Here is a 111872-nt window from a genome sequence, read left to right as displayed (position 1 = left end):
ACTTTTTTATGTCGCAACATTTTTTATTTTTATTTTTCTCGTCAGTCTTCATCATAGAATTTTGTTGTTTATGTATGGTGTTATGTTGTTGTTGCTCGTGTATTTCAGCGTGTCTGATATGTCGTTGTTGACGCCAAATTTGTCAACACAACAACTACTAGGTGATGCACGAAAAATATGAAATATTATTGCTGCTGTTGCTGTTGTTGTTGTCGGCTAGAGTTGTAAGCTTAACGCGTTACACTTCACACGGCATAAATATGAAATCGCTATTATGTTGCCTACCAACCATTTGTAAAATTGCTCGTTTTTTTGGTATTTAGGTATTGGAGCATGATGTAGCATTTTTATTAAAAGTATTTAAATGGAAAAAAATTAAAATCTTTAAGTAGAAGTCATAACATGCCGCTACATAGATTAATAGTTGAATGGAACCGACAGAAAAGAGGTTGACTGATATGTGTCAAGAATTGAACTGCAGTTTAAATGTGTTAAAATTAATAGCGAAGAGGTTGCAGTCGACGCCGAAAAAAATGGGAACTGAAGAAAACATTAAAAAATCCCTAATATCATTTTTAATTGCAGTAAATTGAAGTTAAGGGAACCCCACCCATTCTCGATTTTAATTTTTCAAGATTTTCAATGGGCTGGTAAATCAAAATCAATGCTTGTAACTTTGCACAAATATATTTGAAGATTTAAAAGAGAGGAAACATTATTTACAAAAAAATTTTGTAATTGTTTTGTTGTTGTTTTTTTGTAATTAAAGAGAAGTCCTTATTTTTGATGGCGGGCATGATAAATCCTCACTGGAACATCGGAATCCGAAAATTCCAACAGCGTTAGAAAGAGTACATGTCTGGCTCTCGTATGAACTACGATTATTGACTTCGCTCTAAAATTAACAAAATGGCGGACCTTTGAAAAAATATTTTTGCAAAATCGCCGATTTTTGACCAAAAGCCAAGTTAAAAAATAAGGAAGATCTTCACCGATTCATACGATAGCTATACACTCACAGAGAAACGTGTAAAAATTTGGAATCGATTGGGTTATTAGTTTTTGAGCTATCGTGCCCGCCATTCACAAAAGAGAAAAACGCGTTTAAAGTTTGAGAAGCCCTTTAGCCGTCACTTAATGCTGACACAGTAAATCGGCTATATCTTCAAGAGTTCTTGAGATTTTCACTTGTAGGGACATTCTTGAATTAGTGTAGATTCGAATTAAATCAAAAAAAAAAAAATTTTGACCCCGAGAATCGGGGGGGGGGGGGGGCCCCTTAAATGATATTGCAATAACTCCAATAATTAATCAACAAATATTCCGGTATGAGAAAGCTCAGCAGGCTTCTGATAAAAATATATCTGAATTGTTCTATGAATTGTTGTACACCAGGGGTTATTGTTTATTCTCAGTTCACTAAAAAAGATCGCTGGGAAATAAATTTAGGTGACTGATCGAGAAAATAAGGGGTAATTAGCAAATCGTACTACAACTTGTTAGGAATTATTTTTCAGTGTTCTCGACACATATACTTATATGATCTTTTATCTAATTTAAAAAAAAAAAATTATATATATTACGGTGTAAATCGTATGAATATATACACCACCATGTGAGGTACATTAATTACAAAAACTTAGGTTGGAAAACTATATGATACCCTCCACCACTTTGGGTGTATTCTACAAATGTATTCTAACAGACGTGACATTTTCAACATTTTCATTTTCCATACACATGCCTTTCTGAAACGAATGCTAAATTTAATTTCGTTTGTCCAGATTTATACTCGTTTGCGTAGAATGTGACACATTTATGTAAAAGCGAACTTGATACATGATATTGGGTATGCCGCACAGTTCAAAATTAATCTAAGTCAGACATCCGTTCGAAATATTTATGTAGCTATGTTTGCATCTGCACCAATTACAAGAAAACACAATAATATTAGGAGTTTGGTGCACCATTTACCTAAAATGTACCAAAATATATATGGGAGCTTTATCTAAATCTGAAGCGATTTCAACGAAACTTGCCAGACATTAATTTATATTAACTTCAGTACATTGTACAAAATTGTGTGCCGATCGGACAAACTTTGGGTCTTTAGACCACAATTTGCATATAATCGAGAGAAAACATATATTGGAGCTATATCTAAATCTCAACCGAAACTTAGCACAGATCAATTCTATGCGTTATGCCAAATTTCGTGCAAATCGAAAGATAAACAGGGACTTTGGTGCACCATTTACATTTAATACCTCGAAATCGGCTTTACTACAAAATCGACGACCCTCCGCCAATTGAAATTTAAAATTGGAAAAAATTTTTTAGGCCAGCGCCCACATAAGCGTACCCCCAATGTTTGGAAGAATTTTAGAAATTGTTTTACCTAAAAATTATCAATATAACTCCATATTATAGGTTATGTCTCATATAAAGGTGCATAAGAAATTTCGGTATTTCGGACGCACATATTTCAATCAAATGGACTTCCCTTTTACAATGATCCTACAATGACCAATTTTATATCAAAACTTGGGATAACTCCCATATAACCGTAGTCGCATTATTCGTTATTTTGGGCACATTTTTCAACCGAATTGTCTAAAACATTATATTTTGGAATCACTCTTGGCATAAAATTTCAGATTTTTGGTTTCGTAGATTCCGTTCCGGAATTTTTTATGTTAAAGATGCACCACGCACAAGTAGGCCGGTCCGCGAAAATGTCGATAAAATCGGAGAAATGATCGAAATTGACTGGCATGGTAACAGTCGTAACGTCGCGCATAAGCTTAAAATCTATCATAAAACTGTTTTAAACCATTTACAATTGACCATAATTGGCCAACAGGAAGGTGTCGTGTTCCACCAGGACAGCGGTAGGCCTCACACATATACAGTGACTAGCCAAAACCTTCGGGAGCTTGGTTGGAAAGTTTTAATGCCATACAGTCCGAACTTGGCACCAAGCGATTATCATATTTTTCATGCATTCCAAAATTTCTTTAATGATAAAAAATTGGTATCTAGGGTGGATTGTGAAAATCGACTACAAGAGTTTTTTTTTGCAAATAGAGAACAGGACTTCTTTGAGATATTTGGCTCAAATCGGGCATTCCGAAGCATGTTAAATAAAGTCTTTTAGTTCATATAAACATAATAGATTTCTTTTTCCCCAATCTTATATATTTTTGGTTCTCAGAAAAAGCAATTTATCTTAGAGAATTACACTGTGCTACAAAAAAAAGACATTTATTCAGGGGTTCTAATGTACCAATTCTTTTTAGTTGGAGTCCCTGGAACACGTAAATACCTTTAGTTTTTCTGGGTCACTTCGAAAATTAGTTTTATAACGGTAAATGTAGAGAGAAACGTGGTCTCACATATTTTCAATTTGAACCCCTGAATAATTTTCGTGTCGCACAGTGTTATCAATATCGATTCATGCTTAAACAGCTTTATTTTGCAACTGTAACATTTCGGTCTGTAAGATAATAATATATCTTCAGAAAATTACCGAAATAGGGACTTTCAGAAATAATTACACCCTACACAACTATGTTGTCAGGGTATTATAGCTTTGTGCAGTCCCAAATGTTTGTAACGCCGCGAAATATTGGTTCTAGACCCACCTTTAAGTATACCGATCGTCATATCTCGACTAGCTGAGTCGATCTAGACATGTGTGTCCGTCCGTCCGTCCGTCTGTCCATTATAATTTGTAAACACGATACAGGCCACAGTTATGGACCAATCTTCACGATATTTTGCATGTATGATGGGTTCTGGCCAATGAAGACCCTTATTGTTTTTGGAAAAGATCGGTTAATATTTAGGGATGAAATGGACCAGAGGCCGCAATTATTTCCCAAACATCGCGAATTTTTGCATGGAGAAGGGGATCGGGCCAGAGAATAAGCATGCATGTTTTGATAAAGATTGGTCAATATTTAGCGGGTCAAATGGACCCTGACTTTTGTGTGAAAAATTAAAAAAATTGTATTCAATAGCATATATATATTTACTCCTGGAAGATGTAGGCCAGAGGAGTTGATAGCATATTCAAGAGGAGTGGTTGGCCTTTAAATTGATACCAAAATAGTGATGTATCTACTCAGATGTGGGAGTTACAGTCAAATATTTACAGGTGCTTACGTATTCAGATATTATTTAGTAACCCATTACCACATTAGAGGGGGAAGTATCGCGCTGATGGCTTTGAAATTTTTCATGAAGTTCCAGTTATGGTCAAGAACAACGCCTACAATTTTCGGTGATGATCAGATTAAAATTTTGGGATGAAAATCACAACACAATCCACTGTGAAGGTAATCTGGACAAGTAATAAGAAGGACTGTACTGAATATTCGAAAAAGTAAGGAAGAGGTGTTGTTGATCTCTAATCAGGCAAGAGGGGGCAAATATCACGAAATATTACTCAGACTCGGAATAAACATCCTCAGAAAGTTAGAGTTCGTGGTAGTTGTGTAGGGTATCGTATGGTCGGCCCCGTCCGACTATACTGCTCCGCTCACTGGTTAAAACTATGTACCATTACATTGGAGCTATGTGACTCCAATAAGGATACGACAAGTACTAAAATTCAAACTAAATTCACTAATGTTGGTGTTTTCTGTCAGGAGTGTTTTTAAAGAACAAAATATTTTTCTTTAACGTATTTTTTGTAAAGTAGTTCGTACCGTGATATTCATAATCATTCTTTAAAATTTGGAACCGATAGGACTGACGCGTATATATGTTGTGTATATGTTCGAATTAAAAAAAATGAAAATACAATAAATGAAAATGTAGATTCCATTTAACGGGATATAGTTAAATTTTCAATACACATACAAAATATTTAATCAGAACAATTATTTATATTCCACACATTCTTACACCACACACCTCCTTTATTCAGCCACAATTCATTTTTTTGATAACATTTGATTTTTTTAATTTTCGTTTTCTATTTAATGAATAAAAACCATAGTTTGTTTTAATATCATTTTAATTTAAAACACAAAATATGTATTTATTGTCGGTTAGCTAGCTAACCATCAGCCAGCTACTTTACATGCACTCACTTCATCCACAGAAATCTATTAATAACCAACGACGACCGCACATATAAATAAACAAGAACAGCAGCATCAGCAACAAACAACATAACACTTTCATTTTCATTTCACGCATTCCGCGATTCCACGAACAAATATTTCAAAACAAAAGAACCAAGAAAAACAAATTCCCATCAAGACACCAGAGTTCATTTCTCTTGATTTGATTTCATTTAATCGTGTGTCTTCATGTTGTCTGACTGTCTGGTTGTCTATTGTTGAATGTTCTTGCCTTTTTGTAGATTTCCACACAACCCTTGAGGTACTACAAACTGTGCGTTGCCATTTATTTTACATGGCTGGCATCCCCCGGAGGCCTACAATACCATTTGAATGCCTTTTTTCACAGAAATATGATAGGCGGCGGCAACGATATGCCCTGACCATTACGACGAAGCGAAGGATTGATAAGTAAGATTGATATTCTCCAAGTAAATATCATTAACGCGAAGTGTTGTTGGTTTGTTTATATATGCATGAGATTTGATTTGATATTTTCGCTGGATCATCTGCTATATACTTACGTCGCCCTGCGATTTTTCGATTTAGTTTTTTTGGGAAATAAATGCGTCTGCTGCTGCGATTTCGGCTGTGAAAGCTTGAGGTGTCTATTGTTGACTGATCATAGAATGGACATGGCATCGATCGAATGCTGAAGATCAGTTGTTTTGTTCGTTTGGCCCAATGCCAATGGAACATATGGGAATTTTTTTGGGCAAAGAGAGTTGCCACATGGAGATCAGAAATTGGTGTATTTTGATATTTAAGATGTTGCAATAAAAAAAAAAAAAATAAATTATTTTAAATATATTAATACCTATCATAATAATATCTAAAATATTCTTTGTTTTTATTTCATTTCAGGTATGTTGGTCATATACACCTAAAGTGGTAAATAGATATTTCTATGTTTATAATTTTTTTACCACATTGATGAAACTTGATAGGAATATTCAAATTATATTGTTAAGAAATCCTTGCTTGCGGCTTCAATGGATCTTAAAATATTATTTTAAAAAATAAAGGGCTTAGGAAAACAATTTTTAAAAAATATACACGCCTATGATATAGATAAATCAGTCAGCGGAGCAGTATAGTCGGACGGGGCCGACCATATGATACCCTACACAACTTCCACGAAAATCTAACTTTGTGTGGTTCTATATTCTGACCTTGGACAATATTTCGCGAGAGGTCAACAAATATTATTAATATTCAGTACAACCCTTATAATTACTTGTCCACTTCATCCAAAAATCGTCATTGAAAATTACAGGTGTTGTCCTTGACCATTCCTGCATCTTCATGGAATATTTTTATATTTCCGCCCTCTAGTGTGATAATGGGTTACTAAATAATATCTGAATACGTAAGCATCTGTAAATATTTAAGTGTAACTCCCACATCCGAGTACATACGAAAATGTAATTGGTCTCAATTTAAACGTCAACCACTCCTCTTGGATATACTATCAACTTCTCGGTTCTATGTCCTTCAGGAATAAATATATACGCCATAGAATACAAATTTTGTCATTATTCACACAAAAGTCAGGGTCCATTTCATCCGCTAAGTATTGACAGATCTTTGTCAAAACAGACATGCCTTATTTTTGGCCCAACCCCCTTCTCCATGTAAAAATTGGAAATGTTTGGGCCATAGTTGCGGCCTCTGGAGCGACTAGAAGAATCGACAAAAATTTAGTATTTGGTCTAATTCATCCCCTAAACATCAACCGATCATTACAAAAAACAATAGGGCCGAACCCATCCTACATGCAAAATTTCGCGAAGATTGGTTCATAACTGAGGCTTGTATCGTGTTTACAAATTATAATGGACGGACGGACACATATGTCTAGATCGACTCAGCTAGTCGATAGATGACGATCGGAATACTTAAAGGTGGGTGTAGGACCAATATTTCGCGGCTTTACAAACTCTTGGGGCTGCACAAAGCTATAATACCCTGATAACATAGTTGTGTAGGGTATAAAATCTGTATTTGTAAAAAATCCGTGTATTCGATTCCGAAGGCTTCCGAAGGCAATCTTCTAAATACAGCCAATCAATCTTCTGTAGACCACCCAAAGGACTTCTATAACTAGCAGACCTCCCAACGGACTTCTGTACATAGAAGACTTCCAAACGGACTTTTTGAGATAGATGACCACCCAAAGATTTTCTATTTTCCACATCGAAGACATTTTACAGATTTTCTATTGTTAGAAGGTCCTTTTAAGACTTTTCTTTACATGTATGACCTCTCATCGGACCATTAAGGTTGGAACGGTATTGTATAGACCTCCCAACAGGTTCTTTAAATACCCACCATCCCAATGGCCTTATATACATTAAATACAATCTAAATTCTTCTATATATAAAACACATTTTAAAGAGCTTCGTTTGAAATGGTCGAACAAATTATTGAAGTCTATAACGGTCTTCTAATCACAGCAGCAAACGAGCTTCAAGAGAACGCCCAATGGAATTCTGTAGATATAAGACCTCCCAAAAATAGAAGAAGTATTTATATATATGTGTGGCCTCCAAAGGGACTACTATAGTTGAAGGTGTATTCTCTAGACCTCTCAGCAGGTTCTTTAAATCGACAACGTTCCAATGGTTTTTCTTTAAATGGAATACCACCAACAATTATTCTACATCTAAAACAACTCCCATTAATATTCTATTTCTTTGTTCAATTTTTTTTGTTACCTGGCAACTCTACCCGATATTCCACAATACCTCTTGTTAGAACACATAGTATATTATTTTTAGCATTATGTGGTGTCGTCACAATGAAAGTGTTTTATTTTGAGAATACAACCACAAAGTGGTTTATTCTGTAAACAAAATTGCACATTTTTAGATGAATTTTATAAAACCAAAAAATTAAATTTATTTTCTGGAATGAAAAATACATTTGCTTTTAAGGTCATCAAAAATTAGAAAGTTTAATAGATATGATTTATTTTGCAAAAATGTTCTTTATATACTACAGTCGCTACAGTCGAAATCGTTTATAACGACATCGATTTTAACGAGATATCGGTTATAACAACGGTATCCAGAAGTCCCGAAAAATGTTTTACCCTTTACTTGATATCGCTTATACCGACCCATTTCAGCTTATGTAAATTAGATTATAACAAAAATTTTATACGAACTATTAAGTGATATAAAAAAGTCTCTAGGGTCGATTTAAATAGCATATTTTTCTATGCCTTAATATCGGTGTGGATTTATACCCTACACAACTATGTTGTCAGGGTATTATAGCTTTCTGCAGCCCCAAGACTTTGTAACGCCCCGAAATACCGATCGGTATATCTCGACTAGCTGAGTCGTTACAATTTGTTAACAAAATACAGGCCACAGTTATGGACAAATCGCCACGAAATTTTGCATACTACGTGTTCTGGTCATAGAAGACCCCTATTGTTTTTGATTATGATCCGTTAATATTTAGGTGATGAAATGGACTAAAAACGTTATTTTTTATCGGTTTTCTGGTCGCTCTAGAGACAACACAATTATGAAATATGAAATTTTGCACATAGAAATGGTTTTGACCATAGTATAAGCATGACTGTTTTGATAAAGATCGGTCAATATATTGCGGGTTATATGAAAAGTGGCAAAATTTGCATTCTATGGTGTATATATTTACTCCTGAAGAACATAGACCGGATAAGTTGACAGCATTTCCAAGAGGAGTGAGTGACCTTCTCATTGATACCAATTATATGGCTGTATGTACTCGGACAAGGGAGTTATACGTAAATATTTAAGGTGGTCTACGTATTCGTACATTGTTTAGTATTACCATTACCACACTAGAGGGCGGAAATGTAGCGCTGATGGTTAGGCAATTTTGCTTGAGGTTTCGTTTATGCTTAAGACGAAGCCTATAATTTTCGATGATGATTACATGATATTTCGGGGATGAAATGGATCGAAAGCTTTTGTTTTCTAGTCGATTCAGGTATAGTCAGTGTGACGAATTTTAAGGTTTTCGACTGCCAAAAATGTATAAACCTAAAAAAATTTTACGTTTATATAAAATGTAGTGAACGTCATTTATTTCAATATTATCACCATATAAAGGTATTTTCAATAATATATATTAGTTTTACATTTTATCTGACAATTCCGTACAAGGACTGAAAAAAATACTAAACTTTTTTGAGAATACAATTTTGAAATTTGATATGGATTTATTCGAATATTCTATACTAATTAATAGGAATAGCTATTATGTCAAAAATCGAATGGTATCGAATGGATGGATTTCCGACGTTTTTGACGTATGTATTATATGTCGTAAATGTATGTCCTTTAATTCACTATTTCTGACAGACCATCTCTGGTCACAATTATCAGCCGAACTACACAAATTTTCAATGGGGAAGGCAATCTGCCCAACTAATTCCAATGGATATCTTCATTTTTTGCTCCGGAACCATTATGCCACAGAAGAGCTGTTGACCTCTAATCGGCCAAGACAGTGCATATATCGCAGGCTCGGCATTTTTGCACACACATTGCTATTACTCTTAGGATCTTTGGTATTGAAAATATATCGACCTACTTTTTAGGCTAGCCTCCATTTGATGGTACTCCCTAATATTCGCTAATTTTAAGGTTTTTATACCCTTAACCACACTGTGGTACAGGGTATTATGTCTTTGTGCATATGTTTGTAACAGGCAAAAGGAAAAGAGATAGACAAATGGTTCCTTTTGAGAATATGCATAGAATCACATTCTCAGCCGATTTATGCATGTCCGCCCGTCCGTCTGTCTGTCCATGTTAAATTGTAAACAAAGTACAGTCGCATTTATGATCCTGATTGGATGAAAAATCGGTTCAGATTTAGATATAGAAAATGGTGTACCAAAGAGTCAAATTAAGACCGATTGACATGAAATTTTGCACAACGGACTAAAATTGAGATATCCTAAGGTGTGCCAAGTTTCATTGAAATCGGTTCAAATTTAGATATAGCTCCCATATATATTTTCCTCCGATTTTCAGTGAATTGTGTACCAAAGTGTAGAATTTAGGCCGAATGGCACGAAATTTTGCACAACGTGCTGAAGTTAGCTTTAGATATGTTCTAAAGATAGTATAGCCTAATATGTGTTAAGTTAAGGTATTAAATTGAGCCTAGAATATTACGTTTCGTAGTAATTGGTTCAGATGCAAATATTGTTTCGATATATATTTTCGACTGACTTCATGTTAATTGTCCTCCAACTAATGAACTAGTGTCCACTTGAGGCTCTGTGTAGTAGCATAATGAATAGTTTGAAATCAGTTTACATAATGTTGTACCTTTGCGCTGTTCGAGAATATATATACATTATAGGGTCGGAAATGATTATATCGATGAGTTATAAAGGGAAACACAAACTTAATATACTCTCCATAATATGGTGGAGGGTATAAATGGGTGCAAATGTATCCGGTTATTTATCGTATCATAGGGTATCATATAGTCGGCTTAGTCCGACTTTTTTCCCTGCGTAGAAAATCTTCCTACAAGAAGAACTTAGGACTCAATATTGGTTCACCTTTTAGGGTAGTAACTGTACCTTCCAGTGTTCCGTGGTTTGAAACTTTTGGGCCTTTTAGCCTCATTTTCCAACAGAGGTGGCTGTATTTTGGCATAAAAGGCTATCATACATATATTCAAATAATTATCACTATAGGTCCAACGTTTGACATAGCCTTCATAGAAGGGTAGCGCATCATTGTAATTTTTTAGCCGCATTTTACCATTGCAGTGGTTGTAATGTAATTTTCCCATTGTTCTGCTTGCAATGTGCCATTCCGAATATTGGAGGGCAAAAAATTGTTTTTTTGCAGAAAACTTATATATAGGTCCAAGTTTTCATAAAGCCCGGTATAGAAATCCTGCTCTATTTTCGATATTATTAAGATTAGCCCCATATAATTGCCCTGCTTAAATTTTATGTATGTGTTTGAAATTTGAAAAATTATTTATTATGATCATGAACAACCTACTACCTAAAAATGCAGTAACATAGACCCCATATAAAGGTTTCGACCGTTTTAAGAAATTTGGAATTCACTACGTAGAGGAGGGTAAAAAAAGTTCTGCCCCGGCTAAACGACGTTTTTACTTGGTTTTAAAAACATTTTTTTCTGAGGCCACATTTCACATATTTTTAAATATTAGTTTGGGGAAAAAGAAATCCATTCTTTGTTTGTGTAAATGGCTTAAGGGGACCCCCCATTCTCGGGGTCAAACATTTTTTTTTATATAATTCGAATTTACACTAATTAATGAATGTCCCTACAAAATTTCAATTTATTGTGTCAGCATCAAGTGAAGGGCTTCTCAAATTTTAAACGCGTTTTTCTCTAAAGATTCTAAAGATTCTCAAAAACTAATAACCCAATCGATTCCAAATTTTTACACGTTTCTTTGTGAGTGTATAGCTATCGTATGAACTAGGATAAAGCCAATTTTTTAACATGGTTTTTGGTAAAAAATCGGCGATTTTCCAAAAATATTTTTTCAAAGATCCGCCATTTTGTTAATTTTAGAGCGAAGTCAATAATCCTAGTTCATACGAGAGCCAGACATGTACTCTTTCTAACACCGTTGGAATTTTCGGATTCCGATGTTCCAGTGAGGAGTTATCATGCCCGCCATAAAAAATAAGGACTTTTCTTTAATTACAAAAAACAACAACAAAACAATAACAAACATTTTTTGTAAATTATTGTTCTTCTCTTTAAAATCTTCAAGTATACATGTGCGAAGTTACAAACCTTAACTAGCATTGGTATTGATTTTCCAGTCCATTGAAAATCTTGAAAAATAAAAATTGTGAATGGGGGGTTCCCTGAAAACAGTTTTGTGGTCGATTTTTAGCTCGTGGGCGATGTTACGACTACTAAAAGGATCATTTCTTCGATCATTTCTCCGATTTTATCTACATTTTCGACGACCGCCATACCTGTGCGAGGTGCATCATAAATTCCTGAACGGAATCTACGAAACCAAAATTGCAGAAATCGTTCAGGTTGTTAAAAATACCCACAAGTTCAGTCCATTTTTTGGCAAGATGATTTTTCAATTTTCTGTACAGAAATACAACACATGGAGGTGCGTCAAAAGGTACTGAGTCCGTTTATGATAACGTATATAATGGAAGATATACTTTCGTTAATTAGTGCCAATAATCTTTAAGTATAATTTTTTCTAAATGCTTAAAGAGGAGAGTTATTAATTCCCTTGTCTTGATTCGTTTGTTATAATGAAGAGTTGTTTTTAATGAATAACATATTGACAAAATAAGATTCAATCTTCCTTACCCTAAAAAAAATGCAGACGCCATTTTATTTCCTTTACTTAGAATCCATTTAGATTTTGTTTTTCAAATATGCACACATGTCACATTTCGAGATTTTCTTCTTTTCTGAGAAGCAACACAGCAATCTAAACAAGAGGCGACAAAAAAAAAAATTAAAAAAAAAAAACTAAAATAAGAGTATCGTATCTTATGGCAATTATATTATGAAGTAATACATCTAGATTTGTCTCCTTTCTTTCACTCTGTTCCCTTTCAAGTAGTCGTAGCAGTAGTGCATCACAGAAATATCCTTTCATCAGAAAACATACACAAACATATATCGCTCACTTGTATGCTAGTTGAAGGCAGTAGCAGAGGTGGAGGGAAGGTAATTTCCATGACTAACATCTAAAGTCCATTTGCAACACCCAGCTAATCTGCGGAAAAAGCGAAATGCTAATAAATTATTCAAAAGAAGTCTTATCGAATGACTGACTACTCGACACACACACACACATGGCAAAAACAAAGAAAATGAAGTACATGACGAGGAAGAAGAATAAGGATGAAAGAAACTAAAAAACTAAAACACAAAAATGTCACACAAAGATGTGTTAGCTCAAAGTAAGATTTTCCAATCTGATTCAAATGTGTACTCTATGTTCGTTCTATGTCTTTTAACACTTTGTGTCGATGCGTGTGTGTGTTCGAGGTTTTTTCATCTTTTAAGTTGGTCTCCAGAATGGGTATCTCCACTCTCTCCATCTCCTCTCATTTTTTGCTCCATTTGCGTCTAATTTGCTAAGGGCAAAAAAAAAAAAAAAAATACAGAAACGAGAAAATTTGCATTTTGTGCAGCCACGTCGTAATGGAGTGTTTTCGGTTCGTATTCGTATGTGGGGGATTTTGATTTAGTTTGCTGGTCATGATTTCAATGCAAATATAATAAATTTTTGCCAACGATTCATTCTATGACAAGTTCGAATACCCTTATCAATGCTCTTATTATCTATCCGTACATTCAGAGAGGGTGTGCATTTGTTTTTGTAGAAAATTGAGTAGATTTTCTTGTTGTAATCATGATGAAACACGTCCACCATGGTCTCTAAATCAACGTTCCACTTCACCGAAAATAGTTATTAAATTCTTGAGCAGTTTTTTCATCATTTTTGAAAGCGTCCAGAACGTATTTGGAGGCATGTTGATTTATTAAAGCAATAAACATTAATGATCTCCATTATAGGCGAAGGACTAGGTGTGGATTAATTAGGAATACTTTGTGAAGGATTAGCAATATATGTGGACTATAAAAAAAAGAGAATCCCATTTTCAATAAGAATCAGCTCTAGCTAAAATATTACAAGTTCTATCCTGATAAACGGACATTATGTGGTCTCTAGTTTATATTTCGGAAGGACTTTATTTAGGAGGTAGGAAATTTTTCCCTAATTAGGGGTATATATATTTTTCTAGGGTGACGTAATCGGTTGGCCGGTTGTTTGACCCGGAAGTTCGGGTACTCGGTTATCTAGGCTCTACAGATTCGATCCTAAGAGTACTAACAATGTCTGTGCAAAATTACAGAGCTCTATCGCGATTTCAACATACAGACAGACGGACATGTGTAAATCGACATTATACTTTGTGGGGCCTGTATTTAAATATGTTCAAAATTTCTTACCATTTGTGGGGGAGGTACCAGAAGGAGTGGACCAATTCTTCGTCTAGACTCGGTAAAAATAATAGGTTGTGCAAAATTTTCTTTAAATTGAACATTTTGCTTATTAATGGGGGAGGTACCTGAAGAAGTAAACCGATGGGTCCCATCTTCGGACTTGATCTTGGTTTGGACAAGATAATAGGATGTAGTAAGTTTGGTATAAATCGGTGAGTTTGTTCGCAAAATGTTTACCATTTTGTGCAGGAGGTGCCAGAAGGAGTGCACACCAGCCAGCCAGACAAAAGTACATTCGTAAATCGACTCCAAAATGTCAGAAACGGATTTGCTACAAAGAAACTTGGGATATAAAACCAATATTTAAATGAGGCAAATGCAAAGTAAATATACCCTTATTAATCATACGGCTGATTGTTTAACAAATAAGTTTGACAGATGTCGAATTCCAGTCCCTTTTTTAAAATCCCGAATTGCATAATTCTTTATTTTTACCAAACCTATATCAAGTCCGAAGATGTTTCTGGTACGTCCCCCACAAAAGAACAATGTTTGAAAAATTGTACCTTCCATATGAAGCGGCTAGAAAATCAGATTTGATTTACATCGATATTAAATCGTAATATTTTTTCAAACATCTCGATTAATTTACAACTTATTTCACTTTCAATAGACCACAGCTAAAAACCGCAATAAAATTGATGGACCACCATACATAGACTCTGGCTCCGCAGACCCAGAAATAAATGTCCCACAATTGCATTATCTTTTGGGATATATCAGTTCTCATTTTGTACGCAGACCCAGAAATGAATGTCCCAAAATTTGTACCATGGTCACGGAAATAAAATCCTTCCGATTTCAATATTTTTAGAATTGGAATTTTTCACATATATTTTTACTGCCCATAGGATGTTTGGAATTTTAAATGGAATATATCGATTCACATTTTCGGTATATTACAGGGCATAGTCGCATTTCTGGAATTCGCGCAGGGTGAAGAAATATCTGCAGATTATTTTTCAGCATAAGACGGTATCAATATTGAAAATGAGCTCAAATTACTTTGTACATTTCGAAGATTCTTAAAAAAATCCTCTTCCCAAAAAAATTTTCAATATATGTTTCTGCGATGCCTCCCAGAATTTTGAGCTTTCAAAGGACAAACAACTAGCTGACCCACAACTAGCTGGGCCCTGCGAATTTTAGATATTAGGCTGGGAGAAAAATTATTTTTATATGAAATATAGGACTTTATTTAACATGCTTCGGAATGTCCGATTTGGGCGAAATATGTTGTATGATTTGCTGCCATTTTAAAGGTGCCTCTCTCATAGAAGTCCTGCTCTCTATTTGCAAAAAAAAATCTAGTCCTTCCTTGATACCAATCTTTTATCATTAAAGAAATTTTGCAATGCAAGAAAAAGGTGATAATCGTTTGGTTCCAAGTCCGGACTATATGGCGAATGTATTAACACTTTCCAACCAACCACCCGAAGTTTCTGGCGAGTCACTGTAGCTGTGTGTGGCCTAGCGTTGTCCTGGTGGAACACAACACCTCTCCTGTTGGCCAATTCTGGCCGTTTCTGGTCAATTGCTATCTTCAAACGATCCAGTTGTTGACAGTAGAGATCAGAATTTAGCGTTTGGCCATATTGAAGTAGCTCATAATAAACAATCCCCTTCCAGTCCCACCAAATGCATAGAAGAACCTTCCCGGCCGTTAGTGCTGGTTTGGCCACCGTTGGAGGTGCTTCACCGCTCTTTGACCACTATCGTTTCCACACAGGGTTGTTGTATGTGATCCATTTCGCATCTCCAGTCACCATCCATTTAAAAAATGAGTCTATCTCATTCCGTTTGCCCAAGGCTTCGCAGATGGAAATTCGATCCATCCTTTTTTCTCATTATTGTTGTGGCACGCAAACATCGAGCTTCTTTTTAAATCCAGATTTGTGTAAATGGTCTAAAACAGCTTTATGGTCGATTTTTAGCTCCTGGGCGATGTTACGACTGCTAAAATGCCGGCCAACTCCGAATAAATCGACACTTTCGACGAAAATTTTTTTTTTCCCCAACCTAATATTTCTAAGGGTTTAGCCGCATTTACAACAGAATCGGATTTGCAATTATGGATTTCAAATATTCGAGTCTAAGAGTTTTCATCCACAAAAGGAATTTTTCGGATCCCGAAAATATTGTTGCAAAAATTTTCGAGATACCGAACTTGATACCAACATTTTTGAATCTAATTCGCCTTCTTGGACTCTAAATATTCTCGTCAATATATTATTTTACTTCTATTTTAAATCTTCAATTATATATGTGCAAAGTTACAAACCTTAAAAAGCATTGGTATTGATTTACCATCCCATTGAAAAATAAAATCGAGTATGGGGTTCCCTTAAATAGGTTACTCCTTTATCCTTGGCAAACTTAACACACATTACATAAATTTCCTTTTCAAATGTATCAAAATTAGTTTAAAAAGGGTTTCGAATGTTTGATTTTTTTAAATGTCAAAAACTTTCATTTTTGTTTCTAATTTTTACAGAAATTGAGTTATTTTAGTTTTTTATACAAATAATCTAAAATTTTCGTACTTTTTTAAAACAATAAAAAATCCATACCTTTGGGCCTTCACAAACAACTATCTTCTAATCTATTGAAATTTGCATAATTTTTTGGGGACCCCAAGTAGGGAAAAACAACAAATACGAAACCTTGCAAATAAATTGTTCAACTTACACACACACACAAATAAGTTTACCCCGAAAAAAAGTTGTAATTAAATTTTCATTTACTTGTCGGATGCTGAAATTTAACATAACCTAATCGCAAACAAAAGAAAACAAAACTCCAGTTCCTTTCTTGCCCTCAGGGTAATGTGATGGTCATGTTTGTGATAGCTATATAGCAACATGTTGAGAGGAGGGGCAGGAGAGTGATGGATGAATGAATGGATGGCTGGCTGGATGGCTGACTGGATGCCTGGCTAGATGGATGAGTTTGGTCCTTTAGTCTATTATTTGATTGGCTTCACAATGCATGTAATTTCATCAACATCGTCGTCGTCATCATCATCGTAAGGGATGTAGAAAAACAGTTGGAGATTATGTTAAGTCACTTCTTTTATTATCATCGACAACAAATTCAGCAGAAAAACAACAACTACAGCAGCAGCAAGTATTATCATCGTCGTCGTCATCATTCCTATCATCATGGAACGGACGGAACGTAACGCATGTTGATGTGTGAGGGTTACATCAACAGCATGGACCAAATAATCAACAGAGTACTCCATTGGAGTAAAACCGCCTTATCATGCAAATATTCTTGTGGTTTCCATTCGATTCAGCTGCTCCTGCTGCTGCACTCTTTTGTTCACTACCCATTTGGGGTATTTACTTTTAAATATTTTGATGTTTTAACTGATGATAAGCTTTTCATTTTTGTCTGTGAGCATGAAGAAAAATATGGATTTAGTCCTTGTCTCGCAAATGATAGAGTGTTTACGTTTGCACATCATTTTAACGATTTTTGGTAGATATGTAAGAAGTGCAATATTTGTTAGTGGAAAATGAAGATTTATCTGACATAAGCTATATGAATGGTGGTGCAGTCGTATAAGGGATTTTATTTTTCTTGATATTATAATGGTAAAGTTCTGTAAGTGACTGGTGCAACAATAATTAAATGAAGCGGGGCATGGATTTTTAAAGTAGTTTTCAATAAAAATGATATGAAATTTATGTTAAAGTTTCACCTACTTGTTTAAACTACCTCTTAAAATGGGTCTATGCCATTTTAATCTGTTAAACTGATTTATCTTTGAGAAAATTAAAACTATTGGGATATGTCATCACAGGAAACCTATATTGAATATTTTGTTCCAATAAGTTTAATATTATAAAGGAACCAGGCCATTCGGTTGGAAAATGCCGCCAAAACCTACAAATACCAATTTGACAAAACTTACACATTTGCTTCAAGACCGGCATAAATCAACGATAGTGATTTTTAAATCAATGAAAGTAGTGAAGTAAGGATAGTAGTAAAGTCGGACGGAGCCGACAATAGGATACCCTTTACCACTTCGGGTATATTCAACAGATGAATCCTAACAGACGTCGCATTTTTTGAAGGACCATTAACAGGAAATTGGATCCATAAATATGAAATTCTGCAATCTATATGGAATTTTTCATTTGGTCAGATATAGAGTTGCTTCTTACAATGACACAAAATTATGTAAATAAATTTAAGGCAAATGCCAATCGGACACCCGTTGATTATTTGGATAAATATCTGGAGAAACCTCAACATTTGCTTAAAATCGGACGAAAATTTTTATTAAAGCTATATCGAAATCTATGCCGATTTCATCGATGCTTGTCACAAGTTGGGTTATACTAATTTCAGTATGTTTTGTGCATATCGGCCACATTTTGAGTTCTTTGGTGCATTATTTACTTAAAATTGGGGGAAAATATATCTCTATCCAAATCTGAACCGATTTTAACCAAACATTTTCACACGCTAGGTTATATAAATTCCTGTGCATTGTGCAAAATTTTGTGTCAGTCGGCCTAACTTTGGGTCTTTGGTGCAACTTTTACTTTGGACAAAACTATATATGGGAGCTATATCTAAATTTGAACCGATTACTACAAAATTTGGCACACGTTAGGCTTTACTAATTTCAGTAGTTTGAGCAAAATTTTGTAGCAATCGGCCTACCTTTGGGTCTTTAGTGCACCTTTTACTTAAATTCGGAGAAACAATATAATATAGGAGCTATATCTAAATATGAACCGATTTCAACAAAACTTGCCACACGTTATATTATAGTAACTTCAGTACGTTTTGCAAAATTTTGTTCCAATCGGTCCCACCTGGGGAGTTTGGTGCATAATTTGTATCTAACTTCTAAGATATACTAACTTTAGTACGTTGTGCAAAATGTTGTGTAATATCGGAAGAAAATATACATGTAGAAGCTATATCTAAATCTGAACCGATTTCAACGAGATTTGTCAGAAATTAATTTGTATTAACTACAGTTCATTGTACAAAATTGTGTAGCAATCGGGGTCTTTAGTGCACAATTTACATCAAATCGGAGGAAAATATATATAGAAGCTATATATAAAATTGAACCGATTTTCACGAAACTTAGCACACATCATTCCAGGCTTAATTCAGTATATAGGGACATTGGTGCACCATTTACATTAAATCGGACGAAATATATATATGAGATATATCTAAATCTGAAACGATTTTCACCTAACTTAAACACACCATAATAGACGTAATTCAGTACGTTATGCCAAATTTCGTGCAAATCGAAAGATATATAGGGACATTGGTGCCATATTTCGTATAAAAGCGAAGTTCATCGTTTGTGTCCATGCTCCGACGGAAGACAAATATGAAGAGTTTACTAGAGCCTAGGAACAACATATGTCCTTTGCCCTAGCCATGACATTAAAGTTCTGCTAGGAGATTTTTATGCAAAAATCAGAAGGAAAAATAATTTTTGGTCCCCTTGTCTGAAAATTTAGCCTCAATGAAGAAACATCCGACAATGTCATAAGGTTGATTGACTTCGCGGCAACAAAAACATGATAGTTGGCAACACCAGATACAAGCATCCCGATATACTGAGGCCAACTGGATTTCCCCCGATCAAGCAACGAGAAATCAAATTGATCAATGTTGTGATAGACAGAATGCATTCATCCAGTGTTTTAGACGTTCGATCTGTCCGAAAAGCGAATATCGATTTGGATCATTATCTTGTAGCAGCAAAGATTCGCACTCGTCTTAATGTATCAGCAAAATTTCGATCTATTGTAACACGGAAACTTGACGTCGAAAAGCTGCAAACACAACATGTAGCAGAAGTCTACACCGCTCAGCTTACACACTTGCTAGACGAACTCCTTGTCTCGATAATATATTTTTGTTTGCACTTTATGAGAAACAGGATATGGATGTAGGCAAATCTTTCCATTCCGAAAAAAATTAATTCAAACTACTTGTTTCTATTTTTTTGTGCCGCCACTCTATGAATTCCGGTCACATCCTTTAAACCACAAAATGGAAAATCCATTATATTGAATTATTGTCCTTCAAAAATAGAAATGAACAATTTATTTCGAATGACGGTTACGAAATAATGTTCCTTCTACGAAAATATGTTTCAAAACAAGTAAAAGCGACGTTATGTTCGGCTGCGTCGAAATGTTTATACCCTCCACCACTGTAAATTCTCTGTCAGGAGGTTTTTTACTCTCTCAGAATACACTTGGAAAGTTCGGCGAAGACCTTTAAAATACTGAAAATGAGGTGAAGCCTTTATAAGATATGTTTGCCCTTAAAAAAAATTAAAAAAAATTCACGTTTTAATTCACAAATTCCTTTAAAAAAATTTAATTTAAAGCGGATAATAAGATATTCTAGGCCTGATGGCCTATAGATCTGGTAATGTTTGTGATAACAAATTAATAAAAAAAACTATTTAGAGTGTATTTCGGGGTATCTGTTCTGGAGAATCGAAGTCAGCAACCGATGTTATCGACTTTTTTCAATCTACTATTCCACTATGGGCTAGGAATAAATTTTTTTGGAAAAATGGGACCTCTGAGAGTCAGAGGTAAAAGCAAAATGTATAAAAGTTCGACTTCGTATCCCCAATCAAAATTATGTTCTTTTACGCAGAAAATATGTAAATGATCTCACCAGAAGAAAAATCTGCTCAATCTCGGATCATAGGTTATCAATACATGATATTCGAATTTCTTGGAGTACTGCCCGGAAACTCACCAATGAACTAACATTTTGATTGATAAGTCTTTTCATTCGACAGATCTTTAAAATTAACGAGTTTAGTTTTAGTCCGGGGATTTTCCAATTGGCCATTAAATTTTTCTTATTCTTTCCCCTGTGGTATGAGTTATTTTTGTTTTAGCAAATACCCTGATACCATTTTATATATATTTTCAAATTTCATTACCCAAATCTAGAAATTTTATTATGCTATTTTCGTACTTAATTGAAACGATATCTAATTTCCCTTACAGACAGACTTTTTCCCTAATCAACGTTGAGTGATGTACATTTACAAGATGTTAAATCAACGTCGCTTCATTTATCATGTTGCGCCTGCCAACGAAAAATAATTTGCAATTTGTACACCCCCAAAAACAAATTCTCATTCTTGTCTATGATTTCTCAACAACTGTCTATTCCGCTTCCCAAGTTATCGCTCCAAAAATGCCATTTCCTCCACCATACGCTGTGTCGCTGTCTTGTTTAATGTTTTAATTTCAATGGTTTATTTGTTTTTCATTGGGGAATTAATTCATTTTATTTTATGTTCGTTTTTTATTTGTATTGGTAGTTGTTGTTGTTGTTGCTATCGCGTTTTAAAGTTTGTTTTTGCAAAACACCACAACACACACGCACACCGACAAACAAACAAGGACTCATTTGGCAAATGTTACGAAGGATATACATCCGTCAGTCTTCAGCCTCCCCAATTGACTTGAGGTCGGGGTCTTGTGTCAGACATTGCTTGTTTTTTCTTATTAATACTTGTCGTTTTCTTAGCCGGTCGAATGAGGCGTCTGTACATAAAATTTAATGATATTCATTTCATACTCGATTGCCATTTGTTGTCGTGGCTTTCCACGGTTTCCGACATTTGCTACAGACAGAACGATATGGAGACGGTGATGGTGTTTCTTTCGGGAATGTTTTGGACATTGAAATATGTCACAAGAATACATTCTTGGAAATGGAATTCCATTTACCTTTTTGAGTGATTCAAATGCGTATAATTTGTTTTAAATGTTGATGTTTTTATTTCATTTATTTATTTTTTGCTACCATTGAATTATTGTCGTAATTCGATGATGATGAAAGGCAGTGGCTCCCAAACTGTGATACTTGAAGAAAATATTTGCTTAAAAATCTGCACCTTGTGGGATACTTAAAAAAAATTTTTAACCAGAAAGGAAAGTAGTAAAGTCGTACTGGGCCGTACTGGCCCTTCACCACTTTGGGTATATTGTACATATGTCTCCTAACAGACTCAGCCTTTGCTATATCGAAATCTGAACCGATTTTTACGAAGCTTAGCAGACATTATTCCAGACTCAATTTAGTACGCTATGCAAATCTAAAGACATATAGGGACTTTGTTGGATCATTTACATAAAATCGGACGAAACTATATATGTGAGCTATATCTAAATCTGAACCAATCTTCACGAAATTTAACACAGATTATTCTAGACTTAATTCAGTACGTTATGCCAAATTTCGTGCAAATCGAAAGATATATAGGGACTTTAGTCCACCATGGACTATCAATAGGCGTGGATTTTTTAAAGAATATTTTTGCAAGGACTATCAATAGGCGTGGATTTTTTAAAGAATATTTTTGCAAGGACTATCAATAGGCGTGGATTTTTTAAAGAATATTTTTGCAAGGACTATCAATAGGCGTGGATTTTTTAAAGAATATTTTTGCAAGGACTATCAATAGGCGTGGATTTTTTAAAGAATATTTTTGCAAGGACTATCATTAGGCGTGGATTTTTTAAAGAATATTTTTGCAGGACTATCAATAGGCGTGGATTTTTTAAAGATTATTTTTGCAAGGACTATCAATAGGCGTGGATTTTTTAAAGAATATTTTTGCAAGGTCTATCAATAGGCGTGGATTTTTTAAAGAATATTTTTGCAAGGACTATCAATAGGAGTGGATTTTTTAAAGAATATTTTTTCAGGACTATCAATAGGCGTGGATTTTTTAAGGAATATTTTTTCATAGACAATCAATAGGCGTGGATTTTTTAAAGAATATTTTTTCATGGACTATCAATAGGCGTGGATTTTTTAAAGAATATTTTTTCATGGACTATCAATAGGCGTGGATTTTTCAAAGAATATTTTTTCATGGACTATCAATAGGCGTGGATTTTTCAAAGAATATTTTTTCATGGACTATCAATAGGCGTGGATTTTTTAAGGAATATTTTTTCATGGACTATCAATAGGCGTGGATTTTTCAAAGAATATTTTTTCATGGACTATCAATAGGCGTGGATTTTTCAAAGAATATTTTTTCATGGACTATCAATAGGCGTGGATTTTTTAAAGAATATTTTTTCATGGACTATCAATAGGCGTGGATTTTTTAAAGAATATTTTTTCATGGACTATCAATAGGCGTGGATTTTTCAAAGAATATTTTTTCATGGACTATCAATAGGCGTGGATTTTTCAAAGAATATTTTTTCATGGACTATCAATAGGCGTGGATTTTTCAAAGAATATTTTTTCATGGACTATCAATAGGCGTGGATTTTTCAAAGAATATTTTTTCATGGACTATCAATAGGCGTGGATTTTTTAAAGAATATTTTTTCATGGACTATCAATAGGCGTGGATTTTTTAAAGAATATTTTTTCATGGACTATCAATAGGCGTGGATTTTTTAAAGAATATTTTTTCATGGACTATCAATAGGCGTGGATTTTTTAAAGAATATTTTTTCATGGACTATCAATAGGCGTGGATTTTTTAAAGAATATTTTTTCATGGACTATCAATAGGCGTGGATTTTTTAAAGAATATTTTTTTCAAGGACTATCAATAGGCGTGGATTTTTTAAAGAATATTTTTTCATGGACTATCAATAGGCGTGGATTTTTTAAAGAATATTTTTTCATGGACTATCAATAGGCGTGGATTTTTTAAAGAATATTTTTTTCAAGGACTATCAATAGGCGTGGATTTTTTATAGAATATTTTTTCATGGACTATCAATAGGCATGGATTTTTTAAAGAATATTTTTTTCAAGGGGTATCAATAGGCTTGGATTTTTTAAAGAATATTTTTTTTCAAGGGGTATCAATAGGCGTGGATTTTTTGAAGAATATTTTTTTCAAGGGGTATCAATAGGCTTGGATTTATTAAAGAATATTTTTTTCAAGGGGTCGGTCGACCACAAGAATTAAAGAATATTTTTTTCAAGGGATAGGCGTGGATTTTTTGAAGATTTTTTTTTAAGGACTATCAATAGGCGTGGATTTTTTAAAGAATATTTTTTTCAAGGGGTATCAATAGGCGTGGATTTTTTAAAGAATATTTTTTCATGGACTATCAATAGGCATGGATTTTTTAAAGAATATTTTTTCATGGACTATCAATAGGCGTGGATTTTTTAAAGAATATTTTTTTCAAGGGGTATCAATAGGCGTGGATTTTTTGAAGAATATTTTTTTCAAGGGATATCAATAGGCGTGGATTTTTTCAAGAATTTTTTTTCAAGGACTATCAATAGGCGTGGATTTTTTGAAGAATTTTTTTTCAAGGACTATCAATAGGCGTGGATTTTTTGAAGAATTTTTTTTCAAGGACTATCAATAGGCGTGGATTTTTTGAAGAATATTTTTTCATGGATTTTTTAAAAAATTTCAATTCCCATTCATTATAAATTAAATTCTGCTCACCCTACCATTCTACAAGTTCTCCATCTGTTCTTAATTTCCATTTTAGAATCTCTGATTCGTTTTTTCTCTATCTCTTTTTCTCTCTCTCTCTATTGCTATTAATTTATTCACATTGTCTGTTATAGAATTTCATAGTAGCGTTTACACGGGTAAAAATCCCTTGATTTCCAACCAAAAAAGTAGGAATGACAGAATATCAGACAGCGACATGAATCCTTAATCACGGATATGCTGTCCTGGAAATTTGTCAATGTCTAAATCAAAGGAGAGAGAACAAAAAAAAAAATCAACAAGCATTACAACGAGTTTTGGCGACAACACATACGAACATATGCATGCATAAAAAGTCACACACCAACAACAAAAAAAGGCGAACAATAATAAAATCAACAACATCAGTCAAATAGACAACAACGACAACAACAACAGCAGCAACAATTATGGAAAGGTACATCATGGCAACCGCAAATGTAATATCCGTTACAATATGAAAGCCTTTGAGAAGTTATTTTCAAACACACACACATAAATATACATACATATATGAGGAAAGGACAAGAATTCATTGACACACACATATACATTTGTATGTTCATACATACATGAAACATCTATTTCCTGTCAATAAACACAAATGCCAACCCAAGAACTTACAACTTTTCCGCCCCCACAAACAGTAGCCGCATCAGCAGTGGCATTGAATATATTTATGTGGTTGACATGGCATGGCATGGCTGGCAAGTTTTCCTTCCTTTTATTGCTTCAAAATAGGTAAATATTCATATTTGAATGCCTCCTGATGATGATAATCCTTCATCGTCTACAGCAGGAAGGTAATACCAACCAACCAGCCAACCAGCCAACCAGCCAACCAACCTATGTTTGCCATTACCAGCCATCAAACCCGGGAATGAGACAAGAAATTGTGTGAATCCTTACACTGCTTATTTATTATATAAACATACATATTTATGTAGACTATTTGTGTGTATGTGTGTGTTTATATATGCATGTGGAATTCTATTAAATGTCAACTACAGAGAAAAGCAATAAAAATGTCATATCACTTTGCTGCTTTTGTTAAATGTTGTTTTTTCGGGGTTTAATAGTTATGTGTATGTGGGTGTGTGACCTTCAAATAAGGGGATGTACGAATTTTTAGTTGCCATCTCATCCAAGGGATTCTCACACACATTCACTCACACATACTCCCTTAAGATTTAAGCGAATAAATTGCAACTTGTTTTTATTAATAAAGACAAAATATTCCTTGTGTGATCCATTGTCAGTCGTTAGCTTAATTGTTCTCTTTGTGGTGTTTGATTTGTTTTTCGTCATGTTCTTCCTATGCGTGTTTTCTGATAGTTTCAGGTGATTGATGATAGACCCCAAAATTTGTAATCCTTTGGGATATATTAATCTTATTAAGAAATGAAAATGAATTACATGGCATTTTTTTGGTTTGTGGTAATTTATTAGCGTAAATATCAATAGATTTTATTGTTTTGTTTTTTTATTATGATCACATTTTCATGGGTAATATATCAATAAAGGGGACACCCATACTCGTCTTTAGATCACGATGGTTTTCTATTTCACTTAATTTTTTTGTTTGAATTTTTATACCCTACACAACTATGTTGTCAGGGTATTATAGATTTGTGCAGCCCCAAATGTTTGTAACGCCGCGAAATATTGGTCCTATACCCACCTTTAAGTATGCCGATCGTCATATCTCGACTAGCTGAGTCGATCTAGACATGTGTGTCCGTCCGTCCGTCTGTCCATAATATTTTGTAAACACGATACAGGCCACAGTTATGGACCAATCTTCACGAAATTTTGCATGTAGGATGGGTTCTGGCCAATAAAGACCCCTATAGTTTTTGGAAAAGATCGGTTAATATTTAGGGGATGAAATGGACCAAAAACTTTATTTTTGTCGGTTTTTCTGGTCGCTCCAGAGGCCGTAATTATGACCCAAACACCGCGATTGTTTGCACGGAGAAGGGGATTGGACCAAAGAATAAGTATGCCTGTTTTGATAAACATCGGTCAATATTTAGCGGGTCAACTGGACCCTGACTATTGTGTGAAAAATTACAAAATTTGTATTCTATGAGGTATATATTTGCACCTAAACGTCCTAGACCCGAGAAGTTGACAGCTTGTACTCGGATGCGGGATTTATACATAAATATATACAGGTGCTTACGTATTCATATATTATTTAGTAACCCATTATCACTCTAGAGGGGGAAATATAGCGCTGATCGCTTTGAAATTTGCCTTGACGTTCAAGTTCTGGTCACCGACAACGCCTATAGTTTTCGGAGATGATCAGATAATAATTTTGGGATGAAATGCACCGAAAACTTATTTTTTGGGTTTTTTTCGAGTCGATCTATAGGGCAAAATTGAAGGCCGAACATCACGACACAACCCACGGTGAAGGGAATTTGAACAAGTGATTAGAAGGGCTGTACTGAATATTTGTAAAATTTGTTATCCTCTAGTCGGTAAAGAGGGTGCAAATATCGCGAAATATTGCCCAAGCTCAGAATGTAGAACCACAGAAAGTTAGAGTTCCGTAGTAGTTGTGTAGGGTATCGTATGGTCGGCCCCGTCAATGTGTAAGGCTGAGAGTATAAAAATTCATTTGTTGGTGGCAGGTTTTATATGACACATAAACTCTTTATACATTTGATTTTGTGTTGTCATCTTCTTTGTTATGCATTTAATTGTTTCTTTTTATTTATTTACTTACATTTTCATGTTTTGCGTGATTATTCAGTTCGAGCTTGTTCCTCATATCATCGAAATAATTTGCAAAATGCATATGCGAATTCAAGAACACCAATGAAGAGATCGGTAGCAGTGTTTTAAATAAGGAAACAATGAAATGCAAAACTAACCACTGTAGAGTGAGTGGAAAGTGGCGGTTGTTAAAAAAGTTCCGACCTATTTTCGATATTATTAGTTAGTAAACACTGTTATAAGTGGGTAATGTCATTATTAATTATCAGCCGAGAGCTTTTTATCATCTGCGAATTATAGACACTTTTAACGTATCCATACCGGCACATTGACATAGAGGTATACTCGGTTTTATGTGTTTAATGGAATATGAAGGCCTCAGTTAGCATAAATCGCTGTGTTTTTATTAACACTAGATTGCCGAAGGCAGTCATTTTGACCGTTTTTCAATTTCAAGTACAAAAACAATTGGGTATATTATGACCCAGCTTTTTAAATTTTGGTGACTTTTTGTACCACATGGAACTACGTTTATTAATCATAGTAGCTGCTTCCTCCCCTCTTTCATTCTCCGTATTCACATGTGCTATACCTATATTGCCTAAAAGCGGTCATTTTGACCTTTTGTGAAATTCTAAATAATCGAACTACTTTTATTATCGTATAAAGTAAATTTCTTACATGACCAGATCAGTACAACAACATCGAAACCCGTTTGCTACTCTAGAAACACAAACGAACATACAAATCGGGAAAAATAAATTTTATATTTCCAGTCGATTTCACTCTTAGAGTAAAGACTTCCTCTTTTTCGAACATTTTGTCCGCGCTCTTATTTTTCAAAAGGGGAAATTCGAGAGCCCTACCACCGAAAACAAATAATAACAAGGTTTTGTATGATTGTAAATAATGTAAAAAATATTAAAAAATTAGTTTAAAAAATGTCTTTACACAATAAAAATTCTTTCAGAATGAGGTCATTTTGACCGATTTTAGGCAATATAGGTATATAAAAAATTCCCGTCTTTCTAGTGTTAATTTCGGACGATATTTATAGTTTATTGCATCATTGACTAAAAACAAATCTGAAAATTATAGTTTGAGCGACAAATAAGGAATTGACTTGAAATAGTTTTCGTTTAAAGTACTGATAAGATTCTGTTAAATTTACTTTATTTTACCACTTTCAACACACGGCAATTTTTGGTCACCACTTTATTCATCAAGGTCAATTCGATATAGAAATGTGACCAATTCCTTAAGAATACTTCAAACAAGGAAATTTCTTCATACTAATATATGATGGACCGATATGTTATGAATAATAAAATTTTGGCTTCAGGAATGATTGTTTAAAAGTGAAATGATTGTTTAAAATGCAGTAAGAGGTGTTTCTTTCTCATTTGTGCATAAATCAATTACAAATTCAAACCATGAGACTGTATCAAATAAAACAATTAGCTAATATACGAAACAAAAACTCTATATCTTGGCAAAACACTATATTTTCCCTTTGCAAATAAGCCAAATAAACTTCCATGAAAAAAATAATCTCTGCCATATAACGCAATGGCAAAAAGTGTATTAAATTACAGGTAATCTAAACAACATTTTCTTTTATAAATTGACCATAAATCCAAATGGACACCAACACACATAAGCAGTTATGGTGTAAGTAACTTAGGAAAGTTTTACGGAAATTAGTTTCAAATTTTCTTTATCAAAGAAAAGTCTACGTATTTTTGTTGTTGTTGTTGCAGAAAATAATAACAAATGGTTAGGGCAAACGAAATATTTCAATCCTAACAATCTGAGTAATTCAATTAGGAAAAGCTTGTTTTTAGTTAACCCACATGTACGAAATTAGCTAAATGTTATTAGATTTTTTGCTAAGAAAAAGTATTATGGTTACAGTTTCAACGAATATTGGAAAAAAAGGAAACACATGGCATGCAATTGGCTTATGACAAATTAAATTAATACAGTTTGAGGTTATTTCCCGCAAGTTCATTGAAAATAAATATAATACTTTGACAAACTCAAATATACCGGACATATTTTTTATACTCTACAAAACTATGTTGTAAGGGTATTATATCTTTATGTGGCCCCAAGAGTTTGTAACTCCGCGAATTAACTCGTATGCACTCGCTTTTGCACGTCAGATTAGCGGCCGCAAAACGGTTCTATGTTGTGTGGACCCACGTCTAATGAAATGGAAAATGTAAATTAATACGTTTTAACACCAATCTGCTTCGTTAATACTCGTCATACCTCTTAGTCGATAGACGGCGTGTAGAACCCTTCCCGTCATTGGTTATAGCAGCAGTAAAAAACAAAAAACCTGCATTATCGGAAAAATATTCAATGTCAGAGTATACAAATTGTGCCTAAATGTTGAACAGTGGTAGACTGAGAGCGTGTGATCGGATCCTTCCCATCCAAATTGAAAAGTTTTCAATTCGACGATAAACATTATTGCTGATGAAAACTAATTCGAAGGCGCAATGTGAAGCACGGTTGAGGATCGTCATGGTATGGGTTGGCCTTAACTTGTAGGACCTTGGACCGATGCAAAACAAAATTGATAATATAATAGTGAAAGATGTCTATTGAATGCCTTGTAGAGTCATATCTGCGGATTTTGGTAGATAAGAACGCCTATCATGTAGAAGAAGTAATTTTGATCAGGGCCGTGATTCAAGACACACGTTTAAAATCGTGAAAGAATATATTGGTGAGCAAAATTTTCAATCCGAAGGATAATTTGTGGACAATCGTAAAGAGACAGGTGGGACAGTACCAATCAGCCTCTACAAATTTAGGCGAGCTTTCGGATCGGATCTGTGATGATATTCCTAATGAAATTATACTGAAATTGGTTGAAAGTGTGCCAAATTTAATAAATAAGACCATAAAAATATTAAACTTAGGATTATGTAATGAAAATATTCCTTAGAAATTGTGGAGTTACATTGGGTATGCTGCACCACCATGCGCTATCCAAAATCGGAGAAACGTTTATTATTTGGTGCACAATTTTCATGAACTGAGACGTAAATATTTAGCGGTTATATCTACATATTAAAAAATTCAATACACGTTATTCTAGGTTCAATTCTGTACGTTGTGCACAAATTTGATCCAATCTGACAAACTTTAGTTATTTGGTACACCATTTATATGACATAAATATAGAACCTGGACCGATTTCAGCTTAACACAGGTCAATAAATAATCTAAAGGAAATATAGTGCAAATCGAACCGGATCTATGGTGCACCTGTATAAAATTGGACTAAAATGTATATAGGGCTACATCTAAATCTGAACCGATTTCAAACATAACAAAAACATTCTAGACGAAATTCCTTACATTATCCACGCAAGATAAAAACATAACGATGTGCAAAGTATCGATTAAATTGGACATTCCGTTCGCTTCATATGCGATTTACAAATGTTCAGGTACTAGACGGAAAAATGATACATTATACCAATATTAAAATAAGGCTGAGGTTATGAAAAAAAGATTTTATAAGCACGTAAAGTTAATTTGTAATCATGTTTCATAGTACAAAATTGCTTTACTCAAACTGATATTTTTCATAATCAAGGTTGGAGATATGTATTGAACGCCATCTATTATTTTATTTTTTATTTCAGTATAAAAACAACCGTTTACAATATTTTGTTCTTTAAGCTTTTTTTACTTGTTTCCATTTACTAAAAGTTTCTTTTTTCTTTTCCTCCTCTCTCAAAAAATAGTCTGTTCGGGTGCCCTGGCTCAACAATTGAAACCAAATCAGGAGGATCCATGTAAAGTGAAAGGACGTGTGGTCGGTGATGTCACCTATTGTGATCGCTATTGGGAATGTGTCAACAATCAACCGGAATTGTACGATTGTCCAAATGGTTTGGTATTTGCTGGCAAACATCGTGGTGTAACGGAAGGCTGTGATTATCCATGGCGTGCCAACTATTGTGAGGACAAACAAATGGCGAGTAAGTATCACAAGGGAGAACAGTACCATTTTTTGTTTTTGTTTTTTTTTTTTTTTTGCAGAGGGAATTTAAAGAGTACATTTTAATTCTTAAGCCGTATATTTAAGATTTAAGAATCAAAATTAAAGAAGAAGTATTTGTGTGTAGTGGTTATGTTTTTCGAGTCCTTTACAGCTGTTCCAGAAAAAAAGCAATACTAAGTTAATCATAAAATCCAATTATGGTCATAATGTTGAGCTATTTTTTGCAATTTCCCAAAAACAAAATTCGGCAGAAAAGAAAATCGAAGAAAAAACATTTTAACCCAACTAAAAAAGAGAAGAGAATTGTAAAAAACTAAGGACATACATACAAAAAAAAACTCAATTCGTTTAGAAAATTGCTGTGCTAATAGATTAATTTGGTAAACTGGATGTTGTTGTTGCTGTTCACATAGGTATTACATTTTTTATTCTATGATGTACAACAAATGAACCTATGGTCAATTGGATGGAGTATACTTTTTTTTTTTTGATTCCAGCATTATTTAGGTGACCGGCAAATACCAGTTATAACACAAACAACAACAAAGTCGTTCAAAATACCAACAATTTCACTGAAGCCCCCTAACAAGACGACAACAGTTCAATTCATCTATCCATCGATTCTAGCTACCATTTACCCTTCTACTACTCATGGACCACTCACTGGTGAATTGCTTTCAAAGATTTGTGCAAAACACATTTTTTTCTTCTACTGCCATACGTTGGAGTTTTTTCGTTTTTGCTTGGAATTTGGCATGATTCGAATGGACAAATATGTTGTTCAGAGAAAATTGGTTATGTTGAAAAATGCCAAGAGGTCGAGTGGTGGACACCACCACTTACACAGTGGATTTAAAATCTGGGATTATGAATATTTTTTCTTTTTTTGGAGTTTTAAACGAAAAAAGACTCGCAGGCTTTACTCTGGATGTGTCATCTTTTTACGTAAACAATTCTATAAGCCACTATCGAGGTAGATAATATGATACCATAGATCAAATTGTTAAGGTTTTTTTATAGTAGAAAATTGAGTAATAATCTATCCAGAAACACTTCGAATCAAAATACACAAAATTTAAAGGTTATATCCACTAGTAAATTAAACAAAAAATATTATCCTGTGGTCTTTCAGATGAAAAAAAATCTTCTAAAAAAAAAATATATATATATCATAACTCATGAAAATTGTTTTGTCCGACCCTTCCAATCCAATTGTCCGACCCTTCCAATTACAATAAATCTGAGACTTACCCAAAAGAGGGATCATAATTTGTGATTTTTTAAGTATTATTACTTAGTCAATAATAATATGTCCCCTTTATAATGGTCCTCCTTTCCATTTCCGAATCCTCAAAGCACTTTTGAAACACCTCGCATGTGTAAACATCCTGTTTATCGGCTAAATGGTTTTCTGTGTGTGTTTGTGAGTGGGTGAAATACGTGACCAGACTGCAAAATATATATTTGCAAAATATATATTTGACGGACACATCCACGCCTGCTATAGTCCTTCAAAAAATATTCTTTAACAAATTCACGCCTGCTATAGTCCTTCAAAAAATATTCTTTAAAAAATCCACGCCTGCTATAGTCCTTCAAAAAATATTCTTTAACAAATCCACGCCTGCTATAGTCCTTCAAAAAATATTATTTAACAAATTCACGCCTGCTATAGTCCTTCATAAAATATTCTTTAACAAATCCACGCCTGCTATAGTCCTTCAAAAAATATTCTTTAACAAATTCACGCCTGCTATAGTCCTTCAAAAAATATTCTTTAACAAATCCACGCCTGCTATAGTCCTTCAAAAAATATTATTTAACAAATTCACGCCTGCTATAGTCCTTCATAAAATATTCTTTAACAAATCCACGCCTGCTATAGTCCTTCAAAAAATATTCTTTAACAAATTCACGCCTGCTATAGTCCTTCAAAAAATATTCTTTAACAAATCCACGCCTGCTATAGTCCTTCAAAAAATATTCTTTAACAAATCCACGCCTGCTATAGTCCTTCATAAAATATTATTTAACAAATCCACGCCTGCTATAGTCCTTCATAAAATATTCTTTAACAAATCCACGCCTGCTATAGTCCTTCAAAAAATATTCTTTAACACATCTACGTCTTAATATTCATTGGAAAAATATTCTTTTAAAAATCCATGCTTATTGCTAATGGTCGTTGAACAAATATTCTTTTAAAAATCCACGCTTATTGCTGATGGTCGTTGAAAAAATATTCTTTTAAAAATCCACGCTTATTGCTGATGGTCGTTGAAAAAATATTCTTTAAAAAATCCACGCCTATTGGTGTAACCAACAGCTCCTGTTTCAAGAGCTGAATACACCTTTTGCGAAGAGAATAAATCAATGGAGTACAAATACGATGTTTATGGTGGTTGATAATGGGTTTGCTATTGACCACAAAACTCATTATTATTATTAAATCGGCAACTCCTTTCGATAATTATCGTTACCACCACCCTTGAGGCTGAGGTTATAAAAATAAAGTTTAAAAAACAATTTCTATGTTTTTTGGATAATGAATACATAATTATATTTAAAAAATCCACCATGAAATGCACATTCAAAATACCTAAAATCCATCGAAACTTTTATATGGTTGCTATGTCATGATCAATCGTTACCAAGAGAAAAAATATCAAAGTGAACATAGCAAAATCCTTAAAATGCCAAAATTTGAGGGTACAATTATATGGAAGCTACATCAACAGGTACTGTACTGGATGAAGTAATTGTAGTGGATGGCATAATGAATGAAGTCTCAGAGAAAAGCATACCATGGAGTCTCTCATGACAGCTCGAAGACTTAGACTCTGCGGATGATATCTGCCTTCGCTCACACAAGATATCTAAAACGCAGTCAAAAAGAGAAGATCTGGAGAGACTAGCACCAAATGTTGGGCTTGAGATTAATATCAAGAAAACAAAGGCCACCAGTACGGCAAACACCATTCTACAAGGCCAGGCAATTAATTACGCCGATAGAAGTGGTGATGCAGAAATAGACGTAATTAAAATGCTAACAAAAGCGAGAGCAGCATTCGGACGACTGCAAGGTGTATGGAGAAGCTCACATATATCCAGGAAAACCAAGCATAAAATATTCGAAGCATGTATAAAGCCGATTCTGCTATACGGCAGTGGCTGATGTCAAATACCATCACGCAAATGCTACAGGTATTGATAAACAGATGCATCATGATCATATGCAGAATAGTCTGGCTTAACACCAGAATTAAAATTTCAATAGTATAACCAGAATGTCGCTTGTCCCCAAGGATCAAGAAATCGAGATCGACCAAGAAACACCTGCGACAATAATTTAAGAACTAAGACAAAATAACCTTGGAATAATGAAAAAATAACGACAACTAACCGAGTACGATGGCGGTGCTTAGTGGAAGCCCTATGTTCGCAAGAGGAGTTATAGGAAAAAATATCAAATTGAGGACATATAACTTTATGATTTCTCCAGTGAATACAACGAGGTGTTGCAAACGGCCTAATAACGTTTCGAATTTAACACGAACCGTTAGTAAATTTTTGTATTATATCACATTTTCAATAAACTCCAATAATAAAGAAAAAGAGTCTTAGGAGCTGTGCATTTTTTCCCTTACAATTTTTTCAGAGAGAAGATCATGTTTTGTCAAAAAAAAAAAAAAAATAATCCTGGCAATTTTTTTAAGTCCTTAAGTGTTGCCCATTTTTTTTAATAAGAAAATATTAGTATTAGTATTTTTTTCTATAGAAAATAAGAGCCATTAAGGGCTATAGAATTGTTTCTTTACACATGTTTATAGAGGAAAGTTTTTTTCAGTCTGGCGGAGTACTTAGGTATTGATTATTTTTCACTAGAAAAAAAAACTTAGTGAGACAACAAGTGAAAAAGTGTTAGTTCGGCCGGGCCGAACTTGGATACCCTCCACCATAGATATACTGACAGGTACTTGAAATGAAAATATAGGGAAAATACCAAAAAGTGGATTTCATCCAACCTGTGTCTATCTTATTATTACTTCCAAACTTAGTTCAGGTTCGAAGATGTGGACTATCGGTCCACTCCTTCTGATACCTCCCACACAGGGGCTAGGTCTAAATGCGGGTTATAGTTCATGTATAGTTCATTATCGAACCTTACGTTCTAGCTTTATCTCGATATCCTCCGGGTTAAATGATTACGACAGACTCTTAGAACCAAACCTAAAACGCGGAACAAATTAGATAACCATTTTAATATAAAAAAGGGGGTTATATGGGGACTACCCCAAAAAGGGGGCGAATATAAATCATGTTTGGTAGGGAGATTTGTTACCATATACGACTACAAAATACCTAATTGCAGCGAATTCAGTTGAAAAACGCGCTCAAGAACTCCAAAATACCGAATATCGGGGGTACCCTTATATGGGGGCTACCCGAAAAAATTGACCTATATTCATAATTTTTTGTGGAGAGTTTTGGAACCTATTAAGAACTCAAAATACTAAATTACAGCCAATTCGGTGTAAAAAACGAGCAAAACCCCCAAAATACTGAAAATTAGGAGGTGCCGTTATATGGGGGCTACAAGAAAAAGTGGACCTATACTCATAATTTTTTGTGGAGACATTAAGTACCCAATAAGAACCCAACGTACCAAATTTCAGCGAATTCGGTTGCAAAACATGGTCAAGAACCCCAAAATACCGAAAATTGGGGGTACCCTTATATGGGAGCTATGCCTAAACGTGGACCGGTATAAAAAATAGTACACGGGTGCATAATTCCATATGGAGCATATTTCAACTAATAAAAGAGTAAAGTGATTGACTGACTTACTGGCTGACTTAAGGATTCATCAACGCCCAGACGAAACGCCTGAAGCTAGAATCTTGAGAATCACTCTTAGTCCGAAGGTGTCCAATTTTGTGACATAAAATAGTCACCCTATTTATGTCATATCGATTTGCGCACCAACCATTTCTTAATTTACAAATTACCAATATTTTTTTAAACTTCATTATATAGAAAATAGGCTATATAAGTACCCGCTGCGATAATGGACAAATCAATAAACAGGTCATCCCGAACCATTTTTTTTTTGACAGATAACGGGTTGTTATGCATATATATGATGCATTATATATATATATATATTTCGAGCCTGGGAAATATTTCGGGATATATGGCCGATTAGATGTTAACACTCCTCTGCGCCATCATTTGACCCTATAAATATTAACCTTCATTACCATGGGAGTTATTAGAATTAGTTAGTTCGGCTTATAATTGCGGTACCTACAGCGAATATACAGACAACAATAATGTTTCGTTCTATTTCATCCCCGAAATATCCTCTGACCATCATCGAAAATAATAAACGTCGTCCTTGACAATAACCTGATTATAATGCAAAATTTCTTAGCCATCAGCGCTCTTTAGACCCCGTACACCAATTTAATAGGCATCAATTTAAAGGTCAAACACTCCTTTGATATACTATCAAATTTATGGATCTATAGCTTCAGGCTCAAATATATACATACGCAATTTTTTTCAATTTTTCACAAAAAGTCTTGTGAAAAAATAGACCGATTTTCACCAAAACAGTCATACAAATTCCTTTGTCAGAATCCTCTCTCTCTCTGTGTTAAATTTCGAGATGTTCGGGTCATAATTCTGACCTTAGAGCGTCTAAAAAACAGTCAAAAATAAAGTTTTTGGTCCATTTCATCCATTAAAACTAATCGATCATTATCAAACATGCACAATTTCGTGACGATTGGTCCATAACTGTGGACTGTATCGCCGACGTTTTGCGTTCATATGTGACTGCATGCTAGTCGCCTATCGATTTGTCGTTCATTTTGAGATGTTCACTACTATTTTTTTAAATTGACATTTATTCTTGTGTCTCCAAGATAATAACATTAATAGAAATGCTGAACATTATGCTCCATTGGGAATTTAAACACTGTGCATTGTCTTCGCCTTGACGGCAATTGCTAACGGGTGATGCTGCTGCTGGACAAACCAACAAATACCGACTCCAATGGTTAAAACAGGTTCACCAGGAGTAACAGCATCAAGAACAGCAGTATAAGTAGTAGCAGTAGCAGTATCAGCAACAACGTCAACAAACCTATTAAAGAGACAATTTATGGCTGGCATACATTTGGTCAATAACTACAGAAGCAGAAGCAACTACCACAACATATCACCGAACCAGAAAAACATTCAATTGAATGCACTTTGCATGTACGTTCTTCATTCGTTCATTCTTCACTCTCAGGCAGATACATTTTGTGAATGTTGTTATTTCGCCCTGTCCCCCTATCACTCTCGCCATCCGTACTCCTGATTGGCCAATTTGGATCGATGTTCTACTGGAAATCTATTTACCTAAATGTTTTTATGAAACTGATACATACTACGACAACATTACGATTGTGATTGCTACCACTACAACGACAGCAACAACATTTGTTTACCTCAATATTGTTCGATGACACTCACACTCGCACTCCAGTTGGAATTCTTATGAAGTCAGGTTTTAATCTCAGTCTGGTGGTCGCTCAGGTGAGGATGATGGTGTCACCATCATTCGCCGTTGGACATTGTGAATGTCACCCGGTCACCATTGTGTCCAAGAGTATTGGTGGTTTTTGTTGTATTATAATTCTACGTTTTTTATGTGTTATTTTTGTGTTCTTCTGTTTCTATTTCATTTGTATTTTTTTCTCCTCTTCTTTTTTCGTCCACAGATGGTCCAATTTCAACGGAACACTGCGACTGGTTGTATGGTATATTTGGTCATGAAACATCGTGTACACGTTATTGGACTTGTTGGAATGGCACTGCCACCGAACAGCTATGCATTGGCGGTCTGCTCTACAATGAGAATGCCCACAGCTGTGATTGGCCTGAAAATGTCGATGGCTGCCAGAAACATCGTAAGTATAACTCCATGGTGACTACTGTTTAGGCTAAGCGTTTTCGATGGTTGGTTGGTTGGAGTTAGAGACCTTACAATGTCATTCCATACGATGATGTGGGAATTTTTAATTTAGACGATCGCATAAAGTAAAACAAAAGCAACAAACAAATTCTAATCGATTAGGCAATTCCCATGATATTTGTTTTGATTTCGGTTTTGCTTAGATTTGTAACGGCATGGTGAGCTAGTTTGGCATTGGCGTCTGGCTAAAGTGAATGAGGAATAATTTAGAAGTTGTAATAAATTTTAGTTTGTTTTTTCTCGAAAATAGTTATGGTTATCGGTAGCAGCGTAGAGATATAACGTAATTTTTTTCTAAATTCCGTCTAAAGCCAAATATTGGCGTTCTAAGGGACCTGATTTAAGCAGATTATTATACCCTACACAACTATGTTGTCAGGGTATTATAGGTTTGTGCAGCCCCAAGAGTTTGTAACGCCGCGAAATATTGGTCCTAGGCCCACCTTTAAGCATACCGATCGTCATATCACGACTAGCTGAGTCGATCTAGACATGTGTGTCCGTCCGTCTGTCCGTCTGTCCATTATAATTTGTAAACACGATACAGCCCACAGTTATGGACCAATCTTCACGAAATTTTGCATGTAGGATGGGTTCTGGCCAATGAAGACCCCTATTGTTTCTGGTAAAGATCGGTTAATATTTAGGGCGTGAAATGGACCAAAAACTTTATTTTTGTCTGATTTTCTGGTCGCTCCAGAGGCCGCAATTATGGCCCAAACACATCTAATTTTTACATGGAGAAGGGGATTGGGCCAAAGAATAACCATGTCTGTTTTGATAGAGATTGGTCAATATTTAGCGGGTCAAATGAACCCTGACTTTTGTGTGAACAATTGCAAAATGTGTATTCTATAACGTATATATTTACCCCTGAATGACAAGACCCAAGAAGTTGAAAATATACCCAAGAGGAGTATTTGGCCTTCAAATTGATACCAATTACATTGTCGTATATATTCAGATGTGGAAGTTACACTTAAATATTGTTTAGCGCTGATAGCTTTGAAATTTTCTATGTGGATCCAGGTATGGTCAAGGACAACGCCTGTAGTTTTCGGTGATGATCAGATAATAATATTTGGATAAAGTGGACTGAAAACTTAATTTTTTGGGGGTTTTTTGAGTCGATCTATAGGCCACAATTGAAATCCGAACATAACAACACAACCCACGGTGAAGAGAGTGCAAATATTGCCCAAGATCAGAATATAGAACCACACAAAGTTAGATTTTCGTGGAAGTTGTGTAGGGTATCATATGTTCGGCCCCGTCCGACTATACTGCTCCGCTCACTGTTTTTTTTTATTATTTATTGTTAGCTTTGAAATTATATACATATAAGTTCAATCGGTTGATTAAACCAAGTACTATAATCGCGTTTATTATCTGAAAATCCGATGCATTTCAGTTCACCTTTGCATCTCGTATTGTCTTTCTCAGTAGTATGTAAAAAAGGTCACCCGATAGGCTGTCACCTTGTCTGAACCCACGTTCGTTATTGACGGGCTCCTAGTGGTCTTTTACGACTTTAACTGCTGATCTTGTTCAAGTTACGGTTATCCTGCATATCTGTATTAATTTTGCAAGAATGCCGAACGCAGACATGACTTAAAACACATCTAATCGGATAGAGCTGTTGTGGGTCATTTCCCGGATTTGGCGCAGTGTAGAAATCTGTCTATGGTGGATTTGTTAAGTCTGAAGTCACCATAATTTTTGTCGCCGCGTCAATCAGCCTCTTGCCGTAGTCGGAAGTTTCTTCATGGAGGCTGTATTTTATCACCGTTGGGCCAGATTTTTGCAGTAACATCTCCTAGCATAATTTTAATGTCATGGTTATGGCAGCGGTCATATGCTGTAAAATATATTTCATAAAATATATCTTGAGTCTGCTCATCTTCATCTCCTGTCGGAGTTTACAAAGTTCACTCCTTTTATAGTCCTTGAAGAAAAATTCTTTAAAAAATCCAGTCCTTGAAAAAAATATTTAAAAATCCTCCTCCTTCTAGCCATTGAGAAAATATTTTCTAATAATCCACGTCCTCTATAGTCCTTGAAAAAATTTTCCTAATAAAATCCATTTTTGCATTAAAATCTCCCAGCAGAATTTTAATGTCATGGCCAGGGCAACGATCATATGCTGTTTCTAGGCGCTCGTAAAATATGTCTTTAGTCTGTTCATCTTTATCTTCGGTCGGCAAATGAGTTTGATATAGAAGAACTTCGCTTTATACGGATTAGAGTAATTCGCTCATCCTGTTGACCATAAGTGTTTTCATGAAGGCTATAATACAGTGCGTAATAATTACATTTACTTACGCCTGTCCCTTTCAATCGCATTTCCTGTAAGGGAATAATATCGGATTTGTACTTCTTGAATACATCCGAAAAGCGAAAACTGCACCTGTTCTATACAACGTATGCACATTCCAAGTGCAGATTTGCAGATCGTGTTTGGTTTGTTTTTCTTTTTCGTTGATTTTTCATTGCTTTTTTCTGAGTGTGGGCAACAAACGCGACGCCTCAACCCATTTCAACTATTTCAACGGGTGATGAAAATAGTTACCCCAGGTGACACCGCGGGGAGGTCAATATCCACAATTGAGATGAAAGAGGAACCAAGATAAGCCTGGGCTTCAGAGCCGTTGCTTGGTATCTATCATCCCCTACGCCACCATGTTTTGTAGTAATTTTCAAAAATCCACCCTCATCATACGCCTATGCGCCAAAACTAACCATTATGCCAAATTTTAATATTCTACCTTCAGTTGTTTCGTATGGGCCTTTGCGTAATAAAATATCTAAACTCTAATATATTTACTTTTTAATTGTACTTAAATGAAGTATACATTTTTAAAAATAAAATATTGACCACATTTAAAATTTATGATCCTTTAAAATACATCGTCCTTAAACAAATTTTCCGGTAATGTTCAACTAAATTTTGTATGATATGTAAACAATATTGTAAACAAATATTGAAGAACTCTCCAGAGGTTCTCGATAGTCAATGCCAAATAAATGTAAGCAGTAACATACCTTGTATGTATGGATGTATATTTAGTAATGTATACTAAAATGAACATATTTTAATGATTGTAAATATTTCAATGATTTATGTAAATTTACTATGTTGTTTTTGTTTTCTTTCTTCTTTTCCATTTTTCTTCAATGTGGATGCTGTAAACTATGCTCCTCTCTGGCTGCTACAACATGGTACTACAACATCAATAACACACTCTCACACCAACACATACAAAACAACATGATGCCTCATTCTTTGACTACCAAACAACATTCTTGGAACCACAAACATCGTTTCTACACCTTTACATTTATCTTCCATGACGACCATGTTTGAATGAAACGAAATGAATGGTGGATGTCTATGATTCCACTTTGTATCCTGAAAATGAAAAAAAATCGACAACAACAACAACACCGACAAAAATCCAGCTCTCTGCAATGATGACCCCAACGGTAATGTTCCTCTGGGCAAATCCTGCAATCGTTATTGGCAATGCCAGGGCGGTTATCCACGCTTGCAACGTTGCCCGGCTATGCTTGTTTTCGATAGGCATTCATTGCGCTGTGTTGTGCCACCAACAGAAGAATGCGATATCCCGACAACACCCGCACCATTTGATGGCGATGGCGAGAATAACAATGTCAGCGGTGGTGGCCAACTGGCGAAAGATGAACACGAGCGTAAGGTAAGTTTGTTGTATTGTAGTCTTTAAGTGTATGGATGTATTTGTGTGAATCGGTGTAGATATGCATATTGGATAAGTGGATCTATAGAAATACCAACGTTGTGTACATTCAATGTTCAAAAGAGGATGAAATGAAAAGATGTATGTGAAGAAGTATGGTTTCTAATTGTTTTTAAAGAGATAACAATTTCTTTGGGGAATTTAATTTTAATTTAATAAAAATGAATAGAGTTTATAAGAATACAAAATATAAAACGATTCATCACACATATATGAAAATAGTTAGTTAAAATATATCCTGCTGATAACTGACTGCTTCTCCAGACGGAAGATCAGAAGCTAAAATCGGGAATATATGTCAGTTAGGGTCAGTTAAGGTAGGAGTTTTTGAAATTCCTATTATAAGCTACGAACGGTATTAAAAAAGTGTCAGATATATATCCTATCCTATATATATATATGAATCAAATCGCATGCGTCATTAGCTTCATAAATTTTTTTAAGAATTTTCCAAAATGGGTAGGAGCCACAATGGGCAGTGGGTAAATACCCGGTAAATTGGGTAAATACCCATTTTTGGGTATTTATTTGGGTATTTACTATATTGAATAGGTAATACAACATCTTACACCCTATTTCCGGGTTTCTGTTATCAAATCGATTTAGAATGGATAGTTTTATGATACTTTAAAGACGTAGGTAAATACTTGGGTAAATACCCGAGTTTTTACCAAAAAATTTGGTATAAACTCATTAACTGCGGAACCACTTGACATAGGCGGCCAACATTTTGCAAACACGTGTTTAATGTCAAAGCAATTATATAAATCCAAAATGGGGTCCCTGGGTCCAAATTTTGATATAGCCCCAATATAACCGTATCTCCCGATTTAAGGTATTTTTTGTCTATTAGACACATTATGAAACCAAATTGGGTGTAATTTGGCACACAGTGTTCTTTTTGGATAACAAATGTCCATGCAAAAATGTATGTATGTAGGTCCACGTTTACTGGTAGCCCCCATACAAAGATACCCCTATTTTGAGTATTTACCCAAAAATTGGGTATAAACTCATTAACTGCCGAACCACTTGACATAGGTGGCCAAAATTGTGCATACATGTTTTTAATGTCAAAAAAAATATAAAAATCCGAAATGGGGTCCCTGGGTCAAATTTTTGATATAACCCCCATATTTACCCACGACTTTAAAGTATCGTAAAACTATCCATTCTAAATGGATTTGATAACAGAAACCCGGTAATAGAGTGTAAGATGTTGTATTACCGATTCAATATAGTAAATACCCGCAAATGGGTATTTACCTACCCCTTGGGTATTTACCCACCCCTTGGGTATTTACCCGGTAAATACCATCTCTAACAATTGGTAGATCACCACCCTTGTGGCACCTTGGTAAATATATTCGGATGTGGTAAATTTGGATGAAATTGAATATTCTTAAAATTTATAAGAAATATTGTGATGTGTTTGGATAAAATCAGATACTACCTTCGTGAGCTATCTTGAGCAGGTAATTGTTTGAAACGGATTTGGTCCAAAGAAAATTGGGATATAAAATACATATTCTTGTGGATAATTAAGGTATATACACAAATCTCAGGGTACACAAAACTGGTCATATGACGACTATTTTACTTGAGCAAGGTAGAGGTTAAATTCTGAGATATACACAACAATTTCATTTCACACATCCGCTCAAATAAGTACTTTGTTTTTGCTTTTGACATTATCAGACGAGCTGTCATATGGGAGGAATATGGAAAATAATCTGAATAAATAGAACGGTGTACGAGGATGCAAAAGTCTCAGTTCTGCCTAAAGGGCAACGCTAGGAACACGATCGCAATGTTGGGCATTCAACTAAAATCAGGAAACATGAAAACATAGAAATTAACAACACCAATTCAGAAAACATCATGCCACAAAGACAAGTAATTTCAGTCATATTAATAGTAACTAACCAATATCCGAACAGGTAGTTTTTTCTTAAGCTGGCTCGAGACAGAACATTTGTTCCATAAGGAGAACATAAAAAAGATCTCCATGTGCGTCGATCTTGTGCGCAAGACCATGCTTTGATATGTCATCCTCCATTTGATATTTCCATCAAAATCGTGTCCTTTTCCTTCTGCGTGAACCACAAGCAGGCTCGTTTTTATATGCCTTTCGAGCTGGGGTATACTCATTCATTCGCATAACATGGCCTAGCCACCGTAGTCGCAGCAGCTCGATACGACTGACTGTACGACTACTGTGTAGCTCGTGGTTCATTCGATGCCGATATTTAACGTCGACGAAATGATATTCAGGGCGAGAGGTGGCCTTGATTCTAAAATGCTTACTTATACCATAGTAACCTTTGTAGCCAACACAATCCTTCTCCGAATTTCAGAACTCATTTCATTAGTTTTATTTATGGCGGTACTAATGTATATAAAATCTTTGACTAACTCGAAGCTGTAGTTTTCAAGTTCCACAGTTGGTCCTAGTCTACTGGACGTCTTATGCGTTGATACCATAAGTTTGTTCTTCTCGTCATTTACTGCCAGACCTACTTTGGCAAACTCCTTCTCAATTTGTTTAAAGGTAGCTTATACCGTTCGCAATTTTCGACCCATTATGTCGATGTCATCGGCGTTGTCGAGTAACATGTGTACACCTGATCAGCATCTGACCATCGATCTTGAATAGTTCGGCTGATACCAGAATGCTCCTTGCAGATCTTCAACACGCTAGCTGTATCTATCACCAGGTTTCCATCTTCATCTATACAGGCCTTCGGTTTGGTGTTTTATTCGTTGGTAAAATTTCCGGACTTCGTTCTGACTCCTGTACATCTCGATTTGTTCCCGCTGACGTTCTTGTTATTTCATTTTCTTTTTCTTGCCATTGTTATTATCGGTACAAAGAGTGCAGGACAAGGTCTAGCAGTATGTATCAAAATAGGTAGACATCTGTAAATATTTACGTAGAACTCCCCCGTCCAAGTACATACACCAATGTTGACATTTACATACACAATTATACACCTAACGGCCCAATAATTAGAAGGACTGATTTGATAGTTATCGGCCAATATTCAGTGGATTAAATCAACCTTTCTGTGTAAAATGACAAAAACATAAGTCAATATTGATATTTTTTGGTGCTAAGATTTCACTGGCAATGATAATTCCAAATACTAAATTACAGGCAATTTGGTTGAAAAACGTGGAGTTGCCGAAAACAAAAGTTAGAAATGCATCGTTATATGAGGGCTAGCCAAATACCAAATTACTTCCAATTTGGTTGAAGGCGAAAGCCTAATATCTTCCAATTTTGTCAGCAGTATGCTATGTTAGTAAAAGTCAAGTTAAATTTTTACATAAAATGTTCAACGACTATTTTGATATTATCGGCAATAACTCTTAAGTTTATGAACAGTCGTAAAATTCTGGACCGAGAACATATCAACTATAACCATTAAATATCCTCTGGCACTGCTTGGCAGTAGGTTTACTTGTGTAAAGCTCAAATTTCCAGAAATACATAACGTTTTTTCTCTACTTGAAACGGACAATTGGGCAAAAAATTTACTTCCTGACCCACAGTGAAATATATTAGGCCCGAAATAAAATATTAGGTTGGGGAAAAGAAATCCATTATTTTTATATGAACTATAGGACTTTATTTAACATGCTTTATTTTATTTATATAGCATGCTGCACCGTTTTGTTGTATGATTTGTTGCCATTTTAAAGATAACTTCATAATACCTCTCTCATAGAAGTCCTGCTCTCTATTTGCCAATTTTTTATCACAAAGAAATTTTAGTTCTGGTTTGGCCGCCGTTTAAGCACCTCAAACCGCTCGTTGACCACGATAGTTTTCGCACAAGATTTTCGTATGTAATCCATTTCTCCGTTTAGCCAAGGAATGGAAATTCGAGCCATCTAGCTTTTTTATTCCCTCCACCATAGTATGGAGGGTATATTAATTTTGTCAATCCGTTTGTAACTCATCGAAATATTCATTTCCGACCCTACAAAGTATATATATTCTTGGTCAGGGAAAAATTCTAAGACGATCTAGCCATGACCGTCCGTCCGACTGTCCGTCCGTATGTTGTAATCACGCTATCTTTGGAAGGAATTGAGAGAGGGTGCTGAAATTTTGCATTGGTTTGTTTTTTTTTTTTTGCAGGCAGGTCAAGTTCGAAGATGAGATATATTGGTCCACGTTTAGGTATAGCTCCCATATAACAGTACACCCCAATTTTTGGGCTATTTTGGGGTTCTTGAGCGCGTTTTTCAACCGAATATGCTGAAATTTGGCACATTGGGTTCTTATTGGGTAGAAATTATATTCCCAACAAATTATAAATATAGGTCCACTTTTTCTTGTAGCCCCCATATAACGGTGCCTCCTAATTTTCAGTATTTTGGGGGGTTTTTATCGTATTTTTACACCGAATTGGCTGTAATTTAGTATTTTGAGTTCCTAGTAGGTACCTAATCTCTCCACAAAAAATTATAAATATGGGTCAATTTTTTTGGATATCCCCCATATAAAGGTACCCCCCAATTTTCGGTATTTTGGGGTTCTTGAGCGCACTTTTCTACCGAATTCACTGAAATTTGGTACATTGGGTTCTTAGTGGGTACCAAATATCTCTATTAAAAATTATAAATATCGGTTGACTTTTTCATTTCAAATACCTGTCAGTATACCTGTGGTGGAGAGTATCCAAAGTTCGGCCCGGCCGAAGTTAATGCTTTTTCACTTGTTTTTTGTTAATTGGTGTCTTTTTGAATCCATGGCGGTCAACTTCAAACATTTCTCCGATTTTATCGACATTTTCGCCGACCGGCCTAATCGATTTTTTTCAATTTTTTTACAAAATTTTACAAAATGTCTGCAATATTTTTTTTTACAAAAACCACCACTCCCCAAATAGGGGAAGGTCAGCACCTTATGACTTCTTAATTTTTTCTTGTTAAAATGTAAATGAATTATTTAGCATTTTACTTTTTTCAAACCCCTGAGTTCATATCTCAATTTTCAAATATTTTATTTAGTAATGTACAATAAATAATATAATTCAATTCTATGGTGGATAGTTTGTTTATACATGTTCTTTCATTTTAATTGAGTATACAATCAGACATACAACAATGGTATGGCTGTCGTGCATTCCCTTGGCGTACTACACTTGTTCTCTATTCAATGGGTTGCCTCCACATGCTTCCATACCGCAATTATATTTTTTCCTCATTCACTTCTTTCCATTACGTTCGTCCAAATGGCATGACGCATCATCACCACATTACAGTAGTCGACTATAATCAAACAAACAAAATTGTTGTTCTGCTCATGTAAGCGCTGTGTTGATGTGTTTTTTCATTTTTCATTGTGGTTACTATTTCATTGAGTAGAAAGCTCTATGAATAATTCCCATATGCTTTTTTCGAGTTTCATTTGTATAAATACAATTTCTTTGTATTGTACTAGTACCCGGAATCAGTGCGGTTCATCTCCTTTCTGTTGAAAATGGTTGGCTACATTTCCATTAATTGTGGCAAAATATAAAAAAGAAACCTTAATTTAGTAAAGAATATTTCTTTCACACAAAAAATACCAATAAAAAATCAAACAAAAACCAAACTATATACACTACTCTAAATATATAAACTTGAAATAAAAACAACAACATTTACATTTCAGTTTAAAATATTAGACATTAAATAGAAAAACAGAATAGGGGAATTGTGATCGCGCTTTTTTTTTATTTTTGAAAGATTTTTTTTTTATCAGAGGGATAAAACAATATTTAAAAAAATCCCAGCCCCTAATGGTCCCTTGAAAAAATATATTTCTTAATCCACGCCTATGATGGTCACTTGATTTTTTTTTTCAAAATCCACGCTTATGATGGTCCCTTGAAAAAATGTTCTTAAAAAATCACGCATATGATGGTCCCTTGATTTTTTTTTTTTTTTTTTGAAAATCCATGCCAATGTTGGTCCTTTCAGTTTTTGTTTTTGTTTTTTGAAAATTGACGCCAAATATTGTTCCTTGAGGTTTTTTTTTAATCCAGGCCTATGATGGTCCCTTGCAATCATATTTTTAAATCCACGCCTATGATGGTCTCTTAATTTGTTTGTTCAAAATCCACGTCCCTTGAAAACATGTTATTAAAAAAATCACGGTCATGATGGTCCCTTGATTTTTTTATTTTTATTTTTTTTTCAATGATAGTCCCTTGATTTTTTTTTTGAAAATTGACGCCGCATATTGTTCCTTGAGATTTTTTTTAAATCCAGGCCTATAATGGTCCATTGAAAAATATTTTTAAAAAATCTACGTCTATGAAAAAAATTTTAAAATCCATGATAGTCTTTTGAAAAATATTTTTTAAAACGTACGTATGTATATCTGTTGTGGATTCACTTAGTACTAACTACACTTGTTCAATTCAATGGATCCCTCCGCATGCTGCCCCCACACCCCTCAATTTGTTCAGTTGATTCAACATTTACGTTTATCCAACTGGAATGACGCATCACCATCACATTATAGTCGCTTATCACGTAAATGAAATTGTTCTGAACATCCAAGCTTTGTTGGCGTGCTTTTTTCGCAAAATATGACCGCAACTTTATTTACAACCATTTTTTGTATCGAAAGCTATGCTTATAATTCTCATATGCATTTTTCGAATCTTATTCGTATAAATACATTCTTCCAATGCTGATCAAGCACCCGAAGTCAGTGCGGTCGATCTCCTTTCTGTTAAAAAATGGTTGGCTACATTTCCATCAATTGTGGCAAAATATAAAAAAAGTTGATTTCTTTCACACAAAAAAACTCAAACAAAACACCATTAAGATTGAAATAAAACGACAACAACAACAAGCTTTACTTTCTATATCATCAAAGAAATTTGCGATTAGGAAGAGGAAAAAATACATTTCAGTTAAATACCAGAGAAACAGAATAGGAGAATTGTGATCGTGCTTTTTGCAACAATTTTCAGAAATTTCAGATTTTTTATATTTTTATGTTCAGATTTGGCACATATATTTCAATGTTTGCTATCGGAAAAAATATGTAAAAATAAAAATTTTTTAATAGTTTCATATATCGGTGCTGCCAATGTTCGATATTATAAATGCATTTCATCTTCTAAGAGAATAAAATATTTCCTCACAAAATATAAAATATATCCCACAGAAAATTGTCCAGATCTTCACCATGTTAAATGTTCTATAGGTCCTAATCTATTTGTCGCCGCTGGCATTCCGTATTCTATGTATTGAAGTAGACCACCTCATATATAGATCAATTTTCATTTTAGGTAGTGCTGGCCTCTTTTTTACTTCTAAAAGGGTAACACAATGTAAAGGTCCGACCCATTAAAAGCGTTTGTTAGGCATTAATGTTCTCAGAGGGTAATACAATTCAAATTTCTGAATTAGGTCCAAATTTTGCCATTTGTTCTTCAAGTTGCCCTGCCACATTATAAGAATTGGTTAGGCATTAATGTTCTCAGAGTGCAAAACAATTACAATTTCTGAATTAGGTGCAGATTTTGATGGTCCTGTAAAAAAAAAAAAAAAAATATTAAAGAAATCCACAACTATGATGTTCCCGTGAGAAATGGTTTCTTTAATTATTTTTTTAATCAACGCCTTTGATGGTCTCTTGATTTTTTTGAAATCCACACCTATAATGGCCTCTTAAAAATATATATATTTTAAAAAAAACTACAGGCGTATAATGGTCCATAGAAAGAAATATTTTTTTAACAATCCTCGCCTGTTTGGTCCCTAAATATTTTTGAATAATCCAGGTCTATACTTTTAAACCAGTGAGCGGAGCAGTATAGTCGGACGAGGCCGACCATACGATACCCTACACAACTACGACGGAGTTCTAACTTTCTAAAGAACTTTATTCCGAGCCTGGGAAATATTACGTGACATATGCACCCTCTTGCCCGATTAGAGGTCAGCAGCACATCTTCCATACACTGAAATATTTTCCGAATATTACTAATATTCAGTACGGCCCTTCTTATTACTTGTCCGGATTGACTTCAGCGTGGGTTGTATGGTGATGATCGGCTTATAACTGTGGCCTATATATCGGTTCGAAAAATTGCAAAAAAATTTAGTTTTCGGTCCATTTCATCCCAAAATTATTATTTGATCATCACCGAAAATTACAAGCGCTGTCCTTGACCATAAGTGGAACCCCATGGAAAATGTCAAATCGATCAGCGTTATATTTCCGCCCGCCATTGTGGTAAGGGTTACAATATAATGGTAATGGGTTACTAAATAATATCTGAATACGTAAGCACCTGTAAATATTTAAGTGTAACTCCCACATCCGAGAACATACATACGACATACGATATAATTGGTATCAATTTAAAGGTCAGCCACTTCTCTTGAATATACTATCAACTTCTCGGGTCTATGTCCTTTAGGAGTAAATATATACGCATAGAATCCAAATTTTGTCATTTTTCCCACAAAAAATCAGGGTCAATTTGACCCGCTAAATATTGACCGATCCTTATCAAAACAGACATGCCTTTTCTTTGGCCCGATCCCCTTCTCCATTTAAAATTTCACGATGTTCGGGCCATAATTGCGTCCTCTGGAGCGACCAAAAAACGACAAAAATTTGGTATTTGGTCCATTTCATCCCCTAAATATTAACCAATCTTTACCAAAAACAATAGGGGTCTTCATTGGCCAGAACCCATCCTACACGCAAAATTTCGTGAAGATTGGTCCATAACTGTGGCCTGTATCGTGTTTACAAATTATAATGGACAGACGGACGGACGGACACACATGTCTAGATCGACTCAACTAGTCGATATATGATCGGTATACTTAAAGGTGAGTCTAGGACCAATATTTCGCGGCTTTACAAACTCTTGGGGCTGCACAAAGCTATAATACCCTGACAACATAGTTGTGTAGGGCATAAACATAAACACTTATAAGGGCCCCTAATATTTTTAAAAGTCCACGTCTATGATGGTCCCTAAATATTTTTATAAAGTCCATGTCTATGATAGTTGAAAAAAATATTTTTTAAAAATCCACGCACTTGATGAAAACATATTTTGAAAAACTCCACTCCCATGTATTTTCTTAATTTCTTATAACAAATATTTTTAAAAACCAGTGTCTATGGTTTGCGGAGGTCTTCTGAGTTAAGTTTTATTATTCGGTTTATATAAGTTGTATGTTTTTATCAAAGATACTTCCGATTAAATTCTGATCATCTTGGTTATTCAATTCACTCGCTTGATATTAGATTTAAAAATATTGAAAAATTTGACCATTTGTCGGGGAGGTACCAGAAGTAGAGGATCAATGGGTCCCATCTTCGGACTTAGACTTGGTAAAGGAAATAGGTTGTGTAAAGTTTCTCTAAAATCATATAGTCCGTTTGCATGTAATAATAACTTTAATTTTTAGCACAATTTTGACCATTTTGTTTCGGAGGTACTTCGAACTTAAATTAAGCTTAGAAAAAAGATTAAGATGTGCAAAGTTTAAATGAAATCGATTATTCCCTTCGAAAGTTATCGTGCGCATCAGCCACAGACAGACCGATAACGGACGGACTGGCGGACATGTGTAAATCGATTCCAAATTTTCTGAAACGGATTTGGTCCAAAGAAATATATACGTGAGATCTAAAACCAATATTTCTATGAGGTACATTTTCACCGTATCAAAGTGTATATACCCTCATTAGCAAAAAGGCTAATAAAAATCCTCACCTATAATATATGAATCCAATTTCTGGATCAAATCCGAACAAAACACCATTAAAATTGAAATAAAATAACAACAACAATCTTTACTTTCTATATCATCAAACTAAAATAAAAATATTCTATAAGGTACCTCTCCCACGATGAGAGTTGATCATCCCAGAAAAAGAAACACGGTGCTACCGCAATTTATATATCTAATCTTTTAGGCAATTTGGCTCTATATCCCAAGTGCTGGGACCAAATCAGCTTCGAAGAATTCGGAGACGATCTAGAAATGTTTGTCCTACTATTTCGCTGATTGGTTTGCCCTGATAAGTCTCATATAGATTAAGCAATTTTATCCAAATTTTGCACATCGTAATAATCCTTTCAAAGTCTAGAATAAATCCAACCCATCAGGAATCTCTACCACAATTATATTTCAGATTTTCAAAAGAATTCCAGAAATATTTTTTTTAAGTCATCCCAGAAACGAAAACATGGATGTACATGAATTTTTACATCAGTATAATTAAAGCAACTAAGATTATGTCTCTTGTCGAAATATAATTTTTAGACCCTAAGTGTTTGGTCCAAATACTTCTCAAAGAATTTCGAATCGATCTAGAATTGACTGTTTGTTTGAATGGGCTACCCGGTTATGGAGCAGATAACTCCCCCAGAAAATGGTCCAAAACAAATACCTAATAACTTGTAAACGGAACATTCATATTGAACCAAACTTCGTACATTGTAAAATTTGTACAAAATCTTCATTAATTCCCATAATGGACCAATAAGTCTAATACAAGATCTCAAAATTTTGAAAATGAAATTTTGGATTTTTCAATTATTCGATTTAATACAAACTTTTAGTACAAGTTCTCCAGAAGGGGTTAACATTTTGATAATCAAATTTCCCTTTTATAAAGCGTATATGGCATCCGAAGATCAACAATTGTTTTGATTCAAGAGAACCCCCATTCTCGGGGTCAATTTTTTATTTAATTAGAATCTACACTAATTCAAGGACAAAGTTTCAAGTGAAAATCTCAAGAACTCTTGAAATTATAGCCGATTTATTGTGTCAGCATCAAGTGAAGGCTAAAGGGCTTCTCAAACTTTAAACGCTTTTTTCTATTTTGCGAATGGCGGGCACGATAACTCTGAAACCAATAACCCAATCGATTCCAAGTTTTTACACGTTTCTCTGTGAGTGTATAACTATCATATGAACTAGGATAAAGTTAATCGGTGAAGATCTTCCTTATTTTTTAACTTGGTTTTTGGTAAAAAATCGGCGATTTTCCAAAACTATTTTTTCAAAGGTCCGCCATTTTGTTAATTTTAGAGCCAAGTCAATAATCCTAGTTCATACGACAGCCAGACATGTACTCTTTCTAACACCGTTGGAATTTTCAGATTCCGATGTTCCAGTGATTTTCGCCATAAAAAAGGACTTCTCTTTAATCACAAAAACCAACAACAAAATTTTTTTGTAAATTATTTTTCTTCTCTTTTAAATCTTCAAATATATATATGTGCAAAGTTACAAACCTTAACAAGCATTGATATTGATTTACCAGCCCATTGAAAATCTTGAAATATTAACCCTTTGAGCCCCGATTTTTTTTCCGCAATATTAGAACAAATTTCTGTTCACAGATGTAAGGCAACTATCTTAAATAGTATACACTCAAAATTTGACATCGCTACATCCTCGCATTCGAGAGATACAGTACATTCTTTCGGAAAAAATAAAGTCCAATATCAAGAAAACGAAATACAAAATCGACAGAAAAGTAATTTTAAAGTATTCTCTATATTCATTTTTACAAGAATCAAAAATAATTCTAATGGCAGAATTCATACAATTTGAATACGAAGCGATTTAAAAAATTTGGACTGTATACACAAATTTGTGCAGTACACAAATTTAAACTCTTCTCTATATTGAAAAGCGTTTAACTTTACCAACATTTTGAATTTTTTGATTTTTCTTTTGATATGTATTGTCCAACATTTGGCCACAAAGGATTAAAATCGAGAATGGGGGGTTCCCTTAATTCGAATCTGCTCTAATTCTAAATTTCCCTACAAAATTTCAAGTGAAAATCCCAAGACACGTTTCTCTGGGTGTGTATAGCTCTCGCATGAACTAGGATAAAGCCAATCGGTGAAGATCTTCCTTATTTTTTAACTTAGTTTGTGGTCAAAAATAGACGATTTTCCAAAAAAAATTATTGACTTGTTGTGCGAAGTCAATAATCCTAGTTCATACGAGAGACAGACACGTACTTTTTCTAACACCTTTGGAATTTTTGGATTCCGATACATTTATTCCGTAAGATCTGCAGCACCGACAGATAATTTCTTGTCCTAGTTCCTCATGGTGGAGGGTATATGAATTTCCACTTTGTCGAACACACTGACGTTTTTGTATTTCAGTGTTATAATTAAAAAATACTTACATATCTTTTTTTTTTGTTTGAACTAATAATTTCGTATATCTAGATACATACAAACATTCAAGACTATTATCCATTGGCAAACTGCTATAAATTCTTGAGAATTTTCTCATTGTTTTGCAGTGCCTTTGTTTATTTCTATATCCTTAAACCCATATCTAGCTTATGTGACATATGTATTTTCAAATTTTGTAATACAATTTTTCCCAACAAAAAATCATTTTGAAATAGAAAATGAAAACCTCTTCCTCCATATCCCTCTTATTAATAACAACAACAGATACAAACCCCTCCGAACAAGTTTCATTCATTCGTTCTCTGTGATTAATTGTTGTTTAGTTGTTGGTGGTTTGTTCAACAATTTGTTATTCGTTTGTTGCTAGTTTGGGGGGTTAAATATTGTTCTGTAAAATGAGTTGAAAACATTGGGGCAACCATTGGTCAGACATTTGGACATTGTACCAAAGAATTTACAAAATTTTAACAACATAATACATAGGCAGTTCGACATGCAAATGTTTTTGTTGTTTGTTTTGTTTGTGGTCATGTTAAGGAAATTAAGTCGAACACAAAAGAGTTATTTATCGTTTTTTTTCTACACTTTTGAGTGTGAGGGAGTGGTTGTAGATGTGTACCCTTTGTGCATAAAGTTTGTTTGTTTGTTGTAATTTCATGTAATGAAATGAGGTTTAGTATCCTATCTTCAGTTATATTAAAATTCTGTAATACAAATGATGTGCCGAAATACAATTTGAGTTAATGACATTTTCATCACAAAACTTGTTGATATTAATGATTGTGTAAAGTTTTTTGTTTTGAAGGTTTTATGTGTCTACCGTTGTCAACAATACTGTTTGTAGTCTATTGTCAATCATTTATAGTAACTCTTTAAAAATGATTTTAAAGTTACATGTCATCAATTAATAATATATATTTTATTTTAATAATTCTGAAATGAAATTAAATATTTTTAAAAAAAATATTCGAATTTCATTGTTGTATACAATTTAAGGCACGTAATTCCGAATTATGTCGTAATATTTATTTCGATGAATGATGGAATCGATTTTGCAGTTGAATCTTCTCGGGGTACAATAATCCGAAAAAAAAACGAATTTCGTAAACATTCCAAACTTTTTTTCAGAAAACTATTTTTATATTTCATCATTTGAGCTGAATCACATTCCACCCTTTTCTGTATCTTTGTAAACATATTGATAAATATCGGTAGTATGAGGAATAGTGAATTAAGTTGCATAGGCTCTGTAGGTTTAAAAGCATTGTCGTTATAAGTTTTGTTATTTTCCCTATTTAAAGATGCCAACATGATTCGCTACAGTGGAGTACAGCTCCATGAGAGGTTTAATGGGGAAAAACACGTTCAGGGTATATTCAATTTTCGCATTTTTATGTCACCACAAGGTTGAAAATATATTAAATTTGCCATTCCGTTTACAACACCTCGAAATACTTTCCTAAGAAATTATATATTAGGTTGGGGAAATAGAAATCCATTATTTTTTCGGCAGATGGCTGAAAAATTCAAGTGAACAAAGAGAAAATTCGGTACATTCGGGTTTTCTTTGACAAAGGCGAAAATGCAAGACAAGCGGCTAAAATTGTGAATTCTGTTTATGGTTCCGATACTGTAACAGTCAATTATGTGCAATTTTGGTTTCGTAGATTCCGTTCAGGTATTTTTGATGTTAAATGAAGGGAAATGTCGAAAAAATCGGAGAAATAATCGAAGTTGACCGGCATATTAGCAGTCGTAACATCGCCCAGGAGCTAAAACTCGACCATAAAACTGTTTTAAACAATTTACAATTGACCAGAAACAGTCAGAATTGGCTAACAGGAGAGGAGGTGTCGTGTTCCACCAGGACAATGCTAGGCTACACACATCTACAGTTACTTGCCAGAAGCTTGGTTGGGAATCTTTAAAGCATCCGCCACACAGTCCGGACATGGCACCAAGCGATTATCAGATTTTTCTTACATTGCAAAATTTCTTTAATGATAACAAATTGGTATCTAGGGAGGATTGTGAAAATCGACTACTAGAGTTTGTTTGCAAATAGAGAGCAGGACTTCTATGAGAGAGGCATTATGAAGTTACCCTTAAAATGGCAACAAACCATACAACAAAACGTTGCATATTTGGGCAAAACTGCATTCCGATTCATATAAAAATAATCGATTTCTTTTTCTCCAACTTAATATAAATATTCTCGAACAGAATAAAACTCTATGTCGATTTAGCAATGGCTGTCTGTTGGTCATGATAAATATCGCAATAATTAAGATGGACCTCTGAAATTTTACATAGACTTTGAAAAGACTTTCCGGATGTTTGGTATTGAAAATGTCAGACACAGTCATTGGGTATACGGTAACGGCACTGCCAAATATTCGGTATTTTGGGAATTTTGGACACGTTTTTACCAATCGAATTGGCTGTAAGCTGGTATTTTGGGTTCTCATTCCATATCACATCTCCGTACAAAAAAATAAGGGTATTCTCCAATACTCGGAATTTTGGACACATTGGCTGTAATTCGGTATTTTTCGTTCTCATTGCATATCACATTTCCGTACCAACAATTATTATTGTTTACCAAAGATTCAGATTAGCCCCCATATAACGGTACCCCTCATTATTCGTTATTTTCGGAATTTTGGGCACGAATTGTCTGTAATTTGGTATTTTGGGTTCTTATTGTTTATCACATCTCCGTTTCAAAAATTATTAATACTGATCCATGTTTAAGGGTAGCCTTCATAATATAATACACCCAATATGGCGATTTTTGACACATTTTTCAATCAAAGTGTTGCAATTTTGTATTTTGCGTTCTCATAACAGTATCACCACATCTCCACACTAAATTTTATTAATATTGACCCATGTCGGTGTTTTGAAAATTTTGGACACGTTTTTCATCCGAATTGATTGTAATTAGGTATTTTGTATTATTATTAGCTGTCAAATCTCACTTGCAAAAATAATAAAAATATCAATATTGATCTTCATTTGAATATAGCCTCATATAGTGGTAGCCCCCCTCACGAATCAAGGTCCTATCATAACGTGGGTTTTCTCCTAGGAGCCTCCTCCTCGTGGTGGAGGGTATTAAAAGTTCGACCGGGCCGGACTTTACATTGCCTTTACATGTTCAGGTTTAGGTTTTGGTACATCTCCAATATAAAGATACTGACATATTTTCGGTATTTCTATGGCTTTAGTCAATGTGGATATAATTTAGTATGAAGGGTTATTGAAAACTGACATGACCATTTTTAAGGTTTTATTCGCATTTTCCCATTGTAGTAGCAGTGATTTGATATTCCGGCATATAGAAGGGCGAAACACATTTTGGCATAAAATTCTCGATATAGGACCATGCTTTGATATAGCCTCCACATAAAGGCCACGTCCTGCGAATTGAATTACTGGTAAAAAAGTTTAACAAAGTTTAACAACACCCCCCATACAAATTTTTGTTTTTACCACGTGTTTTCAACCTGAAGGTCTATAATTTGGAAAAGTATTTTTTATGCACGAATTACATAGTCCCCATATAAAGGTTCCAACGTATTTAAGGACATTTGTATACAGACAATAAAGTAATACACAGATAAGCACATATTTTTCAGGGATCATTAAGAAACTACTAATCGTGTCCTTAAGAGGAATTGAATAATATTAATTAAAAAATGCGAACTATGAATCACAATTCTGAGTTAAACGAAAATGTTTTTTTCTCTCACCATTATCACATAACAACACGTCAGACACACAAAAAATAATATCCTATGTCAAGCTGCTTTAAAATTTCGTCAAAAAACAAAAGATAATAAAAAAATTAATTCCCTCTTTTTTCAATTCTCAATTGAGTCCTTACTATCCGAACCTCTATGTCTATGATGATGTTGAACATAGTCATCGTTATTGTTCCTGGCATTTCACTCAGCATGTAGTCATCAATAACTGACTTAACCCTTGAGATACTTTAGCTGTATTAGCAAATCCATTTCATGTGAAAAAACAATTGCTTCAGCTCAGATACGGTGGTTCGGGATAGACAACAGGATCCAGGAGCAGACAACAACTAACACCAATTTAGATGTACTCGTGTGTATATGAAAACTCCTGCAGTTCATCACACATATACACACACACATACAAAATACTGCAGTTCCGCATAGAGCTATTGAAACGGCATTAGTACATAGTATTAGTCGTAGTAGAAGTGGTAGTGCCACAAACACCAACAAATATGCAGCTTGTTGCTGCAGCATGTGGTAGTAGAGTTTTATTTTTTGTGTGTGTGTACCAAACATGGGGTTATCAGCCACTTGAGATGTCTTCGTTAATGGAAAACAGACAAAATGACAGATATATGCATTTGTTGCTCGCTCCAGTGTTGCTTTTAAGAGAGGGTATCGATTGGTTGAAAGAAATTGTTGAACAAAAGCTTCAAAGTGTGAGTGAACTTATGAAATGTTTTTTATGAAAATTTTACTTATTTTTGGTCAGAAAAATTATTTCGTTATATACAATGTGTTTATTTATTTAAAAAAAATGTATTATTTGATATAACATAATAAGAACCATGGTAACTTCTTATCTCAATTGTGAAATAAACTTTGTAAGTCATCTGAAAATTATTCTACATAAATAATTGATTAATTATAGTATGCACTTTCATCTGACACATATTAGACACATACTAAAAAATATGTTTGGCTGACATATGTAGCTGAATTATAATCGAAATCGAAAAAAAAGGAATCACAAATTTCCGATATTTGGTATCCCAATTTTCGACCTAATTGGCGATAATTTTGATATTTTTGGTCTCGATACCATATAATATTAATATTGGTATAGTTTTAGGTACATAATTATGAATAAAGATTTTAGACAAATAATATATTTACCCCAATATATTAACATCGATCCTCCTTTTGATGTAACTACATATAACGACACCCTTCATCTTTTGGTATATAAAAGATGTTGGTACTTTCACAAACCGCATTTGCTGCAAATTCATATTTGGAGCTTTACAGGAGACCCAAATCGATATTGGCCTCCGGTAAAAATATCACGGTAGCAAACAATTTCTGCAAATAAAATTGCCTAACGTAAATATGGAAAAACAAATTAAGAAAAAAAATGTTAAGCTCGGCCCTGTCGAACTTTTAATACCCTCCACCATGAGGATGACAATCTCTAAAATTAATGGTGGCTCCTAGGAGAAAACTCATGTTATGATAAGACCTTGAACATACCGAAAAATACGTGAGAAAAAAATTATTGAAATTCTCAAAATATGTAATTGTGTTCCTATCGCTATATGGGGTTGTAATAAAACGGAGATCAATATTGATATTTCCTGTAGTGAAATTAGGTATAGCCAATACCAATGGGTATAGAAAGCACCAATTTGGTTGAAAAACGTGTCCAAAGTTCTCAAAATACCGACTTGGGCCAATATTAATAGTTTAATAGTGCTGAGAACCAAACATACCAATTTACAGTCAATTCGGTTGGAAAACGTGTCCTAAATCCTCAAATACCGAATACTGGGTGTACCGTTATATGGGGAACTTTGGTCAATATCAATTATTTTTGGTACGGTTGTGTGTTTGGAAAACCTGTCCAAAATTTCCAAGATACCGAATATTTGGGGGTGCAGTTATATTGGGGCTACCCTAGAACTTTTTGTTACGGTTGTGTGTTATTCAATGAGAACCGAAAAATGGCAAACTACAGCCAATTCGGTTGGAAATATTGTCTATTGTCGGAGATTGTCGAAGATGTGCAGCCAATTCGGTTGAAGACGTGTCAAAAATCTCTAAAAAATCGAATATTGGGGGTACAGTTATATGGCGACTACTCTGGAACTAGGGTCAATATTAATAATAGTTGATGCGGATCCATGCTGCTGACCAGTATCTGACCACCGGTCTTGAATAGTTCGGCTGGTATTTCATCGGCACCTACTGCTTTATTATTCTTCAGCCGATCAATTTTTATTCCGACCTCATCCTGGCTAGGTTGTATACAATCTATACAGTCATCTCTTATTGGTTCTGGTGTATCTTTATCTTCTTCAGTATTTGATACCAGAAACTTTGCAAAATGCTCCTTCCAGATCCTCAAAACGCTGTCAGTATATGTCCAGGTTTCCTTTTTCATCTCTACATGAATATATTCCTTACCAAAGCCTTCGGACTCCTGTACATCTCCATTTGCTTCCACTCACGTTTTTCTTGTTCTTTCTTTCTGAAAATACATTTCTCCTCTCTCCTTTTCCCCCGAAAATTATCCCTCGCATTACGTGTTGCTAATGTCTGGAGGGTTGTCCAGAGATGCGTTTTTCACATCAGTATCATTACGACACTCCTGATCGTACCATGGGTTTCTTGATGGTGGTCTTTGGTACCCAAGTGATGCTTTGCTGCAGTTGCTGTATGGTCTTTCCCTTTCGATCGCATTTCCTCTAAGGCAATAATCTCGGCTTTGTACTTCATGAGTACAACCGCCAAAGCGAAAACTCTTGGTTTTCTTTTTTGTTGTTTTTCCATAGAAGGAAACCCCTCCTTCCTAACCTATTTCAACGGGTGATGAAAGTAGCTACCCCAGGTGACACCGCGGGGAGGTCAGTGCCCCCAATTGAGATCAAAGAAGGACCAATATTAGCCTGGGCTTTGCCATGTTACAGCCAATCAAAGCCGTTGCTTGGTATCTATCATTCCCTACGTCACTAAATTTAGTTATATATTTCCAAAACCAACAACTTATTTCAAGTCAAACCATTAATACCGACTCTCTATTGCATATACTTTATATGTAATTTCCAAAATCATCTTCTTATCACAACCCTACGCGCAAATAATATAGTAAATACCATACATAATTTTTAATCTTATTCATTCAAATGTACTAATTATAGTATCATTTATGGAATTTTCAGAATTGTGTATATGCCAAAGCCCTTTTCATATTCAAAAATCCCGTCTAACATCATACTGATCCATTTCGTCTATAGTAGTCTTGGAAATGTTCACCACAACAGTAACAATACATTGACACCTACAGATAGGCGGTATAGTCATCTATTTAAAAAATAAAACTTCTGTATTTTGCAAAACAATTTTTCAAAGAGATTCCTGGAATTTCCTCGTCACACTTCAATTACGTGTAAAAATTCTGTTTTTACAAAGTTTTTATTCCACCGCCAGTCGGAGGTGTCATTAAAAACAAAACTTATTTTTCTTTGCCACTATAGTTGAGTGAAAGTTTTAACGTGAATAGAGACATAGAGCGCGGGATTGATTTCACAAGACTGCGTAACGCAAAATCAGCGAAAAACAGATTCCGACACAAAACTATTAACAAAGAGAAGAACAACTCAAAAGAATTCGAGTTCAAAAAAAATGACGAAGGAAGGGATGCAAACATTGATACGCTCAAAGGTTGTCATGCACCTGAAAAGTTTGTGTTTAGATAAAACGACAATGACAATGGCGCGTCTTTATCGGGTTTGATAATAATGCAACATAAATAACGGTGTGTGTTATACGATAAGCGTTTTAACATTAACGGAAGGTAAGGTAAGACAAGAAGCCAACACACACACTCTGGCAGACATCATAATGGCTGACATGCTAACGCTGTTGGAATAAAGGACGAATGGAAGAGGATGCACATATGGTTGAATGCACTGTGAATAAAGTTAGTTTTATTCTGGGGAAACCTTAGGTTGTATTTTTGGATTTTGGGAGAATTTCGTAAAACCGAAAATGCCAGGGAAATTAAAAATATAAAACATAACCAATGCCGCAGTTCAGATTACATCAGACCGCAAAATTGTTGAGGTTTCCCATTACAAAAAACTTATGTTGCGTTTAAGAATTCTCTATAAGCCCAGTGTTTGTTGTCTACAGTACCAAGATGCAACAGCGTTGTTTAATGGGCTGCAGGGCATCAACGAACATGCAACACCATTTATTCACTACATAGACTATAACAAAGATCCTGTAACTCCATAAGTCCATATTGAGACACTGAAGTCTATTTTACAATCTGCAATAATGTACAATACTCAAGGAGTAGGTAGAACCAATAAATACTGCTACCACAACTGAAACTCCAAACTCCTTGTCTGCAATCTTCTTTTTTTTTGTGCTACACCATTTTCCATGAAAATAAGATTTCATTTTAAAATCCCGATCATAGAAGACCAGAAGGTCTTCTCAAAGAAGAATTTAATATCTTCAACATTAAAGACCAAATATCTTCTTCATAGAGGAGCAGAAGGTCTCGAAGTCGAAAAATCATTCGTATAGAGGACTTCTCATAAAAGACTTAGGAGGACTTGTCATAAATGACCAGGAAGTCATCTTATAGCATAATTGGAGGTTCATAGAAGATATCCATAGAAGGTCAGAAGGTATTCTTTATAGGGGACCAGAATATTGTTTCCCATATTGGACCGGGTGGTCTGCTCATAAAAGAAAATTAAGTACTATCATAGTAGAATATATTCTCCATAGAAACCAAGAAAGTAGAAGTAGAAGACCAAGGCCTCTAAAATATACCTCTAAATAAAAGGTCCATAGTAGGCTAAAACTCCTGGAATCTTTAATAAGATCAGAATGTCCTCTTCATAGATGACCTGGGGGTCTCCTCGAAGGCAATAATGCCTTCATATATAAGACCAGAATGTCTTCATAAACGAAAACCACAAGGTCAAAGTAGCCTAGTAGGTTCAATGAAGATCTTCACCATAGAAGGCTAGACTAGGAAGTTCATAGAAGATCTTTACGCTAGAATGCTAGACGGACGTCTCCATAGAAGGCCATAGGGTCTTGTTCATTAAAGGCCAGAACGTCTCTCCATAGAAGGCCAGTAGGTCTTCATAAAAGACCTGTAGGTCATCTATTAGCAAACCAGAATGTATTCTATCGGAAGACTAGGAAGACATTTTATAGAAGAACAGGAGGTCTTATCATAGAAGGCGAGGATGTCTGCTCTTAGAAGACTAAAATGAGATCTTATAATATAGTATATCAGGAGCTTTTCTCATAAAAGACCAGCAGGTCTTCTTGGAAGACAAGGAGGTCTTCCCATAGAAGACAAGAAGGTTTGTAGAATATCAGAAGATTTTCACAATAGACGATCTGAAAGCATTTTTCATAAAATGTATTCTCTACAGAAGGACATAAGTTCTTCTACATAGAGGACCATACAAGACCAGGATATTCATAGAAGATATTCGCCATATATAAGGCCAGACAGTAATCTCCGTAGAAGACCAGAAGGTCTTCTCCATACATGACCAGATGGTTTTATCATTATTTTCCATAGAGGACCAGAATGTATTCTCCTAGAAGACACAAAAGTCTTATCAATGTAGACAACATCCTGCAGAGAGAACCAGATGTCTTCTCCATAGAGGATCAGAAGGTCTTACCTATAGAAGACCGCATAATCTTCTCATGTTAAACCAGGAAGTCTACCCACAAAAGAGAATGAAGTATTATCATAGAAGATCAGGATATCTTTTCTTTGAAGACCAAGGAGTCGTAACATGAAAAAAAACAGATGCCCTTTCTTATCTTAGAAAACAATAATGTATTAAACTGGAAGATTATTATGACTTCTCATAGAAAACCAGGAGGTCTTATCATAGAAGACGATGTTATCTTCTCTTAGAGGTCTTCTTAAAGAAAAGCTGGAGGCCTTCTTATTGAAGAGCTAGAGGTCTTCTCACAGAAGAGCTAGAGGTATTCTTACAGAAGAGAAGTCTTCTTATGGAATGGCTAGAGGTCTAGGGGTAGTAGAGCTGGATGTCTTCTGATGATTTTTTATGGAAGAGCTTGAGGTATTCTTATAGAAGAGCTAGAGATCTTCTTACAGAAGAGCTGGAGGTATTCTTATTAAAGAGGTGGATGTCTTCTTAGATAGGAGCTGGAGGTCTTCTTATAGAAAGGAAGAACTAGATGTCTTCTGGTAGAAGATGTTTTTATAGAAGAGCTGGTAGTCTTTTTATAGAAAAGGAGATCAGGAATTCTTCTTCATAGAAGGCCAGAAGTTCTGGCCACAAGTTTTTTTTCTTATAGAATACAATAATGTATGTTTCGCAGAGATCACAGAGTCTTCATCTTAAAAGACAACAAGGTCTACCCCAGAAGGCAATAAGGTCTTATCTTAGAAGGCCAAAGGCGGGATTTTGTATAGAAGACCGATTTCTTGTCATGGAAGAGCAAAAGAACTTCTCATAGAAAACATGAGGTATGTTCATAGAAGAACAATGGGTCTTATTAAAGTATATAAGAGCGTCTTTTTATATAAGAGGGCTTCTAAAAGCAGAAGATATGGTCATCTCATGAAAACACTTTTCCCATTGAAGACCAGTATGTGATATTTATGAAGGAACTGAAGATCTTCACAGAAGACCAAAAGTTATTTTTCGTAGATGATGACATACATGTTTGTCGTAGATGATCTTCTCATAGAAACTCGGAATGTTTTATCTTAGAAGACCTGTGGATTTTCTTTTAAAAAGTCAAAAGGTTTTCCAAATGGAAATGGTGTCACGACACAAAGTATTTTCCTTCAATCTGGTGACTTAAGGATGTCATTATTAAAATACCTATCAGTGTAAAGGGCATAGAATAACTTTACAACGAACAACAAGTTCATCATGCCATAAGGTAGAAAAGGTTTTCTTTTACATTGCATGCTGCCACAAAAGCGTGAGTGCGTGTGTGTTTCGCAGATTCCTTGTATCGTAGACTGAAAAAATAACAAACAAAAGCCAATCTTCAGCAATTTCTAAAGACATAATAATACTGCCGAAGAAGATGTCAATTCCTAGCTTGTTTTTATTTTGAGACACACGCAGCAGCATAGACAACGACAACAACAATGACATCACCGGCCGACAACAACATAACAAACAGACATTTAATTTCTAAGTTTTTGTTGCAATTTTTCCCCATCAAAACCCAACGATGAGGATGATGATGATGTCCCCGGCCCTTAACAGCCATCAAGAAGGCACTTAACCATCAAACTCTTTGCTGCTGCTGCTGTCGCCATAATAACCGAATTGCCTTTGGAAAAGAGGATAATATTTTCTATAAGAATTTATAAAGTGTTGGATGTTTGCAGGCAGGCAGCCAGCCAGCAAGTAACGACAACAATGACATTGGCAGCAACATCAACAACAGATCTCCGAGCAGACATGTTGTAACCCAACGATTAATGTTGTCTGCAATGCTGTTTATGCTTTGTGATGCAATCTTTTCACAGGATAAACAGGAACTGGCACGACAAACAAATTTTCAACTCAATACCGGTTACTGACAGCAGTTTATGTGATGATCATCAAGGATATGGTAATAAATTTTGTTTTTCAACTTGCTGTTAATGAAATGTGAAAATGTTGTAAGTGGACATGTTTAGCAAATTGAAATTTAGAACTTATTTTGAAATTGTAAAATTTAAACAAATGACTTTAAACTGAAGTTTCCGTGTTCTTTACATCGCTGTCTTAAATGCTACTACTAAATAATTATGACATTTAAAAATATTATTTACAATTTAAAACATTAAAAAAATATACATAAATAACACCAGTAAGGAAAGTAGTAAAGTCGGGCGGGGCCGACTATTTGATACCCTTCACCACTTTGGGTATATTCAACAGATGAATACTAACAGACGGGAGAAAATATATATAGAGGCTCTATCCAAATTTGAACCGATTTCAAAACTTTCCATATTTCAAAACTTTAGTACGTTGTGCAAAATTTGTGTCAATTTTGTGTAAAATCGGTCGAAAATGTATATGTAGAAGCTATATCAAAATCTGAATCGATTTTCAGGAAACTTAACACACATCATTTTAGACCTAATTCATTGCGCTATGCGAAATTTCGTGCACATCGGAAGATATATAGAGACTTTGGTACACCATTTACCTTAAATCGGACGAAGATATATATGGGAGCTATATCTAAATCTGAACCGATTTTCAGGAAACTTAACACACATCATTCTAGACCTAATTCATTACGCTATGCTAAATTTCTGGCAAATCAAAAGATGTATAGGACTTTGGTACACCATTTAACTTAACTTATATCTAAATCTCGGGCAAATCAAAAGATATATAGGGACTTTGGTACACCATTTAACATAAATCGATATATATATGGGAGCTCAGGAAACTTAACACACATCATTCTAGACCTAATTCATTACGCTATGCGAAATTTCGTGCAAATCGAAAGATATATAGGGACTTTGGTACACCGTTTACCTTAAATCGGGCGAAGATATATATGGGAGCTATATCTAAATCTGAACCGATTTTCAGGAAACTTAACACACATCATTCTAGACACTATTCATTATGCTGTGTCAAGTTTCGTGCAAATCGAAAGATATATAGGGACTTTGGTACACAATTTACCTTAAATTTGTAGACAGAATACCTTCAGAGGAATATAGAATATTTTCTAAAGAGAAAGTGGTAAATACTCATAGTAACAGAGTAGCCTGCTTAGATCTTCAGATGAATTATATAGTCAACTATCCTATTGTTAACCCGGAAAATGTATTCTGTGAAACATTTTCCGGGGCCTATGTAATGTCTACTGTATAAGGAATGCCTTTCACAGATCTTCTGTATACAGAATATTTTATTTAGGTTTTCTATACGCAACATACCATTGGAATAATAATCACATGTATTCTAAAAACGGAAAATAATTCATTGAATATCATAACATATTGTTAAGAAACCCTTCCACAGGCCTCCTCCGCACAGCATGGTCAGAAAAACTATCGCAGGTTGAAAAAAAAAAAACGCAAGAGAATACCTTCACCTGGTTTTCTATAGATATTTTTAACAATTTCGTTCAAACATCTTTCGGAATTGCTGATTAGTTTTCTCGAATCTCTCGCTGTTATCAAGGTATCCGCATATTTCAATTTCTGAATAATTGATGTATCAAAGTTCAGATTCTCAGTTTGATCTCGAACCTTGAACCTAATTCAAAAAATAAAATTACAGCCAAGTCGGTTTAAAAACGCGACCAAAGTCCCCAATGTAGTGAAATTTGGAAAGTGGCGTTATATGGGGGCTACTTTAAAAAGTTGACCAACATTGAAAGTTCTTCATATCCAGATTTGATAACCCAAAATACCAAATTACTGACAATTCATTTGAAAATTGTATTCAATATTCCAAAAAGGGCTACCACGGGTAAATGTTGATAACACTGTGCAATATATTTAATTTTTTTCATAATAGAAAACTCTGTGGGCTAGCACCTTGAACATACCGAACTTTAATATAAACTCCACCTTATACTGATCGTTGAATACCTGATTGTTCCTAATTTATTTATTTGTAACGTTAAGTTTTTCACTATTCGGACCCTACTGTAATTTATCTATCATTGGGCGTCTAAAATTATATATTTTAATTTTATAATTATTTCATTGGCAGCATACTTTTTCAGACAATATATGTGGGGTAGTTTGCAAATTTATTTGGAAAGTGCGAGATTTAATCAAAATTTCCTGTATACAGTCGAATTCGGTTAAACGAAAACGCATAATTTCAGTAAATTTTTTTCTCTTTTGCAGGAATTTCAATTAAGGAGACTTCAGATAATGTGTGTTTTTTCCAACAAAAAAGTCTTTCTCTTATACGGACTTTCAATTAACCGGGTTTTCATTTAAGCGAAGTAAAGTGTTTGAAAATGCATCCGAAGTATTAGTTTATAATTTTTGGTTTCAATTAACAGATTTTTTCGATAAACCAGCGTTCGCTTATACAAATTCGTCTGTACACCCGAGTAACTATTAGTGAAATTCGATGTAGAATAATTGTATCTTTGACGATATACTCCTAAGTTGCAATCTTATTGAGGAATTTAATTTGTTACATTTCTGCAAAGTGTTTAATTGCCACTTCCTAAAATCAACAACGAATTTTTGCCAATATTGTTATTTTTATATCACTTACTTATACTTTTCAATTTGTACAAAGGTGGCTGTTACCGCTCGCAATGTTCGACCTATTATATCGATGTCACCGGCGTAGGCGAGTAACATGTGTTGTTTGGTGTACAGAGTGCCATTTGTGTTCACCTTTGCTTCTCGTATGACCTTTTCCAGCAGGATGTTAAAAAGATCACACGACAAACTGTCAACTTGTTGAATCCTCAATCGGTATTGAAAGGCTCCGATAGGTCGTTTCCGACTTTAACTGCTGACCTTGTGCCACTTAAAGTTATCCTGCATAGCCGTATTAATTTTCCAGGAATGCCGAACGCAGACATGGCGTTAAACACCTCTGAACGAATAGGGCTGTCGAATGCGGCTTTATAGTCGACAAATAGGAGGTATGTGTCGATGTGTTTTTCGTGGGTCTTTTCCTGGATTTGGCGCAGCGTGAAGATTTGGTCAATGATGGATTTGCCAAGTCTGAAGCCGCATTAGTATGGTCCGATAATGTCATTGACCAATGGCTTCAATCGTTCACACAGCACACTGGATAGCACTTTACATGCGATGGGAAGGAGACTTATACCTCTATAGTTGGCACATATCGTCTTGTCTCCTTTTTTGTGCACGGGACACAGGATGCTGAGGTTCCAATCATTGAGCATGCATTCATCTAGCCAAATTGTGCTAATCAGCTGGTGCATGCTCCTGACCAGCATCTGGCCACCAGTCTTGAATAGTTCGGCTGGTAACCCATCGGCTCCTGCTACTTTATTGTTCTTGAGCCGATTAATTGCTTTTGTGGCCTCAACTTGGCTAGGTGGTATACACTCTATACCATCATCTCTTATTGGTTCTGGGGTATCTTCTTCATCGCCACTATTTGATACTAGCAGCTTTTTGAAATACTCCTTCCAGATCCAGGTTTCCTTCCTCATCTCTACAGTAGGATGTGCCTGCACCAAAGCCTTTGGTTTGGTGTTTTACTCGTTGGTAAAATTTCCGGACTTCATTCTGACTCCTGTACATCTCGATTTGCTCACGCTCACGCTCACGTTTTTCTTGTTCTTTCTTCTTTTTTTTCTGAAAACACGTTTCTCCTCTCTCCTTTTCTCCCGATAATTCTCCATCACGTTACGTGTTGCTACTGTCTGCAGGGTTGCCCTATATGCTGCGTTTTTCGCATCAGTAGCATTACGACACTCCTGACCTACCATGGGTTTCTTGGTGGTAGTTTTTGGTACCCAATTGTTCCTTTTGCTGCAGTTTGTAGGAAGTGGGCAATGCTTTGCCATTGTTTTTCGATACTATTATGAGCGGAGTAGGCCTCGGCTATCTGTTGTGTTTGCAGCTTTTCGACGTCGAGTTTCCGTGTTGTATTAGATCGCACCTTTGCTGCAACATTAAGACGGGTGCGTACCTTGGCTGCCACAATTCAATGGTCCGAATCGATATTCGCTCCTCGTATCGATCGAACGTGTAAAACACTGCACGAATGTCTTCCGTCTATCACAACACGATCAATTTGATTTCTCGTTACTTGATCAGGAGAGATCCATATGGCCTTGTTTATATCGAGATGCTTGAATCTGGTGCTGCTAACTACCATGTTTTTGCTGCCGCGAATAAAGGATAAATTTCAAAGAAATTACATAATTTCCTTTTATGATTTGTTGTATGCTTTCGGCATAATAATATCCGTTGCTATATAATACAAAATAAACTTTAAGCTGAGTGACGCTTTCTTGGACCTTTTTTCCAAAATTGACGATTCCGTCATTTTTGGTATTAACATATCATTCTATTTGTGTTTTATAAAGTTTAAGCATTAAGGTCATAGTTATTCCAAAATAATTTCAGAATTTATCAATGCTTATTCAATAATAGAAAAAAATCGTCCAAGTCTTCCAAATGTGGCAATATTACCCCTGAGGTTGATACTATTTTCTCCTTTCTTTTATCAATATTTTTGTTTAATTTCCATCTACTGCAAAAAAGAAAAGAAAACCAATACAGAATTAAAAGTAATTTAGTTAACGTCATTTGAAACTGTTGAAAGACAACACTATTGAAATCTGGTTTCAAAATGAAGTTCTCGAATAGTAGTACCAGCAACAACAACAACGAAGCAGAGTGTCACATGAATTTGCCTTGCTGCATAGCGAAGAAAAAAGAAACTAGTAGAGGAAGAAATATCAAATGTCGTAGTAGTTATCGTCGTGTCCTCATCATCATGACTTGGAAGCGGAAATTGAAATTTTCTCTCCTTTGAGAAAATTTTCCGCTTGTAGTATTTTCAAGCATCAAACTCATCGACGTTTTTTTTTCTTCTTCTCGGAGCCTTTTGTAGTTATTGATGTTTGCTGCTGTTGTTACTGTTGCTCTAGAGATTTCAACAGCTTTTTTTCCCTTGCCATAGATTGTGATTGTGTCTGCTGGTGATGACTGCGACTTCAACTGCAACTCCATCTATATTTTTTTCCATGATGTTGAGATCGAGTGAAATGTTATTGAATAGCAGCGAATGAATGTAACAATTTTCTTGTTCTACTTCTGCGTTTTGCAACTGGTGTTTTCGACACCTCTTGCCGGTGTGTTCAGAGGTTGTTGGTGTTGTTGTTGTTCCAAACTGACATCGGCATAATGTTGTCGACTTTTCGTCGATGTCGTTATATGAAAAAAAAACTCTGGAAATTTGAAGAAAAAATCAGAAATCACAGTTATTGAAATAGTATTCCGCCATTCATTCATTTCCAACACCATTCGGGTTAGCAGAACAAAACGAAAAAAAGAAATGAAAACTCCATGAACAAAATCAAGTGGAAACGTTGCCAACATTTGTATTTGTTGCCTCGGTAGATGGAGTTACAAAAAAAGAGTTGGTGGCGGTAGTAGTAGATACTCTTTGGAGGATTTACTTAACAACTGACTGAACAATTGCTTCCTCAAGGATGTGGGAGTATTCGTTTTAACTTTGATTTCAATTTTTTTTCGTCGTTTTTATTTGTCTGCTGTGATTTTATCAGTTTGAGGGCGGTTATGGGTATCCCTCCTTGTTTACCTCCATAGCTTTGTATATAAATTTCTTGAATATTTTTTCTGGAGAAAAAGGGAATAAAATTGAAATAAAATATTGTTGCGATACACAATAGTTGGGGAATGAGAAAAAACAGGTTATATATTTTTTCACACTCTCTTAGAAGATATTCCTTCGCTTGAAGTTTAGATCACACAAAATGATATTTTCTCTTGTGTGCCTTACAAACATACACAAGGGAATAAAGTTGCAGTTTTTCCTTCTTCCATCTGTGTTGTCTTTAGGGCTAAACCAAAATTGTTTACTTCGTCGTTCCAAATTTCAAAGGCAATTGTTGGAAATACAGTGGTATGCAATAATTGATAATATATCTGCCAAAATTAAAATAAGAACAGGACTCATTTTTTTAAATCCACGCCTTATTCAAACCAGTAAGAAAAGTTCAAAAGTCGGACGGGGCCGACTATATGCTACCCTTCACCACATTGGGTACATCTTTGGAGGACCATTGAGATGAAATCGGGTGAAATTAAATGAGCTATCTATATAGATATTTGAACCAATTGAAAAAACCCCATGCTCACATCATTCTGAAATCAATGAAAAATTGCATGCCAAACGGGCAGACTTCGATTCTTTGGTGTACCATTTGTATGACATCGAGTAAAATTATGTATGGGAGCTATATATAAACACATGGACCTAATTGGGCAACCGTTGCAGACACCATTTGGTTTTTGTTATCACTCTATATTTAATTTAACACCTTCATCTGTATCGTGTTTAGAAATTATAATGGACAGACGGACGGACGGACACACATGTCTAGATCTGCACAGCTAGTCGAGAGAAGACGATCGGTATAATTAATGGTGGTTCTAGGACCAATATTTCGCGGCGTTACAAACGCCTGTCTTCCAACTGCAACAAGGGGCCCCATTAGGTTTCGGCTGTTTCTTCTATTCCTTCATCAATATTTTTGTTTAATTTCCAACTTCTGCAAAAAAGAAAAGAAACCACTACAGAATTAAAAGTAAATTAGTTAACGTCATTTGGAACTGTTGAAAGGCAACACTATTGAAATCTGGTTTCAAAATGAAGTTCTCGAATAGTAGTACCAGCAACAACAACAACGAAAATATTTATAAAAAATCTAAACCGATTTCAACAAAACTTATCGCACATCATTTTTTCCTCAACTGCATTCGCTATGCAAAATTTTACTCAATCGACAAATATTATTCGAATGAAACTATATATGCGACCTATATCTAAATCTGAACCGATTTTAACAAAACTTGGCATACATAAGTCTGGATCTAATTCAGTACTCTGTGCACAATTTTGTCCAAATCGCACAAATATTGGGCTTTTAATGCATCATTCACATAAAATCGGACGAAACTATATGTGGGAGCTATATCTAAATCTGAACCGATTTTATCAAAACTTCGGATACATTAGTCTGGACCTAATTCAGTACACCGTGCACAATTTTGTCCCAATCGGACAAATATTGGGAGTTTGGTGCATCATTCACATAAAATCGAACGAAATTAAATATGGGAGCTATATCTAAGTCTGAACCGATTCCAACAAAATTTCGCATATATAAGTATGGACCTGATTCAGTGCGCTGTACAAAATTTTGTCCCAATCGAACAAATACAAAGGTCATTTACATAAAATCGGACGAAACTATATATGGGAGCTATATCTAAATCTGCACCGATTTGTTTCAAATTTCAATAGGTTTCGTCCTTGGGCCAAATAAGTGAACTGTGCCAAATTTCATCTAAATCGGATCACAGATTCGACCTGTACTTTGTTAACAAAAATACATTGACGGACGGACGGACATGCGTAAATCGACTCAGAAAGTGATTCTATGCATATTCTCAAAAGGAACCATGGGTCTATCTCGATTCCTTTCGTCTGTTACAGACATATGCACAAAGACATAATACCCTGTACCACAGTGTGGTGAGGGGTATAAAAACACGCTTTATAATAGTCTTGAAAAATATTTTTAAAAAATCCACGCCTTATAAAAGTTTTGAAAATACTTATTGCTACTATAGTCCTTGAAAAAATATTCTTCCAAAAATCCACGCCTATTGAAAGTCCTTGAAAAAATATTCTTCAAAAAATCCACGCCTATTGAAAGTCCTTGAAAAATATTCTTTAAAAAATTCACGCCAATTGATAGTCCTTGAAAAAATATTCTTCAAAAAATCCACGCCTATTGAAAGTCCTTGAAAAAATATTCTTCAAAAAATCCACGCCTATTGAAAGTCCTTGAAAAATATTCTTTAAAAAATTCACGCCAATTGATAGTCCTTGAAAATTTTTCTTTAAAAAATCCACGCCTATTGATAGTCCTTGAAAAAATATTCTTAAAAAAATCCACGCCTATTGATAGTTCTGGAAAAAATATTCTTTAAAAAATCCACGCCTATTGATAGTCCTTGAAAAAATATTCTCAAAAAAATCCACGCCTATTGAAAGTCCTTGAAAAATATTCTTTAAAAAATTCACGCCAGTTGATAGTCCTTGAAAATTTTTCTTTAAAAAATCCACGCCTATTGATAGTCCTTGAAAAAATATTCTTAAAAAAAATCCACGCCTCTTGATAGTCCTTGAAAAATATTCCTTAAAAATCCACGCCTATTGATAGTCCTAGAAAAATATTCTTGATAGTCCTTGAAAAATATTCTTTAAAAAACCCACGCCTTATTAATAGTCTTTAAAAAATCCATGCCTTATAATAGTTTTGAAAAAATATTTAAATAAAAATCCAATTGCATACATATTGCTACTATAGCCCTTTATCCATTTTTGTTATATCGTGTATGGGGTGGCTATGATTTTTAACTCGAATATTTTTACAATAATCATACGCAGTGTAGTTCACAGAAATGTTTCAATTTTTTCAATTTGTTTTGTTTATAAATTATTTTGACGCAATTTACCACCCTACAATATATTGCGATTGCAACTAATTGCGCTTAACCACTGTTATTTACCTCCCTTACTATTTGCATTCTTATTTATTTGTACTGATTTTGTATCGCTTTTCCCTGTGGTTTTTCATTTGGATATTGTGTAATGCAATATGCACTCATCGCATTAAACAGCTATTGAAATGTCCGTTCCACAAGGTGCACAGCCATCGATTGTGTACTTCTGTTCCAATATGAATTATATTTCTACTATACAATGCATATTTCAAATACAGAAATTGAATTGTATAGTTTGTGGCATTTTTAGGTCTGGTTTCCGATTATTGTTTTTTCTTTAGAAATCAGCGTTTGCTTCTTTGAATATTTTGTTGACTCTGCATACAAATTGTATTTACAACCATTGTCATGATATGAAATCGCGATATGAATATTTTGTATTATTAGGTTGATAATATTTATAGTCAGGCGAAGGTAAGTGAGCTGGAAATTTTGCTGTCAATTTTAAGAAATTGAAATATGAAATGTGTTTGCTCTGAGAAAAAATGAAATATTCGACGAATTCCCCATATATAAATTGTAGATTTTCAAATTTATGATGATGAAATGAAGGGTATATAATTCCACATATTCTGGTTCTCTACATCTTCAGTTCGATTCTTCTACCATTAATTTTAGAATATATTTTAATCAATTTATGTTTTTGCCAGTGTTCAGTCAAATCTATTTACATACTTTGACATGAAAAAAATACCCCTTATATATGAGATAATTAGGTATCTACAGCATCTTCAAAGTAATTCCACTATAATCTGAGTGCAGATTTTCTAGAACAATCCCAGATCTTTCAGCTCCTTGCGTATTTATGAACTAAATTTTTTATATTTTAAAATTCGCGAACAATAAATCTACCCTTCTTGATGAAAGATCCACCATATTCCACTGAGTTTGCCGTTATAACTGCTCACGACAAACTGTCAATATGTTTACCCTTAAGCAATATGTTTTGTCGTTATTGTTTTGTGCGCTAGTTTGATTTAAATTGTCTCAATCGGTTGTGAAAATAATGTAGGAAATACTTTATTTCTACTTTGACACGTTCTTCCATTGTCATCGCCAATATCGCAGTCTTCGCCTTCGTATTCATTGTATTCCGTTCCAATTCATTTGGTTTGTGTTTTTGCTATTGTTTGTTGTTATTGTTAGCATAGCTGTCGTTATCCTTGCTGCGACAACTGTTTGTAACTGTTCAAATATGTGTGAGTGTACAGATTTCTATGTTAGGTGTGTACGTGCTGTTTGGATACCCTACATTATTCCCATTATTTTTAAAGATTAAGCCATTGAAAAATATTCTTAATATCCTTAAAAAAACATAAAAATCCTTTATCAAGGACTACAATTGGCGTGGGTTTCATTAAGATTTTTTTTTTCAAGGACTGTAACAGGCGTAGCTTTTTTCAAGGACTATCAATAGTCGTGAATTTTAAAAAGAAAATTTTTTCAAGGACTATAAAATGCGTGGATTTTTAAAGAATATTTCTTTAGGGTCTATAATAAGCGATGATTATATAAAAAAATATTTATTCAAGGACCAACACAAGGCGTGGCTTTTTCAAAGAATATTTTTTCAAGGACTACAAACAGGCGAGGATTTTATAAAGAATATTTTTTCAAGGACTACAAATAGCCGTGGATTTTACAAAGAATATTTTTTCAAGGACTAAAAATAGGCGTGGATTTTATAAATAATTTTTTTTCAAGGACTACAAATAGGCGTGGATTTTTAAAGAATATTTTTTCAAGGAATACAAAGAGGCGTGGATTTTTAAAGAATATTTTTTCAAGGACTACAAATAGACGTGAATTTTTAAAGAATATTTTTGCAAGGACTAAAAGAGGCGTGGATTTTAAAGAATAATTTTTCAAAGGACTACAAAGAGGCGTGGATTTTTAAAGAATATTTTTTCAAGGACTACAAATAGGCGTTGATTTTATAAAGAATATTTTTTCAAGGACTACAAATAGCCGTGGATTTTATAAAGAATATTTTTTCAAGGACTACAAATAGCCGTAGATTTTATAAAGAATATTTTTTAAAGGACTACAAATAGCCGTGGATTTCATAAAGAATATTTTTTCAAGGACTACAATAGGCGTAGGTTTTATAAAGACTATTTTTTCAAGGACTACAATAGGCGTAGGTTTTATAAAGACTATTTTTTCAAGGACTACAATAGGCGTAGGTTTTATAAAGAATATTTTTTCAAGGACTACAAATAGGCGTGGATTTTATAAAGAATATTTTTTCAAGGACTACAAATAGGCGTGGATTTTATAAAGAATATTTTTCAAGGACTACAAATAGGCGTGGATTTTATAAAGAATATTTTTTCAAGGACTACAAATAGGCGTGGATTTTATAAAGAATATTTTTTCAAGGACTACAAATAGGCGTGGATTTTATAAAGAATATTTTTTCAAGGACTACAAATAGGCGTGGATTTTATAAAGAATATTTTTTCAAGGACTACAAATAGGCGTGGATTTTATAAAGAATATTTTTTCATAGACTACAAATAGGCGTGGATTTTATAAAGAATATTTTTTCAAGGACTACAAATAGGCGTGGATTTTATAAAGAATATTTTTTCATAGACTACAAATAGGCGTGGATTTCATAAAGAATATTTTTTCAAGGACTACAATAGGCGTAGGTTTTATAAAGACTATTTTTTAAAGGACTACAAATAGGCGTAGGTTTTATAAAGAATATTTTTTCAAGGACTACAAATAGGCGTGGATGTTTTAATTAACATTTTTCAAGGACTGCCAATAGGCGTGGAGTTTTTAAAGAATATTTTTCAAAGGACTACCAGAACCTGATGCGCGAAGTTTTAAAGATCATCAGAGCTGCAGGCGTGGATTTTTTAAAGAGTATTTTTTCAAGGACTATCAAGGGGATTTAAAAAATCCAGAATTTTTTGTGGCTTGTATAACAGTTCTTAAAAAATTCACGCTGATTAATAGATCATAAAAATATTCTTTAAAAAGTTGCCTTAGGGTATTCTATTGTCACCTCTTACCGCCCTTATCCTTATTCTCCATATTTTATTCGTCTTTATTTTTTTTATCACATTCCCTTGATTTCTTTATCGCAATTCTCAGTACGTAGTACACAGTGTCACAAACATACAAATCACATAAATCGTAGTCTCTATACAAACAATTAGAATATAAATATGCAGTGAAATATGCAAATTATGTAAAATATTTGCTTCCTATTTCAAATGTTGTTGTCGACGTTGCTTCAACCGCTGCTGCTGCCTTCAACGTCGTTGTTGGAATGATATTTCCTTCGTTTGTGTGTGTGTGTTTTTATTATTTTCCTTTGACTTTGCAATTGCAAGTGGGTCGCACGTAGGAACTTCTGCTGAAGCTATACTACATTGAGCGTAACATAAAATCTATGTCATGTCATGACGACAACAGCAACAACAACAACAAGAACAGCAACGACATAAAAATATGCAAAACTGATTTTAATGAACGATATCAAATGAATTATTAAAGGTTAAAGTCGATGGCAGTTCAGGATAACTAAATTGAATCACTTATGCTTGAGATGGGTGTGTGTGTGTGCACTGGTGTGTTTGTACTTGTGTGTGCAGTACATCATAGTATATCAACCTGTAGATATTGTCGTAAAATTGTTCTTTGCTTTTTCTTTATGACCTATCATGTAATGAAATTATGTTTGCCGTATTTGTTATTTTTGTTGCTATTACTTTCTTTTTGAGATAAAAATATGAATTATTTTTTGTTTTGTTTTTGTTTGCCAAAAGTAAATTGCCTTTTGGCAATGAACGAACGCAAGAAAGTGCTTTTAAATCAAATTTCAAATTAATTACTTGATATTTATCTTTAATCGAATGAATAAATTAGAAAATTGGTATAATGTAATAATATTTTTTATAGATTGTGGGTGATCATAAATATTTTAGCTGTGACATGTTGAAATTGTTTTATGGTTTTTATCTTTTAATATAAAACATATTTTCGTTTAATAAAATAAATGTTGATTTTGCGTATGCAATATATTTTAATCGAATTAATCTTTATTAGTAGCACTTGAAATGATTTCTAACACATTACTACACAAAAGAAGCATTTATGTGAATTTAAGGGATTTAATAAAGACAGAATGTGCAAAAACGTGACAAACAAAAAGCCTTTAATTAATTAATAGCATTGGAAAATTATTTTTTCTGACAGTCTATGAAAAAATATTGCCAGACCCACTTTGGCAGACTCCTTCTCAATTTGTTCAAGATGGCTGTTACCGCTCTCAATGTTCGAGCCATTATGTCGATGTCATCGGCGTAGACGAGTAACATGTGTTGTTTGGTGTACAGAATGCCATTTCTGTTCACTTTTCCTCTCGTATGACCTTTTCCAGCAGGATGTTAAAAAGGTCACACGACAAACTGTCACCTTGTCTGAATCCTCGTTCGGTATTAAAGGGCTCCAAGAGGTCCTTTCCGACGTTGACTGCTGATCTTGTGCCAGTTAAGGTTATCCTTCATAGCCGTATTAATTTTGCAGGAATGCCGAACCTAGACATGGCTTTAAACACCTCTGAACGGATAGGGCTGTCGAATGCGGCTTTCGACGAATATGTGGAATGTGTCGATGCGTTTTTCGTAGAGTTTGAAGCCGCATTGGTATGGTCCAATCCTGTCCTTGACCATTGGCTTCAGTCGTTCACGCAGTACGCTGGATAGTACTTTATATGCGGTAGGAAGGAGACTTATTCCTCTACATTTGGCATATATCGTCTTGTCTCCTTTTTTGTGCACGGGACACAGGATACTGAGGTTCTAATCATTGGGCATACATTCTTCTAGCCAAATTGAACTAATCAGCTGGTGCATGCTCTTTACCAGAATCTGACCACCAGTCTTGAATAGTTCGGCTTGTAACCGGCTTGATTGCTATTCTGACTTCATCTTGGCTAGGTGGTATACACTCTATACCGTCATCTATTATTGGTTCTGGCGTATCCACTTCACTGCTACTATTTGATACCAGAAGTTTTTCAAAATGCTCCTTCCAGATCCTCAGCACGCTGTCTGTATCTGTCACCAGGTTTAATTCTTCATCTCTACAGAAGGATGTGCCTGCACCAAAGCCTTCGGTTTGGTGTTTTACCCGTTGGTAGACTTCATTCTGCCTCCTGTACATCTCGATTTGCTCACGCTCACGTTTTTCTTGCTCTTCTTTTTTCTGAAAATACGTTTCTCCTCTCTCCTTTTCTCCCGATAGTTCTCCATCGCATTACGTGTTGCTACTGTCCGTAGGGTTGACCTATACGTTGTATTTTTCATATCAGTAGCATTACGACACTCCTGATCGTACCACGGATTTCTTGATGGTGGTCTTTGGCACCTAAGTGTTGCTTTTGCTGCAGTTTGTAGGGAGTGGGCAATTCTCTGCCATTGTGCTTCTATATTACTATCGGGACAAGAAGTGCTTTCTTCAAGCAGGTGGGTAAGTTGAGCAGAAGTCAATCAACCTCATGCCGTTGTTGGATGTTTCTTCATGAAGGCTGAATTTTCCGATGGTGGGGCCAAAGATTTTTTCCCTTCCGATTTTTGCATTAAAATCTCCTAGCAGAATTTTAATGTCATGGCCAGGGCAACGGTCATATGCTGTTTCTAGGCGCTCGTAAAATATGTCGTTGGTCTGTTCATCTTTATCTTTGGTCGGAGCATGTTCGCAAATGAGACTGATGTACAAGAACTTCGCTTTTATACGGATTATTGCAATTCGCTCATCTACTGGATTGAATCTGGAGACGAGGTCTTTTATTCTCCTGTTAACCATAAATCCGCTGCCAAATTCATGTCTCGTTTCATGGCAGCTATGATACAGGGCGTAATAGTCTGATTTACTTACGCCTGTCCCTTTCCATCGCATTTCCTGTAAGGCAATAACATCGGCTTTGTATTCTGTACAACGTGCGCACATTCCAAGTGCAAATTCAAAGATCGTGGTCCTTTATACGTTTGCGGGGGTCGTCAACATTAGGGGGTTTGGTTTTCTTTTTCTTTGAAGAAATATTGTTTAAAAAATCCACGCCTATTGTAAAAATATTCTTTAAAAAATTCACATATTAATTATATATTTTATATTTTATTTATTAATATATATATATATATATATATATATAAATATTCTTTAAATCTACGCCTTGATTGGTCTTAGAAAAAAATATTCCTTGTTGGTATTTCCAAAAAATTCCATTCCGAAGACGAATTACTCCTTAAATTATTTACATAATATCTTACTTGCATCCTTAGAATGCAACAGATTCTTGCAATGAATCCTAGCAATAAAATAAAAACAACAATTAATATAAACGCCTCCCTCCCCTTCGGCTATTATCCTTACATGCAGTTGAACAATATTGACGGTGTTAAAAACCATGTAAACACTTTACCTACATATTTACCCAGTATGGGGTTAAAGACAAAAGCTGCATAGAGGCGGTGCTGGTAAAAAATTTTATACTGCCTTAAGTTGTTGTTCATCACACCTTGAGAGTAGGCGAAAATATGCCAACAATGGAAAAAACAAAAACGCTGAGATAATAATGCCACAAGGCAAATGAAATAATGTAATATTTGAAGTTTCTTGTTGTTGGTGGTGGTGATGATGTGATTTATCTCCCCCTGCCACCACCACAAGTAAACAATGGATTTGTTGTTTAGCGTGGAAAAAACCACGGCATCAGCAAAATATCCTCCTCATTATCCTTTGCGCTACAGTCGAAAGTTAAACCTTGTGTATTTTGCCTAGAGTCAACTCCTGGGTTTTTTATTGTTCTAATTAACACCAATTAAGTTAAATTAACATTACAAAAAAATAACAACAAATGCCTAACAATACGTAACGAATTAAAAAAAATAAGGCAATGGAAAAATAGCGAGCCAGTGGGCTGCTTTGGAAGTATAAGTTAAGCAACATCAAACTTAATTAAATGGTCAAACATATTTTTTTTTGTCTTTTGTTTTATGAAAAAAAGGAAGCGAAACCCCAAAAAATATAAACCCAATTTTAATAAATTAGCATTGAAATACTTCTTCATGCTGTGCACACACACCAACACATATTTTTCCATAGGAAACCAAGAAGAAAATCACCACAATGGCAACAAAATAATTTCTATTTTCGCTATGGGGCAAAAAGGTATAAAATTTCGTTATGCTGTTGCTACAACAGCTAATTGCTGCTACAAAACATGTTATTTTGCTTTATTATTATTTTTTTTTTTTTGTGGAGAGAAACACAACAAATTTGAGAATACTTTATATAATTTGTGTTACCATTTTATTTTTTCTTTTTTTAATGTTAATTTTATACGATAATGAAAATGTCAAAAAAATCGAGGTTTTTACAACGCAATTACGAAATAAACTTTAATTAAGTCATGCTCGTCATTGCACTGAGTTTAATGCTAATGAATGGGGTGGGGTATTACTGTGCAGCTGATATTGCGATGGGGTGGGAGAGAAATGATTTTTTTTGGATGTTAATATCAAGAAGAACCTGACATCTCAGATTAGCCATAGTATAACAATTTTATGGCATTTTTATTGGTGATATTTGGACGAGTTTTTTGAACTACGGTTTAAGGCAGACTCATTATTAGCATACGTAAAATGTTTAAATTCATGGTGTATTAGATGTTTGCTAAGAAATAGTGTACGGGACTGAGTCATATACATAATAATCCGATAAGACAAAAAATGTTTTTTTAATTGTCATCGTGTTATCAGAAAGCTCTAATAAATCCGAAATTTTGCATGGGTTACCTTGCACAATAGGTAATTTGGACAGTTTTTGGGCAAAAAGTCATTTTTTCAATTTTGGAAAATAAAATCTTTTTTGATGTCATTAAAAAGAAAACATGTCAAATTTTATGAATCTGTAAGATTTTTTGCGTAAAAGTGTCTTAAAAGCGGTGAAAATCGTTGCCAAACTCTAAACTTTGAAAATAAAATTAAAGAAATAAAAAATTTAATAAATCAAGTCGTATTTTAAACCGTTTAAAACCGCTAAATTCAAAGCATAAACATAAAAATTAAACATGGAGAGTATAAACGGTGGTGTGCGCTATTTATTTAATACATAATATTTGTTAATACGTTCGTGTAGCGATTCAAAATTTACATATTTGACTATAATAAAAGAAATTTTTCTATTTTTTACACATAAGTCATTTTAGATAGACTTTTACTAAAATGTTTAAATTTGTCTGATCTTTTGACAACTGAAATATATAAATGAAAGCCTTCTAAATTGATTCCAATAGGTCTCAAATTGCGATTTTTTGCGTTTTTCAAGATATACCAGTTTTTTGTAGGGAACTTCAGGATAAAAAAATAATATTTTCAATATTTGGTTTGATGAAAGAAATAAAAGTAAGGAAATATATTGTTGTTCACAACGTCCCCGCAAATAAAATTGCCAATAACAACAATATGGACGAAAAATACGTCAAATTAAAATAGGAAATTAGGTTATTTTGCATGCATTTGTCAAGATGCACCGAATGACATAAGAAGATAGAACTTTTCCGCGAAAAAACGAATACGCACAAATTTTGATTACAAAACAAATAACGTGACTCTTAATCCGCAAATAAGTTGTCGAAGGAAAGATTATGAGAAAAAAAATCTAAATAGTGGAGAACAGAAAATGGCAGGGTTGAGTTCCCCCTTAGAATATAAACCATCAAACATTTACTTTTTTACTTTTTTCAGGATTGATTAAAAATAAAAAAGTGGCATATAAAAAAAATTTGTTCAGTATATCCAGTGTTTACTATAATCGTGTTCGACTGTAGTAAGCATGGTTTTATCTCACTTTTACATATTAATGTCCTTAAGGAGTATTAGTGGGTACTGTATTAATAGTTATTAATGCATTCTGCAAAAACATACGACATTGTAATAATTATTCCTTTAAAAATTTAATCGCGGGGTCGAAATTTTATTAAATTACTACTCTAATCGTTTTCAATCATTTGTTGTGTATAAAACAACTAATGAAAATATCTGAAAAGTATTAGCTTTGTTCGTTATATGTGTAGTTGATTATAACCGTTGTTCGTTATATCCGGTTTTTACTGTAGAAATTTGCGTTTTCTCTTTCTTGTACATATACATCATTTAAAAAGTCAAAAAATCGTTTAAAACCGCTGTTATTAATTTTTTCCTAAAAACAGGGCAAATTACCTATAGTGCCTTGTAAGGAACTTTTAATAAAAGTGCCACGTATAAAAAATAAAATTGTAAAAAACAAAATGTAATAATTTGTCTTGTGATTAATCCAGTACCCACTGCCTACCCCGATATGGCTCCAGCGATTATTTTTCGCCAATATTTAATGAAAGTTTCAATTTTACTTGAAATTTATGGACCATATTACTGATAAGGCCTACCATCGATTTTTGTTGACTGTATACAAGGACGAACATGCCTAAATCGTCCTAGAATTGTACTCAGATGTTATTTTTTTGTTGGAAACGATTTTTTGTGAGTAACAAACGGAATAAAAATAATGTACCCTGCATACAATGGTGGAGTTTTGTTGAGTGATTGAGAGAACGATTATGCTATAAGTGTTCGAAAAGGCTATTATTATTGTGGAAAATTCAATATTTTATGATTTGTGAGTTGTGGTATATCCGCTAGATTCTTTGGATTTGTCCTACAGGCACAATTTTCTAATTCAGAATATAATATAGAAAAAGACCAAGCATAATTTATAATTTTTTTTTATCAAATTTGCAAAAAATAAAATAAAACCAGTAAGGAAAGTAGTAAAGTCGGACGGGGCCGACTATATGATACCCTTCACCCCTTTGGGTATATTCAACAGATGAATCCTAACAGACCCATTTTTAAAGGACCATTAAAATGAAATTGGACCCATAAACATGTCATTCTGCAACCGATACTAAATTTTTCATTTGGTCAGATATAGAAGCTATATCTAAATCTGAACCGATTTTCAGGAAACTTAACACACATCATTCTAGACCTAATTCATTACGCTGTGCCAAATTTCGTGCAAATCGAAAGATATATAGGGACTTTGGTGCACCATTTACATTTAATAGGACGAACATATATATGGTAGCTATATCTAAATCTGAACCGATTTTCAGGAAACTTAACACATATCATAATATACCTAATTCATTATGCTGTGCCAAATTTCGTGCAAATCGAAAGATATATAGGGACTTTGGTACCCCATTTACCTTAAATCGGACGAAACTATATATGGAAGCTATATCTAAATCTGAACCGATTTTCTCGAAACTTGGCATACATCATTATGGACCTAATTCAGTACTCTGTGCCAAATTTCATGCATATCGAAAGATATAGAGGGACTTTGGTGCCCCATTTACCTTAAATCGGTCGAAAATATATATGGGAGCTATATCTAAATCTGAACCGATTTCAATAGGGTTCGTCCTTGGGCCAAATAAGTGACTTGTGCCAAATTTCATCCAATTCGTATTATAAATGCGACCTGTACTTTGTTTACAATTTAACATCTACAGACGGACGGACATGCATAAATCGACTCAGAAAGTGATTCTTGTGAGTTGTGGTGTATCCGCTAGATTCTTTGGATTTGTCCTACAGGCACAATTTTCTAATTCAGAATATAATATAGAAAAAGACCAAGCATAATTTATAAATTTTTTTTTATCAAATTTGCAAAAAATAAAATAAAACCAGTAAGGAAAGTAGTAAAGTCGGACGGGGCCGACTATATGATACCCTTCACCCCTTTGGGTATATTCAACAGATGAATCCTAACAGACCCATTTTTAAAGGACCATTAAAATGAAATTGGACCCATAAACATGTCATTCTGCAACCGATACTAAATTTTTCATTTGGTCAGATATAGAAGCTATATCTAAATCTGAACCGATTTTCAGGAAACTTAACACACATCATTCTAGACCTAATTCATTACGCTGTGCCAAATTTCGTGCAAATCGAAAGATATATAGGGACTTTGGTGCACCATTTACATTTAATAGGATGAAAATATATATGGTAGCTATATCTAAATCTGAACCGATTTTCAGGAAACTTAACACATATCATAATATACCTAATTCATTATGCTGTGCCAAATTTCGTGCAAATCGAAAGATATATAGGGACTTTGGTACCCCATTTACCTTAAATCGGACGAAACTATATATGGAAGCTATATCTAAATCTGAACCGATTTTCTCGAAACTTGGCATACATCATTATGGACCTAATTCAGTACTCTGTGCCAAATTTCATGCATATCGAAAGATATAGAGGGACTTTGGTGCCCCATTTACCTTAAATCGGTCGAAAATATATATGGGAGCTATATCTAAATCTGAACCGATTTCAATAGGGTTCGTCCTTGGGCCAAATAAGTGACTTGTGCCAAATTTCATCCAATTCGTATTATAAATGCGACCTGTACTTTGTTTACAATTTAACATCTACAGACGGACGGACATGCATAAATCGACTCAGAAAGTGATTCTCAAAAGGCAGTGTGGTGAAGGGTATAAAAAGTAGAGTATATACTAAGTTTGTCATTATATATTATTGACCAGAATAAAATTCAATGTCGATGTTTGCAAGTCTGTCTATTTGTCTGCAGTTTGTCCGTCAGTTAAAATCAATTAAAGTAGAACTTTGAAAATGTTCACATACATAGTATTTTGAGAAATGGAGAAACCAAACACATTGGCTATAATTTTTGTGTTGTGAATACTTTGTCTACTTTTGCGGATAGACCCCATATAATGGTACCACCCCCCATTATTCGGTATTTTGGAGAGATTGGGCAACAGCCACCCTCATCGTTTCTTCAACATTTTTAAACAATCAAAATATTTTAAATTCATTTGCAATTTATGTGGCATGTATGACTTTGCGTATGATTAATGGGTCTAGTGTTCCACAATAATTATACGCCACGTAACCAATTCATAATTTCTGATATTTTTATACCCTTCACTACACTGAGGTATAAGGTATTATGTCTTTGTGCATGCATGTTCGTCCGTCTGTCTACGTTAAATTTTAAACAAAGAACAGGTCGCATTTGTGATCCGAATTGGATGAAATTTGGCACAGCTCATTTATTTGGCCCAAAGACGAACCCTATTGAAATTGGAAAATTCGGTTCAGATTTAGATATAACTCCCATATATAGTTTCGTCTGATTTTCAGCGAATGGTGCACCAAAGCTCCGAATTATGTTCTCATATATAGTTTCATTCGATTTTCTTTTAGTAGTTCACCAAAGTACCAAAATATGTCCGAATTCACAAAATTTTGAACAACGTTGTGAAGCTAGGATAGCCTAAAGTGTGCCAAGCTTTAGATATAGCTACTATATATAGTTTTCTTAATGGTCCACCACAACTACAAAATATGGCAGATTGCTACAAAATATTGCACATCTTACTGAAGTTCGTATAGTCTAACGTGTGTCTAGTTTTGTTGAAAACGGTTTACATTTAGATATAGCTCCCGTATATATTTCCGTCCGAGTTTAGGTATATGGTACACCAAATGTGTACCATGTGAAATCGAAAAACGACAAATAAACGTAGAACTAGTGAACGGAGCTGTATAGTAATACGGTGCCAACCTTATGATACCCTACACAACTACCACGGAACATTAATTTTCTGGGATTTTTATTCCGATGCTGGGCAAAAATTCGCTATAGTTGCATTCTTTTGACTGATTGGATCATCTTTCTTACCCAGACATGTTGGTTTCCCGAGGGAACATTTACACCGTAAGATGCAAATTTGGTTATTTTATTGAAGGTGATTATCGAAACAAACATTGAAATTAGTTGGCTAGTTCAGCTTATTTTTGTGACCTCTTCGTCGAATAGAAAAACGGGCAAAAGTACAGTTTTCTGTCCTGTCATATCATCACCTGATCATCGCCGAAAGTTATAAGTGTCCCCCTTGACCACAACCGGAACTTCATCTAAAATTTCAAAGCGATATACGCGTCAATTCCACCCTCTTTTATGGCAATGGTGATACTTAATAGGTAAACCCTTGTAAATATTTACGTATAACTTCCACATCCGAGTACATATACCCAAATAATTGGTATTAATTTTAAAATGAACCACTCCTCCTACATATACTACTAACCTCCCCGGTCTATGTCCTAAAGGAGTATTGCAAATTTAGCTATATTTCACATAAAAGTCGGGGTTCATTTGACCCGCTAAACATTGACCGATCATCATGAAACCAGCCATAGTTATTCGTTGGTCAGATCCCATTCTCCGCGTAAAATTTCGCGATGTTCGAATCATAGTTGTGGCCTCTAGACCGAAAAACAGAAAAAAATAAAGTTTTTGGGCCAAAGCAAAATTTGGTGACGATTGGTCCATAACTGTGGCCCTAGTCGAGATATGACGATCGGTGTTCTAAAATGTTATTAATTAATTTCGAGAAAAATATTGACCATTTTTTGGGAGAGATACCACAAGGAGTGGAACGATGGGCCCCATCTTCGAAATTATGATATTGAATGTTTAAATCGACTCCAAATTGTCTGAAACTGATTTGCTTTAAAGAAACATGCGGTTTAAACCCAATATTTCGATAAGACTCATTTTTGTCGTAACGTAGTGTTGTTACCCTCATTAGCCATAAAGCTGAAGGTATAAACATTGAACTACCCTGAAAAATTTATGTTAACCAGTTTTTTTCTGACCAGGAATACGTTATAGCTAATTAAAGACAATTCACAATTTTCTGAAAAAATATTCGTCACCCCCAGAACCTAGATCGCCGAATTACTGCTACATGAGGCGATAGCTTTATATATGGGTGCTATTTCACAACCTGGGTTTGTATCGAAACTTTACTAAAAAATATTGCTTGCTCCCAAAGAACCTTGTATACCAAATGACATCCCTTTGGTAGGAAAATGCTACTATAATATACAAAATACAGAAAATTATGCGGGACATAATATGTAGGCTATGTCCAGAGCAATTTCAATATCTGCTCATAAAAGTATAAATATGAAAAATAGTTTTCAAGTTTAAAGTTTGAGAAGCACTTCTGCTGTCGCTTGATGCTGACTCACAAAATCTACTATATCTTCAAGAGCAATGAATAATGAAATACTTTAATAATAAAAAATCATTAAACAAATACGTATGCATTTCAACCATAAATTAGTTTTTGTTGTTTTTCTATATCACTTCCATTTAATTACTTGAATGTATTGTTATTTTTATTTCAAATTTTAATTCCATATACTAATTTTCTATATTTTTCCTTCTTTATTATTATTTCAGTTGGCCAATGAAGGTGTACCACCACTACCATTGCAGGGAAAAAATTTCCAAAGAGCCAGAAATTAAATTCACAGAAAATAATCAAGTAAATTTCATCAAGTAGAGGAACAACAAGAACAACCTTTCTCCACCTACAACATTCTCATCATCATCAGCTATAAGAAGTACTACTACTACTACCACATTTCAACACAATATTGATGATTGACCAAGCGGAAGTCATTCGCACAAAAAACGAACAACGACAATAACGATGAAATTTATATATTTTAAGAGGAACAACAACAAAAAATGAAAAACACAAATGGCGCAGAGAAGAGGAAATGTTGCTTTAGAAAAAAATATAATTTAAAGAAAATAATATCATTAGAAAAACAACAACAACGACATTATTTTTTATATAAGTATGATTTGATCGAGGAAGTAAACATAACATCTTCTGATATAAAGCTATCACTTTTTTTTGTTCTACGCTGTGGTTACTGTTGTCCTCCAGACACACAAACACACACACACACTTTCCTTTAACACTCATACACACACACAATTTTATCTCCATGATTTTTTTAAAGAGATAAACATCAAAATCACAATGTCATTTGCATAAATCACATTTACATTTTTTGTGGATGTTGTTGTTGTTATTTTCTGCTTGTCCAAACACCCTAACTACGAAACGGGCCAGCCACCAACCACTCATTCACCCCAGTGTCGTGTAATGAAGATGAGAAAAGAAATGCAAGAAATTGTTGGCATTTTTTTACAAAAGGACATTATGGCGCAATTAGTTTTGACCGCTTGACTGACTTACAACACCATCACCCCGACAATCTCCAACCATCATCGCCACTATAAGCAGCACTCAAACATTTAACTACTTTGAAAGTATTCATGTAAATAAAATTCCATGACAGAAACCAGATTTTCTTAAGAAGGATTTCATAGATGTAGAAAAGGAAGAACGAGACGAAAACACATTCGGCAGCAAAACTTGTGACCAAGTTATTTTTTGAGGTGATAAAAATCAACATAATATCATTATAAAGCAAAGTCTTAAAATTATAATCATCATCATCCTTAGATGCGGCATCATTATCATCATCTGCAAACAACACACCATCATCACAACAGTGTGGCATTTAAAGTACGAAATCATCTCCGGAACTTTCATCATTTCATTATATAATATTGCCATATTTTTAACATCTGTTGTTTTGCCGCAGAAATCCTTCTTTAAAAATATTCAGTCAATTCTATGCCGTCAGCAAAATAATCGTCATCATCATGGTCGCCGTAGTCTAACAAACACTTTTTCTAGCCACATTGTCCTTCTTCTTCTCTGCGTCTTCATAATTTTTAAGAGCGGTTTGTATATCAGCTACTTCATAACAGTGGTAGCGACAGCAATATGTAGTAGCAGAAACAGCAACAACAACAACATCTTCCAGTTAACAAACCGGAAAAAATATATTCCCATTATCCTTAAGCTCTGAGAAGAACAACATTGTTTAAAGACAATAGAAGCACTAACAACAACAATTACAGTTTAAACGTAGTTTTTAAAACAAATCTGTATTTTATTTTGTATGAAAATCAAAAAAAATTAATAAGGATCTAGATTTAAAAATAAAAAAAACATGTTTTTTATTTAAAAATTGTATTCTGGGGAATCAAAAAAATTAAACAGGCAAATGAAGCGCCTAAAAGTATGATTTAGTTTTGAAACCTCTAACAATGAATTCCAGTTAGGAAGGGTAACACTGGCAAAAACATCCGGATAGCGCCATCTATTGAAATGCATGATTGGAAATCCCACATCAAAAAATTGCCAGGGCTGGGAAGTCCCGAAAACGTCATGTCGTTAATTTTCAAAAAATCGGTGTTTTGTGGAATTTAAAGCTGTTTTTGGCAAAAATAAAAGCGAATCATACTCTGGAGATTATGAGGGAAATGTAGAAAAGTAAATTGGGTTATTATTTTAATGTATTTCTTCGTAATTAATACATAAAGATCGCAGTGAAACAAACGTTGGGTATTCGATGCACAATATCATAAAATCGAAGGAAAAGGAGGTATATTCAGATCTAAGAGGATTTAAAAGGAATTTTATACATTTCTTTGTAGATCCATTTCAATAGAAAAAACGTAGGGTTTTTTGTACACCATTTAAATAAAATCGATATGAGAGCTATACCAACATCTAAACCGATTTCAACGAAGCTTAGCGAACGTTATACTGGCCCCATGACAATATACTGTCGAACCTTGGCTGTTTGGTGCACTATTTTCTTTGAATCGGATATGGATGCTCATAAAAACTGAACCGATTGAAAAAAACTTTACGCACGTTATAAAATTTATAAAATTTCTCGTAAATTTAACAAACGTAGGTCATTGCACATAATGGGACGTAAATATATATGGGAGCTATATCAACATCTGAGTACATTTTAACGAACACGTTATACACATTTTTCTAGGTCCAAATCAATAGATTGTGAAAAATTTCATCTAAATCTGTCGAACCTTGGCGATTGGTGCTATATAAAAATCAACCGATTTCCAAGAAACTTAGCACACGATATTCTAGACCGAAATCAATACCCTGTGCAAAATTTCGTCTAAATCGGTCGAACTTTGGCAGTTGGGTGCACTATTTTCCTTAAATCGGACGAAAATGTATATGGAAACTATATGCAATTCTGAGCCGATTTCAAAACAACTTAGCACACGTCATTAAAGGCCCAATTCCATAAGCAATGCTAATTTTCGCGTAAATCGAACATTGGTGTGCAGTTTTCATTAAATCGGAGGAAAATATATATGGGATCCATATGCAAATCTGAACCGATTTCAACCAACCTTAACACACTCCAATCTAGGACCAATGCAATACGCCTTGCTAAATTTCGTCTTATTCAGACAAACTTTGAAAGATTGGTGCATCATTTGGATAAAATCGGACGGAAATAGATAAGGGAGCTATATCCAAAACTGAACCAATTTCAAAAAAAAAACTTAACGCTCGTCATTCTAGGCCCAATTCAATATGCAATGCAAAATTTCGTCTCAATCAGATAAAGCTTGGGTGTTCGGTGCACCATTTTCATCAAATCCGACGAAAATATATATATATATATATTTATTTATATCTATATCTGAATCGATTTCGACACGCCACTCCAGCTGAAATACGATAAGCTATGGAAAATTTCGTCTAAAATGGACAAACCGTGGGAGGCAAGGACTTACTCGAATTGTCCGATTTCTATGCAAACCTATTTCCATTTATATATATGTATATAGGTCCAAATTGAAGTATATGAAAGGTCCTAGTTGCTTTTTACGTCTAAATGCTCATAATTTGTCATTCATCTTCAAAAGTAACATATTTAGGAAATTTGAACAAAACTTCAAAACAACAGGCTATAATTTGATATTTTTGTTTGTTATGCCCTTTATTTCAAGCTCATCTATAAGCTATGGATGTCTATAGATGTTCAACAACACTTCATAGGCATTACATATGAAAATTTATACGAAAACACCGTTTTTACTTTCAAGTTACCCTGTTGAAAATGGGAATTTTTTATAAATTCAAAAAATGGTTTTGCCCAAATGGGTAGTGTGAATCAATAGATGGCGCGAAAATCATGTTTTTGCCAGTGTTACCCTTTTCAATGTAATATTTCAAATTAATCATTTCAAAGCATGCTTTTAGGCGAAAAGTAAATTAAATTGGCTGTTATAATTATTTTCAATGGAAATAAAAAAACAATTATTTTTCGTTTTTAATTAGTATTTCTTTATAAAAAAGATATTTATATATATTATAATATGTAAATTATAAAAAGGGTGTAAATACTGTTGTATTCCGCATATTTAATTCGAATTTTGTCGCATCTGGAATCAAATCTGAAACGAAAAGATATAAAATGTATATTAATCAAGGTTTAAAAATATATTACTAATTAGAGATTATTTTTTTATGAAAAGAAAATGTTGTACTTTGACTGTTTATTAGAAAAAACGGTCAGGTTCGTACTGGTGTAATGTACAGGCCACAGTTATGAACCAAGTCCGTTTCTGGAAAAGAAGACACATTGTTTTTGATAATGATCAGTTAATATTTAAATAAAATGTACCATAGAAGGAGATCTGGGCAACGAGGAAACATGACTTTTGAGGATAATCGTTCAATGTTTAGCCGGTCATATGGATCAAAAGATTCGTGCGGAAATCGATGAAAATTGTTTGTTATAGAATATATGAAAAGTATGAATGTGGATTGGTTGACTTTTAATCTGATTTAATTTGTAGTTGTTTACCATTCCCTTAACTCCCCCTGGAGTAGTCCCAATACAATTAATCAAAATTATTATACCCTTCACCACACTGTGGTACAGCGTATTATGTCTTTGTGCAAATGTTTGTAACAGGCAAAAGGAATCGAGAAAGACCCATGGTTCCTTTTGAGAATATGCATAGAATAACATTCTGAGTCGATTTACGTATGTCCGTCCGTCCATTTATTTTTGTGAACAAAGTATAGGTCACATTTATTATCTGATTTGAATGAAATTTGGCACAGTTCACTTATTTGGCGCAGGAACGAACCCGTCTGATTTTAGTTAAATGATGCACCATACTCCCAATATTTGTCTGATTGAGGCAACATTTTGCACAGCGCGCTCGATCAGGTCCATACTTATGTATGCAAAGTTCTGTTAAAATCGGTTCAGATTTATATACAGTTTCGTCCGATTTTTTGTGAATGATGCACCAAACTCCCAATATTTGCCCGATTAAAACAAAATTTTGCACAGAGTACTAAATTAGGTTCAGATTGATGTCTGCGAAGTTTTGTTAAAATCAGTCCAGATTTAGATATACCTCCACATATATAGTTTCGTCCGATTTTTTTGTGAATGATACACCAAACTCCCAATATTTATCCGATTGGGACAAAACTTTGCACAGAGTACTGAATTTAGTCCAGAGTGATATCTGCGAAGTTTTGTTAAAATCGGTTCAGATTTAGATATAGCTCACATTCATAGTTTCGACCGATTTTATGCGAATGATGTACCAAACTCACAATATTTATCCGATTGGGACAAAAGTTTGCACAGATTTCTGAATTAGGTCCAGACTGATGTATGCGAAGTTTTGTTAAAATCGGTTCAGATATAGATCACATATATAGTTTCGTCCTTTTATTGTTGTTTTTTATTTGCACAGAGTACTGAATTAGCTCCAGACTGATGTCTGCGAAGTTTTGTTGAAATCGGTTCACATGTTGATATAGGTCTTATATATTTTTTCGTTCGATTTTATGTAAATGGTTCACGGAAGGACCTATGTTTGTGCGATTTACATGAAATTTGTGAATTGGATGAAACGTTGTGCGTATTTTGAATAAAATCTGATATTCTATTAGCTTAATATTTTTAATTTTAAAAATTGAAAATGTTGACAATTGTGGGGGATGTACTGGAATAGATAAATAAAATGTCTTCTGAGCAAGGATCTGGTAAAAGTGAAAAGGGATAGTAAAAGCATGCTAATATCGATGTCATGCCTATTTTGTAGAACATTTGCAGGTCAAAATATTTCGTCCTTTGGTACGTCTTAGTTTACGGTTCATGAAAATACGGATATTTGTGCCAGGACTCGAAATAGAAAGATGATAGTTTTTACTAAAATATTCTTCATTCGATTTGACTGAAGACATGTTCTCTCCAAAATAATCAGAAATAGCCGCAAAAAAGATATAAATATTTGTCTGGACTTTAGAGTTAACTGCAAAAAAATTATAGATAAATTATTTTGAGTTATGACTAATTTGTGTTTTGGATTCTTTATGTATTCGCCAAGCGTTGTTACCCTCATAAGGAATTATTCTTCACCAACATATTGCAGTGATCGGTCGATATTTTAAAGTTTATTGTGGCTGTGTTTTTTGGGTTTCGGATTCTTGGGGTATGAAATATATTAACAAAAAGTTTTTGATATAGGTCCATATAGATATTCCGATTTATTTTCGGTTATTAGAAAATGGGCCCATGTTTTCATATAGCTCCGATATAAACGTCACTCTCCATTTTCCGTATTTTAAATATTTTTGCTACATTTTCCAACAGAAGGGATTGTAAGTTAAAATTTCGGATTCATAGAAGAAACAAATAAACGCCCCAAAATATTTTCATCTATAAATGTAATATACATCAACTAGACCATGACAAAATTGCTATACTATATTCTCCGCTCAGTGGGCGACTTTTTATATCTTACGTTGTGTCCACCAACAGATGTTCTGCACTTTTATTAGTTAACTTAAAACCGATTGACAGCTCAGTTAGTCCGAACACATACACAACTTGAAATTTATTATTTGTGCCTCATTTGTTGTTGTCAAAGTGTGAAACGACGTTCCATTCGTTCGTTCGTTGACCATAACCAGTGAGCGGGTGGAGGTAATGTTTTGCGGTATCATGGTTTATGGTATTGATGTTTGTTGGCGTCATTTCTTAATGTTGTCCTGCTGATCCGTAGTCACATTGCGTGTTGTTTTCTAATTAAACGAAAGGTTCCAAGAAAAAACAAATAACTTGAAGACAGAAAATAATTGTTCGGTTGGTGTCTTAATGGACTATGGGCGCAACAAAACAACAACAAATACGGAGGTCTATGACGGCCAGTAGAATGTAAAAGCGAAAACAAACAATTAGTTGCCAATTAATACAAATTAAGCACACACAATGACTTTGTTTTAACGTCATTTTCTTTTGTTGCCCTGTCATCGTCATGGTCATCAGCATCGGCATCATCACGGTCAACATCAAGTTGTCGTTGATGATGGTTGTCAGCTACACCAGCCAGAAGTGAATCTCATTATTTTTCTACACCAGCAAACGCCCAAGAATCTTAGGAAGCTTATTTATTACAATTATGCCAACTGCGTGTATATTTGAAGTGGAGGTGGAATGGCGTACCTACCTTGGAAATAGACAGAGGAGAAATTTCGAGAAATTTGGATAATATTGACAAAGAGAGATAATCTCACAAATTGAAGGTAAACCAGGAAACAAGATCGTAATCCTAGGATACTAATAAACAAAGATAAACAAATGGGAATAATATTTCGAAGAAATTGATAAATGAAAACCAGTAAGCGGAGCAGTATAGTCGGACGGGGCCGACCATATGATACCCTACACAACTTCCACGAAAATGTAACATTCTGTGGTTCTATATTCTGAGCTTGGGCAATATTTCGCGATATTTGCACCCCTTTAACCGTCTAGAGGTCAACAAATATTACTAATATTCAGTACAGCCCTTCTAATTACTTGCGCAGATTCCCTTCACCGTGGGTTGTTTTGTGACGTTCAGCTTTCAATTGTGGTTATAGATCGACTTGAAAACACAAAAAAAATTAAGTTTTCGGTCCACTTCATCCCAAAATTATTATCTGATTATCATCGAAAATTATAGACGTTGTCCTTGCCCATACATGGATCCTCATTGAACATTTCAAAGCGATCAGCGCTATATTTCCGCCCTCTAGTGTGGTATTGGGTTACTAAATAATGTCTGAATACGTAAGCACCTGTAAATATTTAAGTTTATCTCCCAAATTTGAGTACATCCGACCATATAATTGGTATCAATTTAAAGGTCAACCACTCCTCTTGAACACACTATAAACTTCTCGGGCCTTGGTCCTTCAGGGGCAATTAAATACGCCATAGAATGCAAATTTTGTCATTTTTCACACAAAAGTCAGAGTTCCTTTGACCCGCTAAATATTGACCGATCTTTATCAAAACAGGCATGCTTGTTCTTTGGCCCGATCCCCTTCTCTATGCAAACATTCGCGGTGTTTGGGTCATAATTGCGGTATCAGGAGCGACCAGAAAAACCGACAAAAATAAAGTTTTTGGTACATTTCATCCCCTAAATATTAACCGATCTTTTCCAAAAACAATAGGGGTCTTCATTGGCCAGAACCCATTCTACATGCAAAATTTCGTGAAGTTTGGTCCATAACTGTGGCCTGTATCGTGTTTACAAATTATAATGGACAGACGGACGGACGGACGGACGGACACACATGTCTAGATCGACTCAGCTAGTCGAGATATCGGTATCGGTATGCTTAAAGGTGGGTCTAGGACCAATATTTCGCGGCGTTACAAACTTTTGGAGCTTCACAAAGCTATAATACCCTGACAACATAGTTGTGTAGGGTTTAACAAGTAACAAAGCCGTAGAATAATACGGTTTGCCGACGAAGCTCTGAATTATTACGACTATATCGCTAATTTGTTGCAATGGTACCTCCCTCTCAAAGGTTTAAAATTTCTGCCTTTGAGAGGGAGGTCTGCCCTCTGCTCTGGTACCTCCCCCAAAAAGCGTCAATCTATACAAATAAAAGAATAAAGTGATTGACTGACTGAATGACTTAGCGATCCATCAACGCCCAGACGAAACGGCTGAAGCTAGAATTTTAGGTGAGGGTCACTATTGGCCCAAAGTTGTCAGATAAGGCTGGGTTTTTGGAAATTCGTACTAGAACGGTACGAAATGTACTAAAATGTATTAAATGTGGTATCATTTGTATTTAGCGAACCGGTAGAGCTAGAACTCTTATATTTGAAATAAGGATCACAGCTGGAGTGTAGAATAGATGTAGCAAAGGATTTTTTGGAAATTCGAACTATAAGTATCCGAATTGTACTAAAATGTACTAAATTTGGTACAATTTCGTAGCATGTAAATGAAAAGAGCTAAAAACTTGAAATTTGGAATGCGAAAAGTTCTATATGGTACTATATTTGGTACAAATTTGATTTGGAGGTACAAATCGAGCTGGAATCCTGAAAATTTAAATTAACATTACAGCTAGGAGTGTAGAATAGATGTAGCAAATGATTTTTTGGAAATTTTTTACTTATGTGTAGGAAAATTACTAAAATGTACTAAATTTGGTACAATTTGGATTTGGGTGAACCGATAGAGCTGGAACATTGAAATTTGGAGTTAGGATCATTGTTGGGGTGTAGGATTGGTGTTTGTAGGAAATTTTGGAAATTCGAACTAAATTTAGATTTGGGTGAACCGATAGAGATGGAATCTTGACATTTGGAGTTAGGATCATTGTTGGAAGGTTGAAATGAGCTATTTAGGAAGTTTTGGAAATTCCTACTTATGTGAACTAAATTTGGTACAATTTAAATTTTGAGTGCACCGATGTAGGCAGTTTTGGAAATTTGTACTAAATGGTACCAAATGTGAATTTGGGTGAACCGATTGAGCTGGAATCTTGAAATTTGACGTTAGGATTACTGCTTAGGTGTAGGATTGGGCTATGCAAAAAAATTTGGAAATTCGTACTAATGTGTACAAAATGGTACCAAATGTGTATTTAGATGAACCGATAGTGGTGGAACGCTAAAATATGGAAAAAGGGTTACTGCTGGAGTCTTAAATTGGGGTATGGATGTAGTTTTGGAAATTCACACATATGTGTACAAAATGTTTGGTACAATTTGAACTTTGGGTGAACTGATAGAGCTGGGATTCTGAAATATGGAGTTGGGCTGTAGGTTTGGGGTATTTTGTACTATATGGAACCAAATTTTGATTTGGGTGAACCGATAGAGCTGGAATCTTGAAATTTGAAGTTATGATCACTGTTGGGGTGTATGATTGGGCTATGTAGAACGTTTCTGGAAATTTCTACAAATGTGTTCTAAATAGTACCAACTTTGGATTTGTGTGAACTTATAGAGCTGGCAATTTGGAGTTAGGATCAACGAAGGGGTGTTAGACTGCGGTATGAATGACACTAAATTTGGTACAATTTAGATTTAGAGTGAACAGATTAAGCTGGAATGCTGACATTTGGTAACACACATTTGGATTTGGGTGAAGCTATGTTTGAAATGTGGATTTTTTCTAAATAAATATTACAAGAGTACAAGGTATCCGATTTGATCGAAGGTATGTCGTCTCTAAAAACGTGGAATATCCGCAAACATAGATATTATGCCCACCTTACATGAATTGTAGGGTCACCAGCAAAAAAATCATTACGCCTTGAGAGGTCTTAATATACTCGTCAAGGGCAATTTCTTGAAATTGCAATTATTTCTATTTGACTTTTTTAAATTGTTTTACAGAATTCTTGTCATTATTTACCAACCCTCATTTTTATTATTATATGTATATAAAAATTGCAAATAACAATATGCCACGATAACGACATTGATCACGCTGCCACTAATTGTGACGAATGAATCCTCGTCGTACCCAGCTTCCCATCAACACGAACACTAAAAGTTATTCATCATTATTTTTTTCTTTATTTTTTGTTCTTCCATTCTCTTGACATTTATTTTAGTTGCGAATAGCAACAAAATATATTAATCAGATATTTATAAAGTCACGTACTTTTACTTTCAGCACTGTCATCGTTGGAAGAAGTGGAAAATACAGGATTCAAAATTTATATTTTAAATAAATAGTAAGACACTGATCAAATTTCTAGAAAATTTTAAATTATTAAAAATTTTGTGTGGGAGGTATCAGAGGAGAGTCGGACGTATATGCCAAATTGAGACCAAACTGGGTTCTCCATTTGCTTTATATGATATGTGTATATCCTTTTTATCAGAAAGATGACCATACCGCTCATTTGCTATAGAAAATTTATTTTGTAAAACATACGTTTTAAATTTACAATCTACTTACACCTTACAAGGTACAGAGGGATCCCTACAGCCTCTCAATCGAAGTGTGAATGAGATATTCAACAGATTTTTTACACAACATGAAGACTGATATAGCGAAACATTTTGCATCATTAACTCGATAATCACGATTTTTATTACTGATGTTGTGTGTGGCCTTGAGACGTCAACTAATACTAAGTTTTTCATAACTTGTTGGTACAAATTTGCTAGAAAAAATAACCTTAAAAATAAAAAAATGAGCTGGATATTAACACAAAATAGGGTCTTTCGAAGATCTGAATTCCAACCAGACAGACATCAGGATATGCCTAATGTGCCCTAGGTTCACTGGATTAAATTTTAAACATATTTTACTAATACTAAGTTTTTTATAACTTGTTGGTACACATTTTTGTAATTAAGTATCAGAGGACAAAAACCAGCAATAATGTTTTTATATCACTGGATTAAGTACTGAGATATAGAACTCTAAAAAAAGTATCGAATGTGTCCCAGTCTCCCCTACCAAAGAGAATGAACACCATTTTCGGACATGATATAGGTTTGGTAGTGTTATGTAAAATTTTAAAGATATACTTTGATGTGCAAAATTTGGGATCAAATCGGTTACTCTTTTCTAGAGTTGTAGTGTGCACTAGATAGCCAGTCGAACAGTCGTTTCTAAATCAACATCCACTTGTAACACACATCTTTATACCCTTCACCACACTTTGGCTTGTGTCTAGAATGATGCGTGTAAATTTTTTTGAAAATCGGTTCAGATTTAGATATAGCTCCCATATATATGTTCACCCGATTTTATGTAAGTGGTGTACCAAAGTCCCTATATATCTTTCGATTTGCACGAAATTTGGCATGGCGTACTGAATCAGTTCAGATTTAGATATAGCTCCCATATATATTTTCGCCCGATTTAATGTAAGTATCTTTCTTTCTCTATGTATCTTTCGATTTGGACGAAATTTGGCATATCGTACTGAATTGAGTCTAGAATGATGTGTGTTAAGTTTCCTGAAAATTGTCCGATTTTAAGGACAATTGCCACAAAATTTTGCACAGACCTACTTAAGATAGTATAGCCAAACGTGTGTCAAGTTTTGTCAGAATCCGACCAGATCATAATATAGTTCCCATATAGTTTCGTCCGATTTTAAGTAGGACTCAAGGACAAAAGAATATGTTCATTAGGAACAGAACGGACATAAATTAGTCTAACCTAACCTATAACAAGTTTCGTTGAAATATGTTCATATTTGGATATAGGTTAAATATCTATTTTCATCCTATTTTAAGTAAATGATGCTCTTCATTTTTTTTTCAGAATAGAATGACGTAATTGCGTGTAGAAGTACAGATGTAACCCATATATATTTCTGACCGACTTCGTGTTAATTGGGCTCCAAATATTCAACGGGTGTCCGATTGATATTTGCTTTAAATCGACTTACATAATTTTGTCCCATTGTAACAACTGAATGAAATGTTTATGGATTGATCTAAGTCAGCTCACAATTACATAAAGGTCACATAATTTAGTTCATCCAATTTCATGTTAATGACCCTTCTGTGAAGGGTATCATATAGTCGACAAATAATTTGATCAATTGCAAACGGACTCACAAATTTTAAAAATACGGCCAGAAATATATATAGAAGCCCTCGTAAAAAAGTTATATGCCATCTAATTGGAATATAAAAAGAAGGGTCTTTGGACCAAATTAGTTTTAGGCAACCTGTGACTTTAATATATTTTTAATAAATGCGTACTATTACCATTTAGGCCAGTAGTCGATAGCATTAACATTTTTCAAATCATAATTTTTTTAAGTTTCTTACAATTACCATTTTGAAAATACTAAATACTGAAAAAATAAACCCTACAATTTCTCAATATTCAAATTACTATAGAAATTTCTTTAAAAATATCTTCTCGAAATTTGCATTTTACTATTCGTAATATACCACTTATATAAAATGAAATATTCTGTCACATAAAAACAGGCCTCCAAATAAATGTGATATGGCTTCAATAAAACACACACAAGCATATCCACTTCCATTACCATTTAAATTATATTCCCGACACGAACGATGTTATCAAAACAATGGAAATATAAAAACTTTAATTTCGTAGGACAATCACAACAATTTATCTTTTGTGTGTGTGTGTTTCCTTCAATTCGTTTGTTTTTTTCTGTTTGATACTCCTTTTTATTTCAATTTATTCGAAATGTTCAACCAAAAGCATTTTGATTTTCATTTTTTTTTATTTTTACTTTGTTTTCAAACTTAGCATTGCGTTTAAAATGTGCCCACGATGTCAAACGTGGACAAAGGATTGACTAACGAATAAGTGGGGAATGTGGACACAGTAAAATGAAATCAATTTATATTGTAATAACATATTCAGCGTATTTTTTTTAATGTCTTCACATGACCCAGGCCAGTCATCGACAGGCATTCGGACGTTCGTTCGTCCGGTTGTATACTCGTATGTTGGGGAATACGATGGGTACACTATAGCAACAGTAGCAGCACCAGTAATGTAGCAATGCTTTCCGTGTCAGTCCCGGGTATGGACCACGCCAATACGATGCGGTCAAATGTAATTGCAATTCCATTCCATTTTTGTAATACAAATGCGTATAAATTAAAACGGCTTCATCTTCTATCAGCATTGCAGCAATCTGTAGAATTCTTGGAACAGTGATTCGAAGGATGTAATTTGATTAAAAGCCTTTTCTTTTATGAGAACAGAAGTATCTACAGAGATTCCACAGTGAATAAATTCTCTCACGGTGTACAATTTGAACAGAATGATGTTTAAAACGAAGATATACTTAGAATCAGTTAGGAGACAATTCCGCACGCAGGCTACAGCAGCAGTCTGTTCGTCTGCTATTCATGTAAACAATGAATGCTCGAACAATGAACAGTTCGATCCCAATAGAAGTAGCCGATATGACTGTGTAACAAGATTTTGGGCTGTGAAAAATTCTTGGCGAAAAAATTATGAATCTAAAACGAAAAATTCGCCGTAGGTTAAGTTTTTTTTGAAAAACATGAAGAACAACCTTTATATATTTGTTTCGAATATTTTTGTAAAACATATAGATCATTCACGGCAAAAGCGGCATAAATAGAAAAATAAGTTTTAAGTTTTCAATCTAATCACACTTACAAGGAATCGATGATTTTCTACAGTTTTCAATCGAAGTGTGTAAGAGATATTCGTCTGATTTTTCTACACAACTGAAGTCTGAACAATTTTGCATCATACACTCAAAAAACACGAGTTCTTGACCTGTCCAGATTTTTATACCCTAAGCCTTATGCTAACATTCCATTATATACATTTCAGACAACTTGGCTGTTGCGCACGATAACTATCGATGGGAGTAACCCAATTCATCCAAACTATGCTCATTGGCACATTTCATTCAAACTTAGTTCATGTTCGATTCGATGGGTTTCGATGAACAAGATTATGCAGAAATTTAATCTTACAACATCATACGAGCGGTATATCTAATTTGAACCAAAGTTTGCAAAAATTATTATCCTTACACATTGATGTACTACTTCTGGTACCTTACCCACAAATGATCAACATTTTCAATATTTATAATGTTTATTGGTTTATAAAACCAATGTTAGGTTAATGGAATGCCCGATTTGATCCAAACTGTGTTCTTCTTCAAACTCTGGTATTTTAGCCATGCCTGGAGCATTTTGAAAACCTTTTGGTATCAAATAATGGCGGTGAAGAAGATATCCCAATACACCAACAGCGTATGTTACTCGCCTACGCCGATGACATCGATATAATGGGTCGAACATTGCGAGCTGTAGCAGCCACCTTTGAACAAATTGAGGAGGAGCCTGCCAAAGTGGGTGTGGCGGATTGTATCAACGCGCAAGACGTCCAGAGGACTCGGATCAACTGTGGAACTTGAGAACTACAGTTTCCAGGTAGTTAAAGATTTTATATACCTTTGTACCGCCATAAATAAAACTAATGACATCAGTTTTGAAATTTGGAGAAGGATAGTGTTGGCAAATAGATGCTACTTGGTTTAAGTAAGCAGTTTACGAACAAGCCCACTTCCCACCAGACCATACTGACACTCTACAAGATGCTGATACTACCCGAGCTGCAGATGATGTAGGTTTTGTAGTGCTTAAGATCCGAAAGATCTTTGGGCCGATCTGCGTTGACGAAGAATATCGCCGTCGAATGATCAGTGAGTTGTAACATCTGTTCTCGCACATCGACATTGTCAGACGTATAGAGCTGCACCAACTACGTTGGCTAGCAGCACAAACGGCATATAAAATCGAGCCTACTGATGGCTGACGAAGAAGGGGAAGGCCACGAATTAGATGGAAAGATCAAATGAAAGAGAACATTTCGAAACATGGTCTTTCAAACAGGAAGAGCTGCGCCCAAGACCGACGCTCCTGGAAATCTTCTGTCATGTTCTGTCACACTTTTGAGGAGGCATGTATTCAACAAAATAGGCCTATATTATGGAATATCATTGGTTTTCAAATCCCACTACCAAAAATTGTCAATATCGACCCCCATTTTAGTATAGAACCATACATACATTGGGTATTTTGAAGATTTTGAACAACTTTTTCAATCGGTACGGGTAATTTTCTGTATGTTTTAGGTCCTAGTCAAACATAAATTTTTTCGAAGCACATTCATTCTATTTTAGTTATTTTTAATGTCCACATCATGGTGGACATCGTTAAGTTCGATGCGGCCGGACTTAACGATTTTTTACTTGTTCTTCATAGTTTTTCTTTTATTTTTCAATACTATTTTTTATTTTCTTTATAATATTTAATTTTCTTCTTAATGTTTACAGTCAAATTTTAAATCCACATAATCACTGTTCAATTTAACAGATCGTATAATTTATATTGACCACAAGATGTCGTTATCTACATGCTGCCACTACCTTACCAGAATGACCGTTACCATACGCTTTACTTATTGTTTTTTATATTCCCCTTTTAGTTAAATGTTTTCTTTTCGTTGTATTTTTTGTTGTTTTTCTTCGCATTTAATGTATTTAATCGATGTAAGCATTTGTATCGTTTGCTGCTGTGTGGTTACAGTAGGAAATGAAAGAAATATCTAAAGGAATTCTTAATAGTTGATCTCTGTAATTTACGTAGGAATTTCATGAAGTACTTTGACAGAGGAACTAAATACAGATTTTCGAAGTTATTATATTAAGTAATAAAGAAAATTGCCACAAAATAATTGATAACCTTTTTATAGAGCACGACAGATATTTTTAAAATAATCGGCACATGCAAGAAATATCAATGCATCTTCAAATTTGAAATATTTGGTCCTTCAATTCCTGGCATAAATAAAAAATTTGAATTTGCAAAAAATGCGTTTTTGTTTACAATTGACTCACACCATACTTAGAACAAAGGAAATTTAACATTTTCAATGGAAGTGTGTTCGAATTTTTACACCAAATGAAGCATAATTTATTCAATGAAACCTGCTTCATTTATGCTGGTCTTGTAGTAAATTAACCATATACGTTGACTAGGGTTATTACTTTTGGACTTATTTTCCTAAAAACAATTTAAACTAATAGACGTGAAGAAATTAATGAAGGTTTATTTCATTTAATTATTTACTAAAACTGTCACGTAAAATACCCTTTGAAATTATGTGTTTTGTGAAAAATTATGTTATATTTTTTTAATCATATAAACCCAAAATGGAAAAAGTGTTAATTTTTTAAATTTCAATGAATTGTTTATATTGAAATTAACAAGTGCTGATTCTATTGTACATATCGATATCATTTTGCATTATATCATGCATATTAACATGCCTTGACTATATCACACACCCTTATTATAATTACACGATGCACAACAATGATTGTAGTATAATCATTTGCGTCTATATCATATAACGAACACGCTAAGATTATCAATGTTGGAATTACAGATAAGACTGCATTGTTACTGTAAAATAAATACGGTACTTGAAATATTCGAGATCTTTTAAATGTTATATAGATTCAATTGGTTTACAAAAAAATACTTGCATAAATCGACTCAGAAAGAGATGATACGTATATTCTCAAAATTAATTATAAGTGAGGTATAAAATAGCATTTGGGGTGAATATTACTAACCAAAATTAGGGGAGCTGATGTGAATCAGTGGCGATATCCGAAAGTATTGTGTTCCCTGCCATTACATGGGGGTTTTCTCTATGTATGTATTCAAGCCTTAAAAAGCTGCTACATCCTGGTGGAAAAACTTTATATATTTGATATCTGGGGACTTTGGGCTTTACACCAGAAAATTTTCTATAGGGTTTTTTCGAACCCTATTGAAATTGGGAAAAATCGGTTCAGATTTAGATATAGCTCCCATATATATTTTCGCCCGATTTAAGGTAAACGGAATACCAAAGTCCCTATATATCTTTCGATTTGCACAAAATTTGGCACAGCGTAATGAATAAGGTCTAGAATGATGTCTGCCTAGTTTCGTGAAAATCGGTTCAGATTTAGATATATCTCCCATATATATCTTCGTCCGATTTAAGGTAAATTGTGTACCAAAGTCCCGGCGTAATGAATAGGGTCTAGAATGATGTGTGCAAAGTTTCGTGAAAATCGGTTCAGATTTAGATATAGCTCCCATATATAGCTTCGCCCGATTTTAGGTAAATAGTCCACTAAAGTCCTTGGAAATGTTTTGATTTGCACGAAATTTGTCATAGCGTACTGGGCTAAGTTTCGTGAAAATCGGTGCAGATTTAGATATAGCTCCCATATATATTTTCGTCCGATTGGTGCACCCAACTCCCTATATATCTTTCGATTTGCACGAATTTTGGTATAGGGTACTGAATTATGTCTAGAATGATGTTGCTAAGCTTCGTGAAAAGATCCATAGCTAGGACGATTGACACAACGTATTGAAGTAATATAAATTAGTCTCTGGCAAGTTTCCCTGAAATTGGTGCAGATATAGATATATAACAAAAACTGTTATGGTCGATATTAACACTAGAAAGCCGAAGGCGGTCATTTTGACCGCTTTCCAATTTCAAGTACAAAAGCAACTGTACATTTAATGACACTTTTATTTTAAATTTGGTGATTTGTTTATAATAAACGTAATTCTATGAGATACAAAAAGTCACCAAATTTTAAAAAAAAGTGTCATTAAATGCACAGTTGCTTTTTTACTTGAAATTGGAAAGCGGTCAAAATGACTGCCTTCGGCTTTCTAGTGTTAATATCGACCATAACAGTTTTTGTTATATATCTATATCTGCACCAATTTCTGCACCAATTTCAGTATCATTTTTTTCTCACGTCATTTTCAAGGTCCTATCATAACATGAGTTTTTTTCTTTGGGCTCCATTAATTTAGATAATCATCATGTTGGAAAGTATAAAATGATCGACAGGGCCGAACTTAACATAGCTTTTACTTCTTAGCATTTTAATTGGATTTCGTGATTTCACATTTTTTAAGTACTTATGAAAAATATCGGAAAAGTGCAATAGTTCCTCTGACCTGTATGTATACACATCTTCAAATCCAACCATACATTCTCAAGACATTTGAAACAATATGTTCGTCCGGCCAAACTTTTGATACCATTTGGAAAATTCAAAAAAAAAAAAAAAAAAAAAAATCTGAAAATACCGTTTAGTATTTCTACAATTTATAAACAAGAAACTAAAGTGTACCAAAATATGTTAGAGAATCCATTAATTACTCTAAATGACTATGCAAGTATAGCACCTTTTCAAAAATGAGGACTGATATCTTTAATTTTTCAAATATTTCGAGATTATAGCAGACAGATAGTAAATTCCATAATCAGTGAACATGTCAGTCCAAATCTGCATGATTGAAAACAATGTTTAGGTAAAGCGGAGTTGACGGGATCATGTTTTTAATTGTTATTACCTATAGTACGTTATGTTAGGGTATCAGAGGTCTACCTGTTTTTGTTGTTATGAAAACATTTTCAACGACCTATACTATTACTGCAATCTCTGAGAGTGGTTGAGTCTTCTGATAAGATTTGATAAGAACGAACACCCTTTTGCGAAGAACGTTGTGCGGCAGTGATTTGGATGTGAAATGCACGCTCACCACTGATGAGAGAGCACGAAATGGGCATTGGTGTTAAACACAACATTATCTGCAAACGTACTCAAAGCGTGAGTGACAAACTAAACACTTTGATTAAAACAAACTACGACAAAAGGGGGGTTGCCAAGTGGATACTAACGTGATTTATATGAAGTAGCAGAATTACAAATTACTTCAGTATTATCGAAAATTCGGTAATGAAATCTCAAACAATATAAACACTTATGGTAAAAAAATTTTTAGGTCATAATTTTTATATACTTCCAAAAGCCTTATTTTGGAGGTCCAAATAAGGTGGATGTAATTTTGCATTTTGGTTTCGGAGATAGTTATATGGAAATATGTCACTTTTAAATATTGCAATTTAAATCTACAAAATCAAATCAGAAAAACGCAAAATCTATTCCTGTTTTCATTATTAATAATAGTTATTTTATTTTTCAATCTATGGCAACCCTAAAATATTTGCAATCAAGTGTTGTACTGTTTAACAAGTGCCCGGAATAAATAACAACAATAATCTTCGTACATATCAATAGCACAACACAAAAACCCTAGAAGAGAATTATTATCAAAACTCGAGAACAACAAATAAAAATTTAATAATAAGTAAATACTACTCGAATTCTAAACTTGGGAAGCTATAAAAATAAAATTTCACTTTAAGTAATGCCCGGTATTTCGACGCGAACACAATCAGTTTTTGCCACACTCTCTAAGCAGTCACACCAAACCTAAGAGAACTCAAAGCGTATTATTTAATTAGCGGAGGAGAAATAATAACGTGAAGAAAAAAATTAAAAAAAGAAAACGAAATTCCAAAACCAACCTGTCAAAACGGTGGTGCAGTCCAAAACAAAAGTGTAAATAAACCAACAGACAGACGTTTATATCCGAAGTTTGCCAGGTAAAAAAATAAAAATAAACAACATTGCAATACAACCGGTGTCAAAATGCAAGTTCATTGACTGTCTGTTCTGTTCTCCATTGGACAGTTTGTGCGTGCGTGTTCTTTGTCAGTTGAAAGTCAAGTGAATGTTTTCTCTGTTTATGGTATGAGAGCTTTCTGTTATGACAAGTGACAATGGCGAGTCTTTTTGACGCTGGTCATTTGTTTTGCTGTTCCTCTTTTTGTTTGTTTTCATTGCTGAGGCATCGGAATTAGTACTCTTTGAGTTTATTTGGTACATTGACGGATTCCACTCATTTCAGGTTGAAGAGTAAATTGAATAAAATGAGCGAGTGAAATTAAATAAATTGATAATGAGACCATTGAAGTCGAGCTTAAATGAAAGTGGACTTAATGCAGTGTTCGGCATATGCAGTATAACAAATATAGAATTATTTAAGTAAATCAATGTTATGAGACTGAAACACAATTTTAGGGATTCCAGTTTCTATATAAAAAAACAAATAAGCGGAGCAGTACAATCGGACGGGGCCAACCATATTATACCATATGCAACAACCTTTCAACTTTAAGTTTCTGCGGAGCTTAATCACGAACTTGGACAAGATTCCCGATGTTTCTTTTACGGGGTGTTGGTAATATTAACCCAGACCATTATGTTCTGGAGATCCTTAGTACTTTGAAATGTTAGAAAAATCACATATATCACATATCGTGATGATAAATACGATTTGAGGCATCAAAAACCCCAACGTAGTGACATGGTTAATAAATGTAACGTGCAGCAAACAAAGTTAGACCGGACGGTTAAAATTAATTGGGGTTTCGAGGAGAAGACTCATATTGTAATAGGACCTTGAACATACCGCAAAGATGCGAGAAAAATGGGGCCATACCAAAATGGGAATCGATATTGATAATTTTTGGTAATAAGATTTGACAGCTAATGATAATACCAAGTTACAGCCAATTTGGTTGAAAAACTTGTCCAAAAATACCGATTATTGGGGGGCACTGTTATATAGTGCTACCCTTTAACTTGGGTCAATACTAATAATTTTTGGTGCGTAGATGTGTTATACAATTAGAAGTCAAAATACTACATTACAACCGATTCGGTTAAAAAATTTACCCAAAATACCATTATGGGGTCTATCCTGAAACTTGAGTCAACATTAATAATTTTTGGTAGTGAGATTTGACAACCAATGAAAATACATAAATTACAGCCAATTCGATTGAAATCGTGTCCACAATCCCCAAAATACCGAATATTGGGGTGAACTGTTACAAAATGCGGGATACGCCAAAACGTAAACCGATATATCCCATTTCCAATACCAAACATCCCACAAGTACTACCAATACCTGTTCATAATTTAAGAGCTCTATAATCTATCAGAATATTAGATTTTGGCATTTTTAAGATTAAAAATTTTCTTCAAATAGTGCATTATAAAATTTGATGGTGTATATTTTTGGTACACACTCGGAAGAAGATCGATTTTAACACTAAAATTAATTCATAGTTTTAAGAATTTTTAAGTCTATGCTGATTTTCGAGTTTTGGGCTATTCTAAAAATCATAGTAAAACTTTATGACGAATATTTTTGTAGCATATACTGAGCTGCTGTAACCCCGTTTTAAATGCGTTTTCAATCATTTCTGGCAGTCGGTGCTTCCGACAGATATATATCTTCAGTTTAATATATCAATATTGAAAATGTTGATCAGTTTTGGGGGAGGTACAAGAAGAAGTGGACCAATGGGTCTCATCTTCAGACTTGATCTATACTTGGTAAATATAATAGGATTTGCAAGGTTTGGTTCAAATCGGATAGACCGTTTGCATGATATTATGAAATTAATTTTCAGAACAAGTTTGAACTTTCTTTTGAGCTTGAAGTAAGATTGACAGAAATACGTACAAAATGCTAAATTTGGATGAAAATGGTTACTCCCTTCGGCACACCAGCCGGTCAGACAGACGGACGGACATTTGCAAATCGTCTGAAACGGGGTCTTAAACCAATATTTCGATGAGGCACATTTTTGCTGTATCAATGTGTATATAACCTCATCAATATATGTGTGCTAAGTTTCATGAATATCCGTTCAGATTTAGATATAGTTTCCATATATATTTTCGTACGATTTTATGTTAATGGAGCAAAAAAGTCCCTATATATCTTTCGATTTGCTCGAAATATTATATTAGTCGGTTTAGATATCGATAAGGATCACATATTTAAGTTCGTTCAATTTCATGTTAATGTTTCTTCGAAAAGGCGACGTCTGTTGGGATACATATCGACGCCTCCGAACCATAGTATGCTAAGTCTGAAAAGTGAGTTTTTCAGTAGAAGCTTTCAAAGTATGGAAGTTTCTTTAATCGGACGTGGAATGCTAAGTACATTTTTGCTTATAACTTTGGTTTGGATTGGCCGATGATTACCAAAATTTCAGTGAATTAAAATTAAGGGCCGTAGTATCTAAAAACGTAAAGAACTTTAAAACATGCTAAGTCGACTTAACATACTATGATTCGGAGGCATCGATATGTAGAATATACCCAAAGTGGTGAAGGGTATCATATTGGCGGACAAGTCCGTTCAATCTAATTAGTTGCAATTAATCGTCGGTTCTCATTGGTAATATTCCTACGAAAAATTATAAACATTGTTTCCCTATTTAGAGTGAACCCATGTAACGGTACCTCCTAAATTTAGTTTTTTTTTTGGTGAGTTCGATTTACAAATCCAAAGTATATATTCACGTCTTTCAGCTGAATATATACTTTGTATTATTATTAGGTAGGCAATCTTCCAATTAAAATCCAACAATATTTGCCCAAGTTTCAAGGTATCAGAATTTTCTGGTATTTTGAAGATTTCAGTCAGGTTTTCCAAACATAACGCATCATTTTCGGTATGTTCAGATCCTAGCCCAATGTTCCAACATGAGTGTAGTTTGGTATTCCATTTACTCCTGGTAGCAAATTACCACATAATAGTCGCCAAATAAATGTCCCGATCGATATTAGGTATTTTGAACGCCCATCTCCTCGAGGAGGGTATAAAAAATTCGGTTCCGCATAACATAA

General features: G+C 34.4%; 1 protein-coding gene across 1 annotated transcript; it reads left to right on the top strand.

Moving 5' to 3' along the window:
- Window positions 1-31193: 31193 nt before the first annotated feature.
- Window positions 31194-89004, top strand: LOC133328163 (protein obstructor-E-like; the record flags this gene model as incomplete). The annotated part of the gene is made up of 4 exons (XM_061536722.1): window positions 31194-31430; window positions 38227-38415; window positions 41940-42196; window positions 88927-89004. Coding segments are annotated over 4 exons (749 nt in total), but the record flags the coding sequence as incomplete, so codon positions are not given.
- Window positions 89005-111872: the final 22868 nt, after the last annotated feature.

The sequence above is a fragment of the Musca vetustissima genome, unplaced genomic scaffold (genome assembly GCF_032173495.1).
Source record: "Musca vetustissima isolate MV318-11 ecotype Yass unplaced genomic scaffold, APGP_CSIRO_Mvet_v1 utg6570, whole genome shotgun sequence".
Classification (NCBI taxonomy): domain Eukaryota; kingdom Metazoa; phylum Arthropoda; class Insecta; order Diptera; family Muscidae; genus Musca; species Musca vetustissima.
Note: the sequence above shows the minus strand (reverse complement) of the source record. Positions and strands in the feature narration are given on the sequence as shown.